Raw genomic sequence first — 138,661 nt, forward strand, 5'->3', positions numbered from 1 at the left:
TACACTTGGTACCATTACATTTGGACAATAGGTTATTGTCCAAAAACCTACAAAGAAGATAACGGTTATTTTTGAATTGCTAGTAGCCTGGGTAGACCTACCAGTCTTTTTAGCATTCCACTGAGTTACAATGAGTGGAATGTTAGCTAAAAAGACTGTTACCCAGACCAGTGTAAGAGCACAAGGCTATTTCTCACTTTCAAGAAAGAATTCTGAAAACTCATAATTTTCAATAGCTGCCTTTGAAATGTTATAGGCAATTTCTTTGGACATTGTGGTTATGATCTTCGGCCTTTTTCAAATGTTTCATGTAATAATTTATTGTAGCCTACAACTGAAAAATGACATTTCATGGAACTTATGGACTTTATTGAATTAAGTAAAAAAGTTATTTTAGGCCTACATTTTTTTGTTTAAAAGAAACCTTCTCCACCAAATGTCTACCCCTGGCCCTTGCAGCTCTTCTTTGATATTGTTAAACTGACACACACTCCTCCAGATCCCCCAGGTTCCGCTGCTACCCACCTCAGCCAAATGACACCCCGCTGGGGCTACAGCAGAGGTCTCTCCCCGAACAGACGGCTCTACATCCACAGGTCGGTTTGAAGAGCATGTCTATCAAAACCAACAGGCCAATTCCCCTACATAGAATTGCAAAAGAAATAGAGCCTCAAGTAGGCCTAGTGCCAAATGAAATGTGAATGTAATGTTAACTCAATAGACCTAAGAATTGTTTGGTTATAGACCTGTGTGAAACGTATAAATAGTTATGTATATTTTTCCTATTGTCTTATTGTTTTAGAGGTGTTTATGGAATGCATAGCCCTAATTGTATCAGGTGTGAGATGTGGCATCTCTATCTATTCATGCTGTCCTCGTGCATTTATCCACGTACCATTACTGATGTAGTTGTCACAACCATAGAGAACCTATTCTATTAGTATTCTAATTCCTAATTCTATGGTCATAAGTCCTAAGCAGGTAGCTTAGTGGTTAAGAGCGTTGTGCCAGTAACCGAAAGGTCGCTGGTTCTAATCCCCGAGCCGACTAGGTGAAAAATCTGTCGATGTGCCCTTGAGCAAGGCACTTAACCCTAATTGCTCCTGTAAGTCGCTCTGGATAAGAGCGTCTGCTAAATGACTACAAATGTAAGTCACAACTCATTAAAACAAGCACGCACACATAGCGAGAGAGAGAAGGGGCGCAATAAGATATAAATAAATCATAGACTTTCAAAGAGGCATGAGTGGAGTTTTACAATGTGCTGCTCTGAGCGTGGGATTTCAATAATCATGTTTATGAGCACAGGTTCAGAGAAATGAATGTTGGTCAGTGTTCTATTGGCTATTGAGGGTATAATTTGTCCCTAAGGAAATCAGGAGTTGATGTGAACCCCTGGCCTTTTTATTTTAGGACAGTATTGATCGTGTTTCTTTAGAGGCCCATGTGAGTTGAAAAAGATGGCGTCGACAGACAAGGCAGCTCTGCTTCTAGCTCCTAAGCAACTTTGCAGTATTTTTTTGTTGTGTTATTTCTTACATTATTAGCACATAACGTTTTTTCTTAATTCCATTCTTTAACTTTTAGATTGTGTGTATTGTTCTGAATTGTTAGATACTACTGCAATGTTGTAACTAGGAACACAAGAATTTCGCTACACCCGCAATAACATCTGCTAAATATGTGTATGTGACCAAGAACAATTTGATTTGATGTGGTGTTTTTTTAACCTTAAATAGCCTACACACAATTACAGGCTACAGCATAGCCTACTTTTCAAAAACATGCATTTCATTAGGCCTAATTAAACTGCATTCAATCATAACATTGTATAGGCATACAAATATTATAACACAAAAAAATATATATATATTTTTTTGTCTCACATTCTAAGCCCAAGGCACAGTTAATAAGGCCTACACAGTCATTCAAATTATTGGACCTAACGAAGCATATCTAATCATCCACCTACAGTATATGGCTCTGGACATTTCGTTTGAACTGACTGCATGGTATGAGAATTACATATTTTGAAAAGCATTCTGCCTATAAACTACAGACGGTAGACCGTCTCCAACGTGCCACAGTGACAGGTTTATTGGACCTCTAGCGGTTGGAAAGGGCAATTGCAGCCAAGTGATGGAAATTAATATAGTCCATTTCAAAGCTTTGAGGCGCATTGACCGGAGTAACGGCTAACGTTTTTACACATGTGCGTTAGTACTAATATAACATCCGTGACCATGTTCTATTCCAAACAGAAGAATGAAGGAAGTAGTTGGAACATAAACATTCGCAACAAGGAAGCAGAGTTCAATGCGGTGCGTCCTGTTCCAAAACCACAACCACTAACCGACCACTTCAGCCTTGCACATAATATTGCCATTCTCTATTTCCAGGGAGATTACTCCAATTCAAGCTGACATTTGACGTTTTTGAAGGTCCTCGGGACGTCTGGAGACGACCTCAAAAGACTCCAGGAATGGCTTTAATAAATGGCTAAACTTAAAGTTGTTTTTCTGTTTTAACATGATGTTATCCAATCAGAATGAATGCCTGACGTTAAACCTAGAGTTGTTTCTGTATATCTTAACCCAGTCGGAATTAATGCCTTAACTTAACTGTAGAGTTGTTTCTGTCTGCATAAACCCTAATATGTCTAAACCGTTAGTTTAAAGGGTGTATATGAAACATTTTAACAAGGCAAACAACCGTTACAAAACAACTCAACAACCACCCAGTAGCCTATTCACAACCAATAGTAAACTAATTTCACCTAATTAAAAAAATAATTTTATGTGCATTTGCAGACATTCTGAAAAACAGTTGGATTTCTGGCAAGTGCTTTGTGATAACACTGGGGGAACAACTGACTGCACTGGCACTGGAAACATTTTGCACATGTTCAGCATTTTAGATCATGCAGCTATCCTATGAAACTATTTTGCTACAAAATATTCTGACACAATAGCCCAGTAATCAAATTACATGTCTCAACGTTTTGGATAATTTACATGTCCATGTCAATATAGTGATAAATAGATGACAAGGTGATTTTCAAGGTATAGCAGGCCTGTTCATCACTGAAATGTGCCAATCGTAACAGCTATAATATCATAATAATAACACAGTCATTTCATAATGTAAAATATGACATTTAGGGATGGGTTGATCAGAGGATGTTCATTCAACAAACAACCTGTTAGCTGTCCAACTCAATGCCTATCCAGAGGAGTAGCCTATACGTCAAACAGGCTACTGGCTGGAAGTGTACAGTCATACGGTCTGAATGCTAGCTGCCACAGTCTCATCTTAGAAAACACACCATATAATCTGTCTAGAAAACTAATCAGACTAGCTAGCCTATTATTCAAGCCATTATTGGAGGGACAGCACAGCGCACGAACAAGGCAGAGAGAGAGAGAGAGAGAGAGGGGAGTTGTCAGCCCACGGGACCACTGGGCACCTGGGCTATAGGTGCTCACATTTTCCACCTCTCAAAACGTAGGCTACTTCTAATAAAGTTAAGCACTTGCTAGTCTAGCTAGCTACTGTAATGAATAGCTAGATGCAGGTATGTATGTCGATTACAGCAACTGTGCAAAGCTGGTGGACATGGAAATCAAATGCAACATTCTCCTGATTGATGGACCGGGCCCTGCTTGTAATAGACTTGAACGCCCTCATCTCCACATTTCAGTGCCACAGCCAACTTTCAACTACTAGGCTACTGTAGCTACTACAGTCATTTTAATAAATCAATTAAGTTGTTCAAAAATATGTAGCCTACCTTTGGCTGGCTGTCATGTTCCAGTAGGCCTAAATGACTTTATGATTAATTTTTCAATGGTGATTATTATCCAACAAAGTAGATAAGGTTATGGCCACCAATTCAGCTCCCAACTGTGCACGCATGCATTGCATGATCAATGTTGCAAATGTGAAGCACAAGCCATTGATAAGGCCTGTTACATATGTGGATGCTCGAAATAGAGATGTATTTTATAAAAAAATATATATTTCTATGGCCTCTGCTATGGTAATATGCTGCAGTTGATTGACTTGTTCTTTGAGTCACATCAAAGTCCATTGTTTCAGAACGCCAAACGTACAGAACATTCTAAAGAACTTTGCAAACTGTTCATTTAAAATTCATGATTAAACAGCATGATCATTACACAGGTGCACCTTGTGCTGGGGACAATTAAAGGCTACTCTAAAATGTGCAGTTTTGTCACACAACAAAATGTCTCAAGTTTTAAGGGAGTGTGCAATTGGCATTCTGACTGCAGGAATGTCCACCAGAGCTGTTGCCAGAAAATTGATTGTTAATTTCTCTACCATAAGCTGCCTCCAATGTCGTTTTAGAGAATTTGGCAGTACGTCCAACCGGCCTCACAACCACAGACCACGTGTATGGCGTTGTGTGGGTGAGCAGTTTGCTGATGACATCGTTGGGAACAGAGGGCCCCATGGTGGCGGTGGGGTTAAGGTATGGGCAAGCATAAGCTATGGACAACGAGCACAATTGCATTTTATCTATGACAATTTGAATGCACAAAAGTACCATGACGAGATCCTGAGGTCCATTGTGAGGCCCATTTTTTAAAAGGTATCTGTGACAAACAGATGCATATCTCTATTCCCATTCATATCTTGTGGTCCTCTGTAGCTCAATTGGTAGAGCATGGCGCTTGTAATGCCAGGGTAGTGGGTTCGATCCCCGGGACCACCCATACATAAAAATGTATGCACACATGACTGTAAGTCGCTTTGGATAAAAGCGTTTGCTAAATGGCATATTATTATATGAAATCCATAGATTAGGGCCTAAAGCATTTATTTAAATTGACTGATTACCTCATATGAACTGTAACTCAGTAAAATCAATGAAAATGTTGCGTTGATATTTTTGTTCAGTATAGAATGAAAAATAATACTATGGTGCCTGGTGAAGGGTTTCCTTCTGCACTACCCCTTGTTTCATATACATCCTTCAACTTAACCCACGTCGCCACTAGGGGAAACACTGAGCGCTATTACTATCTAGTAGGCTTGGGTATTGCAAAGGTGTTGTGGACAAGAATGGCGGATGGGCACAATCTGCAGACTCAGGATCGGAGGGTTGCATGTTCAATCCCAGTGGTAGGCAGTTCTGTGTCAACAAACAAGTTCACATTTTACGTTTAGAGCAACTTCAAAATGTGATGTTTGAAGACACGTGGATCAACATCAAATTTTGCAGTGAGACTGTGAGAGCTAGGGGCAATCTGCAAACTCAGGATCGGAGGGTCGCATGTTCAATCCCAGTTATAGGCAGTGCTGTGTCAACAAACATGTCGAAATTGGACTTTTAGTGTTTGGAGAAATGTGGACAAACGTCTCATTTCACAATGAGACTGTGAGAGCTTGTTGCTATTTCACCCTCTCAAGTAGGCCTGCACTTGAAGAATACAATATATTGTTACTCTCAATTGATAGAAAATTACTGAATTACAATAATACAACTGATCTAAATGACTATCGCCCCGTAGCACGCACCTATGTCATCATGAAGTGCTTTGAGAGGCTAGTTAAGGATCCTATCACCTCTACCTTACCTGACACCATAGATCCTCTTCAATTTGCTTACCGCCCCAATAGATCCACAGACGACTCAATCGCCATCGCACTACACATAACCCTATCCCATCTGGACCAGAGGAATACGTATGTAAGAATGCTGTTCATTGACTATAGCTCAGCATTCAACACCATAGTACCCTCCAAGCTCATCATTAAGCTCGGGGCCCTGGGTCTGAATCCCGCCCTGTGCAACTGGGTCCTGGACTTCCTGACGGGCCGACCCCAGGTGGTGAAGGTAGGAAACAACACCTCCACTTCGCTGATCCTCAACACAGGGGCCCCACAAGGGTGCGTGCTCAGCCCCCTCCTGTAATCCCTGTTCACCCATGACTGCGTGGCCACGCACGCCTCCAACTCAATCATCAAGTTTGCAGATGAAACAACAGTAGTAGGCCTGATTACCAACAATGATGAGACAGCCTACAGGGAGGAGGAGAGGGCTCTGGGAGTGTGGTGCCAGGAAAATAACCTCTCACTCAACGTCAACAAAACAAAGGAGATGATCATGGACTGAAGGAAACAGCAGAGGGAACACCCCCCTATCCACATCGATTGGGACCGCAGTGGAGAAGGTGGAAAGCTTCAAGTTCCTCAGCGTACACATCACTGACGATCTGAAATGGTCCACCCACACAGACAGTGTGGTGAAGAAGCGCCTCCTCAACCTCAGGAGGCTGAAGAAATTTGACTTGGCCTCTAAAACCCTCACAAACTTTTACAGACGCACAATTGAGAGCATCTTTTCGGGCTGTATCACCGGCTGGTACGGAAACTGCACCATTCGCAACCGCAGGACTCTCCAGAGGGTGGTGCGGTCTGCCCAACGCATCACTGGGGGAAAACTACCTGCCCTCCAGGACACCTACAGCACCCGATGTCACAGGAAGGCCAAAAAGATCATCAAGGACATCAACCACCCAAGCTATGGCCTGTTCACCCCGCTATCATCCAGAAGGTGAGGTCAGTACAGGTGCATCAAAGCTGGGACCAAGAGACTGAAAAACAGCTTCTATCTCAAGGCCATCAGATTGTTAAATAGCCATCACTAGCCGGTTTCCACCCGGTTACGCAACCCAGCACCTTAGAGGCTGCTGCCCTATATACATAGACTTGAAATCACTGGCCACTTTAATAATGGAACACTAGCCACGTTAATAATGTTTACATGCTGCTTTACTCATCTCATATGTATATACTGTATTCTATTCTACTGTATTTTAGTCAATGCCACTCTGACATTGCTCAATCTTATATTTATATATTTCTTAATTCCATTATTTTACTTAGATTTGTGTGCATTGTTGTGACTTGTTAGATACTACAGCACTGTTGGAGATAGGAACACAAGCATTTTGCCACACCCACAATAACATCTGCTAAATATGTGTATGTGACCAATACAATTTGATTTGATTTGAATACAGCGAGGCAAGTGCACAACACATATTTTGTGGATTATATATTATTTTATTTGATATATATGAGTGACACATATGTACCATATGACATCTACTTTATTTCTATAAGAGGTGTGAAGAGGCTGAGCAAGCAGGTGTGTGTACATGTGTGTCCTTCTATGGATCCAGGCCAGTGTGTGTGTGTGTGTGAGGTGTGTGTGTGTGTGTGTGTGTGTGTGTGTGTGTGTGTGTGTGTGTGTGTGTGTGTGTGTGTGTGTGTGTGTGGTCTGCGGGACAGAAGTAGGCCAAATGTAGAATCCGGGCTAAACAGATGCAGATGGGCTTCTGGTTCCTCAAAACAATCAATCAATATGTTTGTACTGAGACACAGAACAAACCAATACTGTTTAGAAACAGTATAACAAATAAATGAACAATTACATTTCAGTCATGTATCATGTCAATTATACTGTTACCTTTACAGGTGTTTATTTAAAATAATAAAATAGAATAGGGCTAATTTTTCCATCTTGCAAAGGAAATTCGTATTTTCCTGTTCTCCCAAACCCCTCCAGACAACACAGTCACACGCACTCAATTACATTTGATTTGGGCAGACCAGCTGAAAGAACAAGAATTAAACTTATCAAATGTCCAGTTATGTCCGGATTAGTTTGATTTGCAGGACAGACAAAACACAGCAGCTGGACAGTATTACAGAAAATCATAATGAATTTATAATCTGGTATTATTGAGGCTTTTTGGTATATCATTGTGCAACTCAATTCCAATAATACAAACGTTAATTTCAAAGTAGGTGTAATTAGGACACAGTTATGCTAAAAGGGGGACACAGCATCTGTTTCTGTATAATAGTTCCCTCTAATGTGATTGTGACATTGTCAAAGAGTAAAGTCATTGTAAACCAGGGAATAAATAATATTGGTTAAAATATAGCGTAATATAGGGGGGGATTGGTGAAATGTGTCTATCTAAATTTTTCCTCAGTAGAGTATTAACACTGTAGATCTCTGGACACCACAGGAGGTTGGTGGCACCTTAATTGGGAGGACGAGACGTGGTAATGACTGGTGCAGAATCAGTGGAATGGTATCAAATACATCAAACACATGGTTTCCAGGTGTTTGATGCCATTCCATTTGCTCCATTCCGGCCATTATTATGAGCCGTTCTCCGCTCAGCAGCCTCCACTGATGGACACAATGTTTTTAATTTATCAAAACCCCTCCAAAATATTAGGATTTAAGAGAGGATACACACATTAAGTATTCAGAACAGACATATATTACTTAGCCTCCATCTTAACAGTCTAACACATGGGGAGGAATGAGAATAGCTAAATCTCTGGAGGATTTTACAGAGAGGGATGTGATTGCACTTCTTCCTCATCAGCTAACATCAAGCATCCAGAGAGATATGTGTCTAATATATTACATGTCTAATATATGGGTGTATTTGGTCCCCAGCTTACATCTGTCTGCTTATGGATTTATTACTTAGAAATTATTTGAAGAAAAAAGGCGACTCGAGACAGACTGAGTGACTAATAACTAAAGCCGACAGCGGGTGAAAACACACAGGCACATGGCATGCACACACACACAGAGAGAGAGAGAGAGAGAGAGAGAGAGAGAGAGAGAGAGAGAGAGAGAGAGTCATAGTGACAAGGCTCTGCTACACTGAACAAAGGAGTCAGAATGACACATCCTCTGTGGCATTGGGATAAAACTCAATCACCCCCAAAGCAACACACACTCATCCACCTGCCAGACAAATTTGTATTTCGGAGTTTCGGACAACAGCTATTTTGAAACCTTTATTGTTTAGCTCTGTTTTGTTTTTCATTTTAACGCGGCGCCACGTCCTAGTCAATCTTTCATTGCTCGCTCTATTTAAAGGATGGGCAATTTATCGCCCTTCAATGGAGAATACACTCATACGCTATCGCCCTTCAATGGTGCGCGGGTGTACGGAGGTGAGGTCACACCATATCAGATCACGAGTCGCCGTAGCGACAATGGCCATTGTTCCTGGACCCAACAGGAAGGGACTTCCTGTCGCTGATACGCTAACTCTCCGGTAGTCAGATTAAACAAAGGGTGGTGGCGAGGTGTGTGGGCTGTGTGTGGGTGCGTGCGTGTGGTTGAGCACATTGTTTTCCAGGTACCTCCCTAGGGGCCTCTGTATTTCCCAGCCACACAGGGCCCCTGCCCGACCACAGTCCAAAACCCCAGTCCTCAGTCCCACAGCCTTAATATAGATCTGAATACAGGCCACTGGAACCAGCCCAGCCTCACAGTCTGTACACAGCTTTATTTAGTGTGTGGCAGGAGACAGAGGGATATACACACAGTATACCTACATACACAAACACAAATACACAAGCAAATAGACAGACAGACGGACAGACAGACAGACAGACACACGCTTGCACTCACACACACACAGCCTTCATATCGCCACCGCAATGGAAAAGACACAAACAGGAACCTGCATGGTCTGTCACACAAAGATAAATGCCCCTGATGTCTGCCTTACTGCTGTTTCACTTGTTATCTCTCTCTCTCTCTCTCTCTCTCTCTCTCTCTCTCTCTCTCTCTCTCTCTCTCTCTCTCTCTCTCTCTCTCTCTCTCTCTCTCTCTCTCTCTCTCTCTCTCTCTCTCTCTCTCTCTCTCTCTCTCTCTCTCTCTCTCTCTCTCTCTCTCTCTCTCTCTCTCTCTCTCTCTCTCTCTCTCTGTCTCCTCCCTTGCTTGCAGTAATAGAAACAAAGTATGTGAACATGATCCAGTTTTGATAATGCGAAGGGGGCAGTCCAATTGAAATAGGAAATAACCACATTCATAATTTATTTAGCAGAATATTTCGATGTCCTTGTCTATTAAATTATTTCTCCAAAGGTAATGGTAACAATTTAGAGCTTGCCTCTAGAAGCAAGCGGGAAGCCTTTTCTCCAATAGCGTTATGTTGAACTATGTCCCAAATGGCACCCTACACTCTTAGAAAAAAGGGTTCCAAAAGGGTTCTTCAGTTGTCCCCATAGGAGAACCCTTTTTGGTTCCAGCTCTAACTTTTTTTGGTTCCAAGTAGAACTCTTTTGGGTTCCATGTAGAACCCTCTGTGTAAAGGGTTCTACTTGGGACTCAAAAGTGTTCTACCTGGAACCAAAAGGGTTCTACCTGGAACCTAAAAGGGTTCTGCAAAGGGTTTTCCTATGGACACAGCCGGAGAACCCTTTTAGGTTCTAGATAGCACCTTTTTTTCTAAGAGTGTATTCCCTATATAGTGTATTACTTTTGATCAGGGCCCATAGGGACTATAAAGGGTATAGGGTGTATTTTGGAACGTTTTTTTGGTTTCATGTAACGCCGCTGAAAGGCTTTTGACCCGCCAAGCAGGGTTTTGTTGGCAGATTGTGGCTCTCACACAGACATGAGCAGAATCACTGGGCTCTTGGCAATGCTACTTGGGAACAAATGCACAGGAATTTTCTCCAAATAACCCCCTCTATGGCTGAGTCCCAAATGGCACCCTATATATTCCATATATAGTACACTACTTTTGACCAGAACAGGGAGCCCAGAGGGAGATCAGATTCTCACATATCGACTGTATCTCTCCATCTATCTATCTCTATCTATCTATCAGCCCCCAGACCTGCTGCTATTGTGTGAGGACCAGTGAGGCTGAAGCCTCTCATTCACTAACAGGCCTTTGTACCAGTTGCTCTATTAACCTCCTGCTGTAGAGAGGAGAGAGAGAGGAGAGAGAGAGGAGAGCAAGATCTTCACGTGTTTGAGGCTGAGGAAGATGTATTAACGACTGGATGATACACAATGGACAGCAGAACATCGTGTTCAAGGATCAAGGAGAGAGAGGGAAGAGAGAGAGAGCAGTAAGGACAGAGAAAGAATAAAAGAGAGAAACCCTTTATGCTTGTTCCTCAGATAACATTAGTATATTATAGTATCCATAGATGATGGCTTTCTTATTGATTGTGAATGGGCTGGCCATCCCTGACCTGTTCTTATTTGTTTACAAAGCAATTCTTCTAAAAGTCCCGATCTACCTCACTTCACTTCTATCCTGGAGATCTAGTGAATATCAGACAAGCACCCAAAGTAGGCTACTTTTCCATGTTCCCTGCACTCTTAGAAAAAAGGGTTCCACTTCCAAAAGGGTTCTTTGAGGAGGGATAGGGTTCTACCAAGAACTGTTTTGATCTGAAGAACCCTTTTTGGAAGACAAGGGTTCTTTGTAAGGCAAAGGGTTCTACCTAGAACCTTTAACGTCATAAGAACCGTTTTTTGGATGAAAGGGTTCTTTGGTGATTCTTTGGAAGGCAAGAAGGATTCTTTGGAAGGCAAGAACAAGGCATTGCAGGGTGATTTTCAGAATAGTTTTTTTTATATATCTGTGCTTTTGCATGTACATTGATTGGTTGATCAATTTTATGCTACACAAAGATAAATAGCATACATTTTTCGAAACAAATCCAATCTGTTAGTGGTTGGACCCGTTACTGAGATGGTTGTTCCAGTTTAGATGATTGAGGTAGTCTCAGTATTCAATCTTCCCTACTCTGGAAGTCATTCTGAATGCAGGTCGCAGGTGATTAAAAATTATACTTGTTGGATATCCTGACTCTGGCTGGATTCTAATAGGAATTAAACATCACATTGCAAGCCAGCATAACGTGACTTGCAGGCCTGATGGGGACTGTAAACCAGGAGTTTCCTAACACCACTATGTCAGGGTATAACTAGGCCCTCAAAGAAAGGCCTTATGATATACTGTATGTAATCTATTGTCATAAATTAATTAATTTTGAAGGATGATGGAACCATTCATAGAGGGTTCTAGGAAGAACCTTTAGATCATACAATGGTTATTGGTAGAACCCTTCATAGAGGGTTCTAAGCAGAACCCTACATTTACATTTTAGTCATTTAGCAGACGCTCTTATCCAGAGCGACTTATAGTTAGTGAGTGCATACATTTTTCATACTGGCCCCCTGTGGGAATCGAACCCACAACCCTGGTGTTGCAAACGCCATGCTCTACCAACTGAGCTACACGGGACCACATAGAGGGTTCTAGGTAGAACCATATACAGGTGGTTCTAGAAAGAACCCTACATAGAGGGTTCTAAGTAGATGCTTCTGCAAAAAGGGTTCCCCTATGGGGATAAACCAAAGAACCCTACATGGTTCTACTTAGCACCTTTTTTTCTAAGAGTGTTTTTAGTTATAGTGCTCCTCATTTCTGGAATGACCTTCAGGATATATTAGAGCTGGGTGTCCTGATTTCATTGGGTCACTTTAACACTTGAATACAGGACCTGTTCATTGTGAAATGTACTTGTAAAATCAAACAATTTTCCTCTGTATATAATTTCTGCTCTGTATGCAATTTTATCTGTTTAAGATGTTTGGATTGTTGATTGTTATAACACAGGGCACCATTTAAAAAGAGATCCTGGTCTCAATTGGGATTCCCTGTATGAGGTAGCCTAGTGGTTAAGCGTGTTGGGCCAGTAACTAAAACGTTGCTGGTTTGAATCCCCGAGCAAACTAGGTGAAAAGTCTGTCTATGCCCTTGAGCAAGGCATTTAACCCTAATTGTTCATGTAAGTTGCTCTGGATAAGAGTATCTGCTAAATGACAACAATGTAAATTAAAAAACAAAATATCCTCTGTTATTTTGTCTCTGTCTGGCAAGAGCTGCACCTATTCTCTTTATATATATATATATATATATATATATATATATATATATATATATATATATATATATATATATATATATATATCTGTCCCCTTCTCTCCTCTCTGTCTCTCCCTCCTTCTATACATTCCTCTCCCTCCCTCCCTCCCTCCCTCGCTGTCTCTGGGAGTCCAGCCAAACCCCGGCCACTGAATATGTCTGACTGCTGTCCCTGTAATGTAGTTATGGCCATATTAACTCACATTCACTGGAATTCATGTTGGGATGCTTCAAATAAAAAAAACACTTTGATTCGGTTAAGTGTATTTCAACCGTTTCTATCTAATCACAATCACAGCAGGTCATTTATTTGTATTTTTATGTGAAGCCCTCGTTAAAAATGGAACATATTGGCAATTACAGTCAATAACAATAAAACAACCCAGTGTTGTTACAGTAATACTATTGTCCCTAATCTCTATTTACCCCTGCTGTATTACCACCCTAACACACACATACAGTATGGCATTTGTTTCATACAGATTTATGCTTTAGGTGTGTGTGGGGAGGGTGTGTGCATCTGTATGTAAAGCTGATCTCAGTACACCACACGTCAAACTCTAGTCTTGGGCCCCCTCTAGTCTAGTGTGTCCCTTATACAGTAAACAGTCTGGGGGGAGTGTGTTTCTCCTCTCCGCCTTACCCAGCCTCAGTCAACAGTACTAGCCAGGACCAGGGCTGTGGGCACTGTGAGTAATGTTGTCTTTGCCTGGGCCCAGTCAGTCCTACACACACACACACACACACACACACACACACACACACACACACACACACACACACACACACACACACACACACACACAGTCCTATTCCTATATCTACCCTCACACGCACGCTCACACACACACGCATGCACGCATTCCAAACACACAATCTCACACAGGTCGCGTCAGGCCCCACTAACAGAGCCTGGGGCTGGGGGGTTCAGAGAGGGCCTTCAGAGGCCCCCCACTCCCGTCAATGGCTCCTTTGTCCAGCTCTGTGTTTGCAGAGGAAATAGCTGCTCTTTATTCTCATGTGGGGAATATGAAGCTGTGATCACCTAATCAAACTGCACTGAGAGAGCAACTCAGTTAACCTTCGCCACCGCACCGCTTATACACACACACATACACAAACACGCACACACATGCACAAACGCACATATAAACACACACACACTCACACACACACACACACAGGCAGACATGGCAGTCACACACGCACACACAAAAACACACACATATAGTCCAGATACACACACAATGAGACACACACACAGACACACACACAACGGGCCGTTTATGTGACCCCCACACCCTCTCTCTCTGCCTACATTCATAAATCCTCAGACGGAGACAGCTCTGTTGTTTTAGTGACATGGAGGAGAGGTACAGTATGTGGTCTTAATTTAAACATCAGGAAACATCGCCATGGGGTAACCACCCTTCCTCGCTTAACTAACCTCTCCCTTTCGTTCTGTCTGTCTCGCCTTCCCTTTATCCCTCAATATCTTACTCTCTCTGTCTGTCCCTCCTACCCTCTATTCCTTAATCTCTCCCTCTCCCCCTCTCCATCTTCCCCCTTCTCTCTCCTGCTAGAGCTCTTCTCTCCATCTTTTTATATCCCTCTACCTCGCCCCTCTCTTTCCTGTCCCTGTCACAGCAGAGAGGTTAAAAGAGAGACACAGTGTCATCCTACAGTAGGGATTAACAGCAGTGAACTATGCTGACAACACAGACACACACACCGAATAGAAGTGAAGAGGGGAGGAGAAATGGAGAAACAACCAGAAAGGAGAGTTGGATAAGGAGAGAGAGCAAGAGAGAGAGTGAGAGAGAGAGCGAGAAGACAGCTTCTCCATCCTGGAGGGGGAAATCAATCATTTCCAGACCCAGGGACATGTACTAGTCTGTGGCGACCTAAATGCCAGAACTGGACAAGAACCTGACACCCTCAGCACACAGGGGGACAAACACCTACCTGGAGGTGACAGCATTCCCTCCCCCATATGCCCCCCTAGGCACAACTACGACAACATAACCAACAAAAACGGGTCACAACTCCTGCAGCTCTGTCGCACGCTGGGTATGTACATAGTCAATGGTAGGCTTCGAGGGGACTCCTATGGCAGGTACACCTATAGCAGTAGTACTGTAGACTACTTTATTACTGACCTCAACCCAGAGTCTCTCAGAGTGTTCACAGTCAGCCCACTGACACCCCTATCAGACCACAGCAAAATCACAGTCTACTTGAACAGAGCAATACTCAATCATGAGGCATCAAAGCCAAAGGAACTGAATAATTTTAAGAAATGCTATAGATGGAAGGAAAGTAGTCTCGAAACCTACCAAAAAACAATTAGGCAACAACAAATTCAATCCCTTTTAGACAACTTCCTGGACAAAACGTTCCACTGTAATAGTGAAGGTGTAAACATGGCAGTAGAAAACCTAAACAGTATATTTGACCTCTCAGCTTCCCTATCAAATCTAAAAATCCCTAACAGAAAACCGAAGAAAAGTTACAAAAATTACAAATGGTTTGATGAAGAATACAAAAACCTAAGAAAGAAATTGAGAAACCTATCCAACCAAAAACATAGAGACCCAGAAAACCTGAGCCTACGCCTTCACTATGGTGAATCACTAAAACAATACAGAAATACACTACGGAAAAATAAAGGAACAGCATATCAGAAATCAGCTCAATGTAATTGAAGAATCCATAGACTAACCACTTATGGGAAAATTGGAAAACACTAAACAAACAACAACACGAAGAGCTATCTATCCAAAACGGAGATGTATGGGTAAACCACTTCTCCAATCTTTTTGGCCCTATAACAAAGAACAAACAGCATATACATGATCAAATGTAAATCTTAGAATCAACTATTAAAGACTACCAGAACCCACTGGATTCTCCAATTACATTGAATGAACTACAGGACAAAATACAAACCCTCCAACCCAAAAAGGCCTGTGGTGTTGATGGTATCCTCAATGAAATGATAAAATATACAGACCACAAATTCCAATTGGCTATACTTAAACTCTTTAACATCATCCTTAGCTCTGGCATCTTCCCCAATATTTGGAACCAAGGACTGATCACTTCAATCCACAAATGGAGACAAATAACTACCGTGGGATATGTGTCAACAGCAACCTTGGGAAAATCCTCTGCATTATCATTAACAGCAGACTAGTTCATTTCCTCAGTAAAAACAATGTACTGAGCAAATGTCAAATATATTTTTTACCAAATTACCGTATGACAAACCACGTATTCACCCTGCACACCCTAATTGACAAACAAACAAACCAAAACAAATTCTTCTCATGCTTTATTGATTTCAAAAAAGCTTTTGACTCAATTTGGCATGAGGTTCTGCTTTACAAATTGATGGAAAGTGGGGTTGGGGAAAAAACATACGACATTATAAAATCCATGTACACAAACAACAAGTGTGCTGTTAAAATTGGCAAAAAACACACACATTTCTTTCCACAGGGCCGTGGGGTGAGACAGGGATGCAGTTTAAGTCCAACCCTCTTCAACATATATATCAACGAATTGGCGAGGGCACTAGAACAGTCTGCAGCACCTGGCCTCACCCTACTAGAATCTGAAGTAAAATGTCTAATGTTTGCTGATGATCTGGTGCTTCTGTCACCAACCAAGGAGGGCCTACAGCAGCACTTAGATCTTCTGCACAGATTCTGTCAGACCTGGGCCCTGACAGTAAATCTCAGTAAGACAATAATAATGGTGTTCCAAAAAAGGTCCAGTTGCCAGGACCACAAATACAAATTCCATCTAGACACCATTGCCCTAGAGCACACAAAAAACGATACATACCTCGCCCTAAACATCAGCACCACAGGTAACTTCCACAAAGCTGTGAACGATCTGAGAGACAAGGCAAGAAGGGCCTTCTATGCCATCAAAAGGAACATAAAATTTGACATACCAATTAGGATGTGGCTAAAAATACAGTTATAGAACCCATTGCCCTTTATGGTTGTGAAGTCTGGGGTCCGCTCACCAACCAAGAATTCACAAAATGGGACAAACACCAAATTGAGACTCTGATTGCAGAATTCTGCAAAAAGATCCTGTGTACAACGAAAAACACCAAATAATGCATGCAGAGCAGAATTAGGCCGATACCCGCTAATTATCAAAATCCAGAAAAGAGCCGTTAAATTCTATAACCACTTAAAAGGAAACGTTTCCCAATCCTTCCATAACAAAGCCATCACCTACAGAGAGATGAACTTGGAGAAGAGTCCCCTAACAAGCTGGTCCTAGGGCTCTGTTCACAAACACAAACAAACCCCACAGAGCCCCAGGACAACAACACAATTAGACCCAACCAATTCATTAGAAAACAAAAAGAGAATTACTTGACACATTGGAAAGAATTTACAAAAAAAACAGAGCAAACTAGTGTAGTGTATTAGGATTATGTCTTTGTTAATGTTTTTCATGAAGAAATGGAATGTTGTTTATGTTAGGTCAAAAGTAGCCAGTTGTAGGGTGACGCCCCAGGGGAGACAGGTGATTGGACCGCAGAGGGAGCAACCCATATTTTTACATTGTTTATAAGTATATGCTGGAGGCACAGGAAAGCAGAGCAGCCATTACAATTCGAGGACACTGCTCTCCGGGGGATCTTGACTCCTGTAACTCATGCTGAAAGCTTGTGATATGAATAAAACTTATGATCAAAGGTTCAGTATGAGCGGACTCCTTTGTTTATCAGCAATAATTGCCAGCATTTACTCGATACGACAAATGGCACCCAACGTGGGGCTGGTCTGCAAATCTTCTATGTTTCATTCGTTGCCGCCAAGCTAACTCGTTCTGAAGTCATGGCCAAAAAAGGGTGAGTTTTTCTCACAGCTTTGGGAGTTTGTTAGTTTGGATACTATTTGTGTACACTGGAGAAATGTACCATTAGGACCGAAATGTGCCTCGTGTGGCGTTATTGCTGAGAACTGGGGGTCTGGCTAATCATTATCAATTGTTGCACTGGTAGACAGGGCAAAAGGGGGGAGAGTAGGCTTGGAATTTTAGAGCAATCGATGGTAGGGATTAAGGCAGATATTGGCAGATGTACAAGGCAGAGATACGTATACATTAGGGCACTGCACCATTTAAGACCCCGGGGTGGGCCATCTAATGATGGGCCGAAAATCCGTTTGCGCGTTAGAATGTGCATTTGGTGGGTTCAAAAAAACTCGGGTTGATGAGATTTATCTGATTGTGATTATTGCTCATCGTTCATCCGACGGGGTGTCTGCTTGGGGGTAATCTCTCAGTGGATGGTCATTGAACCCACGGCATCACAAACGGTAGAGAATAGACAAAGAAAAGGGCAGTGAAAGGTACCTGTTGCGTGGTGGAAGCCACAGGTTAGCTAAAGGCTACTGCTAATGCTGATGCTAAATGCTGGTTGTGTTTCATGCCACATTGTACATAAAGGCTAAGGCTAAATGCTAAATGCTAAATGCTAATTGTGTTGCGTGCTACATGCTAACGGGTGACCTTAGGGGGGCCATTGCGATGGAATAAGCCTCTTAAATTATGTTTGTGTGTAGAATTCAGAGTTCTATGCAATTGTGAGCTCTGTTAAGTGTTATTGTTTGACTATAAGTGTAAAAAAAAGAGAGGCTGTGGTAGAATGCTGGCGTTCTATTGTTTGAGAAAGTATTTTTGAATGTATCGCGCATGCGTGGGATTTTACTAGACTACAACACGTTGGTTGCTAAAACTACAACACGGGATTGTGGGTAAATGGGTCATATTTCTGTTAGACTGGGCTGCAGGGGGAGACAGTGACACAGACGAGGGAACAAAGAGGAGAGATTTTAACACGAATCTTCTAGTTTTAAAGCGGCTGTTGTTTGAAAATGAAACTATTTGTTGAGATGTAGTGAATTTATAAATTAGATATATGTTGACGGATTATATTAAATTAAATTAAATGACGGATTAAAATAAATGAAAATGTTATTGAGCTATTTAGTCCTGAGTTAAGTCTTAGAGCGAATATGAGGGGGGGAATATTGAATGTGGATAACTCAGTGATTGCATGACTGCTAAATTCTTTTTCTGTTTCTATGTTCTTTTGTCATATGAGAGGAACGATAGGACGAGACGAGAGGAGAGAGAGGGAGAAAGAAAGAGAGGTGCTGACGTGACATCACGTGACGCAACAGAGGATCGAGTCAAGGGGTTTTGGTACAGTCTGTTTGCAAAATCTTCCCCTACAGGATATTTGATGTTATGACAATTTCACAGAGGCTTGGCAACAGACTGATCATTTCAATAAAATTTGCATTTTAGAGTCTCTGGCATCACTTGGGTTTGATTGCAGTTGGGTTGGAAATCGAGTACTGACATTATTCTGTAAAATTAAGATAATTAGGTGCTTTCATATTTTGGTTGATTGATAAAAAAAAAAAAAAAAAAATGCTTTATTTTTATTTTTGTTGTTTAGGTTTATATTAATAATTAAAGGGGGGAAGCCATAGGCTATATAGTCTAAAATAAAATAATTCACAATAAAGGAATATAAAAGAGTAGTTACAATGGGGAGAAAGGACAGCAAGGCTATGAAAGTCATTACACCGGTTGATATAGTTGAAAATAGTAATCCTTTAACTAAAGTATTGCTAGGTTATCCGGCAAATGAAACAAAAGTTGCCCTTCATTCTCAAACAAAAACTGATAAAAGATTCCAGCGATAAGATAAACAAAGGTATAGAGAAAAGGCTAAAGGAAGAGAAGGCGACAGAAAAACTAATGGCAGAAGTTAGTACACCTTTCTCACATACGGATTCAGCAAAAAGACACCCACCTTATGAGAAGGAAGTAGAGCTTAGGGATGTTTATCCTCAGCTTCCGGTGATCATCCAGCAGGGTGATTATTGCATCAGAGATGAAGATGAACGAATAATAGAGAGAGGACAAGCAGAAACGACGATAAAGATGAATCCAAACCTCCAGAAGGAAGAAAATGAGATGTCTGGAAGAGAAGAGTGAGGTTAAGGAAGATGGAACTTGAAGAAGATGATGAAGATGAAGATCAGAGTGATTGAGAAGAGATCATGGGTGGATATGACTCTGTGATCAGAAGGAAGTTGGCAAGAGAGGAAAGAAGGATACTAGAGATTTGATCTCTGATGGAAGTTGAAGGAAGAAGGATACAAGAGATTCGAGTTCAGATGAAGACAGCGATAAAGAGGAGACTAAAGGTGCTGTGTATTCAAAAGGAGTTTATCCTACAAGGACTGGCACAGAAGAAATAGAAGGAGATATAGACCGATGCTTATCATGCCTGGATAAAGCGAATAGTTTAGAAGAAGTAACACAACTGGATGAACAACTCAAGAAGGGAAGATACAGAAGAAAACCTGCTGAGAAAAGAATCCCAAGAATTGGAGGAGAAGAATACATTGAGGTCAAGGAAAGGCCAATAGTAAGAAGATGATGGAAGATGATATTTCGAGGACAGAACTTAGAATATAAGCTTTTGAAGAATCCTGATATGTCAACAGCAAGAAAGAACAGGATCAAGAAACTCTCAGAAAACTCAATCATACAACTGGTGGAGAAGAGAAGCTTTGGTTAGGAAGAATCAGAGTGAACCAAATCAACAATCACTGCTACAGCTTCAACTGAACAAGGCCAACCGCAATTGTACCAGCCACCAAGGGCGGTACCAGGTGTTTCATATCCACAGCCAGTTTCGGGACAGACACAGAATTGGAGAGGAAGAGGACGAGAATGCTTAGAAGGAGGAGGAAGATTTCAGCTACACTTCCAGCAACTTTCAGAAGAGTGTTATAATTGTGGACAGATTGGTCACTTTACCTGTGAGTGCAATAAGTCAGGAGGGAACATCAGAGGGAATTTCAGAGGAAGATACAGGGGCCAGTCAAAATCACCTGTTCTCCAGGTGAACCCCTACAGGGGTCCGGAGCAAGGATTCTAGAGGTGTCTAGAAGATACGAAGGGGGGTGTCAGCTGATAGCAAGAGAAAATATCTAACAATTGAAGTGAAAACAAAGGACTATGAGAAGTGATAGTGAATAGTGGAAAAACTTTTATCTGTGTTGAGCCTAAAGAGGTTAAACATCTCACTATGTAAAATTAACTAATTAGGATAGGGATTTGAGGTAGTAAAACAGCTAATTACTCTTAAGGAACCAATTGAGCTCTGCTATAAAAATCAAAGAGAAATTAAAATAGACATACTAATATTAGAACATATACCTATTGCATTGTGGGAAAGAGATGCATGGTGTAAATTGAACTGTACAATAAGATGTACACTAGACGACTGTCTGGTAGAGGATAAAAAAAAAAAGAATAGGGTTTTTGGGAATCATATTTGCTTAAAAAGATAATATCATAGGAAGGATAATAATCTATTAGACTGCCTATTAGACAATCTGTCTGGAAAATAAAGTTAAAAGGGGTGACTGTTATTCTGGGTTACATTCCTACACCAAGAGATTTCAAACTAGGCTAAAAGGTGTTTAGTCGTTTGCCAAGTCTGTGTGTGAAGAAGTCAGAAGCAGGTGGGGACTTCCCAATCACATATTCTAAAAATTTGGTGGTAAAGGGATTTTGTGAATAAATCAGTGGAAAAAGGTTTTTAAAGGTTAGGAGAAAAGATTAGATTAAAATAAGTTAGGAGAACTAGGTTGAAGGAACTCTAAGACAGTAAGCTAAGTTTCAAAGTTAGTAGTAAGAGAGAGAACAGTGGTGAAGGACATTTTAGAGTTTAGTGGGAAGATAGATATGGTAGGAGTTTAGATCTGTTAGGAGCAGATGCATTGAGAAAGTATGCGTTGCTGAATGATAAGAGAAGATTGAGGGTGATTGAGTATCTATATTTACAATTCCCAGCAGGAAGATCAAGGTAATTGTAGGTGTATTTTTTATAATCAAAAGTTTGAAAGTGAGGGTTTAGAGTAGGAAGAGAGAGTGAATATAAGTTACATTTACGTCATTTGACACTAGTGGTGATAGATGGAAGTACAAGCAAAGAGTTCAAAGCTTTGGGGAAACTAGATGAAGTAACAATAAGGACATTAACGCGTCAGTATATTAAAACAACAGTGAGAAGCAATTTAACTCTGTCAACATTGATAGTTATTAAAGCCATAAATATATCGCATTTGATTATAAGGGAACCAATAGCTCCAGCACCAATTTTAGAGGAAAAGACTGTTATTAGGGTTAGGATGAGTGATCCAGCTCATCTTCATTGTAGATGTGAGAGATGGAGTGGAGAGGGGACGTTCCTCCCACATGGAGAGATAATTATGGAGAAGAAGTATTGTTATCAGGACCAGAAGTAGAAGCTGTTGCACCTAGTCAAAGGAAGTATAGTTTGTACAACGATATGAAGTGGAAGAGGGTTATGAGTGATTGTTCATTTATTTTGCGTAATGTTACAGAGAAAGATCAGGGAGAATATATGTGTACTTATCTAGTGCAAGCATTAAAATTTGTTCCCTGTTAAGAATTATTGGTTAAAAGGCTATGTAATTCGTAAAGTGACGCTTAAAATGGAAGATGTGAAATCTGTTGAAGCTTCCACAGTCACCGAAGGAGTTCAGGAGGAGTAGATTACAGTAGCCACTCCAACAGTAAATAATACACAGAGGATATCGGGAACTTTCCCACTAGAAGTAGTTAAGAGTGTTAATACATCAACTAAATCAACTACTTTAATGGTAACTTTGGAAGGGATTAATGATGCGACGGCAATAACAAATGTAGGAAGTATGACACCGACACCGACAACAACTTTTCTGAAATTAAAGGGGGTAGCAAGAAGGACTCAGGGGTTTATGTTACGGATGGAGAGTGCTGTCAATGATAGTAGGAATAGGGTTAAAATAGGAGAGCAGATAGTAGTAGAGAACAATATAGATTCATCTGAAATAGTGAAGGATACTATCATGGAGGTACAGGATGAGGTCTTTGATTTTAATGACAGACAAGGAGAGGTATCTGATCAGTACCGCTCATTAGGGAAGAGAGAAACTAAATGGATGGGTTTGATTCTTCTGTTGTGAAAATTAAAAATGGATGGGCAGGTAGGAATCTTTGGTTCCTGTCACGGTTTCGGCCGAGGCTGCCTCTCTTCCTTGCTCGGGCAGGCTTCGGCGTTCATCGTCTCCGGAATACTAGCTGCCACCGTTGCATGTTTCTATGTTCGTTTGCTTTTGTCTGATTGTTGTTACACCTGTTATCGTTTAGTGTAATTAGTGTCCTATAAGTTCTCGTTGTGTTTGTCTAGTGTTGTGTGTTATTGTTTTACTGTCGTGCCGGTAGGCTGTTATTCTACTGTTTGCTCGGTTGAGCAATTTCTCCACATTGTTTGGAGTGTTTTGTCGCACCTGTTAGTGCGCCCGTTATTTTCGCCTACGTGCGGAGTTTTCGCCTCAGGGCATTTATTCGTGATTGTTTTTGTGTGCATCTACTAAAGTCTGTTGGACTAACGTTCTGCGTCCTGCGCCTGATTCCACCACCACACCCACCTACATCTACCTTGACAGAATAACACACCTGAAGAATGGAATCAGCAGGAGCTGCAGCAGCACAGGCGACGCTGGAGGACCGGGTCCGCGAGCAGAATGACCAGATCCTGCGGATGGGGTCCGCACTGCAGGAGGTGATCACCACCATCCGAGGCTGGGAGACCCGAGGGACACCTCCACCACCATCCTCCCTGCCCTTACCATCGGCAAGTCAGCCCATTCCCGCTCCGGAACCCAGAGGAGTTCGACTCTCGCTCCCGAGGGCCTACGATGGGACCGCTGCCGGGTGTCAGGGATTCCTTCTCCAGGTGGAGCTTTACCTGGCCACCGTGCACCCGGCGCCCTCGGGACACGAGAGCGTGTCCGCCCTGATCTCCTGCCTTTCCGGTAAGGCGTTGGAATGGGCCAACGCAGAGTGGAGGAGAATCGACGCTACCACCATCACCTACGACGAGTTCTCCCGCCGCTTCAGGGCGGTGTTTGACCATCCCCGGAGGGGAAAGCGGCGGGGGAGCGTCTGTTCTGCCTCCGGCAGGGGAAGAGGAGTGCCCAGGAGTTCGCCTTAGAATTCCGTGACTCTAGCGGCGGATGCAGGGGTGGAATGAGCGGGCCCTCATCGATCACTACCGATGTAGTCTACGTGAGGACGTCCGTAGGGAGCTGGCCTGTAGGGACACCAGCCTCTCGTTCGACCAGTTGGTCGACATGTCCATCAGGCTCGATACCCTGCTAGCTACCCGCGGACGTCCCGAGGTGGGTCCGTCCATTTCACCCTCCAGCGCCTCCGAGCCGTGCCCCATGGAGCTCGGGGGCGCTGGCGCTAGAGAGAGGAGGGGTCGGATGACGAGGGGGTCCATCTCCTGCACCAACTGTGGTCGGGGAGGACACACCGCGGCTAGGTGCTGGGGATGGCCTCCTAGGGGAGAAGACGACAGGTCCCGCACTGGGGAGTCCTTCCAGGTGAGTAGGCGCCCCACTCACCCAGAGCTCTCTGTTGCACACTTCTGTATGCCTGTGCGTTTTCCACAGGTAGCACCTCATTCCCAGCATAAGGCGCTGGTAGATTCAGGCGCGGCTGGGAATTTTGTTGATAATAAATTTTGTTTAGCCTTAGGGATTCCCCCTTCTACCTGTTGACGTTCCCTTCCCGTTCATGCCCTAGATAGCCGTCCGTTGGGTGCGGGCTTGATCAGGAGGTCACGGCGCCACTTAGGATGTGTGCGCAGGGGGTCATCAGGAGATGATCCAGCTATTTCTGATCGACTCGCCTGCGTATCCGGTGGTGCTGGGCATGCCCTGGTTGAGTACCCATAACCCATCTATTTCGTGGCAGGAGAGGGCTCTGATGGAGTGGTCTGCCCAGTGTGTGGGTCGATGTTTAGGCGTTTCCGTGGGGCTACCTCGGTGGAGAGTCCAAACCAGGTGCCCGCATTGCACGTTCCCCCTGAGTATGGGGATTTGGCTATTGTGTTCAGTAAGTCGAGGGCGACGCAGTTGCCTCCCCCATAGGCAGGAGATTGTGCGATAGACCTCCAGGCAGGAGTTGCGCTCCCACGGAGCCATGTGTATCCTCTGTCTCAGGAGGAGAAGAGAGCTATGGAGACTTACATAGAGGAGTCTCTGAGACAAGGATACATACGGCCCTCCACTTCCCCTGCGTCCTCGAGTTTCTTTTTTGTGAAGAAAAGGGATGGGGGGTTACGCCCGTGCATTAACTACCGTGGTCTCAATCAGATCACGGTGAAGTACAGTTATCCACTCCCGCTGATTGCGACCATGACGGAGTCATTGCACGGGGCGCGTTTCTTCACTAAATTAGATCTCAGGAGCGCGTACAACTTGGTGCGCATTAGGGGGGGGCGATGAATGGAAGACAGCCTTTAGTACCACCTCGGGCCATTACGAGTATCTTGTCATGCCATACGGGTTGATGAACGCTCCTTCAGTTTTCCAATCATTCGTGGATGAGATCTTCAGGGACATGCAGGGGCAGGGGGTGGTCGTGTACATAGATGACATTCTCGTGCACTCGCCTACCCGAGTCGAGCATGTGGCCCTGGTGCGCCGAGTGTTGCGGAGGCTGTTGGAGCACGACCTGTATGTCAAGGCAGAGAAGTGTCTGTTCTTCCAGGAGTCGGTCTCCTTTTTGGGTTATCAGTTGTCTGCGTCAGGGGTGAGGATGGAGGTAGACCGGGTGTCAGCCGTGCGTAATTGGCAAACGCCAACCACTGTGAAGGAGGTGCAGCAGTTTTTGGGGTTTGCGAATTACTACCGGAGGTTTATCCGGGGTTTTGGACAGGTGGCAGCTCCCATAACGTCTCTTTTGAAGGGGGGTTCGGTGCGTCTGCAGTGGTCAGCCGAGGCGGACAGGGCGTTTGGGAGGCTGAAGGACCTGTTTACCTCGGCCCCGGTGCTGGCGCATCCGGATCCCTCTTTGCCATTTCAGGTAGAGGTGGACGCGTCAGAGGCCGGTGTAGGAGCCGTGCTTTCGCAACGGTCCGGCGCGCCACCTAAACTCCGCCCCTGTGCCTTTTATTCCAAGAAGCTCAGTCCGGCGGAGCGAAACTATGACGTAGGGGACAGGGAGCTGTTAGCCGTGGTACAGGCCCTAAAGGTGTGGAGGCACTGGCTTGAGGGGGCTCAACACCCTTTCCTCATTTTGACGGACCACCGTAACCTGGAGTACATCCGGGCAGCGAGGAGGCTGAACCCTCGCCAGGCGAGGTAGAATATGTTTTTGACCCGGTTCACATTTAAGATCACGTACATCCCTGGGTCACAGAACGGTAAGGCAGACGCACTGTCTCAGCGGTATGACACGGAGGAGAGGTCCGTGGAGCCCACTCCCATACTGCCAGAGTCTTGTCTGGTGGCACCGTTAGTGTGGGAGGTCGATGCTGAACTCGAGCGGGCGTTACGCACCGACCCTAGTCCACCTCAATGCCCGGAGGGTCGGAAGTACGTTCCGCTCGAGGTTCGGGATCGATTGATCTATTGGGCTCACACGTCACCCTCCTCTGGACACCCTGGTATCGGCCGGACAGTGCACTGTCTTAGTGCCAAGTACTGGTGGCCCACGTTGGCGAGGGATGTGAGGGTTTATGTTTCCTCCTGCTCGGTGTGCGCCCAGTGTAAGGCGCCTAGACATCTGCCTAGGGGTAAGTTACTACCCCTGCCCGTTCCACAACGACCATGGTCTCACCTCTCGGTGGATTTCCTCACTGACCTTCCTCCTTCACAGGGGAATACCACTATACTGGTCGTTGTGGACCGGTTTTCTAAGGCCTGTCGTTTGCTCCCTATGCCGGGCCTTCCTACTGCCCTGCAAACCGCGAAGCACTATTCACCCATGTGTTCCGGCACTACGGGGTACCCGAGGATATTGTGTCTGATCGAGGTCCCCAATTTACCTCCAGAGTCTGGAGAGCTTTTATGGAGCGGTTGGGGGTCTCGGTGAGCCTCACCTCGGGTTACCACCCGGAGAGTAATGGGCAGGTGGAACGTGTGAACCAGGATGTGGGTAGGTTTCTTAGAACATACTGCCAGGACCGGCCGGAGGAGTGGGCCAGGTACGTTCCCTGGGCTGAAATGGCCCAGAATTCCCTACGCCATTCCTCCACTAACCTAACCCCTTTCCAATGTGTGTTGGGTTACCAGCCGGTTCTGGCACCTTGGCAGCAGAGCCAGATCGAGACTCCTGCGGTGGATGAGTGGGTGCGGCGCTCGGAGGAGACATGGAACGCTGCACACGTCCACCTGCAGCGGGCCCTCCGTCGTCATAAGGCGAGCGCCGATCTCCACCGCAGTGAGGGACCGGTGTACGCACCTGGTGATCGAGTCTGGCTCTCTACCAGAAACCTGCCCCTCCGCCTGCCCTGTCGGAAACTGGGTCGGCGGTTTGTAGGGCCATTTAAAGTCCTGAGAAGGTTGAACGAGGTGTGTTACAAATTACAACTACCTGTTGAGTATAAAAGTATCAACCCCTCGTTCCATGTGTCTCTTCTCAGGCCGGTGGTAGCTGGCCCACTCCAAGAAAGTGAGATCAGGGAGACTCCTCTGCCCCCATTGGACATCGAGGGGGCACCGGCGTACTCCGTGCGGTCCATCTTGGATTCGAGACGTCGGATGGGGGGTCTCCAATATCTAGTGGAGTGGGAGGGGTACGGCCCGGAGGAACGGTGCTGGGTGCTGAGGAGAGACATTTTGGACCCGTCTCTCCTGACGGAATTCCATCGTGGGCACCCGATGCACCCTGCTCCGCGTCCTCCTGGTCGTCCCCGAGGCCGAGTCGGCGCACGTCTGGAGCCGCGCGTCAAGGGGGGTACTGTCACGGTTTCGGCCGAGGCTGCCTCTCTTCCTTGCTCGGGCAGGCTTCGGCGTTGTCGTCTCCGGAATACTAGCTGCCACCGTTGCATGTTTCTATGTTCGTTTGCTTTTGTCTGATTGTTGTTACACCTGTTATCGTTTAGTGTAATTAGTGTCCTATAAGTTCTCGTTGTGTTTGTCTAGTGTTGTGTGTTATTGTTTTACTGTCGTGCCGGTAGGCTGTTATTCTACTGTTTGCTCGGTTGAGCAATTTCTCCACATTGTTTGGAGTGTTTTGTCGCACCTGTTAGTGCGCCCGTTATTTTCGCCTACGTGCGGAGTTTTCGCCTCAGGGCATTTATTCGTGATTGTTTTTGTGTGCATCTACTAAAGTCTGTTGGACTAACGTTCTGCGTCCTGCGCCTGATTCCACCACCACACCCACCTACATCTACCTTGACAGTTCCAGCAGCTAGCTCATTCTGTAAGATCAGTGAGGAATCTTGAGGGTCCATGTCTGTTGAGAATTCCAGCACCAAACATTTTAGACGGTCGCTCGACCTCTATCAAGTATGTGTCAGTCTTATGCTTTGTCATGACTGTTGTATCAGCAACAATCAGTAACAGATAAAATAATGTCATTGTCAAAACATTTGTTTAAGCTTAGGTTTAAGTGTTCTTGGGGTAAGTGAATTAACTTATGTGAATTTGTTAGATGGGAAACCATTGAGGGCTAAAAGTTGTTTTTGTTCTAATAAAACATATGATGTAAGGGGTATGTTTATGGGAATATCAGATTGTGATGATTATATGATAACTTTGGGTAAGCATGACCTTAAGGGTAGTAATGAGAAATATAATGTTACTTTTTATGTTCCAGTTAGTAAGAAGAGCAGGACTTTGAGGGTTAAAAGATTAGCTTTTGCCTGACAATGTGACTATTGGGAATTTTAGAGATATTTGGAGGGTTTGTGGTGATAAAGCGTATATATTCTTACCCTATGGATGGATAGGATGTTGTTACATGTCAACGTTGAAGCTTCCATATGAGTTTCTACCATTATAAGAGGGGTAGCACCGGACACAGATAAATCTGAATCTAGGTTTGAAAGTAGGGTGAAAAGGGACATGGCGACATTTCATAGTCTTGAAGCCTATCATTGGAGGATAATTCTAAGAGAGAAGGGGGGACTTTTTCCATGGTATGGTGTAACATTTTTGGCAGATCATATTGATAATATTAGCTATACTTTGATTCCAGATAGTTCAGATAGTATCACTATGCGTTGAAGAATATAAGGGATGCGTTTGGTAGATCTGATGGTCAGCGAAGACTTGGTTGCAAGATCAGTTAGGCCCAGTAGGAGCAGTGATGGATTAGATTTTAATGGCAGCTTTGGTAGCACTGTGTGTGATGTTTAATGTGTTACTGACCTTTGAGAAAGCTATGATATTGAAATAGGTTGGAGTAGTGATGCCTGGAGACAACGCTCAGAGGCCGTTGTTGACTGTTCCTGATCTGGATGAAGATGGACAAGTGGGACTGGATGATAAATATCCTTTTTGAATATTTGATCATTTTTCATTTTTTTTTTTCAATATTAGGGTGATTTTAGTATGATTTTATGAATCAAAGGGGGGAAGTGTATGAATGAATCACAGTATCCTATTTCATTATTCTATCATTTATATTGATTCATACATCATTTATATATAATTTTTATATTCTTAGTTGATATTGATGTTTAATTTGAAAGTGTTGTTTTGCAAAAGATACTGTTTGGTCTTTTCTTTTCTTCCAGAAGCATTTGGGGGAATATGTGGAGATTGAAATACTCAAACAAGGACAATATGAAGGGACAATATGAAAGGACAATGACTGGAGGAGATGGAACAAAGAAGGTGTGGAAAGATTCCGATTCCATCATCAACAATGCATTGGAAGTCGAGACTACGGGGGAGATGAAGTGTAGTGGACTACATTCCAGTGTCTGCAATGAAATATAGACATATTTGCATGTGTAATACATAATTTGTGTCATATTCTTAGGTATTAATTTTTGTAGAATGATATTTGATGTTATTGAATACATGTGGGGAACTTAGATGTTTTTGTTTATTTCGTGAATGCTTAGGGACAGGGAGTCTAGGCAGGGAGAGGTCCACTATAGGGTCCGATGGGTTGACCAGCCTTGGTGTGGACATTTTTTGGATAGTATTTTGTTTGCTGGGGCTTTCATGTGTATTTAATTGCATCATAGTTTCAAATGCATTTATAAAGATTTATGGATTCATCGGGAGTACCTAGGTGGTTGCCTGGGGCAGAGGGACCGTGAGAGAATTTTACTGTCTTGATGGATGGATTTGGAACGAAGGTTGCCAGACAGTTTTTCGCTCTCACACTCCATAAAGATTTGTTCATATTTCATAGTAATGTATTCACACTTCATAAACAGTTATTCATATTTCATAGAAAGGTATATACACTCTAGAGAAGAATGTTTTTTGGTTTAATGTTAAAGATACTCAATAAGATAAATTGTTACTTGTCATAATCCTATTCTGTTTGGTTTCGAGACTTTTAGTTCGTCTCGAAGGGGGGAATGTAGTGTATTAGGATTATGTCTTTGTTAATGTTTTTCATGAAGAAATGGAATGTTGTTTATGTTAGGTCAAAAGTAGCCAGTTGTAGGGTGACGCCCCAGGGGAGACAGGTGATTGGACCGCAGAGGGAGCAACCCATATTTTTACATTGTTTATAAGTATATGCTGGAGGCACAGGAAAGCAGAGCAGCCATTACAATTCGAGGACACTGCTCTCCGGGGGATCTCTCCTGTAACTCATGCTGAAAGCTTGTGATATGAATAAAACTTATGATCAAAGGTTCAGTATGAGCGGACTCCTTTGTTTATCAGCAATAATTGCCAGCATTTACTCGATACGACACTAGAATGCAATTTGGCCCTAAACAGAGAGTACACCGTGGCAGAATACCTGACCACTGTGACTGGCCCAAACTTTAGGAAAGCTTTGACTATGTACAGACTCAGTGAGCATAGCCTTGCTATTGAGAAAGGCCGCTGTAGGCAGACCTGGCTCTCAAGAGAAGACAGGCTATGTGCACACTGCCCACAAAATGAGTTGGAAACTGAGCTGCACTTCCTAACTTCCTGCCAAATGTATGACCAAATTAGAGACACATACTTCCCTCAGATTACACAGATCCACAAAGAATTCGAAAACAAACCCAATTTTGATAAACTCCCTTATCTACAGGGTGAAATACCACAGTGTGCCATCACAGCAGCAAGATGTGTGACCTGTTGCCACAAGAAAAGGGCAACCAGTGAAGAACAAACACCATTGTAAGTACAACCCATATTTATGTTTATTTAACTTTAACCATTTGCAATATATATATATATATATATATATATATATATATATATATATATATATATATATATATACATAATATGACATTTGAAATGTCTTTATTCTTTTGGAACTTCTGAGTGTAATGTTTACTGTTAATATTTATTGTTTATTTCACTTTTGTTTACTATCTATTTCACTTGCTTTGGCAATGTTAGCATACGTTCCCATGCCAATAAAGCCCTTAAATTGAATTAAATTGAAATGGATCAAGAAAGTTTTAAACACAATAAAAAAAAAATTGGGCATGAAGTAATCTAAGATGTGAAGAAGGGAAGGAGGGATGAGGAGGGAGGGATGGAGGATGTATTGATGCTTTTATAGCAAATAACAGCGATCTGCTGCTATTCAGCCTCCAACCACAGGTCTGAGAAGATCAGAACAGGTCACGGGAGGCAAGACAAAGGAATGGCTCTGCATCTGTGTACGGCAGCAGTTTCCATAGCTCTGTAGCTCCAAGAGAAAACACATGGGTCTTTATTACTATTTTTCCCTGACCCTGTCCAAACTCCCTGTGTGTTCTTCTTCTCACATCTCCTCACACTCCCGCTCGCCTCAAAGCCTGGAACAAACACTATTAGAAACACACAAGGTTACAACCCTGCTTCCAGCTGGCACTGTCTACAGCAAGGCTGTGTTGGTTCTCTAACTGTGTAGCTACCTGAACATGCGAGGTCACAGTCGATTCAAAGAGGAGTTATGTGAAATGGCATTTCATTGATGTTTCATCTGAACGAACTAATGGGAACGGATGTTCTGACTAAGAGAGTGTCCTTCTCTGTACAGTTAGGGTGTTATTGTGTTAGTACTCTCTGTGGGAGTGAAGGGAGGCAGACAGTAAACCAGGCGTAAGGTTCAGGAGGGGAGCGAGAGAGAGGACGTGGAGGAGGAAGAAGAGAGGGAAGAGGAGAAAAGAAGGAGAGGAGAGATAAAGGAGGAGCAAAGTAACTCAGATCCTGAGCTGACCCAGAGCATAGTGCAATATTGATGTGATGGGTGAGAGACCACAAACATGCATTCACAAACACACACACACACACACAAACAAAAGTACCTGAGTGTGCAATCAAAGACTACCCACACATGTAGTCATTACTCTCAGATTGTAATTATACAAAGAACGTAGGAGCAAGGCAACTTTTATCTTCATTAACATGAAGAGGGGGGCGGCAGGTAGCTTAGCGGTTAAGAGCGTTGTGCCAGTAACCGAAAGGTCGCTGGTTCTAATCCCCGAGCCGACTAGGTGAAAAATCTGTCGATGTGCCCTTGAGCAAGGCACTTAACCCTAATTGCTCCTGTAAGTCGCTCTGGATAAGAGCGTCTGCTAAATGACTAAAATGTAAATGTAAGAGTCCCTTTGACTCTGTAACCAGCTCTGCTATTCTTCAGTTCACAGCAGATGGAATGAATCATGATAAATCACAGCTACCGCTCTAACCCTATGGCCCCTAAAAAACCAGTAGGACCTAGTAAGGTTGCATCCAAAATGGCATCCTATTCCCTTTATAGTACCATCATTTAGTAGTGCACCATAAAGGGAAAGTAGTGCACTATAAAGGGAATAGGGTGCCATTTGGGACGCAACCTAAGAGACCAGTAGGGACCCACAACTCCCAGCAGGGTGTGCCAGGCCACAGTGGTAGTCAGAGAGTGGAGAGGACTGAAGTCTGTTCCCATGTAAAGATCAAACCACTGACTCTGCAGGGGAGAGATGTTGAATATGGAGAGAGGAACTGCTGTGTGTGGTGTCTTCTTTACAATTGGAGCCTTTTAAAACATGCAGAGGATGAGACGAGTGTGTGTGTATGTTGAGTTGTGTTACCTCTCTTGGGAATCTTAGCACAGCTGGAAGTAAATTACAATTATAGTGTTTAACCGCACTTAGAGGCAGAAATACACTGCCGATCCCATGTATGTTATGGTACTTAAAACACACAGACATTTACATACACACACACCAATCAGTCGACTATAAAATACCGTGTTCTATTGATGGATGAATCCATCAACCTAGAGTGAAGTCATCTCTTAAAGGACATTGATTTTCAGTGTTGTACAGCACACAGACCATTAAATATGACTCTATAAGATATGAGTGACTGATCACAGAGAGAGAGAGAGAGAGAGAGAGAGAGAGAGAGAGAGAGAGAGAGAGAGCGCAAGAGACAGAGAGGGATGGAGGGAGAAAAAGAGCAAAGAGGAGTGGAGCAGAGAGATAAAGAGCAAAGCAAGAGAGGGACAGAAATATAGGGAGAGAAAGAGTGAGTGAGAGGGAAGAGAGATGCAAGCAAGACAGAGAGAGAGAGAGAGAAAGTAGAGGGGCACCTTGTTCCTGTGCTGTGCTGGTATGTAGTCTTGGCTTGCCTTGGTGCCCATTGGCCAGTTGACTGCTACGTCCTCTGGCTCGCTGGCTGGCAGGAGGCTGAGGTGGTCAAGGCACTCTGGGTGGCTTCTCTTCTGGCAAAGTGGAGTGTGTGTGTGTGTGTGTGTGTTTGTGTGTGTGCGCATGCGTGCGTGTGTGTGTGTGTCCGTGTATCCATGTGTACGGTGACTCATGCCACCTGCAGGGAGACAGAGCAGTGCCAGCCGCCAGGCCTGGAGAACATTACTCACCATCAGGACCCGTCTCTCTCTCTCTCACACACACACACACACGGACGCACACACACACACAGAGAGAGAGAGAGACAGAAACACTCTCACACGCACACACAAATTCAAAACTCCACTGCCAGTTTTTCATGACCCTTTGGAAAAGAAAATATACACTCATCCCATTGGTTCAGGTGCAGGACAGAAATAGCGCATGAAAAAGTGAATAACATCATCATCACTAATATGCTCCCCAACGCACAACTCAGAAGACATGGAAAATGTTTGGATCCCCACATAGACCCCTTTTCTTCTCTGTCTGTGTTGTGTCCCTGAAGAGAGGGATGGATTGAGGGATGAGATGGAGAGATGGAGCGGGACAGTGTAGTGTTGGCCAGGGGATGATGCACTGAGGGGAGAACACAACAGGAGGTCTACACAAAAGCATCTAGCCCTACTTTTCCACTACTGTATATGGCAATGAATAAAGATGAATAATAGTCTGAAAGGCCTACAGCTAAACAATGGTATTGTTCCATCCCACTGGGAACACACTGGTTGAATCAACGTTGTTTCCACGTCATTTCAATTAAATTGCGTTGAACCAACGTGGAATAGACGTTGAATGACGTCTGTGCCCAGTAGGATTGTTCTACATTTTGAACATTGATAAAACAAATAGAAATCATTTAGACCTTTATCATCAGACCTGAAGTCAGTAGAACCTGAGTATTATATAACCGGTCCGTTTTGTGGCTAGGACATTTGGCGTGTCACACAAACCACAGTAGCCTTTAGTGTGACAGTGAGTGAAGAGAGAAGAGTGATCTCTATCCGTCTATCCCTCCATTACCACCATCCCTCCATCCTTAAGCCCTTAAGCAGAGCTGTAGTTAAAACTCCCTAAAACTCTGTTAAGGCAGATAACATGTGTGAGGCGAGGATAACGTTGATATAATGTCATCTCTACAACTGACACCCAATGTTCTGTCCCGGGTGCTAACAAAACCCATCACACGGCATCAGACAGGGAGAGCTAGGCTAGGAGCTGTCTGTCAGAGCGCTTAAATCTCCTCTTAATCACACAGAGAGAGGCTCTTATTTAAAAAAAAAACATGTTAATGTAACAGCAGAGTTTAACAGAGAGAGCAGCAGTAGAGGTAGATGATGATTATTTGTGATTAAATGATTTCATCACTGTATTAGGGTATTAAGACAGCCATGACATAGATTACTTCTACATCCATTTTCATTCTGATTGGAAGTGATCCAAGGTCCCAAAATGGGAAAATGAGGAACATGAGGCAGGCTGGCTCTGATGCTGTGACAGCTGGATCAGCGGCGGTAACCACAGCTGGTGTACGCTGCTACCGCCACCTGCTGGCGATGTGGGGCATGGCTGTAGAGTATGCCCTCTCTCCTCTGAATCTCTTCCTTTCTCCTTTTTCTTTCTCTCTCTCTCATTCTATATTTATATCTCTCTCCCCGTTTTCTCCTATGTCTTAGCCCCTGGAGCTGTCAGTTTGAAGTCAAAGAGCGAGGGAGAGAGAGAAGAACATATAGAGAGAGAAACTGAGAGGCAGAGAGTTGTCTGCCATTAGATTATCACCCCTGGCCTCCCAGCACTCTCTATCAGAGAGGTTTGTGTTCAATCATGACGCCTCTGTTTGTCTCAATCATGACGCCTCGGTCTCAATCATGACGTCTCTGTCTCAATCATGACGTCTCTGTCTCAATCATGACGTCTCTGTCTCAATCATGACGTCTCCGTTTGTCTCAATCATGACACCTCTGTTTGTCCCTGATCCTGTGTGACTCCTCATCATGGTGCTCTGACCTAAAGACCCTGATACCATCTTCCTCCACTATCTATGTCTCAGACACAGACCAGGGTCTGAAGTTACAGCCTCAGAAAGAGAAGAGGAGAAAGGGGAAAGAAAATACATATAGAAGACAAACAACAACAACAACAACAACAGCGGAGAAACGAAACACAAAGTGGCTGCGAGTTCATTAATTAGCATTTTCAAATTGGACAAACTCAAGATGACAGCGTCGTGCTTGTCAAATCAGATCACGCCCTGGCGGTCGGAGAGAAGGAACGGGGATGAGAAGAGCGAGGGAGGGGAGGGAGGAAGAGGGAGAGCGCTCAGAGCTAAATGCCGCTCGCTGCAGCTGCTTGATGACTGGGCGCCAGCGGTTTCTTTCTCTCTCTCTCCCTCTTCTCCCTCTCATCTCCTCTGATTACTCTGGCCCGCCCTTCCGCTCTGTGCTGTCCCCTAGTGAATGTCACTGCTGTCTAAATAAGATGTGACAATTAAAACATCATCTTATCTTTAGGCTAAGAGGAAGAGAGGAGGAGAAGAGAGGAGGAGGGTGGATAGGGTCCCTGCTGGTCCCTGGTTGTAGGGCTACGACACCACAGGAGACCCACATGAAAATATATTACAGTTTACTATAGAATACTCCAGTACTTACTATAGTAGTAAAGTAACTTATTATGTAGTAAACTGTAGTATACTGTAGAATACTATACCACACACTGTAGTATCCCTGGTTCATATATAGTATTTACTATGGAATGTTGTAGTATACTGGAGAATACTATAGTAAAAACTACAGTATTATCAGCAAAAACACTCAGTAGTAAATACTACAGTAATGTCCACAAAAACATTACAGTCCGCAAAAACACAACAACAACAAAAATACTATAGTAAATACTACAGTATTTAATTTGCATATACCCTGCACATTTCCCTCCCCCATATCCCAATTTGTGCCATCCATAAATAAGAAAACTACATGCCAAGTATAGACCATATATTGTGTTCCCTACAGGTTATAGAAAAGAGCAGAAGCTCTGAACTCTGCGATCAGAACCCAGTCCTATAGACCTAAAGGTTATGGAAAATTTTCTTTTAGTATTTCTCCAGCAGGTTTCCTCAAGGAGAAAGCCCCCCCACCTCTATGTCAAAGATAATAGAACAAAAACACTATTGTAAATACTACAGTAATGTCCAAAAAAAACACTACAGTAAATACTACAGTATACTACAGTCCGCAGAAAAACTATAGTAAATAGTACAGTAATGTCTGCATAAACACTACAGTAAATACTACAGTATACTACAATCCACAGAAACACTACCAGATCAGGTACATGTATAGCATGACAAGGAATCTTGGAGGACTTGGCTAAAGCACAGGCAGATCTGGCAACTAAGATACCACACTTGGGTGTAAGTGAGACAGACAGAGAGAGAGAGAGTTGTCTTTATTCTTTTGGAACATTTGTGAGTGTAATGTTTATTGTTCATTATTTTTATTTTATTTCACTTTTGTTTATTATCTATTTCACTTGCTTTGGCAATGTAAACATATGTTTCCCATGCCAATAAAGCCCCTTAACTTGAAATTGAATTGAGAGAGAGAGAGTGAGAGAGAGAGCGAGAGAGAGAGAGAGAGAGAGAGAGAGAGAGAGAGAGAGAGAGAGAGAGAGAGAGAGAGAGAGAGGGAGAGAGAGAGAGAGAGAGAGAGAGAGAGAGGTGGTGGGTGTAAGCTCCTCGCTCCAGGGCACTCTGCAGGGAGGCAAAGAGGAAAAGAGAAGAAGAGTGACAATAAAAAGGGGAAGGAGAGAAAAGAGAGAGATGATGGAGAGGACTAAGAGACAGAAGAGAGAGAGAATAGAGGGAGATGAGATGTATCCTCAGAGGGAGAAATAGCGCATGAAGAGGAAGAAGAGGAAGAAGGAGATAGGATGGAAAGAAGAAGTATGCTCCTGCAAGCAGCCATATGTTGGAGAATTTGTTTACAGTTTCCTGTCCTGCATGCGATCAACAGCCAGTTAAAAAGGACTACAGTGCAAGGGAAAAAGTACTGTATCTAAGACCTTGGGAGCTGGGAGCTGTACCAGGGAGTAAGGTGGTAAGATGTGTGTGCTGGGCTCTATACCAGCCTGCCACAGGGCACAGGGCTGGAACCACCACCAAACAGCCCTATTGTCATTGGAAGGCAGCTTAGCCAGGAACCATGTGCCCTGCCCTGGGGAACCACACACACAAGGGTACACACGCACAAACACACACACACACACACACACACACACACTGTACTGAACATAATGCAGTAGACACAAACTTATGTTTTGGTGCGTATTTATTATTTGGATCAATAGAATAGGCAATATTGTATCACTCGACGCATTGCATTGATTCCATAAATATATGTCTTACATTTAAGTATATATAGAACTTTACATAAAACAGATATTGTGCTTCACTTTCTAGATACAGATAGAGAGATAGGTCAATCAAGGCAATACAGGTCTACAGTAAATGACAGACATTGGTCCAAGATAGAACACCTCTACACAAATCACCATTGTTATTATTGTGACAAAGGGACGTTTGATTAGATGTCAGTTTTCCTATCAACAGATTGTAGAGATAACATACATTTTAATATTGAATGTGCACAGCAACTGGCATGGAATGATATTACCAATAGTTGTGCTACTTAGACTTAGTCTTTGCTTTCTTTGATACCAGTGATTTGTGTATCATTCTACCACTCTCTAGGTTCAAAGCTTAAGACATGATATATCAGGGGTTCTTTCAGAGCCCTCTTTTAATGAATTCATTATTCTCTTTTAGCTGTACTAACGTGCTTTCCATGAGAAACTTGCTCCGCCATTTAAGCTCACTTTAAAATAGTTATATTTGTTCAAAATAAAATTCTAAAATCCTCCATTCAAAATAGAAATACCATATTCAGAAATAACGTTTTCGCATGACACGATTCAAACACACACTTGCATATAATGATACTGAAATACATAATAACCTTCATAGGTAACATTACCCTTTTAAAGGTCTATTGAGTCAAAGTGGTTTAACATTAGTTGCTGGTCATTGCTACCCCTCGAAATCTTCTGCTGGTAATATTTGAATGTCAACCCTTTAGCAGGGCTGCCACGCCAGGGCAGACTATTGAGATCTGCACTGTCTGTGTGTCAGTTCTGCAGAGGGCAGGGTGTGTGAATGGGGAAGTCGTGCACAATTTGAGCGGAGTTAGAGTGGAATAATATTGCTACTGACCCTATGGAACTTCAAATTGAACATCCAGTATCCTGCAATCTGAGTAAGATTATTGCACATTTGAAAGAGCTCACATTTATAGAGGTTACACTGCCGTCTGGTTATTTGGTGTGTGTGTGTGTGTTTGTGGTGTTGTTGCATGGATTTATGTGCGCAAGAAATTCCTGTATTGCTTTTATGTTGTATGTCTACATGCTTTTGTGTGTGTGTGCATGTATGTCTGTGTATATGCATATACAGTGTGTGTGTGCTTGTCCCAGATTCCCACACCACTGTGTCTTGGTTACACGAGGACAGACCAGTCACTCTGGGTCCGGCCGTACTGTAACCAAGGAGAGAAAAGGTCATGAGAAGGTCAAAGGTTAAACTTGGGTCAAACAGGCATAAAAACACAGGCCAACAATTAGTAGTCACAAACTGTTTTAACTCCATTGCTACAACACAGTGAATGGTGCAACCGAAAACATAAAACAAAAAATAACAAATTTCCCAAGCAAATCTTGCGAACTCAGCCACAAACTAAACAACAACCAAATCAAAACAGAATGTTCCTGAACTGTGACAACCGTGGAGACAAATCCAATTATTTACGTCTCATGTTGTAAATTAGTTCTAATGGACGGAGTCGTGAAAGTAAATAAGCACCCGCGAAGAGAAACAAAAGAAATGCAATTTCTAATTAACATGAAAGAGAAACGGAGGGCCGTGTTAGTAAACCCATCTTTCATTCCTCTTCCCATCCCTCGCTCCCCTCGTCTTAGACAACGCGTTTGTTTGTGCCCAATGTCTTCTTCTTCTTGGAGAGGCGGGTGCCGCACGCCATTCTGTTTCTCATCCAAATGAAATGTCAACAGATTTAACATCAGGCTGGAGTTTATTTGCATTTTGTCGATGTTATTGTTCATTAGGCTCCTCCGTCTCTCCCTCTACCCTTCCCACCTCTCTCTCTCTCTCTCTCTCTCTCTCTCTCTCTCTCTCTCTCTCTCTCTCTCTCTCTCTCTCTCTCTCTCTCTCTCTCTCTCTCTCTCTCCTCTCTCTCTCTCTCTCTCTCTCTCTCTCTCTCCTCTCTCTCTCTCTCTCTCTCTCTCTCTCTCTCTCTCTCTCTCTCTCTCTCTCTCTCTCTCTCTCTCTCTTGCGTCTTGGCTTTGATCACAAAGGCTGAGACAATAATTAGGTTTGTGTAATTACAGCAGGCATCTTTAATGAGAGCTTTCAGGACTGTGTGTCTACTCTATCTCCCATCCCTGCCCAGCCATTACTACATTAACCTCCCTCTCTCTCCTCTGTCTGGCTGTGTGTCGGCGCCACAATGAGCTACAGGGGGGAGAGAAGCTATCGCTAGGGCCACACATACACTCAGATAAGGTTTACATACACACACACAGATGCACACACACACAGCACTAGTGATTGGGCAGAGGAGACGCACGCAAGCTCTCACACACAGCCGTGGCAATGAGGAGATTTAGAGGGAAAATGATAATCACCTGACCTAGCCCTGACAGGGTGAAATGATATGAGGCAGGGATGGACACAAACACACATAAAAGAGAGACGGCCAGAGAGAGAGAGAGAGAGAGAGAGAGAGAGAGAGGACCAGAGATACTGAGTAAGATCTACACTGAATTAATGACCCACTCAGTTTAACACCCCCACTAGCAAATATTTTCTGGTAAGCAGGCAGGGTGATAGTATCCATTTACAGCTCTTAACCAAGGCAATAAAGTGTAGAATAAACAGATATGTGGTAAGCTACAGGGCAGAATACACACTACACTTTACTAATACAAAATAGCCCTGATACAAAAACACAGTGTAGAAAGAATCTAGATTAATCTAGTATGTATCTCTATGGAATAGACTGTGTGCTGAGGATGACATCAGTCTAGGTCAGACAGTTGGCAAGCCCTGATGTCCATCCAGCTGTTACCATTACTGTGGGAGAGGCCACATCTGCTGTGTGTGTCTGCCTGCATACGTACATGTCTGGTTGCGTGCGTGACGGACGACACTGTGCTTACCTAACAGTATAGCTTCCTTCACTGTCCCTGTCCACTTTCTGGGCTCGAATTAGTGATCCACTGCTTCGCTAACACACGTGACCGCCGATTTGACAACGTCTTAGCCAGTTGCGCCTCCGAAAAGGTTACAATTTGATAGCGCCAGTGGAGGTTACAGTACAATTTCACGTGTCTCACTGGGCACACACTGGTTGAATGAAATTACTTTGAACCAACGTGGAATAGACGTTGAATTGATGTCTGTGCCCAGTGGGGTGTGATCTTACCTGTATATCTGTGAGCTCCTTCATCAGTCTAGAGGCCAGCTGGGGACAATCCTCCTGGCAGGGGATATGTAGGTTCTAGAGAGAGACACATACACACACAATTTTAAAAATACTACTTTCTGGAGTAGCTGTTCAGCGGTTTATGACAAAGTGCTAAACATGTGAAAGAGCTTGATTGTAATGTTTTGATTGCTTGCTTGATTGCATCATTCATTCATCCATTCAGTCATCCATCCAATCATTTATCCATATGTTGTAAGGGTAGTGAGTTGTGGTTGTGTACCTCTCCCTGGTAGAGTATGCGTCCCACAGGACTGACCACACATGCAGTACCAGAGCCAAACATCTCCTTAACACGGCTCTCTTTCAGAGCACAGCGCAGGTCTGCCATGGTCAGGTAGCGTTCACACACCTTAAACTCCCCCTAGAAGAGGAGAGGAGAAGTGGATGAGGAGAGAGGGAGGTGGAGGAGGAAAATATATGTAATGAAACCCATACAAGGACAGGCTTCTGTAAACACTTAGCTACTCATCTCTGCTGAAGACTTCCTGTATTCTGCACAATATTTCTCTCTCTCCCTATAAATCTCTCTCTATATACCAGGGCTCTCCAACCCTGTTCCTGGAGAGCTACCCTCCTGTAGGTTATCACTCTAACCCCAGTTGTAACCTGATTCAGTTTATCACCCAGCTATTCAAATAAGGTACGCTAGATTAGGGGTGGAATGAAAACCTACAGGACGGTAGCTCTCTCTCTCACTCTCTCTCTCTCTCTCTTGCCAGATCTGCCTGTGCTTTAGCCAAGTCCTCCAAGATTCCTTGTCATGCTATACATGTATCTGATCTGGCAACCAGGCTACTGGTTTAATGGCCAGTGATAGCCGCTGGTATAGTGCCTGTGGTCCTGTAGCAGATGGAAGCACCCCTGGTGGTATGTCCATGCGAGTGTCCAGTCCAACTTTCCCTTAAACCCCTAGTGCCATGGCAAGTTCAACCCTCTATCTCTCTCTTGCCCCCTAGCTTGTGCCCTGTGTAGTCGTTGAACTATGTTGTGTCTTACCCCTAGAGAACACATTGTACCTGCCCCCCTCTTACCCTCTCTCTCTATATATACAGTACCAGTCAAAAGTTTAGACATGCCTACTCATTCAAGGGTTTTTCTTTATTTTTACAGTTTTATATACATTGTAGAATAATAGTGAAGACATCAAAACTGTGAAATAACACATATGGAATCATGTAGTAAGCAAAAAAGTGTTAAATAAATCAAAATATATTTTATATTTGATATTCTTCAAATAGCCACTCTGACAGAGCTCCAGAGTTCCTCTGTGGAGATGGGAGAACCTTCCAGAAGAACAACCATCTCTGCAGCACTCATCATGTAGTAAGCAAAAATGTGTTAAATAAATCAAAATATATTTGATATTTGATATTCTTCAAATAGCCACTCTGACAGAGCTCCAGAGTTCCTCTGTGGAGATGGGAGAACCTTCCAGAAGGACAACCATCTCTGCAGCACTCCACCAATCAGGCCTTTATGGTAGAGTGGTCAGACGGAAGCCACTCCTCAGGAAAAGCCCATGACAGCCCGCTTGGAGTTTGCCAAAAGGCACCTAAACGACTCTCAGACCATGAGAAACAATATTCTCTTGTCTGATGAAACCAAGATTGAACTCTTTGGCCTGAGTACCAAGCGTCACATCTGGAGGAAACCTGGCACCACCCCTATGGTGAAGCAAGGTGGTGGCAGCATCATGCTGTGGGGATGTTTTTCAGCGGCAGGGACTGGGAGGCTAGTCAGGATGGAGGGAAAGATGAACAGAGCAATGTACAGAGAGATCCTTGATGAAAACCTGCTCCAGAGTGCTCAGGACCTCAGACTGGGCCGAAGGTTCACCTTCCAACAGGACAACAACCCTAAGCACACAGCCAAGACAACGCAGGAGTCTGAATGTCCTTGAGTGGCCCAGCCAGAGCCCGGACTTGAACCCGATCGAATATCTCTGGAGAGACCTGAAAATAGCTGTGCAGCAACACTCCCCATTCAACCTGACAGAGCTTGAGAGGAACTGCAGAGAAGAATGGGAGAAACTCCCCAAATACAGTTGTGCCAAGCTTGTAGCGTTATACCCAAGAAGACTCAAGGCTGTAATCGCTGCCAAAGGTGCTTCAAAAAAGTACTGAGTAAAGGGTCTGAATACTTATGTAAATGTAAATGTAATATTTCTGTTTTTTATTTTTAATACATTTTCAAAAAATTCTAAAAACCTGTTTTTGCTTTGTCATTATGGGGTATTTATTAGGCTTGGGTGGGGGACTCAGGTGCAGAGACGGACACGCGGACAAAGAGGGTGAATTATGATGTAGTTTATTCAGCGTGTTATGGTAGAGAGAAGCAGTACAGGGTGGAGTAGCTTCAGGCCGGGGTAGGAGCTGAGTAGGGTGGAGAGCCAGTAGTCCTGAGGGCTGGATGACGAGGATATCAGACAACAGAGCAGGTTGCGGCGTGGGAATGGCAGGCAGGCAGGCAGCAGGAACAGACGAGATCACAGGTAGTGTAGGAACGAACTGGCGCTGGAGAGGTGTCCAGCCCGGGTAGATAACTGCTGGTTGATTGTTGACAATAAGCTGCAGCTGGATGTAACTGATCTTGTGAGAGAATGGCCACGCCCCTGACCTAGATCCTCTGACTGGACTGCACAGCAGGGGAGACAGACACAAACAACACACACAGGGAAAAAGGGAAAGGAAAACCAGCAGGAACAGGACCAACAGTGCCGGACCGTAACAGTACCCCCCTCAACGGGCGCCACCCGGCGACCCACCCGGCTTGTCAGGGTGGTCCCTATGGAAGTCAGCCACCAGCTGCGGATCCAGTATAAATCGTCGGGGAATCCAGGACCTCTCCTCGGGACCGTATCCCTCCCAGTCCACCAGGTACTGAAACCCTCTACCACGCCTCCGGACGTCCAGCAGTCTCCGCACCGTGTAGGCTGGATGGTGCGTCAATACGCGGTGGCGGAGGGGGATCCACAGGCGGACACAAAGGGCTGGAGGAGACCAGCTTCAGCTGGGACACGTGAAATGTAGGATGGACTCTCATGGCCTGGGAAGCTTCAACCGAACAGCCGAAGGGTTGATGATGGAGTCGATCTCGAAAGGACCCAAATACCGGGGCGACAGCTTACGGGAGTCAGTGCGCAGGGGGATGTTGCTGGAGGAGAGCCAGACTCGCTGACCAGGCTGGAACTGGGGAGCGACTACCCTGTGCCTGTCCGCCACCCTCTTGTTACGCTCTGCTGTCCGTAGAAGAGCCTCACGGGTGTCCACCCACACCTTGCGGCAGCGACGAAGGTTATCCTGAACTGACGGGACGGCTAACTCCCTTTCCTGAGACGGGAACAATGGCGGTTGGTACCCCAAAGCCGCCTCAAATGGTGAGAGGCCGGTGGCAGATGAGGTGAGGGAATTGTGGGCATATTCGACCCACGGGAGATGTTTGGCCCAGGTGGACGGGTTCTGGGATGTCACACAGCGTAGAGCAGCCTCCAGGTCCTGATTGGTCCTCTCAGTCTGGCCATTGGACTGGGGATGGAAACCTGATGAGAGACTGACAGTGGCACCCAGAGCCGAACAAAACTCCTTCCATACCCGAGAAATGAACTGTGGGCCTCTATCGGACACTATGTCCACAGGTATTCCATGGGGACGGAATACATGTAGGACAAAGAGGTCGGCTGTCTCACTGGCAGATGGTAATTTTGGTAATGCAACAAAATGGGCAGATTTAGAGAATCTGTCCACGATGGTGAGTATGGTGTCATTACCCTCAGACATAGGAAGTCCAGTGACGAAGTCCAAGCCCACGTGAGACCAAGGACGACTCGGGACTGGGAGAGGCCGCAGCAGGCCCGAAGGAGCCCTGTGGGAAGCCTTATTTTGGGCACAGATGGAACAGGCCGCCACGTACTCCCGGACGTCAGCCTCGGCGGATGGCCACCAAAAGTGCCTCTTCAGTAGCGACAGTGTACGGTTCATACCAGGGTGGCAGGAGAAGCGTGAGGTGTGGATCCAGTTGAGCACTTGCGGCCGCACGGCTGCGGGAACATAGAGAAGGTCGGGGGGCCATCGGCCGGTCCAGGTTCCAACTCTTGTGCCGATCGGACGAGGGACTCGATTTCCCAGTGAACCGCCGCCACCAAACAGGAAGCGGGCAGAATAGATTCAGGATTGCTGGAGTCTTCATTGTCTGTAAACTGGCGAGAGAGAGCATCAGGCTTGACATTACGTGTGCCAGGACGATATGTTAAAATAAACTTGAACCTGCTGAAGAACAGAGCCCATCTGGCCTGACGGGAGTTCAGCCTCTTGGACGACTGGATGTAAGCCAGGTTCTTGTGGTCTGTCCAGACTATGAAGGGTTGCTCTGCTCCGTCTAGCCAGTGCCTCCACTCCTCCAACGCCAACTTGACAGCAAGCAACTCCCGGTTACCCACGTCGTAGTTCTTCTCAGCAGGGGTCAATCTCCTGGAGAAAAAGGCCACAGGATGGAGCTTCTGGTCCGTGGGGGAACGTTGTGACAGGACAGCCCCCACCCCCGAATCAGAGGCGTCCACTTCCACAATAAACTGCAAACTAGTGTCTGGATGAATAAGAACAGGTGAGGTGGTGAACAGTTCCTTCAATGTACTCACGGCTGACTCGGCCTCAGGCGTCCACAGGAATGGCACCTTAGGGGAGGTGAGCTTGGTCAGGGGGCAACCACTCGGCTGAAACCCCTGATGAAGCGGCGGTAGAAGTTGGCGAAGCCCAGGAAGCGTTGTAGCTGCTTCCGAGACGTGGGTGTGGGCCACTCCACAACCGCTCTGATCTTGTCAGGGTCTGGTGACACTTGTCCCCGCTCGATAATAAAGCCCAAAAAGGGGACGGACTGCCGGTGGAACTCACATTTTTCTGCTTTCACATACAGTTTGTTTTCCATGAGGCGTTGGAGAACCAGACGGACGTGGGAGACGTGTTCATCCTGTGACTTAGAGAAAATTAGAATGTCATCCAAATAGACAAACACAAAACGGTGTAGAAAATCCCTCAACACATCGTTAACCATGGCCTGAAACACTGCTGGGGCGTTAGTGAGACCGAATGGCATGACTAGGTATTCAAAGTGTCCGAGAGGGGTATTGAACCCAGTCTTCCATTCATCTCCCCGCCTGATCCTAACGAGGTGGTAAGCGTTACGTAGGTCGAGTTTGGTAAACACAGTGGCACCATGAAGGGGTTCAAATGCTGAGTTGATGAGAGGCAGGGGGTATGTATTTCTGACTGTGATGTTATTTAGTCCTCTGTAGTCAATGCAGGGGCGTAATGTTTTGTCCTTCTTCTCTACAAAAAAGAACCCAGCTCCAACAGCGGAAGATGAGGGACGAATGATGCCCGAGGTTAGGGAGTCGCCTATGTAGGTTTCCATAGCCTCTCTCTCAGGACGGGACAGATTGAAAAGCCGACTGGACGGCAAAGGGGCTCCAGGCAGTAACTCAATAGCGCAATCGTATGGCCTATGAGGTGGTAATGAAAGTGCCTTGGACTTACTGAATACCTCGGCCAGGTCCAGGTACTCCTCAGGAACTGAAGAGAGGTCTGGGGTTTTGACAGGGGAAGCAGGGGAGCCGACCGAGGGCGGAATAGCCGACCCAAGGCAAACAGAATGGCAGTGAGTGCTCCAACTGTGTATCTTGTGGTTTTGCCAGTCAATATGGGGGTTGTGAAGGCTAAGCCAAGGGAAACCGAGGATAAGGGGGGAGGCCGAGGAGGAGACTACTTTAAACTGGATGGTTTCTTTGTGATTGCCGGACAGCATGAGAGAAACGGGGACAGTTTGGTGGGTGATGTTGGCAAACTGATGGCCGTCAATAGCGGTTACTGTTATAGGCTTAGGCAGGGGCTGAACAGGGATCTCAGCCTGAGTGACCAGGTTGACGTCAAGGAAACTATCCTCAGCACCAGAGTCGATTAGAGCAGCTAGTGGGAGAGATAGATTCCTGAACTGGACTGTAGCTGGGATAACTAGACGGGGTGCTGTGGGCATTGAGTCAGGTGTAGCACTCGCAAGTACGCCCACTTTTACCTGCGAGCTTGGTCTTTTGGGCGAACCGGACAGTTAACCAGGAAATGAGTGCGGTCCCCACAGTACATGCACTCACCAGCCCGCATGCGCCGTTCCTTTTCGGCAGGGGACAGACGAGCACGGCCCAGCTGCATGGGCTCGTCTAGTTCCGTGGAGGGATCCGCTGAGGTGTGTGGGCGGTGTCCGAGTGGTGGTGTAGCTCGGGCTGCCGAAAGCGAGGGGGCCCCGCCTGTGGTGTGGACCCGACCGCCCCTCTCCTGTCTCCTCTCCCGTAGCCTGTTGTCTATTCGTGTAGCAAGGGAAACGAGAACATGAAGGTTAGCAGGCTCATCACGAACAGCTAGTTCATTCTTAATCGGGTCACTTAGACCGTTAACAAACGCTCCCTGAAGAGCTTCGTCATTCCACTTGGAATCGGCTGCCAAGGTCCAAAAGTCAATGGCGTATTCAGCCACGCTACCCGTGCCCTGTCGTAGCTTCAATAGTCTCCTTGTGGCGGTCCCGGCATGGTCCGGGTGATCAAACACAACTTTCAATTGAGAGGAAAAATCGTCAAACGACAGGCTGGCAATCTGCTGAGTAGAACAAGCCGCTTCTGCCCAAATCAAAGCTTTGCCCCTCATTAACCCCAGTGCGTAATGTACCTTTGAGGATTCCGTGGAGAAAGACAGGGGCTTCTGTTGGAACACCAAGCGGCACTGAAGCAGGAAACCACGGCATTTGTTCAGGTCCCCGGTGAAAGGTTCGGGTGAGGTTGTAGGGGGTTCCCGAAGGGCAGGAGCGGAAGCCGAACCTGGAGCCACTGTAGGAGGAACAGGCGGAGGAGAAACAGAGGGAGGAAGGGTAGTGAGTGTTACCAGGTTAGCTACCTGAGAGGAGAGATGAGATACTTGATCCAACAACTGCTGGTTGTTATCCAATAGAGTCCGGATGAGTTGGTCGTGTTGTCCCAATAGCATTCCCTGTGAATGGAGGGCGCGTTGTATGCCATCACCCGTTGTTTCATGTGGCATCTCTGCTGAGTCCATGTTTGGCCAGTTCGTTCTATTAGGCTTGGGTGGGGGACTCAGGTGCAGAGACGGACACGCGGACAAAGAGGGTGAATTATGATGTAGTTTATTCAGCGTGTTATGGTAGAGAGAAGCAGTACAGGGTGGAGTAGCTTCAGGCCGGGGTAGGAGCTGAGTAGGGTGGAGAGCCAGTAGTCCTGAGGGCTGGATGACGAGGATATCAGACAACAGAGCAGGTTGCGGCGTGGGAATGGCAGGCAGGCAGGCAGCAGGAACAGACGAGATCACAGGTAGTGTAGGAACGAACTGGCGCTGGAGAGGTGTCCAGCCCGGGTAGATAACTGCTGGTTGATTGTTGACAATAAGCTGCAGCTGGATGTAACTGATCTTGTGAGAGAATGGCCACGCCCCCTGACCTAGATCCTCTGACTGGACTGCACAGCAGGGGGAGACAGACACAAACAACACACACAGGGAAAAAGGGAAAGGAAAACCAGCAGGAACAGGACCAACAGTGCCGGACCGTAACAGTATTGTGTGTGGATTGATATTTTAGAATAAGGCTGTAAGATAACAAAATGTGGAAAAAGTCAAGGGGTCTGAATACTTTCCGAATGCACTGGTTATATAATTATCTCTCTCTCATACCCATTTCCTGGTGAGTTCCAGGATGCTCTGCCGCGTGATCCCAGGGAGGATGATTCCATCCAGAGGGGGTGTTGCCAGCTCCTCCTCTGGAGAGAAAAACATTGTACGCACAAATGAATTAAACAGGTCATTTAGTGTCAATGGAATATCCCATCTGAACCAAGTTTTCATAGATAAGAGAAGAGGTGAAGAAACTGGCTATGTAAAACTACAGCTGCTGTGCTACACACTCTGCCCATTAGATGTCGCTGTTGTACAATCGGACACAAAGATCAGTTTCCTGTTCAGTAATATTATGTCCATATCAACAGATCCAGAAGAGGATGGTTGTGTTCCCCTGCTCAGACGTTGCTGACGCATGCCAGCTCTTACAATGCCTGGATAGGTATTTTAAGTATCAGCTAACCACGTCATATGTTCTAGCAATGATGTGGCATGCAACCATTGATGCATGCAATGTCTGAGCATGGGAACGCAACCTATATTTCCTTTGGCCTTGTCGAACTGCAATAGCCCTAGTAAAGCAAAGGTATTATCTCTAATCTCATTGGCTATGACGCTGAAAGTGACCATGATTACCTCCTTTCTCATTATTCCAGAAGAGGAACATGTTCATGGTTCCGACCTCTGTGATTTGATGGTCGTCTCCGTACAGCCAGAGGACCTGCTGGCACCCATAATCCACTGCTTCATACTGGGCGTAGATAGATGCTCCGTAGTTCCTGTAAACAAACCACCATGTTCATGTTCATTTTAATCCACAAACAAGAGTTGTCAGTTTACATTTAAATTCCATGTGTCGTAATCCAAATTATTTGACAATGTTCCATTCGTTAGAGTAACCTAGCATATGACCCTATTGTGTCATAATGAAATCCAAAGCTCTTTAGAGTTGAATCTGGTGAAAAGCTGTATTAGTACTGTTGGCAGGGTGGGGATATTATGGTCAGGATAAATTAGTACAACACGTTACAAAGCAAGCATTTTTACTGCATCTCAAAAGAATACTGCCATATCTGACCTGCCTTTACTCAAAGGGTGTGCAGTAACCAAACTCAATCCTAACTTGTGATCTGTAGGATAATGGAACATAGCCTCTGTCTCTTTACCCTCCCATCTTACAGTCTCCAGTCCCTCCTCTAACCCTTCCGTCTTACAGTCTCCAGTCCCTCCTCTAACCATCCCATCTTATAGTCTCCAGTCCTTCCTCTAACCCTTCCGTCTTACAGTCTCCAGTCCCTCCTCTAACCCTTCCGTCTTACAGTCTCCAGTCCCTCCTCTAACCATCCCATCTTACAGTCTCCAGTCCTTCCTCTAACCCTTCCGTCTTACAGTCTCCTGTCCCTCCTCTAACCATCCCATCTTATAGTCTCCAGTCCTTCCTCTAACCCTTCCCTCTTACAGTCTCCAGTCCCTCCTCTAACCCTCCCATCTTACAGTCTCCAGTCCCTCCTCTAACTCTCCCATCTTACAGTCTCCTGTCCGTCTTCTAACACTCCCATCTTACAGTCTCCAGTCCCTCCTCTAACACTCCCATCTTACAGTCTCCAGTCCCTCCTCTAACCCTCCCACCTTACAGTGTCCAGTCCCTCCTCTAACCCTCCCACCTTACAGTCTCCAGTCCCTCCTCTAACCCTCACATCTTAGTCTCCTGTCCCTCCTCTAACACTCCCATCTTACAGTCTCCAGTCCCTCCTCTTACCCTCCCATCTTACAGTCTCCTGTCCCTCCTCTCCAGGCTCTGATGTATTTGGAGTCGGCCCAGAGAGAGACAGGCTTAGCTCCTGTGCTGAAGTAGGAACCAACAGGACTCAGGATCACATACAGTAGAGCATGGGACGGCTTCTTCACTCCTAGAGACGGCTAGAGAGGGACACAGGCCACACACACGTACACACACGTCAATAGTCGACACACTCTTGAGCTATTCACAAATGAATGATTACCACTTCACCAACAAGTATAGAGGAAGCTAGACCGAGGGAGAGCCCTGTCACAGCATATGAGAGTGAATGAGACAGTCCCTCACAGAAGGACACAGAGAGTGGTTGGTTGGTCATCTCCTCACCTCAGTACCCAGGAAGGTGGGTCGGATGTAGAGACTGGCAGTGTCTGACTGGGGTACCCACTCCAGATCCACCTGTACCAGTCTCCTGATACACTCTACCAACTCTGCCCTGTCAAAGGCCTGGAGGAGGGAGGAGGGAGAGGGAGAGAGCAGAGAGGGAGAGAGGACAGATGAAAGGTTGAGCCGGGAAAAGAGAAATGGGACAAAAATATGAACCAACAGAACATTCAGTTGACTGCAGCAGACACTATAGACAGATTTAAATTGTTTACATTTTAGTCATGTAGCAGACGCTCTTATCCAGAGCGACTTACAGTTAATCTTAAGATAGCTAGGTGAGACAGCCATATATCACAGTCATAGTAAGTACATTTTTCTCAATAAAGTAGTTATCAGCAAAGTCAGTGCTAGTAGGAAAATACAAGTTTATTTTTATATTTTGTATATTTTTTAAGATCAGAGACAAACATGTTGATGTACTGTGGAACATTGTTCAAGTCTTCAATGTACTGTCCATTATATGATGACACTGTAGACATACATATCTACACTGAACAAAAATATAAACGCAACATGCAACAATTTCAAAGATTTTACTGAGTTACAGTTCATATAAGGAAATCAGTCAATTGAAATACATTCTTTAGGCCCTAATCTATGGATGTCACATGACTGGGAATACAGATATGCATCTGTTGGTCACAGATACCTTTTAAAAAAAAGGTAGGGGGGTGGATCAGAAAAGTCAGTATCTGGTATGACCACCATTTGCCTCATGCAGCGCGACACATTTCCTTCGCATAGAGTTGATCAGGCTGTTGATTGTGGCTTGTGGAATGTTGTCCCACTCCTCTTCAATGGCTGTGCGAAGTTGCTGGATATTGGCAGAAACTGGAACACATTGTCGTACATGTCAATCCAGAGCATCCCAAACATGTCCCCTTTAGCTCAGTTGGTAGAGCATGGCGCTTGCAATGCCAGGGTTGTGGGTTCGTTTCCCACAGGGGGCCAGTATGAAAATGTATGCACTCACTAACTCTAAGTCGCTCTGGATAAGAGCGTCTGCTAAATGACTAAAATGTAAAATGTGACGTCTGGTGAGTATGCAGGCTATGGAAGAACTGGGACATTTTCAGCTTCCAGGAATTGTGTACAGATCCTTGCGACATGGGGCCATGCATTATCATGCTGAAACATGAGGTGATGGCGGCAGATGAATGGCACAACAATGGGCCTCAGGATCTCGTCATGGTAGCTCTGTGCACTCAAATTGCCATCGATAAAATGAAATTGTGTTCGTTGTCCATAGCTTATGCCTGCCCATACCATAACCCCACCGCCACAATGGGGCACTCTGTTCACAACGTTGACATCAGCAAACCGCTCACCCACACGACGCCGGTTGTGAGGCTGGTTGGGCGTACTGCCAAATTCTCTAAAACAACGTTGGAGGCGGATTATGGTAGAGAAATTAACATTAAATTCTCTGGCAACAGCTCTGGTGGACATTCCTGCAGTCAGCATGCCAATGGTACGCTCCCTCAAAACTTCAGACATCTGTGGCATTGTGTTGTGTGACAAAACTGCACATTTTAGAGTGACCTTTTATTGTCCACAGCACAAGGTTCACCTGCGTAATGAGCATGTTGTTTAATCAGCTTCTTGATATGCTACACCTGTCAGATGGATGGATTATCTTGCTCACAAACAGGGATGTAAACACATTTGTGCTCAAAATTTGAGAGAAATTGGCTTTTTGTGCGTATATTTCTGTTCAGTATAAATATAATATTATTTTCCAGGCTGAAGGCTTGTACCATAGCCTGCACTGTGTGTGTTCTTACCGGCAGGCAGGCCCTCTCTGCAGACTTGGCCATACGGTTCATGTTGAGCATGGGTCTGAAGAGACGTACTTTGTCATCTGCACCGCGGTATGCCTTCATACCCTCAAACAACTGACCACAGAACAGAGGAGAGGAGAGAGAGACAGGGGTTAAGACTGGCAGACAGGAGAGAACCACTGACCTTTAGTCATTCTCTGAAATGCAAATGTGATGAATGAGGATCAGAATGGGAAAATGGCTTCCTGAACCTATGTGTGTGTGCTAGTGAGTTACAGTACATATGAGTGTACATGTGTTGGCCATTTATGTCCAATCAACTGTCCTTCAACTATCCTAGCTGTGCCTATTCTTATCAGAGCTACAATTAAAGTATATAGTACATTCACCTTAAGCTCTCAACACAAACTTCCGCATGTCAGCAGCACAGTCTATTTCCTGATGGAAGACACTGAAATTGGGGCTGTAAGGTGTGAAGGCCATGGGGAAGGTTCTATACATACCTGTAGTGTAGACGCTGATCTGTACATTTTTACCAGTGTTGGAATTGCTCATTGGTAGGCTGGTTACAGCCTGTTAAACCCCACTTGTGCCAAGTACGTTATATTTGCTAGAAATACCTGTTTAGGCCTAATCCTTTTCATTTGGGACGTTTTCAGTGTTTTTGTTTGTTTTCACAGTCGTTTTGCACGTTTTGTATATATTTCTGCCATCCTTAATTTTGTAACACATATCATTTAATAAACCTACACCTGATCTTGCACCTTTAACTTTGCTGCTGTGTCATATCCTTGAATTAATTAATGTTATTAGACATATTTAAAATACATACAGATTGCCTACGTTATTTTAGTACTAAATAAATCCACACAAAATTAAATAAATGTAATAAATCGACCAACATATTTCCATTGTAGTCTTCATTACTATCAGGTTGGCAGCAAGAATGGACAGCGTGAGCGTGAGACACATTAACTTTCTCACAAGGTGTTTCCTACCTGTACAGCATAGTGCATGGCTGAACAGGCCGGGTGGAGAGACAGGTTACCAAAGGGCTTGATGTGAGGTTTCTGCCAGCCTCCAGAGCTGGTCCACTCTATGGTCAACATGTGGTCAGTGAACACAGTTCCAAACACCAGGTTGGTCAGGTCAGGTTTGGCCTTGTGGTTGTGGGACAGCTCAATGACCAGGTCAGCTGCCTGGAGGGAATATAGAGGACATGGTTTAGATGTAAACTCATAATACACACTGCTTTAGGTGTAATATACTGTATGTCATTGTCCACAATCACTGTTGTAAAATGTATGGGTCAAAACAATGTCCATTTGATTAAGGAGTACATTCTCTCATAAAACACACAATATAAGATCGTTTATGAAGCCTACAATAGCAGCGGTGCATAAAGATGGTGGCCTCTATTGACTTACAACAAATGCCTCATTTGCTAAATTTGTATCACCATTAGTACAGTTTAGGCGTACATGATACCAATTCTAGCTCCAAGATGCCGGCATTTAGCTCCAAGATGCTGGGCTCCCGAGTGGCGCAGTGGTCTAAGGCACTGCATCTCAGTGCTTGAGGTGTCACTACAGACCCCCTAGTTCGATTCCAGGCTGTATCACAACTGGCTGTGATTGGGAGTCCCATAGGGCGGCGCACAATTGGCCCAGCGTCGTCCGGGTTTGGCCGGTGTAGGCCGTCATTGTAAATAAGAATTTGTTCTTAACTGAAAAAACAATTTAGAAAAATGTGCTGATATATTGGCGCATTGAACCATGTTGTGCGCCGTAGTTTAATAACTCTGTGGATAGTGCTAAAAACAATGACGTCATATCTGATTTCCTCCATCTTTATGCACCTTTGCCATTGTATCTCATCAGGCGCTTCAGAGTTCTGCAACTCTTCCACTGGCCAGTAGATGACTCTCCAGGCTTATACCTCCTAGGAACATGAGCCACTCAATAAACCAACACAACCACAGAGGACACCTGACACAACCACTCTCAGGGTAGGAGTTGCCTTTACCACAGTTCTAGGATAAGATAACTCTACCCCAATCCTAACCTTAACCATGAGGTTGGGGGTAAATATTAAACTTACTCTAGATCAGGCAAATGCTCTGCTGTGGTTGGCTGCTCTCAGTGCCTTTCTGGATTAGGTCTGTCTCAGATCTACCCTTCCTGGGCTGCATTTACACAAGCAGCTCAATTCTGATATTTTTTCTCACTAATTGGTATTTTTACCAATCAGCTCTGAAAAAGGTCACATATTAAAATATCTGATGGGATTGGAGGAAAAAATATCAGAATTGGGCTGCCTGTGTAAACGCAGCCCTGTTGCTGCGTTGCGTAATCTCATTACAGAGGGGAAGTGCTGTCAGATTACTCTCTCTCTTTCTCACAGTCACACATCAATGACTACAGCATTGGTTACCAATGTTTTGGCCTAATATCTCCATTTACTTATCCAGCCCATTTGATATAGTGATATTTTAAAACTTCAGTGTGATAAAATTGGAGAGATATGAGATATACATACAGTATATTTTCTATATCTTCTCATTAGTTCAGAATTCACACACATCGTTTAATAAGTGCATTGCACAACAAATCACTTCTGACCTGCTGTGAAGAATCTGAGATAGGCCCATTTACAGAGATCCTGATAACTCTGGTAACTAATGTAATAGCACATGAGACCATGATTTAGCTGTATTAGGTGAATGAGTTCCATGTAATCCATGGTCAGCGTAACCTCACACGCTCCATTGGTCAGGGATTACCAAACTATAAATACACTACATCCAGCTCAGGTGTGTCACAAAACATGACTCAGATTCCTACAAGTGAGTACAGTAACAACACAGGGGTCTATATTGTATACAAGCTAGGCTCAGATACAGTACTACAGAGGTGCTCGTAGTTCAAGACTACAGACCTTATGCGATTATGAGTCTGTAGCATCTACGAGGCCAGTTTCTCTGACCCTGATTAATTAATTATAGGCTTAATCCAGCCCTGAATGTCCAAGTCTTAAAATGGTCTACAGCAATGTCCAATTCTTAAAATGGTACTGCACAGCCCATGACAACTCTCTCTCTCTTTCTCTTTCTCGCTCTCTCCCCTTTCTCTCCCCCATTTCTCTCCCCCTCTCTTTCTCCTAATCACCACCTGCGCCTGCCACCTGCCTTGCTGTCTCCTTCCTGTGCAACATTAGAGAGCATAGTACATTACAGCTAAAGCCTGTGGCAGATCACAGGTCACAGCCTGATTGACAGGTGGTGCTTAGCATGATCTGGGAAAGTGGATTCTCCGCAGACACGACACAAGACCTCCTGGATAGTCCAGGGCCCTCATCCTCCTCTCTCTCTACCTCTCTAAGGGCCACAAAGGGCCAAACATTTAGTATGTGGTTAGCACAGGGGACTTGGGGGCACAAGCCAAACGAGGAGCCCCAGAAGTGATTGACCGCCATGGATCTATAAAATGAACATCTCAGGAGCTCAGGTGGATTTCTTTGACTCAGTTTTGCTGAGGCGGACGTAATGTTGTTTTTGTAGGGGGATATGTGTTTTTTGGATCTAACGGACTGAGAGGCATTAGGAGAGCCATGGGGGTGGGGTGAGGTGTCCATTCTCTTTGTGTGATCTGGACCTTTTGATTGACAACCAGGGGAGGTTTTATGAATATCATAATAATATCCAGGAAACATCAAGATGGTGCAGTTGGGCTCCTCACTGAAGGCAAGTGATTCACGTGATTCACCACACTGAAATGGGCAGTTAGAGGGAATGGCGTCTCCAGTTTGCCATACACTGACAAACTTCAAATGTCTTGTGATTGCAATTTACATGCAATATAAATTACTATTGTAGCAGTATGTGCAATATCTGAACTGTTCCACATTACTATACCATTGCTGTACCACATGCCTTTGCACACGCTTGAAATGAATGAGGAAGTGATCAAAATGTGTTACAGAGAATAATGCTTGTTGCTATACACATTTTACCACAGGGTAAATGATTAGAATGTTACCTTGAAGCTGTGGACGCTGTCATCCATGCCGTTACTGCTGGATACACCTTTACCAGAGCCCTGGGAGGACATTGTAAACAACTTTATATAGATGACAACTTAATGTAGGTTGTAAACAACTACATATAAGCCTAAGCTTATTAAAACATTCATACATATAGTCTATTTACTTGAACTGACAGGGTTAGTTATAAAAAATAACAGTAACAGCATGGGATGGGATGGGGAGCAGGGAGAGATGGGGTTGTTGGAAAGAACGGTGAGGTTTGCTGACATAAATTAAATGAGGATAGGAAAAGGTATTGTCTGTGAGGGCCGGTGTGAGGCTTGAATTCCCTGCTCTGCTAAGCACAGCACAGGAGCTCATTTTACCTGCTGCAAGATGATGGTCTGTCGCCAGGTGAACTGAAGGCTTACATTTACATTAGGCTACCATCACTCCAATAGCAAAGGCCCTATTAATAATATAATAATAATATCAGGCATAATAATCATAATAAGAATTGTGGTTGTTTTAGATTCTACAATATAAGCTATTTTAACATCTGATCATGCAGTAAATACTGTGAAATAACGTCACCCCCCATAGTAATTATTAGCCATTGGTAGGAAGCCTATAAAAACACAGGTTACTGTAATAGACAGGCTGGTTATAAGAGCGACGCGCGAATAACAGAACATCCCGTCGGCGTGATGCAGTTATCTAAAATGTGTCGTCATATGCTACAGTTGCCATCTCAAAACACATAGGGCTAACAAATATAGATATGTTACATATTTTCATCGGTATAACAAAACACTGCTGTGACAGAAAAGCTATAACAGACGCCGTTGAAACAAATGTATATAATTATAATCATACTGTCTGTGTCGGTCGTGCGCGCTTTAGTGTTTACTGAACGAGACCTGCGTCAGGAATTCTTATTCCGTCACTTTCAGAAATAGGCAACGATAACATATAGGTTAGCAGTGGCGAGGACAGCCAGCATGACCGTTTTTCGGTTACTGGGAAGAGGACATTTACCTTGAGAGATGGAGCGTTCGCTGCTGATGAGGGGACGGCTGTAGCACTCGCCATGATGAATCGTACGCAACCGAAGGCGCGCGCTCTCTCTATGTCACCAACACACTCTCCTAAACCGCTTACAGACTAAACATTTGTTCGCTATCAAGCCCATTGTGTAATGTTAAATCTACAGTGAGGGGAAAAAGTATTTGATCCCCTGCTGATTTTGTACGTTTGCCCACTGACAAAGAAATGATCAGTCTATAATTTTAATGGTAGGTTTATTTGAACAGTGAAAGACAGAATAACAAAAGAAAAATACAGAAAAACGCATGTCAAAAATGTTATAAATTGATTTGCATTTTAATGAGGGAATCAATTTATAACATTTTTGACATCCGTTTTTCTGGATATTTTTGTTGTTATTCTGTATCTCACTGTTCAAATAAACCTACCATTAAAATGATAGACTGATCATGTCTTTGTCAGTGGGCAAACGTACAAAATCAGCCGGGGATCAAATACTTTTTTCCCTCACTGTAGGTGCCTGGGCCAACCACAACATTGGTTCACGTTGCAAATATGTAATGTGTGACTTATTGGCCACTTTCTGGTGAATAACATTTTGTGGGACTGTGGGACAAATGTTATTGTAGATAGGCGTAAACCCTCACACACATGGGACAGTCACATTATAAGGCTTAGCCAGCTGGCTTTCTCAAGCAGGGTTGTCATAGGTCCATAAGGTTATTTATAGAAGCTCATGTGGATATAGGCATACGTCCTTTTTACTATAGTAGCTTACTTCCAGCTGTCCTCCCATCATTAGTCCTAGACAACCTGTTTTATTTCTATATTATGGACATATTCAATCTGTCCCTATCCCAGTCTGTTGTACCCACATGCTTCAAGATGTTCACCATTGTTCCTGTGAGGTACAGTATATTGGAATAATAATAATAATATGCCATTTAGCAGACGCTTTTATCCAAAGCGACTTACAGTCATGCGTGCATACATTTTTGTGTATGGGTGGTCCCGGGGATTGAATCCACTACCTTGGCGTTACAAGCGCCGTGCTCTACCAGCTGAGCTACAGAAGCAGTGGTGGAAGCAGTGGTGCCAATCATTTGTACCCCTATCTTTTTTAGAAAACAAATATTACTTGTTAAACAAAATGTATTTCTCTGAGCAATGGTATTAGTGTAAAAGAACACAATTTCAACAAAAAAAATATGCATGCAATGTAGCTCAGTATTTGTATTATATATTTTATACAATCTTCTTTGTCATCTTTATCAAGGTTGTCAATAATTTTGGACCTGACTATATTGGTACAGAGGTAGGTTGTACCATTGAACAAAAATATAAGTGTTGGTCCCATGTTTCATGAGCTGAAATAAAAAATCACAGACATTTTCCATACGCTCAAAAAATTTATTTCTTCAAAATTTTGTGTACAAATTTGTTTACATTAATGTTAGTGAGTATTTCTCCTTTGCCAAAATAATCCATCCACCTGACAGGTGTGGCATATCAAACTGATTAAACAGCATGATCATTACACAGGTGCACCTTGTGCTGGGGACAATAAAAGGCCACTCTAAAATGTGCAGTTTTGTCACACAACACAATGCCACAGATTTCTCAAGTTTTGAGGGCGCGTGCAATTGGCATACTTACTGCAGGAATGTCCACCAGAGCTGTTGCCAGAGAATTAAATGTTCATTTCTCTACCATAAGCCGCTTCCAATTTGAATGCACAGAGATACCGTGATGAGATCCTGAGGCCCATTGTCGTGCCATTCATCCACCGCCATCACCTCATGCATGATAATGCACAGCCCCATGTCGCAAGGATCTGTACACAATTCCTGGAAGCTGAAAATGTTCCACTTTTCCATGACCTGCATACTCACCAGACATGTCACCCATTGAGCATGTTTGGGATGCTCTGTACGACAGCGTGTTCCAGTTCCCGCCAATATCCAGCAACTTCGCACAGCCGTTGAAGAGGAGTGGGACAACATTCCACAGGCCACAATCAACAGCCTGATCAACTCTATGTGAAGATGTGTTGCGCTGCATGAGGCAAATGGTGGTCACACACCAGATACTGACTGGTTTTCTGATCGATGCCCCTACTTTTTTAAAAAGGTATCTGTGACTAACAGATGCATATCTGTATTCCCATGCATGTAAAATCCATAGATTAAGGCCAATTGAATTGATTTCAATTGACTGATTTCCTTATATGGACTGTAACTCATTAAAATCTTTGAAATTGTTGCATGTTGCGTTTATATTTTTGTTCAGTATAGCAAACAGGTTTTCCTCAGGTAGTGTGCTGACTATCCCTTGATTTTCCCTGCTGTTTATGGCTTTTCACTTACTGTTCTTCTCTCATTTATACATTAAACGTACACTACCGGTCAAAAGTTTTAGAACACCTACTCATTCAAGGGATTTCTTAATTTTTACTATTTTCTACATTTTAGAATAATAGTGAAGACATCAAAACCTTGAAATAACACATATGGAATCATGTAGTAACCAAAAAAGTGTTAAACAAATCAAAATATATTTTCTATTTGAGATTCTTCAAATAGCCACCCTTTGCCTTGATGACAGCTTTGCACATTCTTGGCATTCTCTCAACCAGCTTCATGAGGTAGTCACCTGGAATGCAATTAACAGGTGTGCCTTCTTAAAAGTTAATTTGCGGAATTTCTTTCCTTCTTAATGTGTTTGTCCAATCAGTTGTGTGTGGGGGGGATATACAGAAGATAACCCTATTTGGTAAAATACCAAAGTCCATATTATGTCAAGAACAGCTTGAATATGCAAAGAGAAAGGACAGTCCATCATTACCTTAAGACATCAAGGTCAGTCAATACGGAAATTGTCAAGAACTTTGAAAGTGTCTTCAAGTGCAGTCGCAAAACCATCAAGTGCTATGATGAAACTGGCTCTCATGAGGACCACCACAGGAATGGAAGACCCAGAGTTACCTCTGCTGCAGAGGATAAGTTAATTAGAGTTACCAGCCTCAGAAATTGCAGCCCAAATAAATGCTTCACTGAGTTCAAGTAACAGACACATCTCAACATCAACTGTTCAGAGGCGACTGTGTGAATCAGGCCTTCATCATCGAATTGCTGCAAAGAAACCACTACTAAAGGACACCAATAATAAGAAGAGACTTGCTTGGGCCAAGAAACACGAGCAATGGACAATAGACTGGTGGAAATGTGTCCTTTGGTCTGGAGTCCAAATTGGAGACTTTTGCTTCCAACCGCCGTGTCTTTGTGAGACGCGGTGTGGGTGAATGGATGATCTCCGTATGTGTATTTCCCACCGTAAAGCATGGAGGAGGAGGTGTTATGGTGTGGGGGTGCTTTGCTGGTGACACTGTCTGTGATTTATTTAGAATTCAAGGCACACTTAACCAGCATGGCTACCACAGCATTCTGCAGCGATATGCCATCCCATCTGGTTTGGGCTTAGTGGGACTATCATTTGTTTTTCAACAGGACAATGACCCAACACACCTCCAGGCTGTGTAAGGGCTATTTTACCAAGAAGGAGAGTGATGGAGTGCTGCATCAGATGACCTGGCCTCCACAATCCCCCAACCTCAACCAAATTGGGATGGTTTGGGATAAGTTGGACCGCTGAGTGAAGGAAAAGCAGCCAACAAGTGCTCAGCATATGTGGGAACTCCTTCAAGACTGTTGGAAAAACATTCCATTGAAGCTGGTTGAGAGAATGCCAAGAGTGTGCAAAGCTGTCATCAAGGCAAAGGGTGGCTATTTGAAGAATTTTGATTTGTTTAACACTTTTTTGGTTACTACATGAGTCCATATGTGTTATTTCATAGTTTTGATGTCTTCACTATTACATCTGAACTATTATTGTACAAAATATATTCCAACCAGTTCATGGGTCTTTGGTGTATATTGTCACTAGCCTATATACTCTCTCTGAGGAAATGACGTGACCTAACCTGTTCTTCACTCTTAGAACACATTTCTCTGTGTAGAACCCTGGTAATGATTGATTGTACTATCTCACAGACATCAGAACCATGTTTGTATTGATATAAACAGTAACACTTTGAAAGTTATCCATTAGCTTACATTGAGGTGTGATTGTCCATGGTGTTTATGGCTTTTCACTTATTGCTCTTCTCTTATTTATATATGATAATAAAGAAGTTGTCAGATGGTCAGATGACACAGATGCTAAGCTACAGGACTGTTTTGCTAGCTAGCACAGACTGGAATATGTTCCGGGATTCTTCCGATGGCATTGAGGAGTACACCACATCAGTCACTGGCTCCATCAATAAGTGCATCGATGACGTCATCCCCACAGTGACCGTACGTACACCAACCAGAAGCCATGGATTTCAGGCAACATCCGCACTGAGCTAAAGGGTAGAGCTGCCGCTTTTAAGGAGCGGGACTCTAACCTGGACGCTTATAAGAAATCCCGCTATGCCCTCCGACGAACCATCAAACAGGCAAAGCGTCAATACAGGACTAAGATTGAATCGTACTACACCGGCTCCGACGCTCGTTGGATGTGGCAGGGCTTGCAAACTATTATAGACTACAAAGGGAAGCACAGCTGCCCAGTGACACGAGCCTACCAGACAAGCTAAATCACTTACATACACTCTTATCCAGAGCAACTCACAGTTAGTGAGTGCATACTTTATTTTTTATACTGGCCCCCCGTGGGAATCGAACACACAACCCTTGCGTTGCAAACACCATGCTCTACCAACTGAGCTACATCCCTGCTGGCCATTCCCTCCCCTACCCTGGGCCAATTGTGCACCACCCCATGGGTCTCCCGGTCGTGGCCGGCTACAACAGAGCCTGGATTTGAACCAGGATCTCTAGTGGCACAGCTAGCACTGCGATGCAGTGCCTTAGACCACTGCGCCACTCGCTTCGAGACAAGCAATACTGAAGCATGCATGAGAGGATTAGCTGTTCCGGACGACTGTGTGATCACGCTCTCCGTAGCTGATGTGAGTAAGACCTTTAAACAGGTCAACATTCACAACGCCGCAGGGCCAGACGCATTACCAGGACGTGTACTCCGAGCATGCGCTGACCAACTGGCAAGTGTCTTCACTGACATTTTCAACCTGTCCCTGACTGAGTCTGTAATACCAACATGTTTCAAGCAGACCACCATAGTCTCTGTGCTCAAGAACACTAAGGTAACCTGCCTAAAGGACTACAGGCCCGTAGCACTCACGTCTGTAGCCATGAAGTGCTTTGAAAGGCTGGTAATGTCTCACATCAACACCATTATCCCAGAAACCCTAGACCCACTCCAATTTGCATACCGCCCCAACAGATCCACAGATGATGCAATCTCTATTGCACTCCGCACTGCCCTTTCCCACCTGGACAAAAGGAACACCTATGTGAGAATGCTATTCATTGACTATAGCTCAGCGTTCAACACCATAGTGCCCTCAAAGCTCTTCACTAAGCTAAGGACCCTGGGACTAAACACCTCCCTCTGCAACTGGATCCTGGACTTCCTGACGGGCTGCCCCCAGGTGGTAAGGGTAGGTAACAACACATCTGCCACGCTGATCCTCAACACAAGGGCCCCTCAGGTGTGCGTGCTCAGTACCATCCTGTACTCCCTGTTCACCCATGACTGCATGGCCAGGCACGACTCCAACACCATCATTAAGTTTGCCGACGACACAACAATGTTAGGCCTGATCACCGACACCGATGAGACAGCCTATAGGGAGGAGGTCAGAGACCTGGCCGTGTGGTTCCAGGATAACAACCTCTCCCTTAACGTGATCAAGACAAAGGAGATGATTGTGGACTACAGGAAAAGAAGGACCTAGCACGCCCCCATTCTCATCAACGGGGCTGTAGTGGAGCAGGTTGAGAGCTTCAAGTTCCATGGTGTCCACATCACCAACAAACTATCATGGTCCAAACACACAAAGACAGTTGTGAAGAGGGCACGACAAAGCCTATTCCCCCTCAGGAGACTGAAAAGATTTGGCATGGGTCCTCAGATCCTCAAAATGTTCTAACGCTGCACCATCGAGAGCATCCTGACTGGTTGTATGACTGCCTGGTATGGCAACTGCTCGGCCTCCGACTGCAAGGCACTACAGAGGGTAGTGCGTACGGCCCACTACATCACTGGGGCCAAGCTTCCTGCCATCCAGGACCTCTATACCAGGCGGTGTCAGAGGAAGGCCCTAAAAATTGTCAAAGCCTCCAGCCACCCTAGTCATAGACTGTTCTCTCTGCTATCGCACGGCAAGAGGTACCGGAGCACCAAGTCTAGGTCCAAAAGGCTTTTTAACAGCTTCTACCCCCAAGCCATAAGACTCCTGAACAGCTAATCAAATGGCCACCCCCTCTTTTACGTTGCTGCTACTCTCTGTTTATTATCTATGCATAGTCACTTTAACTATACCTACATGTACATATTACCTCAATTACCTCGACTAATCGGTGCCCCGCACATTGACTCTGTACCGGTACCCCTTGTATATAGCCTCGCTACTGTTATTTTTACTGTTATTTTACTGCTTTTATTTTTTACTTATCTATTGTTTACTTAACACTTATTTTTCTTAAAACTGCATTGTTGGTTAAGGGCTTGTAAGTAAGGATTTCACTGTAAGGTCTACACCTGCTGTATTCGGCGCATGTGACACATTTGATTTTATTTGATTTTATGTTTAAATTGGATCACAGCATGTCTATTGCAAAATAGATACATGGATTTGGCATTAGTTGGCAAGATATTCTATTCTTCAAAGTTAGCTCAGCTCTATTCTATTCTAATGAAAAGACAGGGTGCAGTCTCTTTATTAGCTAAAGATACAAAAGGACACAGGGGAGGGTAGGCACACTGTAATCAACTTCATAGACAACACCTGGCTGGTGGTACAACATATTTGTTTGTTTTTACCACTTTCTTCAATCACACATCTCCAGTTGTGGATTTTTACGCTGCAAAATAACTGACTTTTGACTTGTGAGTCTGTAGGTCTGTGATCGAATGGGGATGCAACAATATTATTGGCCACATGAGGTCAGTGTTGACTTGGTTTTAGATGAGTGATCTACCTCGTCCCTTTCAAAATGCATTCACATGTCGCTCAATCGCGCTGATTGATTTCATGAGTGTGGTTTGACTTTGAAAGCTTTATCAAGCGAATTGAGACTTCAACGAGGACTATTTACGTTTACAAAAGATAGGCTACACGGTAAAGAGAGGTTAGTAGCCAACATCAAAATCCAAGTATAAACTATGCCAGTCTGTCGTTCATATTTATTGCAAAAAAGAAAAGAAAATTGGCGTCAATCAATTACTCATTCATGACGGTCGTTGTCATCTTATTTTGCATAACACAGGGCTACAACATTTTTGTCTTGTCAACAAAATGTATATTAGGGTAACAATCACTCTTTGTTAGTTTAATGTTTTTATAATCATTTGTTAGTTTAAAGAAGATTTGATTGAATAATAAGTGTCCTTTCAGTTAGTGTCTCAGGTAAGTTCCTTATTTTTATCCAGTTAGACTCTGCTGTTGTGCTGTGCTCTGTTGCTCCCATTTAAAAACGATAACCCTGTAGTCTACACACAAGAAACACAAGGATGATAGACTACAACAACCTCAATCAAGAACTGTAAATGGTCTATTTGGGATGTCTGACGTGATGAACATGGGAAGTATGCGTACATATGTGGTGTGATGGCATATCGGTATAATTCCTCTCCTTTCACTAAACCCGTCTCCTTTTAATTATTTATTTTACCTTTATTTTAACAGGCAGGTCGATTAAGAACAAATATATATTTACAATGACGGCCGGTCTCCAATGACCGCCTCTCCCCTCTCTAGCTCTTATCCTGTTTTCCCCACCCATCGGCAACGCCACAACCCTGTTGACAGCATCTGTCATAAGCTGCAGACCATCCAGCGGCACGACCGTGAGGTTAACCCCTCCTCGCCCTTCCAGATCCCAAAGTTCACGTCCAGCAGCTATGACAGCCCCCAGTCCGGCCTGCGCCACAACCTGGAAGTAATCCTGAAGAAGCGAGAGAGGGAGGGGATGTTGACCCCCAAGGGTTCACCCCAGCTTTCCAGGAGCTCCCACTGTCCCACCTCCACACCCGTCAACACCACCATGAACCCCCCGACCCCATTCAATGCTACGTTCACCATCACCAGTCATCCCGGGGAGTGGAGGGGCACGGGGGTAGGGGTGGGGTTTGGAGGGCAAGGGAGAGGATGGCAGAGGAACTGCTCCACCCCAGCTGTCCAGAATGGAGACATGTTTTTCAACTTCTCTCATGGTCCCCAGTTTACTCAGCCTGAGGCGGGGACGGGGACACGGTCAGACAGCAGTACGAGGCACAAGATCCCGTCTCTGTCCCACACTCACACACCCGCACACAGCCTGCTGTCCTACAACCTCAACTTCTGCTCGTCAGACGACCGTGAGGTTAACCCCTCCTCGCCCTTCCAGATCCCAAAGTTCACGTCCAGCAGCTACGACAGCCCCCAGTCCGGCCTGCGCCACAACCTGGAAGTAATCCTGAAGAAGCGAGAGAGGGAGGGGATGTTGACCCCCAAGGGTTCACCCCAGCTTTCCAGGAGCTCCCACTGTCCCACCTCCACACCCGTCAACACCACCATGAACCCCCCGACCCCATTCAATGCTACGTTCACCATCACCAGTCATCCCGGGGAGTGGAGGGGCACGGGGGTAGGGGTGGGGTTTGGAGGGCAAGGGAGAGGATGGCAGAGGAACTGCTCCACCCCAGCTGTCCAGAATGGAGACATGTTTTTCAACTTCTCTCATGGTCCCCAGTTTACTCAGCCTGAGGCGGGGATGGGGACACGGTCAGACAGCAGTACGAGGCACAAGATCCCGTCTCTGTCCCACACTCACACACCCGCACACAGCCTGCTGTCCTACAACCTCAACTTCTGCTCGTCAGACTCCACGGCCAACCTGCTGCAGTGTGAGCTGCCTTACCCGGCCCTGGTTGTCAAGAGACTGTCCATGGGAGACGGTAGGGGGAATAAACACACAGAGGGTCACAGTGGGATTACGAAAGCACTGCTCAGTTCTTAGGGAACAATGATATCAATGATATAGACTATTGATCACAGGAGGTTAAGAGCATTCCTCAGGCCTCTCACATACTCTATTCCATTCACCATCTCTTACGTCACACACATTATACACCTGTTATTATGTTGCCTCAAGGAAAGTTATGCAACTGACAGAAGAAGAATCGTGTTTATTGGCCACTGATGAAGTGGCCATTGGCCAGCGTATTTACAGAAAGTGTGTCTGTGTGTGCGTAGGAGCCATGTTCTCCTCTGAGAACCGGAAGGAGATGATGGCTGAGGTCAGTCTGATCTGTGAAGAGGATTTATTAGACACCATTTTCCACGCTTGTGACTGCCAGCGCAGAGGTAAACACACACACACACACACACACACACACAGACACAGTATTAAACTCTCAAAGTATCAAATATACGCTGAGCACAGAAGTCAACTTGCATACACACTCAAAATATCCAATGTAGCACATTCTGGAGTGCACACTCATCTATCCAGACTAACAGTATCGAACACACACAGTATGTGTATCATACACTCTCACTGTGATAATGTTTTGTAAAAAAAGCAGTCAATCAATTGCACCACTGAGTTGTAGCCAGGTCTGCTTTCTTTTCTTTGTTTCTGAAGCAGTCAATGATGTGATACAAGTGCTCTAGATTCCTTATGGGTGGTTCTCTCTTTACAGTCCTGTCAGTCTCCCCACCCCTCCTGTCCCATGCTGCCTCCTCCTGAACTGATTGGCCGGTGGCAATGGAGGAACAGGGCGTTCTTTAAGAAATCCTCTAGTGCGATCACTTTATCTCTGCGGTCTGTAGTGCCTAGTCATTCGGCTTGCATCCCAGAGGAAGCTTGTGGATTTCTAGTAGTTTTATCTCTGTGGTTTAGGGTTTACTAAAGGTTAGGTTCAGGAGGCCTACACTTGACCCCCGTTGTGTGGAGGTTACACAGCTTTTTCAGTCTAAGGTTTGGGTGTAAACACAGTGTTTGTTTACTAAAAGCTGTTACTGAAGAACTTCAGGCGGAGGTAGGAGATTGCTATGACGTCTGGGCATGGGGAGGTCGCTGACCGTGCTAGTCACCAAACTGACCACAGTAACCCAGTAAATGACTATGGTAAAGACAGTAACCTGGCCCCTCCCTCCTCCTGCTCCTTCAGGTAAGGTGTACGTGTCTCGTATCGTGGATTACCTGCGTCACACTACCAGCCGGGGTTCTGAGGACAGTGGGCTGGAGGACCTGTGTAATATGCTGGACCCGGAGCACAAAGATGTGTCTATTGACCTGGACACTTACCACGCCATCATGAAGGAGTGGATAGATGACTGCAGAAAGAATGGGTACTGGAGCTGTTTTCTATGTGTGTCCACCAAATGGCACTCTATTCCCTTTATAGTGCACTACTTTGGGCCAGGGGTCTGGTCAAACGTAGTGCACTATATAGCAGTGCATGTCATCTTGTCAGCTTTTTGCCTGTAGAGGGTGCTGTGTTCTAATTCATGTGTTCTGTCACATGGGCGAATGGATACCAATTTTGCAGCCGATTATTCTTATCAAAGAGCTTGCTGTTTATTAGATAAGCTTTTGTAACTTTTGTTTTGTAACAGATGCATGAACTACTGCTGTCCTGGCTGTGTGTGTGTGTCTGTGATATTGGGTGTCTGTCTCCTTGTCTTTACCACAACCACAGGGACGACACACCAGAGGACTTGACTCAAGAGTCTGTCAGACTCCGAGACAGCCTGTCAGGTGAGTTGATACAGACAGACATATAGGAGACATTAGAGGACTAATCAAAGAAAAGGATGACTGTTCTGAAGGTTTTCCGGTTGTACATTTTCTCTTGTACCATGCCTCCAAGTAGCCATGTTTCTCTCTGTCTATCTTTCTGTGTGTGTTCTCCATCTAAGAGAACGTCTCATCGTTTTAGCAAATATATGTATTTTGTCTCTCTTTTAAGCATAGATTATTTCTCACCTTCTCTCTCTCTGTCTTCTCTCCGTCAGCTAAGAGGTCTGTCCTGCTGAACATGACCTCAGGCAGTCTGGAGGCATTTGGAGGGGAGGTGTCTCGAGCAGATCTGTAAGTAATGCTTGTATTCGTGTGTGCGTGCATGACTTTGTCCAATTGTACGTTTTACTAACCCTGTTTTACCCTGTATGTGACTGCATCTGTTCATGTGTATGCTCCTCCTCAGTGAGACGTCAGACCTGGTGTTCTGTGTGGCCGACCTGCAGTTCAGTAACCAGAAGCTTCAGGAGGAGGTGGGGAAGCTGAAGCAGAGTGTGGAGACCATGGAGGACCAGAACCAGAAACTAGCAGAGGAAAACGAGGAGCTCAAGTCACAGGCCAGACTGTATGTATTGTACACACACACCAACTGATGCAGACACACACACAGTCACACATACACAAACTCTTTAAATGCGTACCTTCCTATTCCACCTTGTCTTAATTTAACCTCTTATTAGGCTCCACACACACACATCCCCAAGTGTAATGTCCCTCTCGCCCCCCTGTAGAGGCCAGCAGCTGGTCCAGAAGGAGAAGATGTTGAAGGAGGAGGTGGAGGAGATGAAAATGAGTCTGAGCTGTACAGAGGAGGGCAGAGCCAGGGCCTCAGCTCAGAGCAAACATATGGTATATATACTCACACTTCATCTTCACTGTCATGCTATTCAACAATCTACACTGAAAAAAAATATAAACGCAACAACATCAAAGATTTTACTGAGTTACTGTTCATATAAGGAAATCAGTCAATTTAAATAAATAAATTAGACTGGGAATACTGTTATGCATCTGTTTGTCACAGATACCTTAAAGGAAAGGTAGGGGCGTGGATCAGAAAACCAGTCAGTATCTGGTGTGACCACCAATTGCTTCATGCAACGCAACACAACACATCTCCTTTGCATAGAGTTGATCAGGCTTTTGATTGTGGAATGTTGTCCCACTCCTCTTCAATGGCTGTGTGAAGTTGCTGGATATTGCTGGGAACTGGAACACGCTGTCGATCCAGAGCATCCCAAACATGCTCAATGGGTGACATGTCTGGTGAGTATGCAGGCCATGGAAGAACTAGGACATTTTCAGCTTCCAGGAATTGTGTACAGATCCTTGCGACATGGCATTATCATGCTGAAATATGAGGTGATGGCGGCTGATGAATGGCATGACAAAGGGCCTCAGGATCTCGTTACGGTATCTCTGTGCATTCAAATTGTCATCGATAAAATGCTATTGTGTTTGTTGTCCGTAGCTTATGCCTGCCCATACCATAACCCCACCACCACCATGGGGTACTTTGTTCACAACTTTGACATCAGCAAACCACTCGCCCACACAACGCCAAACTCTGTCTGCCATCTGCCCGGTACCGTTGAAACCGGGATTCATCTGTGAAGAGCACACTTCTCCAGTGTTCCAGTAGCCATCGAAAGTGAGCATTTGCCCACTGAAGTCGGTTACGACGCCGAACTACAGTCGGGTCAAAACCCTGGTGAGGACTTCGAGCACGCAGACGAGCTCCCTGAGAAGGTTTCTGAGAGTTTGTGAAGACATTCTTCGGTTGTGCAAACCCACAGTTTCATCAGCTGTCTGTGTGTTAGAGCTCAGATGATCCCGCAGGTGAAGAAGACTGGATGTGGCGGTCCTGAGCTGGCGTGGTTACACATGGTCTGCGGTTGTGAGGCTGGTTGGACATACTGCCAAATTCTCTAAAACGACGGAGGCGGCTTATGGTAGAGAAATTAACATTCAATTCTCTGGCAATAGCTCTGGTGGACATTCCTGCAGTCAGCATGCCAATTGCACGCACCCTCAACTTGACACATCTGTGGCATTGTGTTGTGACAAAACTGCACATTTTAGTGGCCTTTTAGGTGCACCTTGTGCTGGGGACAATATGTAATATCATGCTGTTTAATCAGCTTCTTGATATGCCACACCTGCCAGGTGGATGGATTATCTTGGCAATGGAGAAATGCTCACTAACAGGGATGTAAACAAATTTGTGCACACAATTTGAGAGATGTTTTTTGTGTGTATGGAACATTTTATGGGATCTTTTATTTCAGCTCATACAACATGGGACCAACACTTTACATGTTGCGTTTATATTTTTGTTCAGTGTATATTGAAAGCAGGTGCTTCCACACAGGTGTGGTTCCTGAGTTAATTTAGGGTCATTTATAAAGATGCTGGGCAGGCCATTATTTTGGCTACCATGGCTATGCCCCCATAGGATGATAATGCCCACGTCCACAAGGGACGAGTGGTCACTGAATTGGTTTGATGATCATGAAAATTATTTTAACCATATGCCACGGCAATCTGTTACCATATCTCAATCAAATTGAACACTTAAGGGAGATTCTGGAGCGGCGACTGAGACAGCATTTTTCACCACCATCAACAAAACACCAAATTATGGAATTTCTCGAGGAAGAAGGGAGTTTCATCCCTCCAATCGATTTCCAGACACTTGTAGAAGCAATGCCAAGGTGCACTGTAGCTGTTCTGGCTCATTTTGGGGTTTCCTTTATTTTGGCAGTTACCTGTTTCCAACTAACTATACAATGTCCACAGCCCTATACTAACCCAACATCTCCCCAACAGGAGAAAGAGAACCAGAGTCTGATTGCAAAGATAATCTGTCTTCAGGATGAGGTACTGTATTGTATACCTTTCTCTCTGCACACAGAACCCCTTTCAGCAAGATCTAAATCGATCTTGGTCACTTCATTACTTTATCATGTCTTTCATTGGAGGCATCTATAATGCACCTCAAGTGCTTCTATGTGGTTGTCATTCGTTTAATGAGAGATTGATTTAGAGGCTAGTCATCAGGATTATGCTCTCCGACCAATCAGTGTCATTGATCAGTTAAGTGCTTACTAGGGAGAAACAACAACAAAGCAGCAGGGCCATCTGCTTCCTATGGGGACTTCCTGTCTGCTGTTTTTCTATAATCTTGGACCCTGTTTCCCTTGACAAACACACCTTATTCAACTCATTGAGGACTTGATGATTAGTTGACAAGTTGAATCAGGTGTGCTTGTCCAGGGTTAGAATAAAGATGTGTATTGTTGGGGGTACTCGAGGACCAGAGTTGGGAAATACTGTCCAAGATCATGGAAAAACAGCAGACACTGATTTAGGAAATGCCATTCCATAGCTATCTACTCTAATGCACCTTGTCCACTGTTAGGTGACATGGTAAGGTAAAATAAGCCATCTCTTTTGGGTAGAATTACTCATCTCTCCCTTTTTCTCCCCCTCCCCCCCCACACACACACATGTGGACTAGAACATCAAGGTCACCATGGAGATGGATGACCTCCAGAAGAAGATGATTGAACTGTGTGACCTAAACGCTGAGCTGCAGGTGGGTCCACATAACTGTTGTGTGTCTGCAGTGAATATAAGTGAACGAGCTATTGTACTGTCGAGGGAATAAGCGATTCAAGGTAGGCAACTAGGAAGCGGTTTGCTGGACACAGATTAAGCCTAGTCCTGGACTAGAAAATCCCATTCAATTAAGATTGTCCATTTAGAATGCTTCTTAGTCCAGGACTAGGCTTAATCTGTTTCTGGTAAACTGGACCTAGAAGTAAAGTAAAGGTTGTGTGAATGTTTTTTTGCCTTTCATGGTCTTCTGAAAAGAAGAGTGCAGTGCTATGGACCTACGTAACTGGCCTTTAGGATCAAAGTGATCCCCACGCCTGCTCCTGATTGGTCTGTCTGTGTGTTGTGGATGAGTGCCAGTGGTGTCATGGTGTATTGTCTGTTCTGTCGTCCACAGGTCCAAAACCATTCCTTCGATGCTGTCATAAATGAAAAGGAATCCCTCATACTCCAGGTCAATATCATAACTTTCTAGTTATTTTGTTCAGTATCTGCTCAGTAATTAATAAAGATGGGTTATTATTCTAGCCGTGCTGTCTCCAATATTTAAGCAATAAGACCTGAAGGGGTGTGGTATATGGCCGAAATATACCACGGCTAAGGGCTGTTCTTAAGCACGACGCAACGCGGAGTGCCTGGACACAGCCCTTAGCCGTGGTATATTGGCCATATATCACAAACCCCCGAGGTGCCTTATTGCTATTATAAACTGGTTACCAACGTAATTAAAGCAGTATCAGAAATGTTATGTCGTACCCGTGGTATACGGTCTGATATACCACAGCTGTCAGCCAATCAGCATTCAGGGCTCGAACCACCCAATTTATAAGCGAAGGTCACATTGTAGATTGGGTCCTTTGATCAGTAATAACCCAGGCTTCAGGGCATGGAAGCCTTTTGATCTGACCGTTTTTTTAATATGTTCATTCATATGACCATACATTTAGAACCTTTCACAGACATAGTCCTGGGGGAAATATGATAATATTGCTGTCATGTTGTCTCCCCTCTACAGAAATGTAGACAGATTGAGGAGCTGAAGGCTGCAGTAGTGGAGTACTCGTCCGTCACAGAGGTGAGGAGGCTGTCTGGTAATCATTACGCCAAATCACCCCCTATCCCCTTACTCCCATGCACTAGATCATAAAGGAGTGGATGGGTACAAGCAGCAATACTGTACCCCACTGCTCTATACTGCTGACTAGAGAGCTCTGCAAAAGTATTTATTTATATCTCTCTCAGCATATGTCTCTCAGGATATGTCTGTCTATCTGTCAGCTGCAGTGAATATGTATTCGCTGCAGCAGTAGTGGCGTTATCTAACCGTGTTTGTTGTTGTTGTCTCTGACAGCTGTTGAGAGCAGACAAGACCAAGCTGGAGAGCCAGATGCACATGATGCAGCCAGACATGGCAGCGTAAGTATGTATTAGAGATGGTGCCTTGACTGTTCTAGTAGCAGGATTGGGGGATGCTGTGTATTCCCTGTTGTTTAACTATGTCCTTTTGTCTTCGTAGTTTGTTCTGTTTGGTTTGCTCTCTCTCTCTCGCTCTGCCCTGAAGCAGTCTGTTCTCTGTGGAGTGGGATGATGATATATATATACACACACACAGTGGGGAGAACAAGTATTTGATACACTGCCGATTTTGCAGGTTTTTCTACTTACAAAGCATGTAGAGGTCTGTAATTTTTATCATACGTACACTTCAACTGTGAGAGACGGAATCTAAAACAAAAATCCAGAAAATCACATTGTATGATTTTTTTAAGTAATTAATTTGCATTTTATTGCATGACATAAGTATTTGATCACCTACCAACCAGTAAGAATTCCGGCTCTCACAGACCTGTTAGTTTTTCTTTAAGAAGCCCTCCTGTTCTCCACTCATTACCTGTATTAACTGCACCTGTTTGAACTCGTTACCTGTATAAAAGACACCTGTCCACACACGCAATCAAACAGACTCCAACCTCTCCACAATGGCCAAGACCAGAGAGCTGTGTAAGGACATCAAGGTTAAAATTGTAGACCTGCACAAGGCTGGGATGGGCTACAGGACAATAGGCAAGCAGCTTGGTGAGAAGGCAAGAACTGTTGGCGCAATTATTAGAAAATGGAAGAAGTTCAAGATGACGGTCAATCATCCTCGGTCTGGGGCTCCATGCAAGATCTCACCTCGTGGGGCATCAATGATCATGAGGAAGGTGAGGGATCAGCCCAGAACTACACGGCAGGACCTGGTCAATGACCTGAAGAGAGCTGGGACCACAGTCTCAAAGAAAACCATTAGTAACACACTACGCCGTCATGGATTAAAATCCTGCAGCGCACGCAAGGTCCCCCTGCTCAAGCCAGCGCATGTCCGGGCCCGTCTGAAGTTTGCCAATGACCATCTGGATGATCCAGAGGAGGAATGGGAGAAGGTCATGTGGTCTGATGAGACAAAAATAGAGCTTTTTGGTCTAAACTCCACTCGCCGTGTTTGGAGGAAGAAGAAGGATGAGTGCAACCCCAAGAACACCATACCTACTGTGAAGCATGGGGGTGGAAACATCATGCTTTGGGGCTGTTTTTCTGCAAAGGGACCAGGACGACTGATCCGTGTAAAGGAAAGAATGAATGGGGCCATGTATTGTGAGATTTTGAGTGAAAACCTCCTTCCATCAGCAAGGGCATTGAAGATGAAACGTGGCTGGGTCTTTCAGCATGACAATGATCCCAAACACACCGCCCAGGCAACGAAGGAGTGGCTTCGTAAGAAGCATTTTAAGGTCCTGGAGTGGCCTAGCCAGTCTCCAGATCTCAACCCCATAGAAAATCTTTGGAGGGAGTTGAAAGTCCGTGTTGCCCAGCGACAGCCCCAAAACATCACTGCTCTAGAGGAGATCTGCATGGAGGAATGGGCCAAAATACCAGCAACAGTGTGTGAAAACCTTGTGAAGACTTACAGAAAACGTTTGACCTGTGTCATTGCCAACAAAGGGTATATAACAAAGTATTGAGAAACTTTTGTTATTGACCAAATACTTATTTTCCACCATAATTTGCAAATAAATTCATAAAAAATCCTACAATGTGATTTTTCTGGATTTTTTTTCCTCATTTTGTCTGTCATAGTTGACCTGTACCTATGATGAAAATTACAGGCCTCTCTCATCTTTTTAAGTGGGAGAACTTGCACAATTGGTGGCTGACTAAATACTTTTTTTCCCCACTGTATACACTTTTTCTTTTTCATTTCTCTCTCTCATTGTCTCTCGCTCTCCCTCTAGCAGTGTAGGTCTCTCCCTGTCGGTGGCGTACAGGTTGAACCAGAGCTCTTCAGGATCCCTGCAGACAGAACTGGCCCTTGCTCAAACACCTCTGGAGGTTAGTTAAGCAATAAGGCCCGAGAGGGTGTGGTATATGGCCAATATACCACGGCTAAGGGCTGTTCTTATGCACAACGCATTGTGGAGTGCCTGGATACAGCCCTTAGCCATGGAATATTGTCCATATACCACAAACCCCCAAGGTGCCTTATTGCTATTATAAACTGGATACCAACGTAATTAGAGCAGTAAAAATACATGTTTTGTCATACCCATGGTATACGGTCTGATATACAGCTGTCAGCCAATGAGCATTCAGGGCTCAAACCACCCAGTTTGTGATTAAATATATCCCCTAGTTCCATGTTTGTGTCACAAATCTGTCACAGTGCAGGGAGCATAGTGGAGTTGCGTTCTTTTTTTTTTTTTGTAGTACACTTCTCATTCTGAAGTAGCTGCCTGTGAATTGAACACCCACTCTCTCTGTTTGAGTACTCTCACACCTTTCAGGACCCACCCACTGTATTCACCCAAAACATCAGCTCCAAGGACCCTATTAGGCTATAGTTTTACTGACACCCTCAGCCTATCCGCATCAGGGTTAATGACCAAGTCGTGTTGTTTTATTCCCAGGGTGCTGAGTGTGTGTCGCCGCTGAGCTCTGCGTCTGCTCTAGATGAGACTCTGGACAGGGAGGTGTTTCTGCTCCTGCAGGGCCCCACACCTGACCAGATGTCCCTGGAGTTCAAGCGCCTCATCAACAAACTGGTACTCTATACACTAGATACAGCAAACATTGTCCCAATTTATACACTAGATACAGCAGTCCTGATATCTTCAGCCATTACTGTCCTAATTATGCACTCAATACACTATGAAGGGACTATGAAGCCAGCACACATTTCAAAAGCAAGAAGAAGCATGGAAAAAACGAATTTGTGTGCTTCTATGATTATGGGATGTAGATGCATGACTCATTTTCTTCCTTAGCTAATTTAATTGATGAATACTCAGTAGTTCCATGGAGAGGCTGAATCACATCCATTGTTTTTCTGGTTGTTTTCAGAAGAGAGATTTTAAGGACGAGGGTCTCTCCATCTTGTCAACACTCAGAGGACTCATACACCACTATGGAGGACCAGGGGCTAGTAGAGACCCCAGACTGCAGGTGAGGGACACACACACACACACACACACACACACAGGCTCTCCTCTCTCCCCCTCTCATTCTCTCCCTCTTTTTCTCTTGCGCTCATGCTCTTTCTTGCTCTCTTTTCTCTCACTCACACTCTCCCTCTCTTGTTCTCACTCTTCCTCTCTCGCTCTCTCTCCCACTGTCATTCTCACTATTTTTCTCTTGCTTTCTCTCCCTCTCTCATTCTCTCACTCTCTCTCTCTCTCTCTCACACACACACACACACACACACACTAGAGCCATTAGAGTGGATGTATCAACCCACTATCTAGCCCAGTTGTGGAGGAGGATGTTACTGAATCACTCTGTACCAGAGAACGCTCCATATTCCCCTGTGTGTGTAGGTGTTTGTGTGTGTGCGTAGGCATGCTGGGGGTCAAATATGTGTACCAAAGCGGAGGATGGTGTTTCTCTAGGTTCAGAGATTCAAGAGAAGAGAGCAAATACCTTTTAGTTTTCCATCATATTGCTTTTCACTTATCCTGTTCTTTCAGATCAGTGCAGAATGTAGATACAGGAGATGGAGAAATTAGGCTATTGAGATTCACCCCACTGAGTTCAATGTGGAGTGGAGAGTAGGGAGGCGTTTAGCTGAATAGGCCTCTCTCTCCCTCTCTGCTCGTAGCTTTTAGAGGATTACATAATATGGCCATTCTGTCTCTCCAGAGATCCCTAATCTACAATGTTATATAACTATCTCTAGCCCATCAATGCCTATTAATACAGCGCGGCTTAGTTAGTGTGCTGTAGCGTAAATGCAGTCTCTCGACACACACACTCTAGCTCTCTCTCCCCCTCCCTGCTCTCTCTCATTCTGTCTTTGTCACCTCCCTCTGTCCCCCTCTGTTGCTCTCTTTCATTCCCCCTCTCTCTCTTCACTCCCTTTCCTCTCGTCCACCTCCTTTCTCGCTCCAATCTACATTCGTCAGACACGTACACAGTAAACATTCTTCATGAGTAAAGTAGTGTCACTGACTGTGACTAAGAGATGGACATACTTTACTGTATGTCTGGTACTGCTGGATAGACTGTCAATCGGTCTGTCTGCCTGAGACCCAGTAGCTCCAGGAAGAGGCTGACTCCCTGCCCTTTCTCCCCCCCAGGCAGTGCAGTCTGAGCTGGATCAAAGGAGGACAGAGTGGGGTCTCAGCCTGGAGCAGTTGGACCAGTACACCGACTACCTGGAGAAAGAACTAATCAAGTTGGCCAGCAACATAAGGAGATCCCGCACTGAGATACTACACCTGTCGGTCAGGTGAGTGGGGGTTGAGTGTGTGTGCGTGTTGGAAGTGAGGGTCAAGAGGAACTGGTGCTGCTCTTCTCTCACTGGTCAATTAGGTTTTGCTGGTCTTGTATAAGAAAGGGTTACAGTGGGGCGGGAGGGACTGTCATTGTCTAAAATACTACAGACTCTGTGACAGGAGGGATCTGGTCATATTTGGCTGCTTCCCTCTGCTCTCCTGAAGTCTCTGTGCTCTGGGTCTGACTGGGTGACCTCTAACCTGTCTAAGTAGTGGTTGGGTCCTGGCCCAGTATGGCTCTCTGTCTGTAGCTGCCTCTCTGCCACGTGGGCCCGTTCCACACTGCCGCCCTGCTCCGGAGGATAAAGGGGGGAGGGGGGCCGTTATCAGGCCAGGCTGTGGGAACGTTGTCTGGGCTAGCCAGCTGTGCACAGGCCCTCTGGACTACTCTGGGACTGGGTGTTAGGAGCTGTCCGATACTGGGAGTTAGGAGCTCTGGAGAGCCCCTATCATCCTAGTACAGGCTGGGCAACAGCAGCATGGGACACTGCATGGGCCTGCGGATTGGGTACAGTATGTTATGTTATGGACCCTTCACTGCGCTGTCAATGGGCTGGGTGAGAGTGATGAATCTGTTAATTTGCTTTGTAGTCACTGGATGCATGAAATATGTGTGTTAAGTGACCTTGTATTGTTGGCTTTAGGGTAGATGGGGGGGGGGTGTTGCTTTACGTGTCTGTCTGTGTAGATATGTGTGTAATTTACGTGGGTCCGTCCATGTAGGGTTCAGGAGCAGGAGAATCAGAAGCAGCAGCTGCGTGAGGAGTTGGACCAGCTAAATACCCCGGGGGACAGCAGGGAGGCCAGCTGCCAGACCCCCGACGAGGACCCACAGGTAGGAGGGAGAGAGAGCTACAAAGATGGAGGGAGGGAAGAGGTAGACAGGGCAGCAGAGAGGCTAGCTGTGAAACCCCTGACCCTGATGATCCACAGGTAGGACTAAGCGAGAGATTGGGAGACTTGGGAGAATGGGGAAAGAGGTGTAGTCCCCTGTGTGTCACAGCTGGCATGTTGCTTTTGAAAATCTGTTGAATATCTTGTAGTAGGAAGATTGAAAAAGTTAGGGATTCACTCGACTAGTATGGGAGAAAGATGTCGGGTATAGTAGGTAATGGGCTACTGTTGGGACACAGGCATTGAGAGCCATGGATAAGAACATGGAACATAGCAGAGAATAGGACTCAGATGGTGAATAGTAAAGGCTGTTTAATAGAGACACTAGAGGATGGAGTGGGTAGCTGAGTGGACACTTTGCACACTTTCTGATCAGGAGAAATATTCTGTGTTAATCTCTCTCCTATTCTGTAATGCTACTTTGTAAATGCCTTTGTCTATTATCGCCCATAGGCACAGATCTAGGATCGGTTTACCATCTCACCAACCTTAACTATTAGGGAGGAGAAACACACAACTGATCTTAGATCAGCATTCGGGGAAAATGTAACTTTTGATTTGTTGTTAAACTCTGAAACCTCACATTATCACTTTGAACAGGCTCAGTTCTATTTGTATATCTTTATCATTTAGTTAAGTAGGGACAAATGCAATTAAAACATTGACACATTGAATAAACAAGTGTAACTTTATCCTACTGTTTGTTTTGCTCCTGGCATGATCTATGAGGTTCTAGTCTATTCAATCTGTTTGTATTCATTTAACCTTTTTTAGACCGTTTTTCATGCATTACCGTGCTTCTACGTGCTCTTTGGTGTCTAGGCAGAATTACTGAAAAACCTCTGTGACAACTGCTAATGTAAAAAATGCTTTATAAATACATGAATTCCCTGAGCATGTTTTAATTCAGTGTATTTACTTTGTCAGGCTGGGGAGGACCTGGACTGGGATGAGGAGTTTGTCCTCCAAGACTTCCTGAAGAACGAGGGGGTGGAGACGTACAGGGAGTTCAAGAGTCAGGAGACAGGACAGACAGACAGGAGGACGGAGGACAGACTGGCGGAGAGAGGGGACCAGCCTGGAGAGGGGGAGGAGGGGGAGGTGGGGGAGAGGTGGACCGTGGTGGGGGGAGAGGGACAGGAGGGGGGACTGAGGGGGATCTCCTTTCTCTCTCCTCTCTCAGAAAGAAGTGAACCCGACCAGACGGAGGGAGAGGATCTGAGAGGTGAATGAGTAGGATTCCCCAGATTAGTAATGATGATGATATCCTATTATAATTCCATATTGGGCTGTATTTTAGTGAGTTTACAGGAGTTCCTGTAAGGTCTCTCTCTATGGTTCTGGACTACTGAGCCAGGTGAAACACTAGGTAAACCAGGGGTTAGTGAGTCCGTCAGAAGCCTGAGTGGATTACTCCGGTAATCCCTGGAGTCACAGAGCACTCAGCCACCCTTGAAGAACCAGGCCCAGACACACACACAGTCCTCTGGGGTTTGTGGCAAGGACAGCCATAGATGGCCAGGGTCTCCAGCGAGGGACCAGCTGTGTGGCTGTTCTCTGGCAAGTCTTCTCGGCCCCAGCCTTCTATGGCCAGGTGTTAAAGTCATCCAAACCCATTGGAAGTGTTCAGTAATCCCCAGTGGTCTCCCTGCATCACTGGCTGCCAGAACCCAAAGAATGTGGTCATTACTGCCTCTAAACCCACTAACACAGATGGGGAGTTTAATAGTCTAATATTATGGTCTAAGATGGTAGTGGGTGGGGCTTAGTTTGACCTTGCCAGTGACCCCAGCTGAATATCACGGAGATGATTTTCAACTTCAACTAATTAGCTTTTCTTCTTCCTTCCTGTCTCTCTCCCCCTCCCTTCCTCTCCCCCCCCTCTCTCCCTCTACCCCCCCCCCTCTCCTTCTTCCCCCTTCTCCCTCCCTTTTTCTCTCAGAAACCACAGCGTCAACAGACAGTGACCAGAGGGTGAACAGTCTTTCCCCACAGGTAGATGGCAGTCTTTAAAACCTATTACTCTGTGTATGTACTCCTACTGTGTCAGTGTGATTTATAGCTATTCTCTGGATTAGTTTGCTGGTTATCCACTCCAGACTTAAAAGACTGAACTATATAACCATACCAAAAAAGCCAGATATTTTTGGGGTTGCCCTCATGTGTTTTGTGAAAGGAACATTGCTCTGTCACTGTTAAGATTTGACTGGTGGCTGTTTTTCATATAAAATAATGGGTGTTCATTTGAGTAGAACCCCCCACCTTGGAACATTGCTTTGAATGGTGATGTCCCTTCTAGTATGTAGATATACGTAGTCGTCAGGAGTGCATGTGACCGTATGTGACGATGATGACAGTTTTAAGAGGCCACTTCTGGTGGGCAGGAAACGGTCATAGGCCCCGTTCAAATACTTTGAACATTCATCCTTCCCTTATATCTTCCTTGAATGAATCACCTATCTATCCTGGTCACTGAGGTTTTGTGTAGCTTTTACCAGTCCAGTCATCATGTCTGATCAGTGATCACTCCAAGGAAGGAACAGAGGAAGGATTTTAAGAGTATTGGAACAGGAGCAGAAGTGTTAACCACACCTCTGAGAATAGACAACAGGACATGGACAAATCTAGCCTGGAACACGCACTCTTTCCTTCCATCTTCCTCTCTCATACTTTTTACTTTCCTCCCACTTGACATAACAACTCATACAGCCTTGTATTTATTTGACTACCAAATTGACTTATTTGCTCATGTCATTAGTTCTAGATAGACAAAACTGAATAAATAGCTCATCTTCTGAAGTCAAGCTTTCTTACTTAATCGGATCGATAGGGAATGGACAGTGACTCACACTGATACAGAGGTAATATGAGGTTGTTTTATATGCTTTGTTGTTGGATAAGCAAAGGCGTTGTTGCTTGTCAGTCTGATTTCACTATATCCTTTCACATGAACTGAATGGACAGGTAGCTGTTATGTATTGATGCTCGTCTGTTTATCATATTCATACTCTTATTATAAAAAAATTACATGGATAATTATCTGTATGTGTTGTTCCTCAGGGTGCCAAACTCCCAGAATGCTTTGGGCCTGAGGACGCCCACCAGCAGGCTGTTGACACTGAGGAGCATCCACTCCCTCCCTCCCACTCTTCTCTATCGGGTAAGACCATCTCTCTCTCATCACTCTCTCTCTCTTCCTCCCCTCTGATCAGTCTTTCTCTCTCTGCACCATGCAATCCCTGACTCACTCTAGCCTGCACCTACAGCAAATGTAGTATTTCTCTTCATGCATTCAGTATATTTCATTTAGTTGGATGGCCCTCTCCAATGCTGTTTCACTTATGACTCCTCCTCACCCTTTTGTCCAGATGCAATGAGCCCTGACACCATAGTGCCCCTTCTTCAAGACACACCTCAGCCTGGCTCACCAGAACATGACAGGACCATCACTGCTGGCAACAGTCCACCCCCCAGGTTGGCTGAGATGGTATCTCCCAGCTGCACTTACCCTGTGATGGATGAGACCATTTTACTCACTGGCGGGTGAGAACCAAGCTCTGTGGCTTTTACTGTACAGTCGTAGTTTCGGTGTATGTGAGTGCACTGTAGCATGCTTCTCTTCCTCTCTGAACACATTTGCCAGTCAAATTAGTGTTTTCCAAGCTGAGTGAGGAGGGAAGTGTTGGCTGTGTAATTGGGCCTCTTTAGCGATACTTTGCATACCCACAATGCACCTGTAAACGGGGCTGGGGCAGTGACTTTGCTCTCATAGGTAGGTGCAGTCACAGTCAGTGACCCCAGCTGCTTCCTACTATCTAAGAGAGATAAGCACCCACCCAAAAAATGTATACTGAGAGAGAGAATGTATAATTTCTCTGGTTGGGCTCCAAGAGACACTGATAAACTGGGGCGGCAGGTAGCTTAGTGGTTAAGAGCGTAGTGCCAGTAACCGAAAGGTCGCTGGTTCTAATCCCCGAGCCGACTAGGTGAAAAATCTGTCTGTGCCCTTGAGCAAGGCACTTAACCCTAATTGCTCCTGTAAGTCGCTCTGGATAAGAGCATCTGCTAAATGACAAAAACATTAAAATACTGACCTTTCACCTTTCTCTCTGGGTCAGCCCCCAGCAGACAGACGGCAGTGAAGGAGGAAAAGAAGTAGAGGACGACATCACCTCGACCAATATGACGACCAATATAAATGACGCACAGGTCAGTACAATACACAGGAAGTATTTTACTGATGGCACAATGATGAAAACGAACTTCCTTCATTGACAGTCACAGCCACTGTGACAATCTCTGTCTTGACTTCCCCTTTTCTATCACTCTCTCTTTCCCTCTCTCTGTCTTTTACTCTCTCTGTTCATTCTCTTCCTGGTTGGGCTGAGTGGTGCTGTGTTGTGGATGGGATGGAGGGGTATGGACAGGGGCTGGTCGGCTAAGGGCTGTGCCCAGAGAGGAGGGGGTTAGGGTGGAGGAGGACCCATGGTCCCTCCCACCTTTGTGTATTCTGATTCAGTTGCTCCACTGCACTGTACACTTTGTCAAGGGAGGCAAGTATGGCTTATTTGGTTCTTAGCTCCAGATTGTGTACAGATAATTTCATGTCTGTGTAATAATGTAGTCTTTATGTTTACGTGTAGTCTACTGTAAACTTTTCTCTATCTTTTCTGAGCAGGTTTGTGTGTGTTATATAGGGCGGCAGGTAGCTTAGTGGTTAAGAGCATTGTGCAAGTAACCGAAAGGTCGCTGGTTCTAATCCCCGAGCCGACTAGGTGAAAAATCTGTCTGTGCCCTTGAGCAAGGCACTTAACCCTAATTGCTCATGTAAGTCGCTCTGGATAAGAGCGTCTGCTAAATGACTAAAATGTTATTTCATTGTTGTCACAGGGGTTAGCTGTGAGTCCATCCACAGAGACAGACATGCTATTTCTGTTATTCCAGTCTCCTGCTCTGTGTAGGCACAGCGGGGTGGCACTCCTGTGAGAAATGTTTCCAGAGGGAGCCAACAGATTCCTTCTAATACAGTTAAGAGTGCAAGTTTAATCTGTCTGTGGCAAGCATTTACAGCTGGATCTGTCTGTCAGTTTGGTAGACTGGAGAGTAGTGAGAGAGCAGGAAGGTTAGAGCGTTGGGCCAGTAACCGAAAGGTTGCTCGTTCAAATCCCTGAGCCTGGTAAGAAATCTGTCTGTGCCCTTGAGCAAGGCACTTAACCCTAATTGCTCAAGTGTTGCCGTTGATAATGGCTGACCCTGGCCGTGACCCAACTCTCTGGGGGTGTCTTGGGGAGCAGTGGTGATTTTAGCATGTAAACCTTGGTGGGGCAAACAAAAACAAATGTGACAAATGGTGCCCACAAACTGTTAGGGCCTACATAAAGCTGTCCCAACAGCAGTCCCAACATCTTACCACTGCTACACCTGGCAATCAGCAGAGCCTTGTCTGGCAGCGAAACAGTTAATTCGGCCTCATTTACTGCCTTTAAAAAAAACATAGCTGTTATGGCTGACTTGCTTAAACAAATGTGGTTTCTAATGACAATTGAGATGTACAAAGTATGGCATAAGGGGACGACAAGCGGATAAGAGGCAATCCATAATTTCAATTAAGACATTAAGGAGCGAGCTAGGACGGACGTAGTCAATAGAACTATTTGTTTAGCACTTTTGAAATGTACAGCGACAGAATTCAGAACATGGGCCATTCTTAGTGTTCTCCCTGTACACCAAGTCAGAACCGTAGGATAAATAAAGGGGGCATATACAGTGGGGGGAAAACGTATTTAGTCAGCCACCAATTGTGCAAGTTCTCCCACTTAAAAAGATGAGAGAGGCCTGTAATTTTCATCATAGGTACATGTCAACTATGACAGACAAATTGAGGGAAAAAAATCCTGAAAATCACATTGTAGGATTTTTAATGAATTTATTTGCAAATTATGGTGGAAAATAAGTATTTGGTCACCTACACAGGAAGCGGCACAGGTCCTAATCCAGGCACTTGTCATCTCCCGTCTGGATTACTGCAACTCGCTGTTGGCTGGGCTCCCTGCCTGTGCCATTAAACCCCTACAACTCATCCAGAATGCCGCAGCCCGTCTGGTGTTCAACATTCCCAAGTTCTCTCACGTCACCCCCCTCCTCCGCACACTCCACTGGCTTCCAGTTGAAGCTCGCATCCGTTACAAGACCATGGTGCTTGCCTATGGAGCAGTGAGGGGAACGGCACCTCCGTACCTTCAGGCTCTGATCAGTCCCTACACCCAAACGGGGCATTGCGTTCATCCACCTCTGGCCTGCTGGCTCCCCTTCCTCTGCGGAAGCATAGTTCGCTCAGCCCAGTCAAAACTGTTCGCTGCTCTGGCACCCCAATGGTGGAACAAGCTACCTCACGACGCCAGGACAGCGGAGTCACTCCCTTCCGGAGACATTTGAAACCCCACCTCTTTAAAGAATACCTGGGATAGGATAAAGTAATCCTTCTACCCCCCCTTTACTCCAACCCCCCAAATTTTTTTTTAAATAAATAACAAACATTGTAAAGTGGTTATCCCACTGGCTATAAGGTGAATGCACCTATTTGTAAGTCGCTCTGGATAAGAGCGTCTGCTAAATGACGTAAATGTACAAACAAGCAAGATTTCTGGCTCTCACAGACCTGTAACTTCTTCTTTAACATTTACATTTACGTCATTTAGCAGACGCTCTTATCCAGAGCGACTTACAAATTGGTGCATTCACCTTATAGCCAGTGGGATAAACACTTTACAATTATATATATATATATTTATTTTTTTTGGGGGGTGGGTGGGGTAAGGGGAGGGTTAGAAGGATTACTTTATCCTATCCCAGGTGTTCCTTAAAGAGGTGGGGTTTCAAATGTCTCCGGAAGGTGGTGAGTGACTCCGCTGTCCTGGCGTCGTGAGGGAGCTTGTTCCACCATTGGGGTGCCAGAGCAGCGAACAGTTTTGACTGGGCTGAGCGGGAACTGTGCTTCAGCAGAGGTAGGGGGGCTAGCAGGCCAGAGGTGGATGAACGCAATGCCCTCGTTTGGGTCTAGGGACTGATCAGAGCCTGAAGGTACGGAGGTGCCGTTCCCCTCACAGCTCCGTAGGCAAGGCTCCTCTGTCCTCCACTCGTTACCTGTATTAATGGCACCTGTTTGAACTTGTTATCAGTATAAAAGACACCTGTCCACAACCTCAAACAGTCACACTCCAAACTCCACTATGGCCAAGACCAAAGACAATCTGCAATAGGTAAGCAGCTTGGTTTGAAGAAATCAACTGTGGGAGCAATTATTAGGAAATGGAAGACATACAAGACCACTGATAATCTCCCTCGATCTGGGGCTCCACGCAAGATCTCACCCCGGGGGGTCAAAATGATCACAAGAACGGTGAGCAAAAATCCCAGAACCACACGGGGGGACCTAGTGAATGACCTGCAGAGAGCTGGGACCAAAGTAACAAAGCCCTACCATCAGTAACACACTACGCCGCCAGGGACTCAAATCCTGCAGTGCCAGACGTGTCCCCCTGCTTAAGCCAGTACATGTCCAGGCCCGTCTGAAGTTTGCATTTGGATGATCCAGAAGAGGATTGGGAGAATGTCATATGGTCAGATGAAACCAAAATATAACTTTTAGGTAAACTCAACTCGTCGTGTTTGGAGGACAAAGAATGCTGAGTTGCATCCAAAGAACACCATACCTACTGTGAAGCATGGGGGTGGAAACATCATGCTTTGGGGCTGTTTTTCTGCAAAGGGACCAGGACGACTGATCCGTGTAAAGGAAAGAATGAATGGGGCCATGTATCGTGAGATTTTGAGTGAAAACCTCCTTCCATCAGCAAGGGCATTGAAGATGAAACGTGGCTGGGTCTTTCAGCATGACAATGATCCCAAACACACCGCCCGGGCAACGAAGGAGTGGCTTCGTAAGAAGCATTTCAAGGTCCTGGAGTGGCCTAGCCAGTCTCCAGATCTCAACCCCATAGAAAATCTTTGGAGGGAGTTGAAAGTCCGTGTTGCCCAGCGACAGCCCCAAAACATCACTGCTCTAGAGATCTGCATGGAGGAATGGGCCGAAATACCAGCAACAGTGTGTGAAAACTTTGAAGACTTACAGAAAACGTTTGACCTGTGTCATTGCCAACAAAGGGTATATAACAAAGTATTGAGAAACTTTTGTTATTGACCAAATACTTATTTTCCATCATAATTTGCAAATAAATTCATTAAAAATCCTACAATGTGATTTTCTGGATTTTTTAAAATAATTTTGTCTGTCATAGTTGACGTGTACCTATGATGAAAATTACAGGCCTCTCTCACCTTTTTAAGTGGGAGAACTTGCACAATTGGTGGCTGACTAAATACTTTTTTCCCACACTGTAGGTGACACTGCCGGACTGCACACAGAGACCCGAATTCAGTTTAGAATTATCATCGGAGGTTGCATTATCAAAGCACGTCGCATGCATGTCAAAATACCACTATAACATTACACCCGCTTCAATGCGCTGTCTCCTATTGCTGCACATCGGTAGAGAATGTGTGATCAACAAATGGTATGAGAGTAGATATGGATATTTTTTGTAACAATTGGTCCCCATTTAAGAACTTGATATTTAAACAATTTCCTCTCCATCTCTGTTATTCATGAGCTGATCTGCAATCTGTATAATCATAATCTCGATTTTTATGTCATTCGTTGGGGGTTATCTAGCAAGCTTAGCAACTTTGGTCATTTGACTTTTGTTTGACTGCCGTTACAAAGTCTGTATGATTCAACAACGCTAGCCTACTCGGGGTGCGTCCTGATCGCGCTCTGTGTCGATATAGCGTAGGCCCAGCCTACTGCTGAAATGTTCTGAATTAATTGAGGAACATAACGCTCAGAATTTATGAACGGCCTGCTTCGCAATTCACAACAATGACATTGGTGATCAAAGTTTACTCTATCATTACTAAATATCAGTTTCACTTGCTGTGAAATCTTTACATAGGCTAGTGGCGCCTGCAATGTGGCCACCGACAATCTTATTTTTGGAGAACCCTGGTTTAGTGACCATATCTTGGTTTTAAACGCTTGAAATGGGCACTTCAGATATTTGCGGTATTTCCTGGGACTTTCGGGATAAATATGAATTATTCCTGATATTAAAACTTGGTTGAACACACTTAAAGTTTTATAATCCCATCATGACACATAGTAACATCAACGTTGCCAGTCTGGCAGTTATTCAGTAGCAGGAAATGAAGACACTGGTGTTATTGGCCAAATCTGCCTGACTTCATCACCCTGTTTGCTTAAGCTATGTGCTGGACTGGTTGTTGCATGAATAAATGCAACAGTCTTGGATTGTCCTGTGTCCTTGCTTCTGAATAACCGTTTTGTTTATAAACATGGGTTGTGTAGAGTTGAAATGCTACATAGATAATACATAAAAGGGATCTGGATCCAGCTTGTATCTGTTTTGCAGTGTGATTTGAGGTTGGTTTTTATAGTGTAATTCTCCTCTTGATTGTTATGCACAGTTACATTACTCAACTACCACTCAGCATAGCTCTGCGCTCGAGTATCCAGCTTTATATAGTCTAGTGCCTTCCGCTCTTACCCATCTGTAGTGTGTGTGCCGTATTCCAACGCCCCCACTACTGCCAGTGGAAATGCCTTGTCCACACTTATTCTGTCCAACACTTATACTCACACACACAGCCCCCGACACACACACACACACACACACACACACACACCGCACACAGCTGCAGGGCTCTCCACCAACCAGCACATTATGTAAGAAATGAGTATTCTCCATCCCATCCTTTAAATTCACTGTACAGAGCAGAGATAACATTCTGATGCCATGGGACAGGTATGGAATGTCGCTCTTTTTAATCGTTTACTTCCTCTGACAAGTGGTGCTAAAAGTATGTTACAAGGCCACCTGCATTTCTCTCACCTCTCTCTCATTTCTCTCTCTCTCTCTCTCTCTCTCTCTCTCTCTCTCTCTCTCTCAGAAGCTAACCCAGGACCAGCTGGCTGAGAGAGTGCTAGCCGAGGACAGGTGAGTGCGTGTGTGTCTACATGGTTGTGTCCTAGTTACATGATGGAAGTGGTGTACTTTCCTCTGACATATGCTGTCTGTGTGCTGAGATATTTTCTGTTAGGAGGTTAATGTTGGCTTTGTTTGGAATTGTTTAGAACATTACTCTTGCTTTTGGTTGTGATCGAGACATACGGTAGTGATAAGGGCAAGTTGTGCAATTTGTTTTGGCATGGTGGAATTGCTGCAGCGCTCTATAATGTGTGTGTGTTCCAGCCTGTTGACAGTACTAGAGGAGGAGGAGGAGGGCATACAGGAGTCAGTGGTGCTGGTGCCTACAGTGGAGGGGGACTTGGCAGGTAGGAGGAAATAGAGGAGCTATGGCCTCCTGCCAACATTGTGTCTCTGTGTACGTGAGTGTGTGAGAAGGTGTTTGCATGTGTGTAACACTCCTTTCACTGGCTCTACAGGGACAGTCAGTCTGGCAGGGGACGGAGGCTCTCAGACCATGGATGGACTGACTGTTACGTCCACTGACCCATCACATGGTCCAAGGGATGCTATGACCCCTGACCCGTCAGGAGCCAAAATTGACTCACTGGTTCTCAGGAGCAAGTTCAAGAAGGAACTGGTGAGCGGTCTATTTAATGATATATGGCCCCCTGTCTCAAATGGCACCCTAATCCCTAGTGCACTACAAGGGGTTCTGATCAAAAGTAGTGCACTATGTAGGGAATAAATCATTTGAGATAAGAGCTCTGTGATAGTGAGAGACCTTATGACTTATTGAGAAAATGTAATCATTCCTGTCTTGGAGTGAAAATTCTTTCACTTTAGTCGACTCTGTGCTTATCTACACAGGGAAGCACTTCACAGCGCTCTGGCAGAATGGATGATAGTCCTACAGTATACCTAGCTAGATCTGTAAATGTTACATTGGTTACCGGATACAGTCTGTTAGATCATTAGAATCGAGTGTGTGTGTGTCTGAGGCGGAGGATAGCAGCGAGACCGAGAAGTGTGTGTGTGTGTACAGTGAGGGAGAAGTGTGTGTGTGTGTGTGTGTACGGAGGGTGTAACGTTCACCGCAATCATCCAGGAGCTGTCTCACAATATGGATGTCATCGAGGAAGGGAAGGTACCAGAGGACCTGAGTGAAACCAGTGTTACCACTGAGAAGGAAGGTGAGTTAACCCCAGATTCCTCAGCTGATAATGTTCTTAATATTTTAATGCTAGTATAAGTCTAATTACTGACTGAAGTCAAAATGAAATTGTCACGTTGTGTGGTCGATATAGTTTTTCTAATCTCCCTCTTTCTATTGTAAAAGAGAGATCAATAGCAAGACCAATGATTTGATATTTTAAAACATGAACCTCTTTCTCGCTCTCTCTCTCTGTGTGTCGTACCAGCTGAAACCTCTGTTGTTTCTGAGGACTCAACCATAGGGGACAGAAGCAGGTAGGCTACTCAACATACAGTACAATACCTCATATTTTAGAGATGCATTGCAAGATAATATAAATGCTCTCAGGTACTGTGACACTCATAGCTCTGTTTTCTAGTGACATATACTGTAATACTGTTTTCCTCATTGCAGCCTGTTCCCTAATGAAAAGGAGATTGAGGTAGTGGTAAGCATTCCAACCATTTATTTCTCTTGATTATCTCTGTATGTACCATAGAGTTAAGGCTGTGTTGTCTATCTGTCAGACGGAGTTCCAGCGCCTGTCCTTGGGCTTTAAGTGTGACATGTTCACCCTGGAGAAGAGGCTGAGGCTGGAGGAGAGGTCACGGGACCTGGCAGAGGAGAACGTCCGGAGGGAGGTGTCCAGTTGCCAGGGACTACTACAGGTGAGAGGTGTGAGAGGGAGGGACTGGGGACAAGGGAGACAGTTGAACCACATGTAAAGGGACAGGTTGAAGCGGGGGACACAGGAGTGAGGTATCCAAATGTAGCTGTCAGGACCTGCTACAGGTGAGAAGGGTATACAATTTCTATTTTACCTTCCTTGTATCTGCTCTTGCCAGGCCCTGTCTCCTCTGTGTGAGGATGATAACCAGTCTATGGAGATCATCCAGAGACTTCAAAAGAACCTGGACATCCTCATCCAGTCCATGACCAGAGTGTCCAGTCGCTCAGAGATGCTGGGCGCCATACATCAGGTACAGTACAATTGAATTGCGTGATTTGTCCCCCTCTCTCCTCCCCTTTGAGGAGTCATATAGGTAGACTGTGTAGGTCTGCGTCTGTGTGATGTCTCTCTCCCCCTCCAGGAGTCTCGTATAGGCAAGGCAGTAGAGATAATGATCCAGCATGTAGAGAACCTGAGGAGGATGTACACTAAGGAACATGCTGAGCTCACGGAGCTGAGAGAAAACATGCTGCAGAACGAGAGGTCCTTCGGAACCCACTCTGGAGGAACACACTCAGGTGAGGAACACACATACACACCTCTATCTTATGTTTCTTTCTAATACTGAATATTTTTTCCTTCAGATGATTTCAGAGTCAAGAAACAATCTGGATCGGCGTACTATAAGGTAGGTCAGTAGGTTCAGTGAATGATACTGTACTGCTGTTTTAGTCACTGTAGTAATCACTGTCTGCATCTGTGCACTGTCTTGTATTTGAAAAAAGGGTTTCCCTATTCCTCCTTTCCTCAGGCATCAGCCCGACGGGTCAGCATAGCAGCTATCCCCCGGTCCGGTGGGGGAGGGGGACCCATGCACTTTGACATGCCCAATAAAGCACAGGACACCACAGAGACTGAGGCAGAGAGACTCACTCGCAGATCTCCCTGGTAGGTAGACTACAGCACTGTGTGTGTGTGTGTGGGAAATACGGAGTTGTTGAAGAATATTTCAACGCAGTCTTGACCCTGCTTTGCAAAACAAACACCATTCTGATTTCTGAGGAAGAAATTTGCATCTAGGTGTTTGTAAATTAGGGGCCTTTGTTAAAACATGACGTGCTGGTTGTGTAGTCTGTGTTGGGTGTCGTGTGGAATGTGACGTGTGGATTGTGTATGTATGTATGTGGTGTGGTTACAGGAATGTGACAGGGAAGAAGAGCACGACGCGTCCTCCTCTAAAGCGCTTTGTTAGCTCCGGGGCTTGGGTTGAGACTGACGAGCCTTCACTCATGATGATGATGAAGGGGTAAGGCCTGATGTCTGCTGTGTGTCAGAAGCACACGTGTGTCGCACATTACCTCAACCTGAAAACAAACATTCTGCATGATGTGTACATTTTAATTTACCCAACCATGTACTCTATGTACAGTGAGGGGGAAAAAAGTATTTGATCCCCTGCTGATTTTGTACGTTTGCCCACTGACAAAGAAATTATCAGTCTATAATTTTAATGGTAGGTTTATTTGAACAGTGAGAGACAGAATAACAACAAAAAAATCCTGAAAAACGCATGTCAAAAATGTTATAAATTGATTTGCATTTTAATGAGGGAAATAAGTATTTGACCCCTCTGCAAAACATGACTTAGTACTTGGTGGCAAAACCCTTGTTGGCAATCACAGAGGTCAGACGTTTCTTGTAGTTGGCCACCAGGTTTGCACATATCTCAGGAGGGATTTTGTCCCACTACTCTTTGCAGATCTTCTCCAAGTCATTAAGGTTTCGAGGCTGACGTTTGGCAACTCGAACCTTCAGCTCCCTCCACAGATTTTCTATGGGAAGTCCCATGTAGCTCAGTTGGTAGAGCATGGCGCTTGCAACGTCAGGGTTGTGGGTTTGATTCCCACGGGGGACCAGTATGAAAATGTATACACTCACTAACTGTAAGTCACTCTGGATAAGAGCGTCTGCTAAATGACTAAATTGTAAATTAAGGTCTGGAGACTGGCTAGACCACTCCAGGACCTTAATGTGCTTCTTCTTGAGCCACTCCTTTGTTGCCTTGGCCGTGTGTTTTGGGTCATTGTCATGCTGGAATACCATCCACAACCCATTTTCAATGCCTTGGCTGAGGGAAGGAGGTTCTCACCCAAGATTTGATGGTACATGGCCCCGTCCATCGTCCCTTTGATGCAGTGAAGTTGTCCTGTCCCCTTAGCAGAAAAACACCCCCACAGCATAATGTTTCCACCTCCATGTTTGACGGTGGGGATGGTGTTCTTGGGGTCATAGGCAGCATTCCTCCTCCTCCAAACACGGCGTGGTGAGTTGATGCCAAAGAGCTACATTTTGGTCTCATCTGACCACAACACTTTCACCCAGTTCTCCTCTGAATCATTCAGATGTTCATTGGCAAACTTCAGACGGGCATGTATATGTGCTTTCTTGAGCAGGGGGACCTTGTGGGCGCTACAGGATTTCAGTCCTTCACGGCGTAGTGTGTTACCAATTGTTTTCTTGGTGACTATGGTCCCAGCTGCCTTGAGATCATTGACAAGATCCTCCCGGGTAGTTCTGGGCTGATTCCTCACCGTTCTCATGATCATTGCAACTCCACGAGGTGAGATCTTGCATGGAGTCCCAGGCCGAGGGAGATTGACAGTACTTTTGTGTTTCTTCCATTTGCGAATAATCGCACCAACTGTTGTCACCTTCTCACCAAGCTGCTTGGCGATGGTCTTGTAGCCCATTCCAGCCTTGTGTAGGGCTACAATCTTGTCCTTGACATCCTTGGAGAGCTCTTTGGTCTTGGCCATGGTGGAGAGTTTGGAATCTGATTGATTGATTGCTTCTGTGGACAGGTGTCTTTTTTACAGGTAACAAGCTGAAATTAGGAGCACTCCCTTTAAGTGTGCTCCTAATCTCAGCTCGTTACCTGTATAAAAGACACCTGGGAGCCAGAAATCTTTGATTGAGAGGGGGTCAAATACTTATTTCCCTCATTAAAATGCAAATGTTTTTCTGGATTTTTTTGTTGTTATTCTGTCTCTCACTGTTCAAATAAACCTACCATCAAATTATAGACTGATCATTTATTTGTCAGTGGGCAAACGTACAAAATCAGCAGGGGATCAAATACTTTTTACCCTCACTGTATGTAACAAGTCTGTAGTTGAACGTACAGTCAGGAGTACAACCTGCGTACATAACAAGTGCATGTGGAACATTGATTGCAGAGTATCTTTGTGTGTTTGTGTACATGCCCTGAGCATGTATGTAACAAAATAAATGTTGTGTTAAACAAGTGTGTGTGTGAGACATGCATTAGTGTCGGTATGTGTGTAATGTATTTTTTTGTGTGTGAACCGTGCATGCCCGTCCCATCCCACAGGCCTGCTTACGACGCAGACTCCCCTTCAGAGGAGGAGAGGAGGGAGGAGCCTGTTCAGAGGAAGTCCAGTCTCACTGAGCTGGGCAACAAAATCACCGCCCTGATTATGCCCAACAAGACGTTAGTAGTGAACCAACCAACCATGTTTAGCTATCAGCTACAGCCAGGCAGCACTGCTTTTCACTGCTACGTAGCTGGTTAGGCTTAGTAGCTTCTCTGCCACTCCTGAGGCTTATACACTTTTCACACCATCGTGCCGACCTGAACCACACTGTACTGTGCTGTCTCAGATATGTATTTTTTGCCAACTACGATGGGTGGATGCGTAACGAGGGCAGAGCAGTATAACTCTGCTTGGCTCAGTAGTGTGAAAAGGCTTCTAGATGCTGTAGCCTGGATTCCTGTCTGTTTTCTGCTTTAGCCATCTGCTTGCCAAATGTAAAGCAGTTGGTTAAATCAGAAGCAGATCTGGCTTCCAGGCTGTGCTGCTTTAGGTCCAGGGAGCAGACTCTGGTCCAGATTGACTGAGCAGAAAGGCTGGCGTAAACAATATACCTGGTCTAGAGCAAACGCTTTGTGAATCTGGCCCAAGTCTCTGAGCGGTCTCTGGACATGTTGTTGTGGTATGGTGGGGTACTCGGTCTCAGTTCAGTGTTTCTGCTTCAAACAAACTCTGTCAGCTCTAATCTCTTCCATGCATTCCCATCAGGAGAACTGCTGTGACTGTGTGTGTGTGTGTGTGTGTGTGCGCCCCCTCTGGAGTGTATGTGAGACATGCATTGCCTCGCCGCTCAGCATGTTGCAGTTCTCTAGTGCTCTATTTCTATTTTCTATGTACCAGGTGTGTGCTACAGAGAACGCTTTGGAGTGGTGGTCAGTCCATGCTGCTAACACCATCTTAACTTAGCCTAGCATCGCTACATCACTGCTTTGGGAAGACAGACAACCAGCTGACTAAAGCAGACTGACTGTCTCATCCAGACATTAGCTTCGCTTTGGCTAACCCAGGCTAAGTTTTACTTGGCGTCCATTCTAAATCTTCTCTTTCCTTCTCTCCCGTTCTCTCCAGTCCCAGCCTGGCAGAGCAGGCTGCAGCAGCCCCGTGTTTGGGCTACTCCTCCCGGCCTGCGTCTGCAGCCAGTGGGTCCCGGGGACTATGGCTGTGGCTGGCCCTAGTAGTGGTCCTAGCAGGCCTCCTGGCCCTCCTAGCCAGCCTGGTGCTGCAGCCGGCCGTGGACGCAGCGTCCGTGGGGACCGGGGACTCCTGGGTGACCATCCAGCAGCTCCTGTGGCCCTACACAGGGCTGAGGCACAATGGACAGCCACCGGTTTAGAGGGGCTGTGGCCCCAACAGACAGAGTGATGGACAGGCAGGCCTCGGGGTATGTTCAACCCCTGGACGGTCTTCTTCTGCAACTTTAACCATCACGTGTGTTAGACTAGTTAGTGTGTGAAGAGAGAGCACTTGAAGACAGAAGCAGTCGGTGTGTTGGTACTGGGGCTACTGAACACTGACCACCACAGCTAAGGGAGATTTCCTATTGGTGCCCGGAGACATTCTACCACGCCATTACAGAAGGGGGATTGTAATGTTATTGGCCGGTTGTTGGCTGTTGTATATGTGGGCACAATGTTGACCAATGAAGTCAAGAAGGACACTAGCGTTGGGTTGTCCAATCATGTAATGGACTTCAGCGCATGCTATCCAATCACGTCACACCTTTTGAGCGTTTGTTGGTCCATCATCCTATGGACATCAACATGCTTGCTCATGGACAGTGGATTTAGCAGTTTTTGCTTTTCAAAACACATTTCATAGTAAACTTCTGAATCTATTATGGCGGTTGCCTGAAGAGGCCACCATTTTAAGAATTATTTTGCATTAATTTGGTGTTGCAGGTGAAATCGTTTTTAAAAAATTAAATGTATGAACCTTGGTAATACGCTGCCATTTTTTAATGTTTAATTTATCGTTTGACAGCATTAGACTGTGTGGGGATATGTGAATATCTATTATATTGCATCTGTTTTTGTCATAACCAGCGTTTGTTACAAACTCACATATGGTTTTTACTCTACTTCTTTAAATGCTCACTTATGAAATTCATACTTTTGTATGTTCCAAAGATGGGGAGTGAAACTTTACACAATAAAGGAACTTTATTCTACAGAAATAAGCTTTGTGGTTTTACATGAGGGTCCATCTGTTGTAAGGGTTAGAGGTCTATTAAAGTTCACAGTGAGCAGTCAGTCATACCCACGTTGTTCCGTAGGTTGAAGTTGCCGCTAACCTCTGATACAAGATCAGATATACATATTCCCCCTAATGGTTAAAGTTATGATCGGGAATAGTCAAATCTGATCTTAGATCTGTGGTTGTTGGCTACTCCGACATAGAGCTTGGGGGTCTAGTATCTACTGTAGTCAGGAGTATGTGAGAGGCCGTGTGGCACACAGCAGTCTATGCACGGCATCGACAAACAGGTGGTGAGTGTCGTTCCTGTCCTGTGGGGGACATGCTGTCTCGTAGCATGTGCAGGAAGGTGGAGTGGAACTCACTGCCGGGGTCCAGTTCTGGAGAGAACGCCTCACTGTGTTCCTTGATCCTCAGCCTCTGGTTCCTCTGGGCCCCCAGCAGGTACACACACCATGAGTCCTCTCGGACCGGGTCTAGGTGCTCACACACCTGGGAGATGTTAATCCTACTGTACAAATACTACGACACATACACACCACAACCACTCTGGCACTGGGATGGCTGCTAGGCGAAGGAGGCGGTGACAATAGTAGGGTCAATAGCCTATCCATCTGCACTGACAAAGTACTATGCAGGTGCAAGGAAATGTGGGTCAGTACTAGAGGTGAATCTCAATCAAGTCCAGTCAACCAGCTCAGTGTTTCCCCTATATGCACTGCAGCTCTTGTTCCTGATTTCTGAAGCTACTTCTGTTACTTTCTGGGGCGGTCCTCTATACAAGCACACTTCCTCATTCTACGTGTGTATGCGTGACAGACGAGAGCGAGGATGTGAGTGTGTTTAAACAGTATGCATCTCTAGGTGTGTGTGTGTACCTGTAGCGCCAGATGTTCCTGGCCACACTGTGTGTTCCACTGGCTCCAGGAGAAGGCAGAGGAGAGCAGGGCCATCTGTTCATACACAGCGTGTTCTATCAGAGGGTCCTGGAGAAAAGGTTCATATTATGAGACAAGCTTTTCAACACAATTTAAGCCTAACCAGATTTTCAGTTCCAATGAGTTGGTGATTTGTTGCACTTTTTTTGGGGGGGGTGTCCTACAGGGGAGGAGAAGGATACTGCATCAGATGTTTCTCACCCCAACCTATCAATCCTAATCTACTGTAGGTTTCCCATGAGTTGCTAACAGGTTTTTGTTACAAAAAGCTATACAGGTTCAACAGTGTTACAAGCAACATGAATTGTGTGCCCACATTGCTTTGTGTAACATTCATCATCTAATCCACAGTATACGGGTTGATGGCATCACCTTTGTGTTTACGCTGACATATTTGTCTGAGTATTGGTTGACGAAGATGTTGACCCCGGCACTGACCATGGCTTTCTGCAGGCCAGAGGGACTCATCCACTGGCCCAGGATGTGGTTCAGTCCTCTCTCCTGGTCTGACTGGATCATACACTTGCTGCCCTGTCGGAGAGAGGAGCAAGGAGTCAGGATGCATTATGTCATGGATCTGGGCAATGCCTCGATACTATAATAGCCTCGTTTCCTTCATTACCACTGAAAACCTTGGATAGAGTTCCACAATACTGTTTCTCCAGAAATGAATCACTGAGGAAAGTTCACAAATAGAAGAAGCCATTTTAGACAGATGAGATGCACCCAACAGTATGTCTATGGAGTAGATGGAGCATGACAGATTGTGAGTTCTTGCCTTGATGTTGATGCTGACTTCAGTAAGGGCTGCGGTTATGGTGAGCAGGGGAGAGTCCTGTCCCAGTGGTCTGAGCTCCCAGCTCTGGAACGGCATGTTGGCATACGAGTCCTGTAGCAGCGTGAAGGTGTAGAACGTGTCCATCTTGAAGGAGATCTTCCGCTCAGCCTTGTCAAACGACGTCTCACTGATGCAGTCTGTCTTCCAGTGCTGACCTATTGATTGATTGACAGATCATTTTAGATGTGTTGAATAGACATCACGGCTCTCAATTATGTAGAATAGGGAATCATGTCAACTCTACACATTTCTATCTCAAAGTTCTGTACATTTTGTGTAAAGTACCCCCCACAAGGTCGGAACTACATTCAGAATCTGGGAAATGTTAAATACATGTATGTAACAGTATCATATCAGTCCCAGTCAATGTAGAGCCTGTCCAGTTCTACTCCAGGTGTCTCTCTCACCTTCAGGGTCCCAGCAGGCCATCTGGGGGTCCTCCAGCAACAGGACAGAGTCAGGCAGGGGGACAGGTCAGGACCCCACCGTCCCCTGGATCTGGGACTGGTCTGTGTGGTAGGGGAACGGCTGCAGCCCTGTGTCCAACAGTTGGGGGTTGGGGCGAGAGACACTAATGTTAACTTAAAGAAATAAAGGCAGAAGTGTTTCTGTTACTTTCCTCAAGGCTATCTAGTCTCCTTGATTAATGCATCATATCTAACAACTGCAAAGAGGAGTTGTACTTTATCGAGGAGTTTACACATTCAGTGACAGTCCATTAGATTTTAGATTGAGATTTTAGTAATTTAGCAGACGCTCTTATCCAGAGTGACTTACAGTTAGTGAGTGCATACATTTTTCATACTGGCCCCCGGTGGGAATCGAACCCACAACCCTGGCGTTGCAAGCGCCATGCTCTACCAACTGAGCTACACAGGACCATTACACTGAGTGGTAGGAAGGGAAACTGCTGTCAGAAATGATACGTGCTGTACTTGGTGGTTCTGGTTCACCTCTCTCATCTCCCATCCGTTGAGTTGTTGGGACTGTGGCGGCAGACAGAACACATCACAGTAGAAGACTCCTCCCAGGGGCGTGTACTGCTACAGGTCCACCACCTGATCCGCATAGCTGTCAATCACTGGGTCCATTGGAGTGGGGGCGGAGTCTCCCTCACCTGGACAGGACATACAGTGGGGAGAACAAGTATTTGATACACTGCCAATTTTGCAGGTTTTCCTACTTACAAAGCATGTATAGGTCTGTAATTCTTATCATAGGTACATTTCAACTGTGAGAGACGGAATCTAAAACAAAAATCCAGAAAATCACATTGTATGATTTTTAAAGTAATTAATTTGCATTTTATTGCATGACATAAGTATTTGATCACCTACCAACCAGTAAGAATTCCGGCTCTCACAGACCTGTTAGTTTTTCTTTAAGAAGCCCTCCTGTTCTCCACTCATGACCTGTATTAACTGCACCTGTTTGAACCCATTACCTGTATAAAAGACACCTGTCCACACACTCAATCAAACAGACTCCAACCTCTCCACAATGGCCAAGACCAGAGAGCTGTGTAAGGACATCAGGGATAAAATTGTAGACCTGCACAAGGCTGGGATGGGCTACAGGACAATAGGCAAGCAGCTTGGTGAGAAGGCAACAACTGTTGGCACAATTATTAGAAAATGGAAGAAGTTCAAGATGACGGTCAATCACCCTCGGTCTGGGGCTCCATGCAAGATCTCACCTCGTGGGGAATCAATGATCATGAGGAAGGTGAGGGATCAGCCCAGAACTACACGGCAGGACCTGGTCAATGACCTGAAGAGAGCTGGGACCACAGTCTCAAAGAAAACCATTAGTAACACACTACGCCGTCATGGATTAAAATCCTGCAGCGCACGCAAGGTCCCCCTGCTCAAGACAGCGCATGTCCAGGCCCGTCTGAAGTTTGCCAATGACCATCTGGATGATCCAGAGGAGGAATGGGAGAAGGTCATGTGGTCTGATGAGACAAAAATAGAGCTTTTTGGTCTAAACTCCACTCGCCGTGTTTGGAGAAAGAAGAAGGATGAGTAGAACCCCAAGAACACCATCCCAACCGTGAAGCATGGAGGTGGAAACATCATTCTTTGGGGATGCTTTTCTGCAAAGGGGACAGAACGACTGCAACGTATTGAGGGGAGGATGGATGGGGCCATGTATCGCGAGATCTTGGCCAACAACCTCCTTCCCTCAGTAAGAGCATTGAAGATGGGTCGTGGCTGGGTCTTCCAGTATGACAACGACCCGAAACACACAGCCAGGGCAACTAAGGAGTGGCTCTGTAAGAAGCATCTCAAGGTCCTGGAGTGGCCTAGCCAGTCTCCAGACCTGAACCCAATAGAACATCTTTGGAGGGAGCTGAAAGTCCGTATTGCCTAGCGACAGCCCCCGAAACCTGAAGGATCTGGAGAAGGTCTGTATGGAGGAGTGGGCGAAAATCCCTGCTGCAGTATGTGCAAACCTGGTCAAGACCTACAGGAAACGTATGATCTCTGTAATTGCAAACAAAGGTTTCTGTACCAAATATTAAGTTCTGCTTTTGTGATGTATCAAATACTTATGTCATGCAATAAAAAAAATGCAAATGAATTACTTAAAAATCATACAATGTGATTTTCTGTATTTTTGTTTTAGATTCCGTCTCTCACAATTGAAGTGTACCTATGATAAAAATTACAGACCTCTACATGCTTTGTAAGTAGGAAAACCTGCAAAATCAGCAGTGTATCAAATACTTGTTCTCCCCACTGTACGTACAGGTGGACATGGGAATCACAATATGGAATGAAAGGGACTGGTTAATTCTCAAGCAGTTTTTATAGTAACATGACTAGGGTTGCAAAATTCTGGTAACTTTGCCAAAATTCCATTTTTTCCAGAAATCTTGTTTGGAGGACTCACGGATTTCCTACTTATTCCCTCCTGATTGCAACGCTAAACATGACACACTAAAAAGAATCCAAACAGAACAGTGAAATATATCATGTTATTTGACTACTTTGTCCTCTGAGGCAGTTGTAGTCTCTCACCTGAGTCATCTCCCTCTAGCATGGTATCTATCTGACTCCCTTTCTCCTCCAGCTTCTGTTTCACATCCTCCAGCTGCTTCTGACCACTCCTCCTTCATAATAATAATAATAATATGCCATTTAGCAGACGCTTTTATCCAAAGCGACTTAGTCACACGTGCATACATTTTTACGTATGGGTGGTCCCGGGGATCGAACCCACTACCCTGGCGTTACAAGCGCCATGCTCTACCAATTGAGCTACAGAGGACCACTCATAGACATCACACTCACCGCACTCTGACACACATGCACATGCACACAGATGTTAGCCTATGTCACTTTTAAACAACTTTTCATTAATCCTATGATTGTTGTATCCAGCTTACCTTCCTGCCTTCGGACCCCCTGACAGACTGCACCTCTTCCTCTGCACCTCCCTGCTGTGTGCTCCATCTCCCGTCACCATCTCCCTCCGTTCCCTCGCGGGGGTCGCTCCCTCCAGAAGGGGCTCCTCCCTGGCCCAGAGACATCCTGCTATGGGGTCTGGCCTTTCAGGTTGGCCATGTGAGACAAGTGGTCGTAGTGGGTGTGGAGGATTCTCACAGCGATGTCACTGACAGCCAGCTGTTTTGGCAGCTCAAAGCCCAGCCCCACCTCCTCGAAGTGGAACCCTTTAAACCTGGAGAGCCACAGAAAGAGAAACACTGTCACAAATTGAAAATACTAAATTGTTCTGTTTTCGCTTTACCCAACGCATCCATAAGAATGGGTTTGAGTATAAACAGACTGTTAGCAAGGAGACTAGATAGAAAGTCTCTATTTGTGTGAAGTGAATAGAATGAAAATCTGACCGACGTCTGTGACGTGCCTTGGGTTCTTGTTGAGGTTGGCCCACAGACACAGTGTGAAGTTGTCATCCTGGACCACTGTCTGCATGTTCCCCGTCTCAATGTCTGAGTGAGCATTCGCCCACTGTGGCCAGTGAAAAACAAACAGACATCAGCAAAACATGCTCATCTTACATTACAAAACTGGCAGACATGTTTTCTGCATGTCTTATACATCATCAGTACCCCTACCTTGAGTATCTCGTCAGTGGTGTGGTCATGTTTAGACTGGATGAGAGTCTGGATGGAGAGCAGGGTCTCCTGGTACCTCAGGGCATCAGCTGGTTCAGGCTGGTCCCTCAGCATACCCTCCAGCTCCTCTAGCAGCTTCAGGCGGAGATAAAGGGCAGCCATGTTTATGTTCATCATTCATTTGGTAGAATCCTTATAGATCAATACATGTCTCAAATAGAAGTGCTCTTGACTGGGTCACGTTAAGTGGGGTCAAACAGGAACAAGTGTTTTCAAATGCAAAACTGAAATGAGCGTTCTTATCAGACACATTCAGAATCACATTTTACATTACATTTTAGTCATTTAGCAGACGCTCTTATCCAGAGCGACTTACAGTTAGTGAATACATATTTTTTTTTATATATACTGGCCCCCCGTGGGAATCGAACCCACAACCCTGGCGTAGCAAACGCCATGCTCTATCAACTGAGCTACATCCCTGCCGGCCATTCCCTCCCCTACCCTGGACGACGCTGGGCCAATTGTGCGCCGCCCATGAGTCTCCCGGTCGCGGCCGGCGGCGACAGAGCCTGGATTCGAACCAGGATCTCTAGTGGCACAGTTAGCACTGCGATGCAGTGCCTTAGACCACTGCGCCACTCAGGAGTACTATCACCTTTGTTTACTCCTGTTTCATGTCTCCTTAATGTGACCCTGGTGTTTAATAGTAAACCTACCTGTAGAGCCAGGGCACACTCCTTCAGAACCGGTTTGATCTGGACCTCTGGGTCCTCCCTCCACAGGTTGATGAAGGTGTTGATCTCCTGCTGGACTGAGGGGTCTGGACTCCCATCAGAACGCATGTACCTGTCCCACTGGGGAGAAACATAAGAGCAGATTTTAACGATGTCAAATAGGGCTCATCTGGTTTATATGTCTACGTCTACCAAGGCATGCCATTATGGTAGTCTCTTGGACATGGTGTTTAAAAAACATAACATGAAGGCTAGGACTATCAGGGCAAATATCTTCAGTAACTACACAAAAGTCAGGCCAGAGCTTTAGAACAATCACACACCTTGGCTTTTTCTCTGGACTCAGTCTCCCACTTGGTGACTGCAGTCTGTTTCTCTTCCAGTAGATGACGCAGTTCGTTCAGCTTGTCCTCTCTGCGATCTTTGTCCTGTCACAGAAAGCAAGCAATGATCACTATTTTTCATTAGGAAATTATGGACAGGTTTAACTTCAAGAGCCCTCTCCGTACACAAACACAGCGATAACCATGAATGATAAAGGTCAGTGATGGTAACACCTTTAGCTCCAGTCTCTGATGCTCCTCCTGCTCCTTCCTCTCTCTCTCCAGCCTCCCCTGCTCCTCTTTCTCAGCCAGGGAGTCAAGCCTCTACACAGCAGAGGTGGAAAGGAGTCATGGGTCAAACATACAGTACATGCTATTGAAGTAGCCCCATGAATGTATCTGATGTCTTACTGATGTATCACTGTGCATACTATTGAAGCATCTCATAATACAAATGGCAGTTCAATAGCACAGATCAAACGGTACAAATGCACACACAGACATACAACCATTAGCATACAACAAAGGTTTTGTCATGGATTGAATGATAACGAGAAATGACAGTACCCTCTTCCTTTTTGTCTTCTCTCATCCTCCTCTTTCTGAAGTTGCTCTTTTCCAGCCTTACTGAGCTTGCCTCCTTTCTAAATCAACAATTCAACTTAATGAACAAATGTAATCAATTGTGATCATAGACACATTTGCAAACTAATGAATTATTGCAAGTTGTGTGCATTACAAAAGTTGAGTGTGAAGGTAAAGAACATAGCTATCTAAAGAACTTAGACTCAGAGATTCTGGGGAGAAATTGAGAACATGCTATTATATTCAATTTAGCTAGCTAGCTAGCTATATCTACTAGGTCTAGCATGTTATATCTCTCATGAATCGATATTATGCTATTCATAACAGTAGTTAACAGAGTCACCTTTGCATCCTTGGGTGGCTAACAAGGAGAGAACATACAGAATAGAAAGTTAGGGGATATAGTATTTAGCTGTAGCAAGATAATGCTGAAAGAAACAAAAAGAGAAAAATACAGACTTGCAGCAGCATCATAATTGCAGTAGCACTTGCAGTAAAGAGAAAGCTGATTTGCAGTGACTTGCTTGCTAGCTAGCTAACGTTAGCTAGATTACTTAGCTAGCTAAACCAGAGTTAGCTAACTAGCTATGTAGCCAGTTTGTTACTTGCCAGAGCAAGTACTTATGCAACTAGCTGTATCTAGCAACTTAATATCTTAACAACCTAACCAGATATTTATTTTCTTACTCACTAGCTACATAATAAAGTAGCTATCATTTGTTTGAAAACTGCTCACCATCTTCTCTTGGTGGGATATCTATCAGCCGTCAACTCTTTTCGCGTCCAAGTTACCATGGAAACGGTCACGCACGCACAGTAGTTAAATATTTTGGTTTGCGACATGTACAACGATTTATGGCGTTGTTTATGAACTCGTGTTAGATTTTGATTGTATGACTTCATTTGCCCTTTTTATATATAAAAAAGGGGTCATACAATCAAATTAAGTGATAAAATCAAAACAAATAAGAAAAAAAGGCTAATTAATTAATACAATCAAAATCTTGACACACAGGTCCATGTATGCACGTGTTCGAGAGGATCAAAACCATAATGTACTTTATCTTATTGTGCTTTCAAGACATCTGGGAACTCGGAAAAATACAGGTCAAATCATGACGTCAGTGATCTTCAGGCCGCAAAGTGTAGCTATGGGCCCGTGTAGCTCAGTTGGTAGAGCATGGCGCTTGCAACGCCAGGGTTGTGGGTTCGATTCCCACGGGGGGACAGTATGAAAAAATAAAAATATGCACTCACTAACTGTAAGTCGCTTTGGATAAGAGCGTCTGCTAAAATGTAAAATGCAAAGTCTGCGCTCTAGAAAGAGGCCTGAGTTCCCGACATGGAATTCCGAGTGGGATCACCGTTCAAAACTATTTATCCAAGTTGGAGCTCGTTTTTTTCGAGTTCTCAGTTGTCTTCCATGCTGTCACAGTCACTAGCCCATTTAAGCTTAATATCCTTGTCATCTGTCGCCCTCCAGGTTCCCTTGGAGAGTTCATCAATGAGCTTGACGCCTTGATAAGTTCCTTTCCTGAGGATGGCTCACCCCTCACAGTTCTGGGGGATTTCAACCTCCCTACGTCTACATTTGACTCATTTCTCTCTGCCTCCTTCTTTCCACTCCTCTCCTCTTTTGACCTCACCCTCTCACCGTCCCCCCCTACTCACAAGGCAGGCAATACGCTTGACCTCATCTTTACTAGATGCTGTTCTTCTACTAATCTCACTGCAACTCCCCTCCATGTCTCCGACCACTACTTTGTATCCTTTTCTCTCTCCCTCTCCTCCAACACTACTCACTCTGCCCCTACCCTCTGCTCAATCCTTCTCCCTCCAATCTCCTGATTCTGCCTCCTCAACCCTCCTCTCCTCCCTTTCTGCATCCTTTGACTCTCTATGTCCCCTATCCTCCCGGCCGGCTCGGTCCTCCCCTCCAGCTCCGTGGCTTGATGACTCATTGCGAGCTCACAGAACAGAGCTCCGGGCAGCTGAGCGGAAATGGAAGAAAACTAGACTCCCTGCGGACCTGGCATCTTTTCACTCCCTCCTCTCTACATTTTCTTCATCTGTTTCTGCTGCTAAGGCCACTTTCTACCACTCTAAATTCCAAGCATCTGCCTCTAACCCTAGGAAGCTCTTTGCCACATTCTCCTCCTGCTGAATCCTCCCCCCCCCTCTCTGTGGATGACTTCGTCAACCATTTTGAAAAGAAGGTTGACGACATCCGATCCTCGTTTGTTAAGTCAAATGACACTGCTGGTCCTGCTCACACTGCCCTACCCTATGCTTTGACTTCTTTCTCCCCTCTCTCTCCAGATAAAATCTTGTGACTTGTGACGGCAGGCCGCCCAACAACCTGCCCGCTTGACCCTATCCCCTCCTCTCTTCTCCAGACCATCTCCGGTGACCTTCTCCCTTACCTCACCTCGCTGATCAACTCATCCTTGACCGCTGGCTATGTCCCTTCCATCTTCAAGAGAGCGAGAGTTGCACCCCTTCTCAAAAACCAACACTCGATCCCTCTGATGTCAACAACTACAGACCAGTATCCCTTCTTTCTTTTCTCTCCAAAACTATTGAGCGTGCCGTCTTTAGCCAACTCTCTTGCTATCTCTCTCAGAATGACCTTCTTGATCCAAACCAGTCAGGTTTCAAGACTGGTCATTCAACTGAGACTGCTCTTCTCTGTGTCACGGAGGCTCTCCGCACTGCTAAAGCTAACTCTCTCTCCTCTGCTCTTGTCCTTCTAGACCTGTCTGCTGCCTTTGATACTGTGAACCATCAGATCCTCCTCTCCACCCTCTCCGAGCTGGGCATCTCCGGCGCGGCTCAGTCTTGGATTGCGTCCTACCTGACCGGTCGCTCCTACCAAGTGGCGTGGCGAGAAGCTGTCTCCGCACCACGTGCTCTCACCACTGGTGTCCCCCAGGGCTCAGTTCTAGGCCCTCTCCTATTCTCGCTATACACCAAGTCACTTGGCTCTGTCATATCCTCACATGGCCTCTCCTATCATTGCTACGCTGACGACACACAACTAATCTTCTCCTTTCCCCCTTCTGATAACCAGGTGGCGAATCGCATCTCTGCATGTCTGGCAGACATATCAGTATGGATGACGGATCACCACCTCAAGCTGAACCTTGGCAAGACGGAGCTGCTCTTCCTCCCAGGGAAGGACTGCCTGTTCCATGATCTCGCCATCACGGTTGACAACTCCGTTGTGTCCTCCTCCCAGAGTGCGAAGAGCCTTGGCGTGACCCTGGACAACACCCTGTCGTTCTCCGCTAACATCAAGGCGGTGACCCGATCCTGTAGGTTCATGCTCTACAACATTCGGAGAGTACGACCCTGCCTTACACAGGAAGCGGCACAGGTCCTAATCCAGGCACTTGTCATCTCCCCGTCTGGATTACTGCAACTCGCTGTTGGCTGGGCTCCCTGCCTGTGCCATTAAACCCCTACAACTCATCCAGAATGCCGCAGCCCGTCTGGTGTTCAACCTTCCCAAGTTCTCTCACGTCACCCCGCTCCTCCGCACACTCCACTGGCTTCCAGTTGAAGCTCGCATCTGCTACAAGACCATGGTGCTTGCCTATGGAGCTGTGAGGGGAACGGCACCTCCGTACCGTCAGGCTCTGATCAGTCCCTACACCCAAACGAGGGCATTGCGTTCATCCACCTCTGGCCTGCTGGCTCCCCTACCTTTGCGGAAGCATAGTTCCCGCCCTAGCCCAGTCAAAACTGTTTCGCTGCTCTGGCACCCCAATGGTGGAACAAGCTCCCTCACGACGCCAGGACAGCGGAGTCACTCACCACCTTCCGGAGACATTTGAAACCCCACCTCTTTAAGGAATACCTGGGATAGGATAAAGTAATCCCTCTACCCCCCTTACCCCAACCCCCTTTTTTTGTAAGTCGCTCTGGATAAGAGCGTCTGCTAAATGACGTAAATGTAAATGTAATGTCTTAAATGCACTGAAGTCGGAAGTCGGAGTTTTCCAAGTTCCCAGTTGTTTTGAATAGGGCAATACATCGGGTGCATGTTGTCTCACGTCAGATCAGATGGCGTCACGGAGGAGTGACGCTCTCGTGCTATCTAACGTAAGATATTGGCCGTGTTCGAGAAGATCAAAACCGTATCATGGGTAAACTGTGACTGACTGACTCACACTGATCTACAAATAATAAAGAGTCGTTATTTAGGATACAAGGTGATTTGTAGATCAGTCAGTCTCAACTGGCTGCAATGTCGAACGCGCCCATTATTTTACCCATTGATCAAAGTATGCGTTTTTGATTAGATACCTATGTATCATGGGTAAATTGTGACTGACTGACTGGGTGCATTCGACATTGCAGCCGGCTTTAAAGGCGAAGTCGAGACTGACTGATCTACAAATCACCTTGCATCATAAATAACTACTCAATATTATTTGTAGATCAGTCGGTCAGTGAAAATGTACCCATGATACAACACCGTTTTATGCTCTCGAACAGGGCCACTGTCTGACTCTACAAATAATAATGGGCGCATTCGAGCCGATCACTTTTGTCAAGTCGGTGACCAAATTGTTGCATTATGGGGATAAAAATTGTCCGACTTGCGCCTACATGTCGACTGCATGAACTTGACAAAAATCATGTGATCATGAAGTTTTGACTGCAGTCGCCTGCAAGTTTCTGCAGTTGCTCTTCACCAACTTCATCCTGCAGCCATCGCCTGCATTGTACTGTATATTGTCAATTAATCATTAGTTGTTGTTTTTTTACTCATGCAAAAGTAACCAAAGACATAATCGAAACAGGAACCAACTTTGCCGTGATTCATGTATACAGTGGACAAATTAATGTGATGTTTGAGGCCCTCACACTAATTGATTGTACAATGTACGCACATATGATTTCAGTTTGTTAGTGTATGATATGGGGGTTGAAGACGTGTTTTTTTCGACATTATAAAGAAAAACCTATAAACAATGGCAACACTGCCATATTAATCTGAGCATTGCTGTTGGAAAACCACATTTGTGTCTGACTTTCGTCTGTCGCAGATGCACCTCCCCCCGACTTCACTCCTCGACTTTCCTCTACAGTCGGTTGCTTTAGCCTTACCACTCAAACGCGCCCAATGAGTAGTTATTTATGATGCACGGTTTTTTGTAGATCAGTCATGCCGCGTTCATGTGCTAGTTGGAACTAGGAAACTCAGAAATGTCCTACTTGCTAACTGGTTGTACTAATACACGTGCCGCATTCAACGAATCAGCAAGTCGGAAAAGTCAGAGTTTCTTAGTTCCGACTAACATGAGAACGGGCATCAGTCGGCAGTCGCCTGCACTGTCGGTTGCCTGCAACGTCGAACAAGCCCAATGTCTAATAGTCAGAACGTGTCACTCATATGCGACGCTCGTCCCTCCACCAGGTGTAAACGGGTCACTGCTAGAACATTTACATTTACATCATTTAGCAGATGCTCTTATCAAGAGCGACTTACAAATTGGTGCATTCAACATATGATAGCCAGTGGGACAACCACCTTCTTTTTTTTCTTTTTTATGGGGGGGTGAGGGAAGAAGGGATCCAACTTTTGTCCAATTAACGTAAAAATGTCATTTTTTAAACCTTAACCCAACTATCCTAACCTGCTGCTTAAATTATCCTAACCTGCTATGAAAAGGCAAAATTTGATGTTAATTTGACAAAAGCTGGATCCCTTCTAGCCGTGACCCTGGAATCGACGCGATGTTTGACGTAATGCTCCCATGTAGCCAGTTTTCAGCATGGTAGACAGCTTTCAACTCTGCACTGCGAGGATTTATCGATAAGGGAGCCTAGCTATAATGTAATGAAAGCTAAATTATATCGTGTGAATAAATCGATTAATCACAAAGCTAATTAATGTTTTTATAACCGAGGGTGTTTAGCCAATTACTATTATTAGCTAGCTAATCATTCGGTTTCCCAGAGTTTTGCTACCTAGCCGCAGACTTTGTACTGTTACCTAACCTACCAGCTAAGTGAACCAAGGTAAAATAAGCTAAAATGCACTATACATGACACATAGCTAGCTAAAGATTGTAAGGCTCACATGATATTTGATGTGACAACAATCAGACATAAGCATATTTCTTTCTGAGCTGTTGTTTTACATAATCGGCTGCTGAATAGTAATTAACCTGTTGTATCTTCTGACCTTTTCTTCCATCCCAGTAGTGAAAGCTGATACAGTCTCAGGCAGTGACATGGCCAACCCTCTGAGGAGAGAGGTTAGACAGCTGTACAAGAATGTAAGTTCAACACTGATTGACTGCTGTCAATGCACCCACGCTTTGTTGTTGTTACCCACACTTACTTTCAATATGATATTTGCTTCCACTCATGCAATCTTTTGCTGTCTGTCCAAAACAATCCCCAAAGCACTGGGATTATCACTGGTAACCTGCCTCCTTCCACTGACAGCTACTGTATCTAGGACGGGAATACCCCCAAGGAGCAGACTACTTCAGGAAGCGTCTGAACAGTGCCTTTATGAAGAACAAAACAAATGTCTAGCCTATCTATGGGTAACAGGGTTGACATGATATGCTCGATGCACTCTCATTCTGATTGAATGAAATGAGAAGTCCTAGAGTACCCTCCTCCTTTTGTCTTCTCATCTTTCTGAAGTCGCTCCTTCTCAGCCTTAATGAGCTTGCCTCCTTTCTTTTTGGCAGACTTGAACCAAATCAACAATTCAACTTAATGAACATAAATGTGACCATAGACACATTTGCAAGCTACTGTATGCTTGCAATTTGTGGGCATTGCAAAAGTGAATGAAGGTAAAGAACATATCTAAAGACTCAGATGCTGGGGAGAAATTGAAACTTATATTATATTCAATTTAGCTAGCTAGGCCTATATCTACTAGGTCTAATATCTCTCATGAATCTAATATAGAGAGAGATGTTATGCTATTCATAACAAAAGTAACAAAGTTACCTTTGCATCCTTGGATGGCTTACAAGGAAATAACATAGAGAATAGAAACTTAGGAGATATAGTATTTAGTTGTAGTAAGATAAGGCTGAAAGAAGCAAAGGAGAAGCACAACTGAGACTTGCAGCATGCTTGCAGTAAAATGAAGCTGATTTGCAGTCACTTGTTCACCTTGAGTCCTATCTAGCTAGCTAAATGGTAATCTAACTTACTCTGGCTAGTAACAACTGGCTACTAATGCAACTAGCTACTTGGCTTGTAAACATGTTAAACTAACCACAATATTCATTTTCTAACTCTGGTTAGCTTGCTAAATAGGTAATGAAATAACATTTGTTGGAAAACTGGTAATCTTCTCTTGGTGGGCATATCTGTCAACTCTTTTCACGTCCAAGTAACGATGGAAATGCCACCGGAAGCACGCGCAGTAGGTCAATGTTTTGGTTTGCGACATGTAAAACGATTTACGGCGTTGTTTATGAACTCCTATTTGAACTTGTGTGGACGAAGGGCGAAGTAACCAGCTATCGACACTACTTAACTGCAAGAATTTATCGATAAGGGACCTTATAATGTAATGGAATCTTAATTATATCGTGTGAATTAATCACAATTAATGTTTTTATAACCGAGGGTGTTTAGCTAATTACAGTGGTGTAAAGTACTTAAGTAAAAATACTTTTAAGTACTACTTAAGTAGTGTTTTTGGGTATCTGTACATTACTTTACTATTTATATTTTTGACAACTTTTACTTTTACTCCACTACATTCCCAAAGAAAATAATGTACTTTTTACTCCATACATTTTCCCTGACACCAAAAAGTACTCGTTACATTTAGAATGCCCAAGCAGGACAGAATTATGGCACCTATCAATATAACGCTTTGTCATTCCTACTGCCTCAGATCTGGCGGACTCACAAAACACACTGTCACAAAACACAAATACTGTGTCTGTAAATGATGTCTGAGTGTTGGAATGTGCTCCTGTCTGTTCGTAATTAAAAATAATACGAAAATTGTGTGCCATCTGGTTTGCTTAATATATGGAATTTGATGTATAGCTTTTACTTTGTACTTTAACTAAAGTATGACAATTGAGTACTTTTTCTACCACTTGTACCTAAGTACATTTAAAACCAGATACTTTTAGACTTTTACTCAAGTAGTATTTTACTGGGTAACTTTTACTTGAGTCATTTTCTGTTAAGGTATCTTTACTTTTTCTCAAGTATGACAATTGAGTACTTTTTCCACCACTGGCTAATTAGCTAGCTGCGATTCAACCAATAATTGTCTGTTGACGTTGTGCTGGGAGACAATGTCAAAAGACAATTATTGGATGAATTGCAGATGCCAATTAACTAGCCAGCTAGCTAATCAATCGCCAATCGCAAGCTTGCCCTTTTGTACTGTTACCTAACCTACATGCTAAGTGAACCAAGATAAAGCTAAAATGTATGCATGACACAGCTAAGATTGTGAGGCTCACAGGATATATGATGTGTGACAACAATCAGACATATGCACATTTCTGAGCTGTTTTACATAATCATCAGCTGCTGTATACTAAATCCCCTGTTGTATCTTCTGACCTTTTCTTCCATCCCAGTAGTGAAGGCTGATACGGTCTCAGGCAGTGACATGGCCAACCCTCTGAGGAGTGAGGTTAGACAGCTGTACAAGAATGTAAGTTCAACACTGACTACTGCCAGTGCACCCACCCACCCGTTGTTGTTACCCGCACTTACTTTCAGTATCTGAGATTTGCTTCCACTCATGCAATATTTAGCTGTCTTTCCAAAACAATCCCCAAAGCCTGGAATAATCATTGGTAACCTGTCTCCTTCCATTGACAGCTACTGTTTTTGGGACGGGAATACCCCGAAGGAGCAGACTACTTCAGGGAACGTCTGAAGAGTGCCTTTATGAAGAACAAAGATGTCACAGACCCTAAGGAGATCAAGACGCTAGTCGACCGTGGGGAGTTTGTGATAAAGGAACTGGAGGCCCTGTACTATCTAAGGAAGTACAGAGCCATGAAGAAGCGTTACTATGAAGAATAATTGTCCGCCATGCTGAATATAGGCAGACCAATAGACTGATAGCCTAGATATTTGGCAGCTGAATCTTCAGTATGCAAGTTTTAGTTTAGCCGTCCATGAAGAAGAGTGTTATTAGCAACACAAACGTCCTTAGACACAAATGTTAGCTATATATTACAGAAAAAAGTGTTATGAGCTACACTTGCCACTCTTACACACCTCGAGTTGTGGAATCAAGTCCGCCAAATGCCTACAGTTCTCTCATGTGTACATAATTGTAAATAATACATGATAGAATGTATTGATAACTTGTACAATGTAATTTAATTATATAAGTATAAATATGAGACACAGCTATTTCAAATGAATGTTTATTTTAAGTGTACAACACTGATAGCCCTATCTTAACATAAATGACAAACATTTCACATAAAAGTCAAGCAAAGATATTTTATTATTAACAATCCTAACTTTTCAAGTTGGTGATGTATGCTACATTCATAGAAATATGAGAATATAGATGAGCTATTGATACCATCTGTCAGGACATTCATGAGTCGTGAAAAACAGCAGCACTGGGGAGGGAGAAATATGAGAAGAAAGAGAAACTGTTAAGTCATGGTTTTATCAGCATGTTATGGAAGACTGCTCTTTGTGAAATCCAACTCGTGGACGTTGCCGAAGCCGGGGTTATTGTTTCCAAATTTCCTCTCTCTGTTCTTTGTGAGGTCCAGCTTTCCTGCTCGTCTCATGGCCTAGGTATGGATGAGAGCTAAATTAATACAGGAAAATGGTTGGAAGAGAGAACGTCTTGGAGGTTATTTATTGAAAACACACATATCACTTACCCTTTCTTTAAAGTGCTTGTAAAAGCAAAATAACATTGTATCTTCTTTCATCAAAGTCACCCTTGGTTCCAACTTCAGCTTCATACCCCCTGGAAAGAGACACATTTTAGTGTAAAATAAATATGTTAATTAGACATGAAATATGGCAAGAAGAAACACTACCATTTGGGAAAGAGTACCTGAAAGTAGACTGACCACAAGTCCAACAGCCAGTGTTGTAAGTGTCCCAATAGGACTGAAGTAGAGATAGGACAGGGAGTACCAGGTATCAGCCAGGAAGGGTCTGTAGATGAGACACATAGTGGCATCCAACAGCTATAACGTTGCATATATTGTTTACAGCTGAAGCAGTTCGCTATTTTAACATGACAAGGCTCCTAACATACTTGTTCCCTACAGCAAAAGTGTGACCTGTCCTTAACCAAAGATACTGAAGCCCACAACTTACCTCTCTGCTATATTTTGCTGTAGTACCGTAGTGTATAGGCTTGGTTCTGTTGGGGATGCGGTCCAGTTGAACGCGTCAGCTGCGGTTGTGAAGTTACAACCATGTGTGGTCAGACCTAGAGGCCTGCTCTGCTCTAGTAGAGGAGGGTAAAACTGGGCCCCTATCCCCACCCACAGAGACATACCCAGCCCAGAGAGCAGACCAGCCAAGCCCCCCTGCAGCACAGAACACACAGATAGAACACATCAACACTTCAACATCAACTTTCAGAGAGATTAGCTAATAGTTAGCTTGGTTGTATGCTTATAATCCTGCTTTTGTTAAAGAGACTGTACTGACTCTGGCATTAGCGTATGGATAGAGGATCCCCAGTGAGAAGAGACCCAGTAAAGGCCCTCCGATGATCCCAAAGATACTGATAGCTGCCTACAGGGGGAGACAGAGACATATTTTAGAGTTGCGTACCTCAAGACTGAACACATTTTATGTAGAAGTACATACTCCTTTTGTTGTATCGTATACCTGCAGCAGACCTCCCATTAGTGAGGCTATGCCAGCCATTCCAATACAGAGAGCCCCATACAGAAAGCCTAGAATGAATCATAGGGGTAGCAGATAAAATCATGATAAATCATGGTTTATTCATTTCTAATATCAGCAAGAATATATCAATAGGAAGATGAATATATCATTAAACTCTCTGAGCTCTGTGGTAAATGCAAAGACACCTATTGATATTAGACACTCACTGAGGCCTTTAGAGCTCCAGGACAGGTGTTTCTGACATGTGTGTGTACGGTTTGATCAGATCTTCAATAGTCACGGCAGCCAGAGCATTGACACTGGACGATACCGTACTGTGGACAAGAGAGAGCAAATATAGTGCCATTATTTACCTAGAAATATAACATGATGTAAAATAACATTACAAACATGAACAAAATCTGTATACAGTGTGTGTGAGTGCTATGGAAATAGTAATCTTTGTGTCCCACCTTAGGCTGAGAGAGTAAATATTAAGTCATAGTAGTGATATTATGAACTTTGAGATATTGCATACAGTACAAATAGTAACAAAAGGGTACTTAATCTAGTAGACATATAACAATGTAACATACAAACATTATAAACAGTAGCAATGATCAAATTTAAGATAAAGTATTAGATGGGAATAGTAACCTTAGCGTCCCACTGAAGGCTGCAGCCACAAACAATCCTGGTACTCCAGGGTAGTCTCTCAGGATGTCCAGCACCATATATGGCATCAGCTGTATAGAGAAAGAGGGCTGGTCAGTGTCTGTCTGAGTGGTACCACTGGGTTTGGGTTATTTGGGATATTTTTCCTGGGAACAATCTGGACGTGTGGCCGACATGGGGAAAAAACAGGTTAAGGTGGTTACACTTAGTGGCTGTGAATGTTATCAGTTTAAACAAATATTTTAGAAAATATATCTGTAAAGTGGCAGTCTGGCAGAATAGTAATATTAACAGTGCCTGGTATTTATGCAGGTTAGCGTTTTTCGTCATGAATCTTGTTCTGGAGGCAGCTCTACAGAGTGGCCACTAGCTGGCACAGCCAAAAAATCTGTCATAAAATCTTAACCCTAACATTAACCACACTGCTAACCCTAATACCTAACCCTAACCTGGCCCATCTAGCAGAAATCGCTCAGTTCTGCCTCCAGGACAAGACTCATCCCAATAAACGTCAACCTGCGGTTTTTATTAAAGTGTTATTTCCTGGTTTGTGTCCTCAACCTGATCTGGAGCAGACACCATGCCTGCTGTCCAGGGGTCACAGTGCTTGTAGACGGAGTACAGACAGCCCCGCAAACACAGAACACAGCATGATGACCCACAGTCCTAATAGGTTTATGTAGAGAGACCTGGAAGAGAATACACAGAGAGAGAGAGAGAGAGAGACGAGAGAGAGAGAGAGAGAGAGAGAGAGAGAGAGAGAGAGAGAGAGAGAGAGAGAGAGAGAAGAGTGACAGAAAGAGGGGATAGAGAGAAAGAGAGAGAGAGAATGTGTTTTATCAGAAGGACGAGTAGGCTACACTTCCCCATCGTTTATCAATGCAAGTTCGACGGCCAACTAGCTGAAAAAGTTTGAGAGGGTTTATCTAATGTTCCTTTGTTAGATTTTAGCTCATCTTGTTCTGGCTAGCATCTTGTTGTTGTTGATGTGCATAACTGAGGGAGAGAGAGCCTACCTTCTCATGGTTGTTTGATCAATAGGACTATAAAGTTCCCAAATGTAAGAGGACTCCCGTGGTGTTTACATATTTGCAGAAATCCATTCAGGTGTATTTTGTGGCTTTTGGCGAATCCGTTCTAGTTAACAATCTAAAGTTGCGCTGTTACAACTGCCTGCAAACACCAGTGATGTAAAGTACTTAGGCAAAAATACTTTAAAGTACTACTTAAGTAGTTTTTTGGGGGGTATCTGTACTTGAATATTTATATATTTTGACTACTTTACTTCTACTTCAATACATTTTCCCTGACACGCAAAAGTACTCATTACATTTTGAATGCTTAGCAGGACAGGAAATGGTCCAATTCACATCCCAGGTCGTCCCTATTGGCTCTGATCTGGAGGACTCACTAAACACAAAGTATTTGTTTGTAAATTATGTGTGTTGGAGTGTGCCCCTGGCTATCGTTAAATTTAAAAATCAAGAAAATCGTACCGTCTGGTTAACTTTTGATACTTAAGTATATTTAAAACCAAATACTTTTTTACTTTTACTCAAGTAGGTTTTTACTCGGTTACTTTCACTTTTACTTGAGCCATTTTCTATTAAAGTATTTTTACTTTTACTCAAGTATGACAATTGGGTACTTTTTCCACCACTGGTACACACACAGTCTAGTTCAAAGTGAATGATGGCGGGCCCTTGTGGCAAATGGCTTGTTTGTATAAAGGCCTACTGTAGCTCTGATTGGATATTGCGCACCGGTCTGTGTAGACTCCGGTCTTGGACGAGACAGATGTTTTTATTAGATTTTATTTACTGCAGTGTCTATTAATTGTCCAAACGCTCTGCTGCTTTCCCACTCTATATTTCTATAGAATTTTCACAAATGCCTTAGTATACGTAATTCCCAAACATTCTAAGAATTTATGAAAACGTTAAAATTGCTCGCTTGTCAGATTATTTTCCCGAAAGTGTCATGTTCTTCCTGGGGGTGTATTTGAACAGATTTTAATAAGATTTCATGTTACTAAAATGCTGTCAGTTCCACTTTAAACACTGGGGCTGAACAAGAAATAGATCTTCATGCTCTACTCTATCCTTCCATGAAGATGATGCCTCACATTTTGGCTTGAGTCATGGATTTGCAGGAGATGTATCTCTGCACCTGGGCTTGGTTGATCCCGTAGATACTGGTCCAGACAAACGTGCCTCCAAACGTGATTGTCCAGAAGGTGTGCCTCCTCAGTGGACTAGCATCAAAGCTACAAAGGAGAGAGAGAGAGAGACATTCAGTACGCCCTTTTGCAATGTCTTATGCTGTATTTTGCACCAAAATACTGCACAAAGTCCAGGTGCAGACTCTTCTCCTGCTCTTTTACATCTATAATCTACATGACAATCTATTCACTCCCAGAAGTTGAGTCGTCCTCCGAACTCTGCGTGGTTGAGGATGTTGGAGACTCCTCCCTGCAGGACCACGGCTCTGATGATGACAGATAGGAAGCCTGCCACCATGATGCCCACCTGGAACACGTCCGTCCACACCACCGCCTTCAGACAGCCCTGTCAGAATACACACCCAGCCGTGTTAAATATATGGGTCAAAGGTCACCACACAGTGCTACACAAATCATGTCTCAATCTAACCTCCATCTGTATTTCCCTTACATCAGGGGATAAATGTTAATAAAATAAATGTTTATAGCATTATTTATTGACATCACTGTCTGTCCAGTACCATAGTGCAGTAAAAGGTGCAGACCACTCCTGTTGAAATGACAGCACCCCAGAGATCCATCCCAGTCACTGGAGAGAGACGGAAAAAGAGAGATGCAGAAAGGAAAAGCTAGAGAGATTGACATAATTTAGCAGAGGAGTGGTTTCAAGTGCACTCAATGCCGATGGGGCATGAAATTAAAATATTTTATGACTTATAGAAACTACTGCACCTTGGTTTAATGCCAGAGCTGGAGCATAAATGACTATACCCGTGTAGAGTATCTGTGAGACAGAGAGACATAAGATGTGGCTCTTATAATCACCTGTAGTACAAGGGTTGTTCTCATGTTCATGTAATTCATAATATGGAGGGGGGAGAGTGTTGTGATAAGGTACTCACAGTCTGAACAATGAACATCACTGTCCCTAACAGACGTGTGGCTCTGTTGAACCGTATCTCCAGATACTGCAGAATGATGACAATGAAGAGAAAAAAATAAGAAAGAATGAAATATGACACATTTCCCATGGAAAGGACAATTACATTAGTTCATGTGTGAAGCCCAAAAGACAAAGCAAGAGTATATTCAGCCAGAGGATAAGATGACACGACTGTGCCAGGATTGTTTCAGTCAGCTGATGAAGATAAAATACTGACTCATATTTGAGCTGTTTGAATCATAATCATAATCTAATCATCAGCATCTCAACAAGACTAAGGAATGGACATGTGCAGAGATATTAAGTAATGGAACCGTGACTACTATGACTTTTACCTGAAACAGCAATCTGTTTGTTTTATAGAAAGATTACAAAATTTGGTCAGTATTTTATTTCCTGAATAGATTGCGTTGGTCAATTGGTCACTTTGAACAAAACTTTATGACCCCCAAGATATTTATTTCAGGGATTTAGAATTGCTTAGAATTTGCATTGCAATTACTCTGGCTAATCTCTACCAAACATGTTATACTATTTCTGTTGAATAGAACATAACTCAACTCAACAGAGTGGATTGATTCTCACCTCATATGTACTTGTGATGCCCAGCCTGTAGAAGACAGGGAGGAAGACCTCTGAGCTGACCACCACCACCAGCACATAGGAGAGGCTGAAGAGGCCATAGCTTGCCCCGTATTGGTACACTTCGGCTGGGGTGGCCAGCACTGTGATAGCCGACATGAAGCTGGCAGTCAGGGACAAAGCCACAGGTACGGCTGTCATACTCTGGCCCCCCATCAGAAACTCTCTGGAGCTGCTCTGGCCCCTTCCGACGATGGCATAGTACACCCCGATGGCTGCAGACACCAGCAGCATCAGAGCAAAGACAGCATAGTCCCCAGCCACAAAGGATCCAACCACTGGAGAGGCTGCCATTGTAGCCTTCTGATTGTGAGGTATAGGCTACTCTACTCACTGGAAGAATGTCCTATTCCTGAACTTGTAGTCCCTTGTGGTTTCTGTTATTGGGATGCAATGAACTGCAGAGAATTAGTATTTCTCTATGACATCTATGGTAGCTTACAGTAGGCTGCTGTGCTTTCAGATAGAATGATGTCCTTGTCCATATGTCCTTGTCACAGACAGGATATGAGCTGAAACAGGATAGCAGTGAGCTCTGAAGTCTTCACTGTGCCTGTGTGTTTCTCAAAGACATTACTGGCAGGTAGCAGTGAGTGACTGTGTTGTTCTTGGGTACTGACTCACAAAAGTAAGAATAAACAGATTGGATATCATCATCAGTGGAGGAAAAATAAGAATGCCCCACATTGCCCTCCTCAGAACGGAGGCTTTCTAGTTTTCCTGAGACCTGCCAGTCTGTCCACATCCAGGGTTCTGTCGCTGCCCAGCCTCACTACAGTCAAAGCTCTTGTGGCCCGGAGAAAAGCACTTGACGCACAGCTGGTGCATCTGACAGTGAGCTTTGGTCCAGTGATTAGTGCTTCCACAGACTGCGCACTCATGCTGACGTTTGTGGAACTGTTTACGGGGCCCTCTACATTTAACATGTTTAAGTCATTTAGCAGACGCGCTTATCCAGAGCGACTTACAGTTAGTGCATACATTACTTTTTTTTTTTCACACCCCCCATGGGAATCGAACCCACAACCCTGGCGTTGCAAACACCATGCTCTACGAACTGAGCCGGCCATTCCCTCCACTACCCTAGGCGACGCTGGTCCAATTGTGCGCCGCCCCATGGGTCTCCCGGTCGCGGCCGGCTACGACAGAGCCTGGATTCGAACCAGGATCTCTAGTGGCACAGCTAGCACTGCGATGCAGTGCCTTAGACCACTGCGCCACTCACAAACTGAGTATTGCTGAGTATTGCTGACCAGAGCCTTCTCTAACAAAGTCAAAACTTTCTTTAATGTCCCACCCTCAGATACAGATGGTGCCTGGTCTGGTTCACGGCCACATTGAGAAAAAGATGACACATTAGGTCTTTTCACAGGACCCACTCCCTCCTGAGGGCAGTCAAAAACAGCAGCAACCTGCTGTGAAAGTTGTGTTCTACATGCTTTACGTTCCCTTAACAGTTCATCCAACCGATCCTGTACCTCACTGGCTGTCCAGTCACGAATGGGTTTGCTCTTGAACACTTGGGCCAACTCTTTATCAGGACAGTTGCGTACAAACATGACTGCCAACTCTGAGCACTGATTGGGTAAGGTCCTGCCCTCACTCACAAGGTACTGTTCGGCTGCCTCTGCAGCTTTGTTAAGCCTAATCCAGAAATCTATTGGACCCTCATTAGCATATGGTTTGATTGAATAGAAATCAGCTAATGGCATACCTGAGCAGACAGTATCCCCAAAGTGTTGCTTGAAAACACTGAACACCGCCTTAACATCTGTGACAACAAGGTTGTTACGCTTCCAGACTTTGGTCACATCCCGTGCCCTCCCCATGAGCCTAGACATCACCTCCCCAACATTCCCAGACCCAGTGGAACCCCTCTTCTCTAGGTAGACTTCCATTAACTCCTCCCACTCCAGGACAGAGTACTTATCTGAGCCATCACCCCTAAAAAGAGGTGGAGCACTAACATCTGACTTCACAACCAGATTCAGCTTGGACGCATCAATAAAGGTTGACCCACACTGCTCAGGCAGGGGAAACTGCTGGGGTTGGTGAGGGGGACGGGCAGGAGAAAGACTTGAAACCCCAGGCTGCAGTAAACTCGCTCTGATAGATTCTCCTATCTCTGAACCAATCTGCTTAATAAGGTCACTAAGCTGACTCGGAGGCGTCCCATTATCACCGAGTACTGTGGATGATGGTACATCAAAAGACAGAGGTGGGATACCCTGGTCAGGTGGAACAAACAGCCTACCCCTCCCAGTGCTTGCAAACTCAGGACTAGCAAACGCTCTACTCCCAGGAGCTGACTGTACAATTGGTGTAAATGGAAGGACACCCCTCCCTCTACCCACACTAAAATCCCCAGCATAACACGTTTTATGGATTTGAGAATCTTCCATGGCTCAACAGAGCACTAAAATACAATGTAATTTAGTGCATTCAAATACCAAAAAAATATAAATGCAATAAACAAATTCATCCAAAACATACAAATAAGCACGAATACCTGTATCTAATGAATATGCTACATTCACTTTCACTGTTTACAGTATATATTCACTTACAGTAAACCATCAACAAATTCACATGCGCAGGTCGTGCACCTCATCCACATGCACAGCTCCGGCGGTCGGCTTGAGCTGACCAGTCGGCAGGTCACGTAATTAGGACACTGCCACAACTGGAATTCTGATGGTTGGATAATTTTTATTCGACCTGCACACGAAGAGACAACACACAATATGTTAGCTCTTGGTGCAGCCACAGCTCTCGGGCACCTTGCTAGTTGAAGGTCAGGCAAAGAGAACAGGTGCTGCATGCACACATTCAGTGCCTAACAACACACTATACAATACAAGTAAAATGATATACAACATAATTCTGACAAAATAAAAGACATACCTGCACACCACGAGACAACACACAATAGGTTAGCCCTTGGTGCAGCCACAGCTCTCGGGCACCTGCGTGAGCACATAGAAACTCACTCAAACACTGCCCCAAATACTCCCGAGTTACAATAGGTACACTAATTAGCGAGCTCGGTGAAAGTTGTTAACATACATCTTTATATTGTCCACATTGTAACAAAACCTGTAGTTGCGTAACAGCACTTTGTGTAACTTTACCACAGTTTTATATTGACAAATTACGGCGCCAAGGACACATACCTTGCTAGTTGAAGGTCAGGCAAAAGAGAACAATAAGAGGGTACATAAATACAGATAACCCGCGATGGACCAAACCAAAATATACACAACTTTTACAATTAGGTGTATTTGCAATATAGATACATAAAAATGTTTGTACACCAAAAAATAACATTAGCTATGCAGCTGTAATTAAATAAAGAAACCACATTGAATTATTATTATTATTAACTTATTAACATCCCCTCTTGACCTGGCCTACTTGAACTGTCCTTGTGTGCAATTTGGTGCATAACCTAGGGGAACAACATCACACTACTACACATATAATTCAAGTCATACCTTTATTGTCATTCATGCTCTTATTTTTAACCTAGTAGTTTTGCAAAAGTGTAACCTGCGTCAATTCTAGGAAATATTGGAATAACGTGCTTAAGAGGAGCCCTGACACGCACAACAGGATAACACAACTACCACATTTTCAATTGACAATCATTGATTTAAATGGATGTGGTCAATAGATTTGTATAGGCATAAATACTAATTTAATTTAACTTGTAAGCCAAGGTTGGATTAATAGGTCTATGCAACATGCACCTGGATAACCGCGTCATGAATCGGAACGGGCTCCAACGTCCTCATATACACATTATGACAAAATAAAGATCTTAATATTTCACGAAATAAAGACATAGAAGAAAACAGGTTCTAGAAACTCAATTTCTCCATGGCAATAGAATGTAAACATGTAAATTGCGCCAAACATATCCAAATATCGCCTACAACTCAATTCTCAGCGCAGCATATTGGACGACTCCACAGGCATTGATCATTCGCGACTTTAAGTCATTCCTGTTATCTCTAGAGCATCCCGTATATTTATAGCGCTGCATTTCGTCCCCCTCTGACCATGGATAGGGTTGGGAGCATTCCTGAGTTCACTTATGGTCCCACTAAGGTAATCTTAGGAGATATTCCTTTTGCCATACTGTAAATGCCTGTGCATAATGTACCTAATAAAGCATAATTATTTTAATTATCTTCAAAGGAATTCTGTAGAAGCAGCCTTTATTTTCAGACTCTGCAGGCCTGCTGGGAGGAAGCATATTACAATAAACAGGTAAGATTCATCCCACAAAAACAGTAACCACAGAAAAAAAGAGATAGATTTAATCCCAAAACAAGAGTTTTATTTCAAGACAGTTTAGAGAAGATGGTCATAAGAGTTTTTAATATCACTTGCAAATTGTGAGACATGAGCAGTTGTGAAATGTTGCGAGAGGCCCTTCTGAAAGCACATTATATGGTCTTTAGTGGCACGGTCTCACACCTTACCTCATCTTGCAGAAGAAGCTCATGGTCCACTATCTGCTGCTCCAGAGTCGAGGCCAGGTCTCGCCCCATGTCACCATGGAGCACATGAGCGACTGGCTGGTGTCTCAGGGCAAAAAATCCCTTAGGGAGAGGTGAGTACCACGTCAGCTCTCACCTTCACTGCCATTCTCTGTCACCAGCAGCACTCCAGGAGGTGTGGGTAAAATAAACAACAGATAAATAGGAAGCCAGGAAAGTTTAAATGCTTTGTGTTTTATTTGAAGGGTGTGGAAGGAAACCCTGGAGGAGGGGAACGAACTCGCTCGGCTGGTAAGAGAATGAGAGTTAGAGACTTAGACTATCAGTCAGTGAGCTCCTTTCTAGCCTTTCAACAACTAGTCAGTACAGCAGAATATATCTGTTGTGAAATTACACTAATGGGACTTCCTGTTTCCTACGGCAGACCTGGGAAGTAAACACCTGCCTAAAAATGATTGACATGGAGCACAAGGCTGTCTGCAAGCTCCGCCGCTCTATGCACACCACCTCTCCAGCTGGCACTGACATGTGAGTTCCATGTACTGCCCTGCATACAGCTTGCTCCATTCATCTACACATCTGGAGCTATGCAGAAAATAACTAGGGCAGTGTTCTCTGTGTGAACATTGCACATCGTTTAGCTTTCTCTGCTGCTTTTTGTTGATTTCAGCGACCCCAAGGTCCACATCATCGTGGAGAGAGCTGTGAGGAGCATTCTGGACAAGCTGTCCAATAAGCCCTGTAGCAACCTGCTCAGCCCATCCCAGGTGGTGGTGGAGCTGGTGCCCAGGATCCTCCTGGCCCTATGGCTTCAGCCAGAGGAAGGCCATTCAGATCACCCCATCCTCCTAAGCGGGATGGCTGTGAGTATGGTGGTGGCCGTAGGGGAGAAGCTCTCCAACACGTTGAAGGCCTCTTCTCCTCACACCCCTTTCTCCCGGGCTGCTGCTTTTGACTCTGTGAGGTCGATCCTCGGGAGAATCAGCCAGTCCTTCTCCCTGGATGACCTCAAGACCCCCCTTTTTTTATGAGCTCTGTCTGTGCCTTTGTGGCGGACGAGGTGAAAAGCTACTTCCAGCCTACTGCAGACACCCTGCGAGTTCCCCCTGTCCTAGTGGTGGCCTTCTCCGCCACACTACCAGCTGATATCCAAGCAGGTAAGTAGCACTCATAGAAAGCACTCTGACAGATGCCTTTTGTCATGACATCCTGGTGCCTTGTAGTAGTAGAGCCAATCAGGATTTTAATTGTCACCCCTAACACAGATGCAGACCAGGCTTCTTCCCACCTGGAGGTTGTGGAAATCCCCCATAACACAGAGGCAGACCCAGCTTCTTCCCACCCGGAGGTTGTGGACATCACCCCTAACACAGAGAAAGACCCGGCTTCTGCCCACCTGGAGGTTGAGGGATTCACCCCTAACACAGAGTTTGACCCAGCTTCTCCCCACCTAGATGTTGTTGACATCACCCGTAGCAGAGAGGAAGACCCGGCTTCTTCCCACATAGTGGTTTTGGACATCACCCCTAACACAGAGGCACACCTGGCTTCTTCCCACCTGGAGGTTGCTGACAAAACCCGTAGCACAGAGGCAGACCCGGTATCTTCCCACCTGGAAGTTGAGGACATCACCCCTAACACAGAGGCACACCTGGCTTCTTCCCATCAGGAGCTTGTGGACATCACCCCAAACACAGAGGCAGACCCGGCTTCTTCCCACCTAGAGATTGCGGACATCAACCCTAACAAAGAGGCACACATGGCTTCTTCCCACCTGGAGGTTGTGAACGTCACCCCTAACACAGAGGCTGAGACGGCTTCTACCCACCTGAAGTTTGTGGACATCACCCCTAACACAGAGTCAGCCCCTGCTTCTTCCCACCGTATGGTTGTTGACATCACCCATAACTCAGAGGCAGACCCAGCATCTTCGCACCTGGAGGTTGTGGACATCCCCCCTAACACAGAGGCAGACCCGGCTTCTTCTCACCTGGAGGTTGTGGACATCACCCCTAACAAAGAGGCACACCTTGCTTCTTCCCACCTGGAGGTTGTGGACATCACCCCTAACAAAGAGGCACACCTGGCTTCTTCCCACAAGGAGCTTGTGGACATCACCCCTAACACAGAGGCTGAGACGGCTTCTACCCACCTGAAGTTTGTGGTCATCACCCCTAACACAGAGTTAGACCCGGCTTCTTCCTATCAGGAGGTTGTGGAAACCACCCCTAACACAGAGACATACCCGGCTTCTTGCCACCTGGAGCTTGTGGACATCACCCCAAACACAGAGGCACACCTGGCTTCTTCCCACCTGGAGGTTGTGAACATCACCCCTAACAAAGAGGCAGACCCAATATCTGCCCACCTGGAGGCTGTGGACATCACCCCTAACACAGAGGCAGACCCGGCTTCTTCCCACCTGGAGCTTGTGGACATCACCCCAAACACAGAGGCAGAGCCAGCTTCTTCCCACCTGGAGGTTGTGGACATCATCACTAACACAGAGGCAGACCCAGCATCTGCCCACCTGGAGGTTGTGGACATCACCCCTAACACAGAGGCAGACCCGGCTTCTTCCCACCTGGAGCTTGTGGACATCACCCCAAACACAGAGGCAGATCCTGCTTCTTCCCACCTGGAGTTTGTGGACATCACCCCTAACACAGATGCAGACCCGGCTTCTTCCCACCTAGAGGTTGTGGACATCACCCCAAACACAGAGGCAGATCCTTCTTCTTCCCACCTGGAGCTTGTGGACCTCACCCCTAACACAGATGCATACCCTGCTTCTTCACTCTTGGAGGTTGTGGACGTCACACCTGAAGAAAAGCCTCTCATGGTGGCCGTCTACGCCACTCTGCCATCTGACATCCAAGCAGGTGAGTAAGACTTATAGAAAGCACTCTGACAGGTGCCGTTCATCATGATAACATGTAAAGTGTTGGTCCCATGTTTCATGAGCTGAAATAAAATATCCCATTCAACTGGCCAGTGTTTAGAACCTACGGTTTGCATTTATTTACATTCTGTCCCGCTTTTGTCCCTTTCCAGAGGATGTTGCTGTGGTCACCCTGGACGTCACCCCACACGTCACCAAGGACGTGACCCTGGATGTTCCATGCAGGGCGAGGAAAGGGGCAGTCCAGCGTTTTTTTTGCAGGCTTTGGAGGGCAGTGTGCTGCTGCGCTTGCCACAAGGAAGAGGAGGAACAATATTAATTATTCATTAGACCAGAAACAGGATTGAACCATAGACCATTAAATTCTTTGCATTATAGTTGCCTTCAATTCTGATTTTCTTCTGTTTAATTCTTAATTAATTTCAGAACATTTCTCTAAACTTTGTGGAGTAGGTTGTATAAATAAGTGGGAAACATCCCAATCCCAATTTTAATGCTTTCAATAATTAACTTATTTCATTTTTTGTTAGATGTATTATTTGACAAAAAAGTGGAGGGCGCGACAAAAAAACTTTAATCATCATAGAAAACTCTTGCTCACTATTAAAAATGCATTGTTTTATTTAAGCAAGGTTAAAAGATTAACGTTTCGGCCTAGTCTATGACGATATGCAAGTTGTGTTTGCCCAGTTAAAGGGGGACCCAGACTCACCCTGGTTCTTGAGGGTTGCAGACACTGAATAATTATCATTTGAAATAAATGGCACTTTTCAAGTCTTGACTAAAAATCTTTAATGAATATGAATTTAAATACAATTGACTTGAGGATCAGAGCAGGCAGGCTGACTGGCTTGCCCTGAAGGCCAAGAGGTTGTATGGGTTGTCTGTTTCTCTCTGGGTGTGAATCACTATCACTATGACCTCTCGCTCCGCCTGCCCGTTGGCCTGATTAGAAGGCTTCCCCTCTCATTCCTTGTTCACAGGAGCAGGGGTGATGGCATCCGGGGTAACCTCCTCCTCTCCTGTATCTAACCCATCTTTCTGGCTGTGAGTTCGACTGAGGTCACTCGTTCTCTCTCCCAGGGTGTTGGGTAGTTTCTCCTCCTCTGTGTCTTGTGTATTTTCTACATTGTAGAATAATAGTGAAGACATCAAAACTATTAAATAACACATATGGCATCATGTAGTAACCAAAAACGTGTTACACATATCAAAATATATTTCAGATTTGAGATTCTTCAAAGTAGCCACCCTTTGCCTTGATCACAGCTTTGTACATACAGAATAATACGAAATGTTCTGAGACCAGGTTGCGCTTTCACCTCCCCCGGTAAGAGGACAAGAGGACACCTGGACAAGAGGAACACCTACGTGAGAATGCTATTCATTGACTACAGCTCAGCATTCAACACCATAGTGCCCTCTAAGCTCATCACTAAGCTAAGGATCCTGGGACTAAACACCTCCCTCTGCAACTGGATCCTGGACTTCCTGACGGGCCGCCCCCAGGTGGTAAGGGTAGGTAACAACACATCTGCCACACTGATCCTCAACACGGGGGCCCCTCGGGGGTGCGTGCTCAGTCCCCTCCTGTACTCTCTGTTCACCCATGACTGCATGGCCAGGCACGACTCCAACACCATCATTAAGTTTGCCGACGACACAACAGTGGTAGGCCTGATCACCGACAACGATGAGACAGCCTATAGGGAGGAGGTCAGAGATCTGGCCGTGTGGTGCCAGGACAACAACCTCTCCCTCAACGTGACCAAGACAAAGGAGATGATTGTGGACTACAGGAAAAAAAAAGAGGACTGAGCACGCCCCCATTCTCATCGACGGGGCTGTAGTGGAACAGGTTGAGAGCTTCAAGTTCCTTGGTGTCCACATCACCAACGAACTATCATGGTCCAAACACACCAAGACAGTCGTGAAGAGGGCACGACAAAGCCTATTCCCCCTCAGGAGACTAAAAAGATTTGGCATGGGTCCTCAGATCCTCAAAAAATTCTACAGCTGCACCATCGAGAGCATCCTGACTGGTTGCATCACCGCCTGGTATGGCAACTGCTTGGCCTCTGACCGCAAGGCACTACAGAGGGTAGTGCGTACGGCCCAGTACATCACTGGGGCAAAGCTCCCTGCCATCCAGGACCTCTATACCAGGCGGTGTCAGAGGAAGGCCCTCAAAATTGTCAAAGACTCCAGCCACCCTAGTCATAGACTGTTCTCTCTGCTACCGCACGGCAAGCGGTACCGGAGTGCCAAGTCTAGGTCCAAAAGACTTCTCAACAGCTTCTACCCCCAAGCCATAAGACTCCTGAACAGCTAATCATGGCTACCCGGAATATTTGCACTGCCCCCCCACCCCATCCTTTTTACGCTGCTGCTACTCTGTTAAGTATTTATGCATAGTCACTTTAACTCTACCCACATGTACATATTACCTCAACTACCTCAACTAGCCGGTGCCCCCGCACATTGACTATGCAACGGTACCCCCCTGTATATATAGCCTCCCTACTGTCACTTTATTTTACTGTATATATAGCCTCCCTACTGTCACTTTATTTTACTTCTGCTCTTTTTTTCTCAACACTTTTTTGTTGTTGTTTTATTCTTACTTTTTTTGTTTAAAATAAATGCACTGTTGGTTAAGGGCTGTAAGTAAGCATTTCACTGTAATGTCTGCACCTGTTGTATTCGGCGCATGTGACCAATAAAATTTGATTTGATTTGATTTGATTTGATTTGAATAAGGCAACCTCAGAGTTACATTCAAGGATACTTTATTGACACACACGGATGAAATGGACATGGAAAGGTAGTGGAATGATAGTGGTCCTGTAATGGACAGATAATAGGGGTAATGAATATGCACAATAACTGATAGCACAAGTAGAGCAACAACGCTATTAACAAAGGAAGGGCTGTATTAATGGCATAATGCTACCTGCGGAGTATTACACAACACAGTAAAACACAGAGAGGCAACTTACAATAGGCAATGGTAGTAAATATAAAGAACAACAAGTAAGAATGATATACATGTTACAAACTCACTTTGTGCACGTACACTATCCCACGGTATATCTGTGCATTCAAATTGTCATCGATAAAATGCAATTGTGTTCATTGTCCGTAGCTTATGCCTGCCCATACCATAACCCCACTGCCACCATAGAGCATTCACAACGTTGACATCAGCCAACAGCTCGCCCATACGCTGCTTTACAAGTGGTCTGAAGTCGTGAGGCCAGTTAGAAGTACTGCCAAATTCTCTAAAGCCGCCTTGGCTTATGGTTGAGAAATTAACATAAACGTATCTGTTAACAGCTCTGGTGGACATTCCTGCAGTCCGTAAGCCAATTGCACGCTGCCTCAAAACTTGAAACATCTGTGCATTGTGTTGTGTGACAAAACTGCAGATTTTAGAGTGGCATTTTATTGTCCTCAGCACAAGGTGCACCTGTGTAATTATCATGCTGTTTAATCAGCTTCTTGATATGCCATATTTGTCAGGTGGATGGATTATCTTGGCAAAGGAGAAATGCTCGCTTACAGGGATGTAAACAAATTTGTGTACACAATTTGAGAGAAATAAGCTTTTTGTGCGAATGGAACATTTCTGGGATTTTTATTTCAGCTCATGAAACATGGGACCAACACTTTACATGTTGCGTTTATATTTTTGTTCAGTGTAGTTATTAGGTTGGGAGATTGGGATCCTATCTGGGCTAGCTAAAGCCATCTTCATGGTTAGTAGTATGACAGAGAAAATATAACAAGACAAATTTAAACATCACAAATCTGAGGGGGCAAGTGACCCTGTGCCCCCTTTGGGCATGACGTCTCTGCTATCAACCACATCATTCTGTCTCCGTGAATATTCAAAACAGACACATTCATTCAGGTCTGGTACTGGTCCTACCATATAGATCAGGGATGGACAATTCCAGTCCTTGGGGGTCGGAGGGGTGTCACACTTTTTCCCCATCCCTAGCAAACACAGATGATTAAACTTATTGCATTCTAAACTGAAACCCATGAGTACTTGATTATTAGAGTCAAACGTGTTAGCTGGGGCTGGGGAAAAAGTGTAACACCAATCAGGTCCCGAGGATTGGAGTTGCCCATCCCTAATATAGATGCTCTGTTTGCACGCATCGAGGGATGTGGTGAGTGACAGTGGAGACAAGGGAGCACACAGAAACAGCTTTGTCCTTTTAGAAAGTCGTCATAATCCTTAAATAAATATGATATGTATGCAAGAAATGCAGAGCCACTTCCAAAAACATATTGACAGAGTCTAGTATCTAGTAATCTAATCAATTAGTTTTCAACCCCTTTGTTATGGCAAGCCTAAATAAGCTCAGGCGTAAAAATGTGCTTAACAAGTCACATAATCAGTTAGATGGACTCACTATGTGTGCAATAATAGTGATTTTTGAACGACTACATAATCTCTGTACCCCACACATGCAATTATCTATCAGGTCCCTCAGTCGAGCAGTGAATTTCAAACATAGATTCAACCATGAAGACCAGGGAGGTTTTCCAATGCCTCGCAAAGAAGGGCACCTTTTGGTAGATGAGTACAAAAAAAGCAGACATTGAATATTCCTTTGAGCATGGTGAAGGTATTAATTACGCTTTGGATGGTGTATCAATACACCCAGTCACCACAAAAATACAGGTGTCCATCCTAACTCAGCTGCCAGAGAGGAAGGAAAACGCTCAGGGATTTCACCATGAGGACAATGGTGACTTTAAAACAGCTGCTTTGATAGGAGAAAACTGAGGATGAATCATCAACATTGTAGTTACTCCACAATACTAACCTAATTGACAGAGTATGCACTCACTAACTGTAAGTCGCTCTGGATAAGAGCGTCTGCTAAATGACTAAAATGTCAATGTAAAAGAAGGAAACCTTTACATGCATTGTGTTTGCAATCAGGCACTAAAGTAAAACTGCAAATAATGTGGCAAAGAAATGAACTTTATGCCCTGAATACAAAGCGTAATGTTTTGGGCAAATCCAACACAACACATCACTGAGTACCACTCTTCATATTTCCAAGCATGGTGGTGGCTGCATCATGTTATGGGTATGCATGTCATTGGCAAGGACTAGATACTTTTTTAGGATAAAAATAAACGGCATAGAGCTAAGTACAGGCAGATTCCTAGAGGAAAACCTGGTTCAGTCTGCTTTCCAACAGACACTGGGAGACAAATTCCCTCTTCAGCAGGACAATAACCTAAAACACAAGGCCAAATATTCACTGGAGTTGCTTACCAAGACGACATTGAATGTTTCTGAGTGGCTTAGTTACAGTTTTGACTTAATTCGGCTTGAAAACCTATGGCAAAAAAAAAATGGCTGTCTATATAATGTATATTGCATATATTTTACAATCCAGTTGTGCAAAGCTCTTGGAGATTTACCCAGAAAGACACAGCTTTAATCGACTCAGGGGTGGGAATACTTATGTAAATGAGATATTTCTGTATGTAATTTCCAATACATTTGCAAAAATTTCAAAAACGTGTTTTCACTTTGTCATTATGGGGTATTGTGTGTAGCTGCGTGAGAGAAAATATTATAATTGAATCCATTTTGAATTCAGGCTGTAAGAAAACAACATGTGGAATAAGTTAAGGGGTATGAATACTTTCAGAATGCACTGTATATCTGCAAGAATGTGATAAATAAGTTGCCTTATTTATATCTTTACATATAACATAAAGTTAATTCTGTCTGAAATAGTCATGCTATAATGGGCGTCGTTTCTCAGACCAAATTTCCATTCTGGCTCAAACAAAGCAATCTGATCATGCTCCAGTCAAAAACAGCTATAGGGAATGCCTATACATTGTCCAATCTCCTTCCACACATTGATTTCATCTTTATTCAGAAAGAAACAAACTTGAAATTAAGTGTTGTTTCAGTGTCTTGTTGCAGGTTGTGCAATGTTCAAAAGTGTGTGAGAGAAAAAGCATTAACTTGTGTGTGTGGTGTCAAGTGTGGATGGTCCTATGTATGCAAATAGCCGAGATTGGATATTTCAGCACCATGGACAGCAGCGACATTGGGATAGCGAGATCTGTAATTCAGCAACACATGACACTGGATAGTGGCTGTCTCAGGTGAAGTTGGCATTGGGAAAATCCCATCTAATGGGAAACGAGGCATAGGAGGCAAAAAGACTGAAGGAGAAGACTCCCACAGGAACTCTTGGCTTAACTGTTCTGCCACATTCATTTCAAATGTTACATTTTTCGATTTGTAAATAAAAGGGAACACATCTGCAAATAATGTAAACTGACTTTTCTAACTACACTGTAAAGCTTTAGTGTGTCTGTGTGTCATAGGTACAACTGCAAGCAATTCGCTTCTCAAATCCTTCTCAAATGTCTGTTTAATGTGAGAAATAAAATGAAAAACAACTGTTAGACTATTACAATGCGTACTGTCATGAATTATTACTATTCCCAACAAGACAATGAAGTGATGGTCTTTACCCGCCATGGAGACTTATAAAGGCTACTTCCCCCCCACCAAAAGTTCCCACGCTGAGCGATATTGTTTCTACATCATTATGCATATAATTCAAGTCATACCTTTATTGTCATTCATGCTCTTATTTCTAACCGAGTAGCTTTGCAAAAGTGTAACCTGCGTCAATTCAGAGCTAGGAAATATTGAAATAACGTGCTTAAGAGGACCACACCCGTCGCTATGGGTGGGCCATAGGGGGCCGGGCCCGCCCCCAAAAATGCTTGGCACCCCCCACTTGAGGCACAGATCTCTTAAAAAGTGAGGTGGAACTTTCTGAGGTGGAAGTTGGGAGAGTTATATTTCAGTGAAACGTAAGTGAAGGAGGCCCCGCTCTCTCGCTTTCCCAGATGTTTAGTTCATTTCATTCCGATCTCCTTTGCATTATTGTAGCCATTTTCTGTAGCCTGTCAACTATGCATCTGTCTATCCCTGTTCTCTCCTCTCTGCACAGGCTATACAAACGCCTCACACCGCGTGGCTGCTGCCACTCTAACCTGGTGGTCCCTGCGCGCACGACCCACGTGGAGTTCCAGGTCTCCGGCAGCATCTGGAACTGCCGTTCTGCGGCCAACAAGGCAGAGTTCATCTCAGCCTATGCTACCCTCCAGTCCCTCGACTTCTTGGCGCTGACGGAAACATGGATTACCACTGAAAACACTGCTACTCCTACTGCTCTCTCCTCGTCTGACCATGTGTTCTTGCATACCCCGAGAGCATCTGGTCAGCGGGGTGGTGGCACAGGAATCCTCATCTCTGCCAAGTGGACATTCTCTCTTTTTCCCCTGACCCATCTGTCTATCTCCTCATTTGAATTCCATGCTGTCACAGTCACTAGCCCATTCAAGCTTAACATCCTTATCATTTATCGCCTTCCAGGTTCCCTTGGAAAGTTCATCAATGAGCTTGACGCCTTGATAAGTTCCTTTCCTGAGGATGGCTCACCCCTCACAGTTCTGGGTGACTTTAACCTCCCTACGTCAACCTTTGACGCATTTCTCCCTGCCTCCTTCTTTCCACTCCTCTCCTCTTTTGACCTCACCCTCTCACCGTCCCCCCCTACTCACAAGGCAGACAATACGCTTGACCTCATCTTTACTAGATGCTGTTCTTCTACTAATCTCACTGCAACTCCCCTCCATGTCTCCGACTACTACTTTGTATCCTTTTCTCTCTCGCTCTCCTCCAACACTACTCACTCTGCCCCTACTCAGATGGTAATGCGCCGTCGCAACCTTCGCTCTCTCTCTCCCGCTACTCTCTCCTCCTCCATCCTATCATCTCTTCCCTCTGCTCAATCCTTCTCCCTCCAATCTCCTGATTCTGCCTCCTCAACCCTCCTCTCCTCCCTTTCTGCATCCTTTGACTCTCTATGTCCACTATCCTCCCGGCCGGCTCGGTCCTCCCCTCCTGCTCCGTGGCATGACGACTTATTGCGAGCTCACAGAACAGGGCTACGGGCAGCCGAGCGGAAATCGAGGAAAACTAGACACCCTGCGGGTTTGGCATCTTTTCACTCCCTCCTCTCTACATTTTCTTCCTCTGTTTCTGCTGCTAAAGCCACTTTCTACCACTCTAAATTCCAAGCATCTGCCTCTAACCCTAGGACTCTCTTCACCACCTTCACTTCCCTGCTGAATCCTCTCCCCCCCATGTGGATGACTTCGTCAACCATTTTGAAAAGAAGGTTGACGAAATCCGATCCTCGTTTGTTAAGTCAAATGACACTGCTGGTCCTGCTCACACTGCCCTACCCTATGCTTTGACTTCTTTCTCCCCTCTCTCTCCAGATGAAATCTTGCGACTTGTGACGTCCGGCCGCCAAACAACCTGCCCGCTTGACCCTATCCCCTCCTCTCTTCTCCAGACCATTTCCGGAGACCTTCTCCCTTACCTCACCTCGCTCATCAACTCATCCTTGACCGCTGGCTATGTCCCTTCCGTCTTCAAGAGAGCGAGAGTTGCACCCCTTCTCAAAAAACCAACACTCGATCCCTCTGATGTCAACAACTACAGACCAGTATCCCTTCTTTCTTTTCTCTCCAAAACTCTTGAGCGTGCCGTCTTTAGCCAACTCTCTTGCTATCTCTCAGAATGACCTTCTTGATCCAAACCAGTCAGGTTTCAAGACTGGTCATTCAACTGAGACTGCTCTTCTCTGTGTCACGGAGGCTCTACGCACTGCCAAAGCTAACTCTCTCTCCTCTGCTCTTGTCCTTCTAGACCTGTCTGCTGCCTTTGATACTGTGAACCATCAGATCCTCCTCTCCACCCTCTCCGAGTTGGAAATCTCCGGCGCGGCTCACTCTTGGATTGCGTCCTACCTGACAGGTCGCTCCTACCAAGTGGCGTGGCGAGAATCTGTCTCCGCACCACGTGCTCTCACCACTGGTGTCCCCCAGGGCTCAGTTCTAGGCCCTCTTCTATTCTCGCTATACACCAAGTCACTTGGCTCTGTCATATCCTCACATGGCCTCTCCTATCATTGCTACGCAGACGACACAAAACTAATCTTCTCCTTTCCCCCTTCTGATAACCAGGTTGCGAATCGCATCTCTGCATGTCTGGCAGACATATCAGTGTGGATGACGGATCACCACCTCAAGCTGAACCTCCCGGGGAAGGACTGCCTGTTCCATGATCTCGCCATCACGGTTGACAACTCCGTTGTGTTCTCCTCCCAGAGTGCAAAAAGCCTTGGCGTGACCCTGGACAACACCCTGTCGTTCTCCACTAACATCAAGGCGGTGAGCAGATCCTGTAGGTTCATGCTCTACTACATTCGGAGAGTACGACCCTGCCTTACACAGGAAGCGGCACAGGTCCTAATCCAGGCACTTGTCATCTCTCGTCTGGATTACTGCAACTCGCTGTTGGCTGGGCTCCCTGCCTGTGCCATTAAACCCCTACAACTCATCCAGAATGCCGCAGCCCATCTGGTGTTCAACCTTCCCAAGTTCTCTCACGTCACCCCGCTCCTCCGCACACTCCACTGGCTTCCAGTTGAAGCTCGCATCTGCTACAAGACCATGGTGCTTGCCTACGGAGCTGTGAGGGGAACGGCAACTCTGTACCTTCAGGCTCTGATCAGTCCCTACACCCAAACGAGGGCATTGCGTTCATCCACCTCTGGCCTGCTGGCTCCCCTACCTCTGCGGAAGCATAGTTCCCGCTCAGCCCAGTCAAAACTGTCCGCTGCTCTGGCACCCCAATGGTGGAACAAGCTCCCTCACGACGCCAGGACGGCGGAGTCACTCACCACCTTCCGGAGACACTTGAAACCCCACCTCTTTAAGGAATACCTGGGATAGGATAAAGTAATCCTTCTACCCCCCCTTACCTCACCCCACAAAAAAAAATAAAAAAAATAAAATGTGTTGTAAAGTGGTTATCCCACTGGCTGTAAGGTGAATGCACCAATTTTGTAAGTCGCTCTGGATAAGAGCGTCTGCTAAATGACGTAAATGTAAATGTAAATGTCAAAAAAAAATATATATATATATATTATAATAGTTGTTAATTTTGTGTTGCATTAATGTTGCATTCTTTATCATTAAAACATTAAAAATATAAAGAAACAATGGTGTGATTTTGTTTGATTGATGGGAATCTACACTGCAACAGCCTATCACGGCCTTAATAAAAAGAAAGTTAGGCTACGTACGTGACATATCCTACGTCAGTGTAGCCGCTCAACACTTACCGCGCATTTTTGAAAGCTGGATGAGTTTTCGCCGGCTTACTCGCTTCAGTTCGTCATATATATCCGTAAGTGGTTGAAAAGCCCACCAACAGTCTCCTCTGCCAAATTGGATACGACACCGACGCCTCCTGATGTTGTAGTTGGAGAAGGAGACCCTGGACGACAGTCTGAGCCTGATGCTAGTAGCTCCGTGGAGTCCGGGGCAGCATTTGGGCCACAACTGCCTGTTGAATCAGTGGGTATGAGTGACCTCGGCATGGACAAACCCAAACAGGTTGTGTTGAGGAAATATTCAGTCAAAATGTTTGGTTAAAAAAAAACGATCATTTTCCTCTAGCTGGTATTTGAACAGGGACTGGCTTGAGTACTCGGTGGAAAAGGACTCCGCATTTTGTTATGCGTGCAGGAAATTCAAATCTGTATCATCGGACGCGAACTTCTCCATTAAGGGATGTAATGATTGGAAGCATGCAATTGGAACAGGCAAGGGCTTAAATAAGCATGCAGCTTCAAAAGAACATTTAGCCTGTGAAGCAATGTGGAGAGATTCAGAAAAACGTAGAGAGACAGGAAAAGAGATTTCAGGCAAGGGCTTAAATAAGCATGCAGCTTCAAAAGAACATTTAGCCTGTGAAGCAATGTGGAGAGATTCAGAAAAACGTAGAGCAGGGGTGTCAAACGTCCGGCCCGCGGGCCGGATCAGGCCCGCAAACGGGTTTAATCCGGCCCGCGAGATGATTTTGTAAAGTATAAAAATGAGCTGCAATTTTTCAATAAAATAAACTGCTGTTCCAATTGTGTCCACTGGATGGCGCAATAGCAATTGTGTTAAGCAAGCAAACTGTTTATACCGGGGCAGAGCAAATAGGTCAAGCAAGTGCAGCCAGTCCGGATGAGCTACTTTGTTTTGCCCGCGATATTTATTACGGCTTCTACTTTTAACATTATGTGCTTTGGCACCCTCATTGCCCCAATATGTCTCTGTCAAAAAAGAGAAAAGTGGACGCAGAGTGCAGAGTGTTCCAAGAACAATTGTCATCCTTCTATTTATTCACGGAATTGAATGGGAAAGCTGTATGTTTGGTGTGTTCACAGCATGTTGCAGTGCTGAAAGAATATAACCTTCGTCGCCACTATGTGAGTCTTCATGCCGACAAATATGACAACTTTCAAGGACAGCGGAGAAGAGAGAAGGTGAATGAACTGTTGGTGGGTCTGAAGAAACAGCAGTCTGTGTTTACTCACAGCCGAGACATCAGTGACGCCGCAGTGAAAGCTAGCTACCTCATTGCTAATGAAATCGCAGTGGCTTCAAAACCATTTAGTGAGGGTGAATTTGTAAAAACATGCATGATGAAGGCAGCAGAGATTGTGTGCCCTGAAAAGCACCAGGCTTTTGCAAATATCAGCCTGACAAGAAACACAGTTGCAGACAGGATTTCCGATCTTTCAGTGGATTTGGACAGCCAGTTGAAGCAAAAAGTAAAGTCATTTATTGCGTTTTCGGTTGCAATTGATGAAAGCACGGACATTACAGATGTTGCACAACTGGCCATTTTCATCCGCGGAGTTGATGACACATTGAC

General features: G+C 44.9%; 3 protein-coding genes, 1 non-coding gene and 2 pseudogenes across 9 annotated transcripts; 3 read left to right on the plus strand and 3 right to left on the minus strand.

The window, feature by feature from the left end:
* The first annotated feature begins 36,604 nt into the window (after window positions 1–36,604).
* LOC121576087 lies at window positions 36,605–36,657 on the plus strand. Its single transcript, XR_006002439.1, has one exon. It is a non-coding gene; the product is annotated as a U7 small nuclear RNA (small nuclear RNA).
* Window positions 36,658–37,835: 1,178 nt separating this feature from the next.
* Window positions 37,836–57,966, minus strand: LOC121575696 (branched-chain-amino-acid aminotransferase, cytosolic). The gene is made up of 11 exons (XM_041888976.2): window positions 57,836–57,966; window positions 56,812–56,871; window positions 53,773–53,973; window positions 52,778–52,888; window positions 50,934–51,053; window positions 50,568–50,728; window positions 49,445–49,587; window positions 48,866–48,951; window positions 41,365–41,505; window positions 41,082–41,156; window positions 37,836–39,116 (listed from the first exon to the last, which is right to left on the minus strand). The coding sequence occupies exons 1-11, from the start codon at window positions 57,887–57,889 to the stop codon at window positions 39,078–39,080; spliced, it is 1,191 nt and encodes a 396-aa protein (XP_041744910.1). The 5' UTR covers window positions 57,890–57,966; the 3' UTR covers window positions 37,836–39,077.
* A 7,718-nt stretch (window positions 57,967–65,684) lies between these two features.
* Window positions 65,685–96,289, plus strand: LOC121574689 (inositol 1,4,5-triphosphate receptor associated 2). Its single transcript, XM_045212349.1, has 37 exons — window positions 65,685–66,910; window positions 67,209–67,319; window positions 68,129–68,309; window positions 68,660–68,718; window positions 68,976–69,051; window positions 69,167–69,325; window positions 69,492–69,609; window positions 71,590–71,640; window positions 72,281–72,358; window positions 72,776–72,832; window positions 73,394–73,453; window positions 73,730–73,794; window positions 75,654–75,747; window positions 76,323–76,457; window positions 76,756–76,857; window positions 77,988–78,139; window positions 78,909–79,020; window positions 80,007–80,155; window positions 80,201–80,304; window positions 81,022–81,074; window positions 82,140–82,239; window positions 82,448–82,622; window positions 83,198–83,288; window positions 89,106–89,152; window positions 89,408–89,490; window positions 89,602–89,762; window positions 90,231–90,315; window positions 90,544–90,592; window positions 90,732–90,759; window positions 90,845–90,985; window positions 91,163–91,297; window positions 91,409–91,565; window positions 91,632–91,675; window positions 91,799–91,935; window positions 92,186–92,293; window positions 94,379–94,498; window positions 95,448–96,289. The coding sequence occupies exons 1-37, from the start codon at window positions 65,710–65,712 to the stop codon at window positions 95,710–95,712; spliced, it is 5,043 nt and encodes a 1,680-aa protein (XP_045068284.1). The 5' UTR covers window positions 65,685–65,709; the 3' UTR covers window positions 95,713–96,289.
* Window positions 96,290–96,519: 230 nt separating this feature from the next.
* Window positions 96,520–104,856, minus strand: LOC121574688 (annotated as a pseudogene).
* A 4,763-nt stretch (window positions 104,857–109,619) lies between these two features.
* On the plus strand, window positions 109,620–113,461 carry LOC121575694 (electron transfer flavoprotein regulatory factor 1). 6 transcript variants are annotated; one of them, XM_041888970.1, is made up of 4 exons: window positions 110,096–110,107; window positions 110,291–110,367; window positions 112,672–112,748; window positions 112,919–113,461. In XM_041888970.1, the coding sequence occupies exons 3-4, from the start codon at window positions 112,704–112,706 to the stop codon at window positions 113,123–113,125; spliced, it is 252 nt and encodes an 83-aa protein (XP_041744904.1). In that variant the 5' UTR covers window positions 110,096–110,107; window positions 110,291–110,367; window positions 112,672–112,703; the 3' UTR covers window positions 113,126–113,461. The 6 variants fall into 6 exon arrangements, with proteins under 6 accessions (XP_041744909.1, XP_041744905.1, XP_041744904.1 ...); XM_041888972.2 differs by lacking the exon at window positions 110,096–110,107 and adding an exon at window positions 110,540–111,632 and having other exon boundaries at window positions 110,316–110,367; XM_041888974.2 differs by lacking the exon at window positions 110,096–110,107 and adding an exon at window positions 110,540–111,632 and having other exon boundaries at window positions 110,316–110,367; window positions 112,675–112,748.
* Window positions 113,462–113,540: 79 nt separating this feature from the next.
* On the minus strand, window positions 113,541–120,046 carry LOC121575693 (annotated as a pseudogene).
* Between the last annotated feature and the right edge of the window lie 18,615 nt (window positions 120,047–138,661).

The sequence above is a fragment of the Coregonus clupeaformis genome, unplaced genomic scaffold (genome assembly GCF_020615455.1).
Source record: "Coregonus clupeaformis isolate EN_2021a unplaced genomic scaffold, ASM2061545v1 scaf0009, whole genome shotgun sequence".
In the NCBI taxonomy this organism is placed as follows: domain Eukaryota; kingdom Metazoa; phylum Chordata; class Actinopteri; order Salmoniformes; family Salmonidae; genus Coregonus; species Coregonus clupeaformis.

Bases quoted from the DNA above. Each gene is read 5' to 3' on its own strand.
- LOC121575696 (XM_041888976.2), bottom strand. From the start codon at position 57,889: ATGGCGAGTGCTACAGCCGTCCCCTCATCAGCAGCGAACGCTCCATCT. The intron at 49,588-50,567 runs GTAAGAGGAGGG...GTTTGTTTACAG, and splicing joins GGAGACTGTAAGATGGGAGG to GAACTACGGAGCATCTATCT. The intron at 48,952-49,444 runs GTAATCATGGTC...TTTTCTCTCCAG, and splicing joins CTGGAATAATGAGAAAGGAG to AGGAGGAGCTGGCAACACCC.
- LOC121574689 (XM_045212349.1), top strand. From the start codon at position 65,710: ATGACCGCCTCTCCCCTCTCTAGCTCTTATCCTGTTTTCCCCACCCAT. The intron at 71,641-72,280 runs GTACTGTATTGT...CATGTGGACTAG, and splicing joins TAATCTGTCTTCAGGATGAG to AACATCAAGGTCACCATGGA. The intron at 76,458-76,755 runs GTACTCTATACA...GGTTGTTTTCAG, and splicing joins AGCGCCTCATCAACAAACTG to AAGAGAGATTTTAAGGACGA.
- LOC121575694 (XM_041888975.2), top strand. From the start codon at position 110,323: ATGGCCAACCCTCTGAGGAGAGAGGTTAGACAGCTGTACAAGAAT. The intron at 110,368-112,918 runs GTAAGTTCAACA...TTCCATTGACAG, and splicing joins TTAGACAGCTGTACAAGAAT to CTACTGTTTTTGGGACGGGA.